The sequence below is a fragment of the Bubalus kerabau genome, chromosome 1, assembly GCF_029407905.1.
Source record: "Bubalus kerabau isolate K-KA32 ecotype Philippines breed swamp buffalo chromosome 1, PCC_UOA_SB_1v2, whole genome shotgun sequence".
NCBI classification, from domain to species: Eukaryota; Metazoa; Chordata; class Mammalia; order Artiodactyla; family Bovidae; genus Bubalus; species Bubalus kerabau.
In genome coordinates, this window is record NC_073624.1 from 221815387 (window position 1) to 221957763 (window position 142377).

General features: G+C 44.3%; 4 protein-coding genes and 1 long non-coding RNA gene across 10 annotated transcripts; 3 read left to right on the forward strand and 2 right to left on the reverse strand.

Moving 5' to 3' along the window:
• Positions 1-6699: 6699 nt before the first annotated feature.
• Positions 6700-22029, forward strand: DELE1 (DAP3 binding cell death enhancer 1). 3 transcript variants are annotated; one of them, XM_055556222.1, is made up of 13 exons: positions 6700-6852; positions 7535-7649; positions 7740-7863; positions 9349-9496; positions 11002-11163; positions 11414-11502; positions 11603-11699; positions 14717-14859; positions 16014-16172; positions 16267-16359; positions 18747-18906; positions 19855-20097; positions 20838-20975. In XM_055556222.1, the coding sequence occupies exons 1-12, from the start codon at positions 6822-6824 to the stop codon at positions 20094-20096; spliced, it is 1563 nt and encodes a 520-aa protein (XP_055412197.1). In that variant the 5' UTR covers positions 6700-6821; the 3' UTR covers position 20097; positions 20838-20975. The 3 variants fall into 3 exon arrangements, with proteins under 3 accessions (XP_055412197.1, XP_055412203.1, XP_055412192.1); XM_055556228.1 differs by having other exon boundaries at positions 20752-20889; XM_055556217.1 differs by lacking the exon at positions 19855-20097 and having other exon boundaries at positions 20838-22029.
• A 3931-nt stretch (positions 22030-25960) lies between these two features.
• PCDH12 (protocadherin 12) lies at positions 25961-39036 on the reverse strand. Its single transcript, XM_055556243.1, has 4 exons — positions 35852-39036; positions 32760-32857; positions 30512-30663; positions 25961-27132 (listed from the first exon to the last, which is right to left on the reverse strand). The coding sequence occupies exons 1-4, from the start codon at positions 38726-38728 to the stop codon at positions 26666-26668; spliced, it is 3594 nt and encodes a 1197-aa protein (XP_055412218.1). The 5' UTR covers positions 38729-39036; the 3' UTR covers positions 25961-26665.
• A 15763-nt stretch (positions 39037-54799) lies between these two features.
• Positions 54800-109994, forward strand: RNF14 (ring finger protein 14). 3 transcript variants are annotated; one of them, XR_008705482.1, is made up of 12 exons: positions 54800-55013; positions 57768-57943; positions 60222-60391; positions 61418-61569; positions 64253-64780; positions 66113-66341; positions 70138-70310; positions 71251-71381; positions 79621-81805; positions 86582-86683; positions 88945-89177; positions 109508-109994. XR_008705482.1 is itself a non-coding variant. In XM_055556267.1 (9 exons), the coding sequence occupies exons 3-9, from the start codon at positions 60238-60240 to the stop codon at positions 73085-73087; spliced, it is 1425 nt and encodes a 474-aa protein (XP_055412242.1). In that variant the 5' UTR covers positions 54814-55013; positions 57768-57943; positions 60222-60237; the 3' UTR covers positions 73088-74465. The 3 variants fall into 3 exon arrangements, 1 of the variants encoding a protein (XP_055412242.1); XR_008705483.1 differs by having other exon boundaries at positions 79621-79999; XM_055556267.1 differs by lacking the exons at positions 79621-81805; positions 86582-86683; positions 88945-89177; positions 109508-109994 and adding an exon at positions 73030-74465 and having other exon boundaries at positions 54814-55013.
• GNPDA1 (glucosamine-6-phosphate deaminase 1) lies at positions 86783-98794 on the reverse strand. 2 transcript variants are annotated; one of them, XM_055556281.1, is made up of 7 exons: positions 98657-98794; positions 97019-97148; positions 93587-93688; positions 91911-92093; positions 90745-90929; positions 88908-89082; positions 86783-88236 (listed from the first exon to the last, which is right to left on the reverse strand). In XM_055556281.1, exons 1-7 carry the CDS (start codon positions 98747-98749, stop codon positions 88136-88138), a joined length of 969 nt encoding a protein of 322 aa, XP_055412256.1. In that variant the 5' UTR covers positions 98750-98794; the 3' UTR covers positions 86783-88135. The 2 variants fall into 2 exon arrangements, with proteins under 2 accessions (XP_055412256.1, XP_055412263.1); XM_055556288.1 differs by lacking the exon at positions 98657-98794 and adding an exon at positions 98022-98171.
• Positions 109995-140337: 30343 nt separating the features above from the next.
• Positions 140338-141009, forward strand: LOC129642233 (uncharacterized). The gene is made up of 3 exons (XR_008709566.1): positions 140338-140436; positions 140670-140785; positions 140897-141009. It is a non-coding gene; the product is annotated as an uncharacterized LOC129642233 (long non-coding RNA).
• The last annotated feature ends 1368 nt before the right edge of the window (positions 141010-142377 follow it).

Here is a 142377-nt window from a genome sequence, read left to right on the forward strand (position 1 = left end):
TCATCACCCCCAGGGCTTTTTTTTTTAAAGGTTGGATTCACATCCTTCATTTGCTTTCTCAAAGGCAGCCCTGCCTGTTCTCCCAGATTCCAAGAATCAGCCAGCTTTTGGAGGGTTACAGGGGAACTGTTCTTCAGTCTTATCTGCTTGAGCCTGGTTGAGGCTAGGTCAGAATTCCTTCAAGGATCTGATGAGACCACTCCTCTTTTTCAGCTTGCCCCTCCTCCAGCTCTCAGAAAGCTGCATCTTTCAGCCAATGGCTCCTGCAAATTCTGACAGGAGGACCTGAGGTCACAGCAGGATATCCAATGGAAGAGACTAGCTGGTGATGTTGGGAAAGAGAACAAGGATAAGGCTGATAATAGCTGACATTTATCGATTCCTTTCTGTGTGCAGGGGTAAGCACTTCATGTGTGCTTGCCCAGTGAATCTTCACATCAGCGCTGTTAGGAAGGGACCCGTATTACCCCCATTTCACAGACAAGGAATTAAGGCTCAAAAATTCAAGTAACTTTGCCAAGTTCACTCAACTATAAAGTGGAGTTGGGGGTTACTTCCCTGGTGGTCCAGTGGTTAGGACTCTGTGCCCCCACTGCAGGAGGCATGGGTTCAATCCTTGGTCCAGGAACTAAGATCCCATATGCCTTGGGGCAACTAAGACCAGAAGCAGCCAAAAATAAATAAATAAAAACAAATAACAACAACACAGAAAGTGGTAGGGGATTCAAACCCAGGCCATTAGGACTCAGGAATTCACGCTCTTAACCACTCTACTCCTGTTTAGGAGTCAGCAGCCCAGAAGGATAGTCAAAGAAAGAGCAATGGACAGAGAACTGAAATGTGATCAATGCTGTTACTCAGTGTCAGGAGGAAGAAGCAATGGCAGAAACAGTAATCAGGAGGTAAACAAACACAGGAGATCCAGTACAAGGGAAGCTGGAGAGGAGACAGATTCAAGGACCTGACACAAAAGATGGCAATTTTTACAGGACTTGTGACTAGCTGGGTGTGGGTGTGTCTGACACTCTGGGGTGCAGATCATCCCAAAAGTCTCCTTCTGGAGATATCTAGAGAAAGAGAACTCAGTTCATTAACTCCAAGTCTTCAGTCCTGGGCTTTCCTGAGCTCCAGCTGCATCCTGTCTTTGGGGCTCCATTAAGCTGTCCCCCACTCCTCCATATTCTGATTAGACTTTTCTAAAAAGCTAGCTTCAACGAGTTTCTAATATTTGCAGTAAGACTCAAAAGTAATGTGGGGGTGGGCAGAGAAAGGAGCTGAATGAACCCTGAGTTCAAGGTTTATTCCTGAATGGTTAGGGGAAATGATACAGTTGACAGAAATAAGAAAGAGAGATGATGAAGCAGTTTGGTATGTGAGAGTTAAGGAGTGGATGGTCAACTGAGTCAAATGCTCTGGGTCAAGGAGGCTGACTGAGCAAGGGCCCACAGGTGGTTAATGAGGTGGTCTTTGATGACCCTGGTGACAGCTGTGTCAGAAGAACAGCGATGGAAGCTGGGGGGCAGCTGAAAAGTGAAGGAGTCAGGAAGGAATGGGAGGTGATGTGTGTGCTAATTAAGAAATCTGACAGTGGAGAGAATGAAATAGGAGCTGAAAAACACAGGAGGATCAAATAAAGGATGTTCTCCAAGATGGGAAAGGCCTGTGTATATTTCATAGAAAGAAAAAATAGATGAATGCTTGTCATGAGGGTCAGGATAATTATACAGACAAAGTTCTAGAAGAGATAGGAAGGGAATGGAACTAGGAACAAACACAGAGTTTAGCCTTAAGACAAAGAAAAGAGACAGACCTCTTCAAATGAGTCTGTATTCTTGTCATTTCCTTCGACTCACATTCATGCCTTACATTTATTTGGACAGTGTGAAGCTAAACATCCATATCTGTGCTCATAGCAGCTCTTCAAGTTAGAGCCTTCTTCATATCACCGTTTGTTGACCATGTGCCAGTCAATGATGTGTTACCTTGTGAGAAGGGTACAACTATCATTCCCATCTTACAGATGAGGAAACCAAGATAAAAGATTATAATTCACTTGACCAAGGTCACTTGGCTGGTAAGTAGGAGAGATGGATTGGAGGCCAGTCAGTCCCATTCCAGTGTTCTTCTGTGCTCTTCCTGAAATTTTAAGTTGAAAATGGTTGCCTCTAGGTAGTAGGGTGAGAGGGTAGAGAGCTGTGTGTGGCATGGGTCTGCAGGGTTTTGTTATAAGCTATATAAACACCGTTTTTTACTGGAGTAGGCTCTCCTTTAATAGACCATTTCTTAAGTGAGGGGTAGAATCCACTGAGCCTGGCACAGTCCCTGCTCTCAGCAGACGAACTCTTCCTTAACACAGTTCACACTTAGTTAGGTATGAACTGGTTGACGACCTGGCCAACCTCATGTCCAGATCCTACTGGGAATAGCAGGCTTTCTGTGACTTTTTGTTTGTTTTTCTAATACAAAATGAAAACAAAAAAACTTACACAAAGGAATGTCCCTTTAGTCCAATGGTTAAGACTCTGTGTTCCCAATGCCAGGGGCACAGGTTCGATCCCTGGTTGGGGAGCTAGGATCCCACATGCCACAAGGCATGGCCAAAAAAACCCCAACTTGCACAACACAAAGGAGTTTGCATTTTTTTAATAATACAAATTCCTACTAACAAAAAGCGAAAAGAACTGGTATTCGTGCTGAGGTGATGACTCAGCCTTCTCAGTGATGAGGGTGAGGTCATTGGCTAGAAGGGACAGGATGACGGTGAGGGCTTGACTTTCTTCAAACTGTCCCCCACACAGCAGCCAACAGCCTTTTAATATCCTATAAGCAGGCCTGATCATGCTTATCCTTCCTTCTTTGATGCTCTCCAGACAGAGTCGAGACATGGGGTAGGGGTGGGGACGATATAAAACTTTGTGATCTGATCTCACTTACCTCTCCAGAGTATAGGGCTATTGCTATCCCATACCACCCCTGCCCTAGCTATAGCCTATAGATCTTAAATTTTGCTCTCTTTGCCTCCCTGGGCCTTTACATCGGTTGTTTACCCTTCCTGACTTGTGTTTTCCCATCCCTTCTTCATCTGATTAGTTTCCATGCCTCATCATTCAGGTTCATCAGTTTAGAGGTCGGAGAAGGCAATGGCACCCCTCTCCAGTACTCTTGCCTGGAAAATCCCATGGACGGGGGAGCCTGGTAGGCTGCAGTCCGTGGGGTCTCGAACAGTCGGACACGACTGAGTGACTTCACTTTCACTGTTCACTTTCATGCATTGGAGAAGGAAATGGCAACCCACTCCAGTGTTCTTGCCTGGAGAATCCCAGGGACAGGGGAGCCTGGTGGGCTGCCATCTATGGGGTCACACAGAGTCAGACATGAGTGAAGTGACTTAGCAGCAGCAGTTTAGAGGTCACTGCCTCCAGGAAGTTTTCCTGACTTCCATACCTAGGTTATGAGCCTCCCCTGGGTGTTCCCATAGCACTCTGTACTTCCCCTACATTCCCTAATATCCATGCCCTTTTGTCTTCCCCTCAAACACTGATGCTCGGATGACCCTGTGAATTGTTTTAACCAACTGAGTGAAGAAGTGACCCTGGGCAGGTTCCAGGCCTAAGCCTGAAGAAGCCTGGCAGTTCCCACTTCTGTATATTTAGAAGCTCTGAGCCACTATTTATGAAGTTCAGCTACCCAGCTGGAGAGGCCCTGGGACTACATGAAGAAAGAGGCCTAGTTGAGTCTTCATATGACTCCAGTCCCAGCTGCCATCTGACTGCCACCTCACGACAGACCCCAAGTGAGACTAGCAAAATTGCCCAGCTGAGCCCAGTCAATTCACAGAACTGCAAGAGATGATAACATGATTGTTTTAAGCCACTAAATTTTGGAGAGTTTGCCGTGCTGCAATATATAACTAAAGGACAATTTGGGATTTTAATTGTCTATGAATTTGCTTACCCTGCCAGACTTCTGTCTCCATGAAGGCAGGGGTCACATCCAGTTTTTAAAAATTGTTATATACTCAGGACATTCCCCAACACAGAATAAGCTCTCATATACTTGATGAGTGCAAATTAAGAACGTCTGCAGAATGAAGGCAACAACAAATGTCTAGAACATTCACTGTGTTGACTATACAATGATATCAACAAAAGGTGATTAACTGGACATTTGGGCAGTAAGTTCCCAATGTAAGTGAGATAGCTTACCTTTGTAGAAGGATGTGCAGAGCTGCAAGGCAACACAGAGCAACCTTGGGAGCAGAAGAGAAAGGCTAATGGCTTGGGCCTGGAAGTTCAGGCCAAGGTAAAGGCAAGGGAACAAAAGTGTCATCCCCGATGGTACTCCCCTGGGCAGTGCTAAACAGGTGATCTGGCCTATCAGTGAGGACGACAGCTGCCCTCGCCAAGTACCCCTCACTCAAATGGTCTGTTAGTGTTCAAGGGCTTCTAGAGACAAGGGACACTGAAATACCATTCTACAAATAGGACTAGACATCATCTTCAAAATTTTTCAACTCACTTTAAACACGGAGGGCCTTCAGTGTATGTGGAATAAATACATTTCCACTCAAATCAATAAATCCCATGGCTGAGGTCTGGTGGTCTTATCTGAAGTAATCATCAGCACAAAGTGTCTAGTCAACTCAATGGGTATCTTTCGAACACCTTCTGTAGATTGACAGTTTGTGTCAAGCCTTATGTGGGACGCAAAATGGAAAAATGCCATCCCTGCCCTGAGGGAGAGAACAGGGGAGACTAGACTTACACAAATGAGATAATTAAATAACAGGACAACATATAATTATTGCTAAATTGTGTGGTAAGAAACTAAGTGCTACAGGAATTGGGAAAAGTGGAGAACAGCAAGGGCTCGAACAGTTGAGGAGTCGTCACTAAAGAACTAGAGGTGGCTGAGCCTTGAGGAATGAAACCAACTCCCCCTCCCCATCTCTCGCTGAAAGGAAGGAGGCAGAAGTTCTTAGGAGGAAGAAGAGACCCGAGCCAGCATGCTTGTTATTTTACTTTGATGCAGCAACACAAGGAATGTGAAAGGTGGCTGCCCCAAATTCCAAAGCACGTGTATTTCTGAAGTTTCCCAATATTAACACTTCTAGGCCTTCATCAGTTTCTTGTGCTTGCAATCCTTTGTCCCTTCTCCCTTCACCTGGTGAATTCTTACTCGTATTTAAAGGTCCAGCTCAAATGCACTACTTTTCTGAATTCTCCCATGGTATCCAATAATCCAGTGCTCATGCTTCTATTGGAACATATCTATGCCTTTGGCCTATTCACTTCCTCTACTGCTGCACTAATGCCAACTTTACACTTACTAGGCTTTTACTATCTGTTGGGAACTAAACATTTAAAATGTGTTATTTAAGCCTCACAACTGCATGAGGTATTATTTTTCCTATTTTATAGATCAAGAACCCGAGGCTTAAAGTGGTTAAGTAAACCACCCAAGAATACGAAACAGGAAGTAAGAAGGCTGGGATTCGAACCATTTGTGGAACTCCAGAAAGTGAAAGTGAAGTTGGTGAGTCCTGTCCCACTCTTTGGGACCCCATGGACTGTAACCTTCCAGGCTCCTCAGTCCATGGAGTTTTCCAGGCAAGAGTACTGGAGTGGGCTGCCTCAGAGGCCACTCTTAAAATACTAGACCATGTCTTCCTGGAGGCTATAAATACCTTTTACTCATCAGTCTTCTCAGATTCTAGGATGGTGGCTGACACATGGCTCAAAATTTGCCAAACAAATCAATATATCTGTCATAACACATGCCTGGGTCTAAAGGTAGGTACTCCCCACCACCCGCCCCCAGGTACTCTTTTACGTCAGACAGAGACTTCCACCAACCCAGAAGTCACCTGCCAGGGAGAGAGAAGGAGGGAGAAAGTGTGAGCAAGTTACATTTGAATTTGAGATCCTTTATTTCATGGATTCAACTGTGGGGAAAGAGGATTGATTCTTTGCCCAACAAAAGAATACACAGATAACACTGGCTTAGACTGAAGATAAGAGCTCTGATTAACAGGCGGCCAGGAGGGGGCCAGTCTCCTCTTTGAAAGCAGCAATTCAAACCAGAAATTTGTTCCTGTCAAACCAGGAAGGACCAGGTGAGATCACTCCATCTGACCCTACCATGGGGCAGACTGAGGCACTGACAAAGGAAGGGCTCGGCCAGAGGGTATACAGTGAGACAAAGCCGAGCCATAGCCGAATCGGAACCCCACGTGCAGTTTTTCATCTCCTATCAAGTCGAGCCGGGTCTGCAACTCCAAGCTGATGGCCTTGGGCAGAAAGCTCGGACTACTGTTTTTCTCCGTCGCACCCTAAGGCTCCTCTCCTCCACCCACTGGGTCTGGTGTCTCCCATCTCTAGCCTCGGGGCCTGGGGAAGATTGTTCCCCCTTGAGCCTCCACGGGGTCTGCGAGGTCGTCCAGCACCACAGAGGCCGCTCTCGCCCCGCTTCTCAACGGTCCTGTTTCTGAGGCGGTTCAGCTTCGCCACCTGCCACCCCGTGTCTCTGTGCGATCCCCCCATTCTTGTGCAGCCAGCAAATGACACCTCTTCCACAGAATACTGGGGCAACATCCCCGTGCCCTTGTCGCAGTTCACCTCTCCGCTACCCCCAAATACGCCTACACTCCCACTTCCTTTCGCTGATTGCCGTGCTTCCGGCTGGGATCCCCTCTAATTGGCTGGCAGCGAGCTTCCTAGGGGACTTGGCCACTCGGAGGGCGCCACAGCGGCCACTCTAGCCGCTGTCCCGTGGTTTGGCCTCCCTCTTTCGGCCGCGAGCTCTATGGTGCTGGCGACGACATGTGGCGGCTGCCGGGACTCCTGGGCCGAGGTAAGGGACGTCGGAGCCCCGGATCTTAAACGGCACCTGAGACGAAACTGAGGAGGGTGCGGCCAGGAGGATCGAGCCTAAAGCAATAGTGGGCGGTGCTAGAGCGGAGGAGAGGTAGTGTCGTAAGGGGCGGGGCTACAATCTGTGTCGGGGGGGCGGGGGGGGGTCTTTGGAATTTGAGGTGTGGGAGTGGTTAGTGGGAAGAAGGTGGAGCGTAGAGCCTAGGAGTTGGTGGAGTTATTGGAAGGGGAGGAGTCAAGTAGCCGGAGTTAGTGCGCAGAGTACAGGAAAGATGAGCAGCAGAGTGGGCGGAGCCAATGGAAAGACGCGAGATTTATAGAGACCAAGCGCTCCAAACTGTGAGCGAGAGTTTGTGTTTGAATGAATGGTCTTTTTAGAACAGTGGTTATCAGAAGGGCACTAGAAATCACCCAGGGAGCTTTTTCAAAATAGCTCAACCCTGAATGATCCTGGTTTGTTTGGTTCTGGGGTGGCACGCTGGAATCTGTTGTAGGCAAAAATTCTTACGTGTATCCTTGTTAAAGAAGCTCTGCAGAAGCAAGTGCCAGTGTTTCCTGGGTTCCTGGGGTGGGGCTCTGTCAAGGGTCAGAGGGAAGACTGGTGGATACGTCCTTGCCTCAATCCCGTTCATGTCAAAGTGACTGATCCTTGCCCTGTACAGCTCTTCCTCGTCTGCTGGGACCTGGCCTTCGTGGGGTGACCCCCAAGTCCTCGAGCCCAGATGGGCCCCAGGCTACCTCTTCCAACCTGCTGGTTCCTGTGCCCAGTTTTGACAGGTGAGATACTGCCATTCTGTCACCCATGTGCTCCCTGGCCTCCCTCTACCCTCACTTAGGCCAGAACTTGATAGCCTCTGTTACATCTAGGTCCAGCCACCACTGCCCTGGCCCAGGCACAAGCAGGGGCCCAAAGTCCCATGGATGGAAGGATGCCTTCCAGTGGATATCTGCTCGTGGCTCCCGGAACACATTGTGGGATGCCATATCATGGGTAAGGCTTCCCCAGTCCTTTCCTTGACCTTCATCGTGGATGAGAATGATCCTGTATGGAAGTGTAGCCTAGAAACAAGAGCTAGGGCATCAATGTGCCCACACTCAAAATTTGAGTAACCCATGGTGTTGGAGCATATTTGGGGAGCTATTGCTGATCCTGTTCCCCCTGCTCCCCTTGTCTGTAATCCTCCATTTATTCAGTAAAGATTTATTGAACACCTTCATTGAGCCAGGCATTTTTTGCTATGCCTTAGGGACATATCAGAGAACAAGGTAGATATGATTCTTCCCTTCATGATGCTTACAACTAAATATTACTAAATAGCTAACTTTTTATTTATTAATAGATTCTCTGTATATTATTTAATCCTTACAAAGCTTTACAGAGGAAATATAATATTCATTTTATAGATGGGGAAACTCAGGCTCTTAAAGTTTAGGTAACACTCTTAAGAGCACACAGCTATTAAGTAGAAGAACCAGATTTTACTCTGGAGCTCATGCTGTTAGCTACTATGGTCTGTACCTTGGTTGCTGTGTCTAGTATAGCTTGTGAAAGCACTCAGTACACATCCTGGCCTGTAACAGTTACTTAGTAAATATTTGTTGACTCTGATCTATAAAGACAGAGGTTTAGTAACATGAGCTGACAGGAGGTCTATCAGGGCAGAATCTTTGCCTCTCAGGTTCTGTTTTTAAGATACTCTAAATGAAGTTGGCACTCACATCATTCTCATGTCCATCATTTCTCATCCCTCTCACTTTCATGCTGTGTACTTTGGGCAGGAGGTTTGACCTCTCTGAGCCTCAGGTTTCTAATCTTTAATTTGGTGTCATCAGCAGAGCTGAGCTTGGAATGTCTTCACACCAAGGGCACTTCTCGCTGGGGAGCTGTGGCCTAGGGGCATAACACATCCTGGAGAGGGGGTGTTTTCCCATTGTGTCAATGATATGAACCCTAGGGTGATCCTGTAGTGAGTCCTTCTATAAACTGGGTCTGGATCTCAGGGGTCCTGATGTCACCCCTGAGCTCTGTCACTACTGCCCATGTGAAAAAGCCTGACCTTGTTTATTCAGTCACTCACTCATGCATCTATTCAACATTTATTTATTAGTGCTGTATCTATTAGGTGCCTGTATCTACTAGATTATATAGATAGATAGATAGATAGATAAGTCTATATCTACTAGACTATATCTATGGTCTATTAGGAATACATAGGTGAGCAAAACAGACATGGTTCCTGCCCTTGTAGTGCTTAGAGATTAACAGGAGAAACAGACCTTGATTGATAATTGCAGAGATGACTGTTTAAGTACCAGTGTGATCTGGGCTCCACAGGGGAAGTTTGGGTGCTTGTGAGAGTGTGTAGTGGGCAAGCGGTCACAGCCAGAAATCAGGAAAGGCTTCTCAAGGGAGTAACATTGGACTGCAGGAGTTGATCGATGGAGAGCTGTGTCCATTATATGCTGTCTTCCCCAGGGCACTCTGGCCGTGTTGGCCCTGCAGCTGGCGAGGCAGATCCACTTCCAGACATCCCTGCCAGCAGGACCTTGGCGAGTGGAGCGCTGCTCTTGGTGCAGTCCGTTGGACCGCTTCCTCTCATCTCCCTTGAGGCACCCTTGTTCCTGTGAGTTCTTGGTCCCAGGGACAGAATGGCTGGGCTGGGAGTTTCTCTGGGCCAGGAAGCATCTCTGGACACACCTCAGGAAAAGAGCCATCAGAGGCTCCTTGCCTTTCCTATCTGCAGTCAGAGGAAGGGGAATGGGAGGAAGTTCTATCCACCCAGGGTGTGGGCCACACCTGTCTCCAGGGTCCTCCCATGTCCTCCCCTCACCTTCCATGGAGGCAGCCGTGCAGGGGTCCAGGAGATTTTAGATTCTAGGTGTGGCTCCCTGCCCAGTTCTCAGCCAGTTAGGTTATTCTCTGGTTAGTCATTCATTAAAAAGTGAATCTTTGTGGTGGTGGCTTAGTTGCTAAGTTGTTTCCAACTTTTGCGACCCCATGGACTATAGCCCGCCAGGCTTATCTGTCCATGGGATTTTCCAGGCAAGAATACTGGAATGGGTTGCCATTACCTTCTCTAGGGGATCTTCCTGACTCAGGGATCAAGCTCTGGTCTCCTGTATTGCAAGCAGTACCCACCAGCAGTTGCTGGTGGATTCTTTACCAACTGAGCCACCTTATTGAATGGCTATCATGCGCCATGGAACAGAGGCAGTGCAGTGTCATGGTTACAGGTCTAGAGTCGCGCTGTCAGGATTCCAGCCCAGAACTGCTGAAACTAGTTTTGTGTCCCTGAACAAATTACTTAAAAAACAAAATTACTTATTTCTGGCCGTGTTTGGTATTAGTTGCAGTACTCAGTGCCCTAGAGCACGTGGGTTCTTAGTTCCCAGACCAGGGATCAAACATGTGTTCCCTGCATTGGAAGGTGGATTCTTAATCACTGGACCACCAGGGCAATCCCTGGATGAGTCACTTAACTTCCTGTGCTTCCGTTTCTTCACCTGTAAAATGAGGAAATAATAAAACACACCCCATAGGTTTCTTGGAAGGACTAAATGAGTCAATACATGTGGAGGACTTAGAACAGTGCCTGGCATGTAGTAAGCACTCAGTAAGTATCCCTTTAAGTTCTTGCCTTTATTATTATGACTACAATCATTATCAATATTACCATCAAACCAAGTGCTAAGTGCCAGGCTAGAAGAGTGAATAAAGTAGATGCCTCCCTGCGGCTGAAAGAATTCAAGCCAAGGAGAGATTTATGCTTGAGGGATGTGGGTATCAGCAGAAATGTGGGCCTCTTTCCACCCCAGTGGAGGGAAGCCAGCCAAGGAAATGGAGGAGGAGGCATGTGATGGACATATCTCAGGAGTTTCCAGATTCTTCCTTTGGTCCCTAAAATCTCAGGGAGAGCTCAGTCAGCCCCAGTAGAGTGAACCAATCCCCTTCTTTTTTTTTTTTTTTTAATTTTATTTATTTGGCTGTATCACATGTGGGCTCTTAGTTCCCCAACCGGGCGAACCGATGCCCCCTGCATTGGAAACACAGAGTCTTAACCCCTGGATGGCCAGGGAAGCCCTGAACTGATCCCCTTCTGATGTGACTGTTCTCACTGGCTCTTTCTAGCACTGCGGAGGCACATTCTGCCCAGCCCTGATAGCCCAGCTCCCAGGCACACTGGTCTCGGGGAATGCAGGCTGGGCCAGGATGAACCCTCCACTCAGCCTAAAAGCGTCTCTTCACCCAGCTCCTTGAGAGCAGCCAGGCATCAGGATCCCTCTGAGGAAGGTATGGCCCCAGCTACTAAAAGCAGAAGATCTGTGGTGGGGTGGGGTGGGGGTGGGGAATTGGGCAGATGGACTTTTGTTGCTGCATATGCCAGCTAAGGGAATTGTCATTCTTGTGAGTCCTCATGCTTTCTGGGGCAATTTGGAATTATTTTGGTTCTTGGCAGTGGTGCTGGCTGGAAGGCTGGGGGCACTGGGAGAGTGGGAGAAAAAAGAAATAACACCTTCCTCCTTTGCCCTTTCCCTTGCAGATCCCAGTGACATCAGCTGCCTGCATGCCAGCAGTAGCTTCAAGTGCAAGGCAAAGCCGGCCCAACCTCAGCCCACTGACGAAAAGCAGGTATTGTCCAGATGTGGCCACCTGGATCCCCATAACATTTCCCTAGGCAGGCAGCACTCCCAGGGAACTGTCCCATGATGAGTCTATGTTTCTTCCCCAGGAACAAGAGAAATCAAAGAGTCTTTCCCTCGAGGAGGCCGTGACTTCCATTCAGCAGCTCTTCCAGCTCAGTGTTTCCATCGCTTTCAACTTCCTAGGTAACTGGGTGGACCCTGCTTCAAGGAAGGCAGATGGGAAAATGGGAAAGATATGGGGTAGGTCAAATAAGGTCAGGGCAGCAAATGGCCTAATAATAACATAAATAAACATGCTGCTAAGTCACTTCAGTCGTGTCCGACTCTGTGCGACCCCATAGACGGCAGCCCACCAGGCTCCCCCGTCCCTGGGATTCTCCAGGCAAGAACACTGGAGCAGGTTGCCATTTCCTTCTCCAATGCATGAAAGTGAAAGTGAAATCACTCAGTCGAGTCCGACTCTTAGCAACTCCATGGACTGCAGCCTACCAGGCTCCTCTGTCCATGGGATTTTTCAGGCAAGAGTACTGGAGTGGGGTGCCATTGCCTTCTCCGAAATAAACATGAGAGAGTTTATTTTCTCCAAGGTATGTTGACCAAAGCTGGCATAATGGCTCAGTGGTGTCAGGGACCTATTCTTAGTCCAATAGTTCTACCATTCTTAAAACAGGCTAAAGGTCCCATTTGCCACATATGCAAATACTATCCAGCTGGAAGGGGAAAGGTGAGAAAGCTGAAGAACCACTCCTTCCCAACCTAGAAGTTGCACAGATTATTGTCCAGAATGAAGACTTGAAGTTATATCTAGTCTCAGAGGAGCCTGGGAAATGTAGTCATTAGCTGAACGACCATGTGCTTACCTGGAAATTCTGTTACTGTGTAAGAAGGAGAAAAATCTTGGAATGATACCTTGAATTTTCTGCCACACTTAGGCAAAGACAGTCTCCTGAGGTTTGGTGCAGGCCCTCAAGTGCCCTTACTTACCCACATCTGGAGACCCAGATACCTCTCAACATTTGTCCTATTCACCACAGTGACCTGGCTTGTTTCAGGCCTTCTCATGTGGAGACCCAGACCCCCAGCAGCATCTCTTGGAGTCTAATGAGCCTGTGGGTAAAAGGCTGGGATTCATTCAGTACAGATGTATTAAACAGTCACCTTTGCTAAGCCCTGTTTTAGTTGTTGGAGACACGGTGATTCACAAGACAAAGTCCTTACTCTCATGGAGCTGCTGTGTGAGCTGAGGAAGAGAAAAACAAAAATTGACAAACAAAAAAGAGAATTTCAGTTGATGATAAATCTTATGGAGAAAATTACACAGGAGGATGCATTAGTGACTTGGGCAAGGAGCAGCTCCGATTTGGAAGGCCTTGATCTGACTGAATCACAGATGGAAAGATCCTTGACCTGGCTGACAAAAATAAGCCAGTCTTGTTTCTGTTTGGAGAAAGCTTTCAAGCTGTGGGAATAGCAAGTGCAAAGGTCCTGAGGCAGGATTGAGTTTTGTTTGTTTAAAGGGAAAAAAGGGTGAATGTGGCTGGAGCTCAGGGATCACCAGGAGAGTAGAAAGAGATGAAATTAGAGAAACAGGCAGGGGCCAGATCAGATCAGACCTCTGAGCCACAGTGGGTGAGACAGAAAGCCACTGGAGGGCTTTTGTACTGCAGCAGGAAGCGGGGGCAGTGATGTGATCTGATCTACTTTTTCAAAGATCTCTCTGCCTGTGGGACTTCCCTGGTGGTCTAGTGAGGTAAAGACTCTGCGCTCCCAATTCAGGGAGCCTTCTTTCGATCCCTGGTCAGGGAACTAGATCCTGCATGATGTAAGTACAGCCAAATTAAAAAAAAAAAAAAAAAGAAAAAATTTCTGCCTGCTGTGTAGACAGATGTGGATCATAGGAATGCCAGAAGGGAAACAGGAAACTAGCTTGGAGCCGATGGTTAAACAAAATGTGATAGTGACTTGGTCTAGGTTAGAGGCAGAGGAGCCAGTGTGGGGAATGGAGACAGGGTAGGATCCTTCGCCCTCTGGAGTCTCCTCAAGGACAGAGGGCTCTGTGAACCCTTGACAGTGAGTTTTCAGGCAGCCAGGAGGTGACTCATTCACTGCTAGCTGAATGGAACCCAGCTTCCACCTCATTAGCTTTTTGTGATTTTTGATGGGCAGACAGTCTTCTGAGAATTTTCTTGCCCATTCCTTCCTTCATATACATATTCATTTATTCAGCAAGTGCTCAGCACTGTGGCAGAGCACAAAGGGAGTGTAAGCCATAATCATATTTTGCATTTGTATGGAGCTTTCACCCTATGCAGAGTTATTTCTTCTACATTCTTTTTCTGCTTCTGCCTCCGGGATTTTACAGTCTAATTGAAGAGACAGGGCTTGTACTCTCAAAACAGTTTAGTTCCTAGAAAAAGGCTTATATATGAAGTAAGTGCCAGAAGAGTGTTTAAAGCTTGAGTGTGGTCTGAAGATTCTAGAGCAGAAGCAGGTTGGGATGGCCTGATGATGGAGGCAGAAAAAGGCATCCCAGGCAGGAAAAACAGGCTTAGAGTTGAGAGTAGGCCGTGCCCAGCCTCTTCCCTGTTTTCCTTTTTGTTCGGATGATAAAAAGAACATGGGCTTTGGAGCTGGGCTCTCTTATATTATCTCTCACAGTTTTCTCGTAAAGTAGGATTAACAGTATCAGCTCTATCAGTTACCTTACATTGGTGACAAGCAGCCTAAACCCACTTTGGCTAACCTAAGCACAAAAGGAATCTATTGGGATCTATAGCTTCCTGCCAAGGAATCAGAAAGGACAGGAATCAGAGAGGCTCCAGAAATCTAGAGGGCAGTAACTGAGCATCAATGTCTGCAGAGTGCTGCCATCAGAATAACCTGCAGGGGCTGTTCTCCTGTTGCAACAGGAGAGATCAGATTCAAGATTCAGATTCAGATTCCTTAGAGAGGGTCTCATTGGTTGGGAAGAGCAGATGCACTGATTGACAGCACTGCGGGGAGGGCTGTTCCCAAAGGGAAATTAGGATGCTGTTCCCAAGAGAAGGATGGAGTACAGGATGGAAATACTCAGAGGATGGAAATACATACATGCAAAGTGTCTAGCACAAAAAAGAAAGGAAGGAGCCTCTGGGTATCTGACTGAGGATGTGGGGAAGTTCACAGAGGAAGCTGTGTTTACACCCTGTGCTTTCTTACAGGGACAGAGAACATGAAGAATGGGGACTACATGGCAGCCTTTTCTTACTTCCAGAAAGCAGCAGACCGCGGCTACAGCAAAGCACAGTACAATGTGGGCTTGTGTCACGAGCATGGCAGGGGCACCCCCAGGGACCCCAGCAAGGTACCGCACCTCCTCCTGCCCCCAGGCCCATTGCTGTGCTGCATTGCCCATAGTGACCTGCAGAAATGAGCAGAGGGCAGGGCTTGGGAAAGTCCAGCTTCTCTCTCCAAGCCTGGAGGGAAAAATAAATAAGTCTCCAGCTTCTCAGAATTTAAACTCCAAACACAGGAAGGCCAGGGGCCTTGTCTTTCTCCTTTGCAGCTATATCCTCATGACCTAGAATGTTACCTTGATGAATGGATTAATTAATTCTAAAAAGTAGGGTAGGCAAAGATGTTGTACATAAGAATGTTATTTCTTAGAATTGTATATGATGGCCCCAAAAAAAGGAAGCAATTTGAAGTTCCTTCAATAGAGAATTGGTTAGTAACATCTATGTTGGCCTTAAAAATGATGTACTATATCTATATTTATAGGGGAAGGTATTCATGGTGTATTACTTTTTTTAAACTAGCAGCTTTTTAAACAGTTTTATTTATTTTATTTCTTTATTTTTGTCTGTGTTGGGTCTTCATTGTTGCATGGGCTTGCCTCTAGTTGCAGAGACCGGGGGCTGCTCTTTGTTGCAGTACAACAAAGCCATCGTGGTGGCTTCTCTTGTTGCAGAACATGGGCTCTAGGGTGCATGGGCTTCAGTAATTGCAGCTCCAGGACTCTATAGAGTGCAGGCTCAATAGTTGTGGCGCATAGGCTTGGTTGATCTGCTGCATGTAGGATCTTCTCCGACCAGGGATCGAACCTATATTTCTTGCATTGGCAGGTGGATTCTTTATCACTGAACCACCAGGGTGTAGTGTTAAGTGAAAAAAGAATAGGTTACAAAATAGTGTAGTTCTCTCTATCCCTACATACACACACACACACACACACACACTTAGATATGTGTGTGTGAATACATATATAATGTGTGTATATATGTTAATGTTATAGCATATGGGGGAAGGCTGTACACTAAAATATTAACTGAGAATAATCTTCAGAAGGTAGGATTTCTTGGAATTTTGTTTCTATTTTTGACTTATTTGTATTTTCTGACTAATCTATTGATACAATGATTATATACTATTTAATTAAAATAATTTTTTAAACTTCATTCCAAAAAAAGGCAGCCTACAGAGTTCTCAGTTGACTGGCTATTTTTCCCTTCACCCCAGGCAGCCTTTTATTACCAGTTGGCTGCCAGCCAGGGCCACAACCTGGCTCAGTACCGCTATGCAAGGTGCCTGCTACAAGACCCAGGCTCCTCGTGGGACCCTGAGCGGCAGAGGGCAGTGTCCATGCTGAAGCGGGCTGCAGACTCAGGCTTACGAGAGGTGAGTGCCATTGGTAGGGTCTTTCCTGGGTACTTGGGGGCATGTGGAACTAGGCAGTAACCAGGATACCTTTTTCCTTCCTCCTTGACCACAGGCCCAAGCTTTCCTCGGGGTGCTTTTCACCAAGGAGCCCTACGTGGACGAGCGGAGAGCTGTGAAATATCTTTGGCTTGCAGCCAACAATGGGGTATGAGGTCTCCATATCCAGGCATGATGGGGATCAAATCGGATAGAGGAAGGGATTTGGGAATGGGTACCATGCTTAGAAGAAGGTTGATAGGAGCATTGGGCCGGCTTCAAGCCTTAACTCTCGCTAACTTACTGTGTGCCCCTTGGGCAGTGGTGTGCTGATGTCAGCTCACACCAGCGTACAAGAATTGTCATTAGCTTGAAATCAGCTGTGGGAGGAGCATTAGCACCACAGAATTGCCAAATTCTACATAGCAGGGCTTTTCCCCTTAGAGAGCTAGTTGTTAGACATTTACTAGCATACTACTGAGCTGGTCACTTGTTTTCCTCATCTCTAAGATTGGAGTAATAATGCCTGCCTGACCTGCCTACTGCTTCACAGGGTTGTCGTGAGGATCAGAATCTAACTGAGATAATAAGTGTGAAAGCACTTTGTAGAGCGCACACATAAAAGGTGTACCATCACAAGGAACTTAGTCCAGGGAAGTCAGAAGACACGTGAGGTGAAGACATTGAGCAGTTTGGGGGGTAGAGGATGTCTGGTTGTCTATGAAGTAGGGATTGGCATCCAGGTAGCATGACCTAGAGTCTGTTCCAGAGAGCATTAGCGTAAATAATAAAAGGAAAAAATGTTCAGATAGGTTCAGGAAATATTGAGTTAAACAGATATTTTTAATGCAGGAAATTTCAGAGCTTTATGTCACTGTGAATCACTGAAAAGACATCTGTGGGTCTGCTGTATCCTCAAGTGTCTCTGACCAGTGTATATATTTTTTGAGTTGTATCTTGAAGGACCAGGAGCCCTGAACTGAAGCCAGCAGTGGCCATGTACTAGAATTTCCCTGCATAAGGGCTGCTGCTCTTCTTTGCTTTCTGGCCAACATGGTGATGGCTTCAGTGAACTCTTGGGCATCAGAATACTTCTCCTTTTTCACTCTGTTCACTCTGTGTTGTCCAAAGTATCTGCGGTGGTGGCATGCATGCTCAGTCATGTCTGACTCTTTGTGACCTCATGGACTTGCCTGCCAGGTTCCTCTGTCCATGAGATTTTCCAGGCAAGAATACTGGAGTGGGTTGCCATTTCCTACTCCAGGGGATCTTCCCAACACAGGGATTGAACTCACCTCTCCTGCATTGGTAGACGAATTCTTTACCACTGAGCTACATGGGAAGCCCAAAGTATTTGTAGTAGCCGTCAAAAGGGGACCAATGTCATCAAACAGTACTAGCCTCTGTGCCTGCCTTTCCATGAAATAGCTGCAGAGCCTTCCTAGAGCTGGCGGGCCTCGGGACTGTATGAGGGACAATCCTGGGGACGCCCTGGCCTGTGTTAGTCACCCAGCAGGCCAGGTGGAAAAGTACACAAAGGGATGTTGTATAACATGTACATGCATAACAGCATGGGTGTTTTGACCTGACTGTGTTCTAACCTGGCCTGTAGCCATGAGTCTACCATATTTATTACATAGACTCTGGTCTACATGTTACAGAAACTTTCCAGAAATTTGACTTTAGAAGGCAGAAGAGAAATGGAACCATGATTGGGAGGCTGAATATAATGAAAATATTTATTACAGAGAGGGAGAGATTAACGATGTGGGCAATGACAAGTGTGATAACAATAACACTAATCTAGACACTTTCCATGTAAAGACACATTTAATCTTAACCACAGGGTTAATAAGGTTGGTGCTGTTATTAGTCCCACTTTACAGATGAGGAGACAGGCACAGAGACATAGACTGTCATGTCTGAGGTTACACAGCTGGGAAGTGGTGAAGCCAAGACTGGAATTCAGACATCTGGCTGTACAGACTGGGTTCCTAATCCCTACCTGATACTGCTAGTTCTCAGCAAGAGAGAGAGAGGACCCAGAGCCAAAGGGAAAGGGATAAAAGCATTTTAATCTTTCAAAGGAGGAGGAACACGTTCTCAGTAACATAGGCTTTGTAACCATTTGGGCAGAGATCAGGAAGGCATATAGGGCTTGCAGAAGCCCAGCCTCTACCCTCTACCAGGAGAAACAGCTCCTGGCTCTTTCAGGCAAACCTAGGGGCCTGACTCCTTGTGCTCCCATAGCAGGACTGAGTGCCTCTCGCAGACTTCGCTTCTGGACACTCTCAGTACCATCCTCAGCAAGTTTCCACACTGCTCTGGCTGGAATCGCTCTGGATGGAGGGATCCCTGTTTCCTCTGTTCTGGGCCTCTGGCTCTTCAGAGTTGAGACCCCTTGGTCCAGTGAGGGAGTCGGGGCTGGGCCTGACCCTGCGGGGGTGAAGCGCCAGCCTGCTGACTGCTGTGCCTTCCTCCTGCATTCCTCCCAGCATTTCAGTTCTCAGTCCTTCGTGTGTGTGCATCTGTGTGTCTGTCCATTTCTTCCTTTAGGACTCACAGAGCAGATACCACTTGGGAATTTGCTATGAGAAGGGCCTTGGGGTACAGAAGAGTCTGGGAGAGGCCATGAGATGCTACCAGCAGTCAGCAGCTCTGGGGAACACGGCTGCCCAGGAGAGGCTGCGGGCCCTCTTCTCCATGGAGGCAGCAGGTACAGACGAGAATCACAGTCATCAGGTCCCTCCCTGAGCTCAGTACCCTGCAACAGAGGAGCAGGTGACGATGGCCTTCTGTCTCTCTTACTTCCTGCTCCCGTGGTGGGTATGAGCCCAGCCTTTTGAGTTTGACAGATCAAACCTGACTTTTAACTCCTGCTCTGTCCCTGAACTTGGACTGCATGTTCTTGCACCTCTGTTTCTTCACCTCTGAAAACTCATTAGGTTGTTTGTGCCCTTTAAGAGTGGAGTCTCTGTTTCCCTCAGTCCTGTCGAAGTCCTGTAATCAAATCCCGCCAGCCTTCAAAGTCAGATTTCCTGGGGATCCCCAGTCCCTTTGCCAGTTTGCTGGGCTGGGAAGCCTGATGTAGGGCTCAGAACCTTCACAACAGTGGGAGAACTTCTGTGATAAAGTTATTTTCCAGTTTGTAGGCCACCCACCTGGAGGGTACGGGATTTAATTTTATTGTGATTGTGTCCCCTTCTGCCATCTCATTGCGACTTCTCCTTTGTCTTTGGATGTGGGATATCTTTTCTTGGTGGGTTCCCGCATCCTCCTGTTGATGATTGTTCAACAGCTAGTTATTGGTACTCTCACAGGAGGAGATGAGGGCACCTTCTTCTACTCTGCCATCTTGGAATCAATCTCTGGAGAGTCATTGAGGATTAGATGAGATCACAGCCAAGGGCTTAGCATAGCCTGGCGCATAGTAGGTGTTGAATACGTGGTGGCCTCTCAGATGACTCGTCAGGAGGGACGCTATCCTGAGGCTGCCTCCAGGCCCCGACTTACGGTCTAGGGCTCTGGGAGCCCTGCTCACCCCTGACTCAATTTGGCTGACCTGGTGAACAATGCCAGGGGGGGCAAGTCCTTTAAGAAACCCTTGCTCCAAAGTAGAAATCCAAGAACACAGGGTAAGAGTTGCTCTCCCCTCTCCTCGCAGCCCCAGGGCCCAGCGACCTAGCAGTGAGAGGACTGAAGTCGTTTTCCAGCCCCTCTCTCTGCAGCCTGAACAGGAGCCTGCTGGCAGGAGCCTCTTGCCTGCCACATGCCTCAAGCACAGGGAACCTTGGCCTCCTCTGTAGAAGCGGGCATCTTCGAACCAGCCCTGGAGCCCCCAGCAGGGCCATCCCCCAACACCCCTACCCCTTGGAAAGGAGTCTCGTCAGACTGGGTTTTGGCTAAGGTGAGATAAGATACGGTCACCAGGACCTCTCACTGGTGCTGGAGGGAGGGGCGGGCAGGAAGGAGGTGAGATGGCAACAAAAATAGGGTGTCAGTATCCCTTTCTGGGGTAGAAATTCCATGGGAGCTTAGGTTTTTGAGCCATTTCAAGTACATGGCTAATAGATGACTCTGATCACTTCTCATAGGCCCACAAATGAGCTGTGGATGCATTCACAGTCATTTCATCTATGCATAAAAGATTCCTTCATTGACCTGGGGAAAACTTTATACTGAAGGGGCCAGAGACCCTGGTCCTTGCCTTGGCCTTTGTCTTTGAGAAATCACTTCCCTTCCCCCTTGCCTGGCCTCAGTTTCCTCAGGCTCAGACTACATAATTTTTTGCCAGCTTCTGATGTGTGTGCCTCTGGTGGTTCACAAGAGGATTTTAGGTAGCATTCAAGCTAATATTTTTTTTATTTTAGTATTTGTATTGTTTATATCATAAAATGTGATTAGCATATTATAGTTTCACAGATATTAAAAAATAGTGAATCAAGTTCGAGAAAAACCTTGTGACATTGCATAAAGGGAGCACAGATCCAAAGGGGTGGTTCCATGAACGCCTACAGCTCAGGAAACGCTGAATCATGTCGCTTTTGTTCATTTCCACTAGATCCATGATTGTCTCCATTTCACCTTTGATTTGGAAGGAAGGAGCTTAGTGTCCAAAGGCCTGATGCAACTGTTTGACTTTTTCAGGCCTTCACACTTCACTCAGCCCTAAAGATGGAGCCTTCGAGTTCTCAGAGAGATACCACAACTTGAATCCCAAAGAAGAGGCCAGTTATCCACCTGCCTCCCCAAAGAACCTTAAGTACCTGACCAGCACAGTCAAGAAGAGGGAAGTGTATAAAGACCCAGGTTCTGGCCACATCCCCTCGAAGCAGTGGCCTGACTCGCTGTGTTGTTTCCTCAACTGTAGACCAAGGGCAGCGGTGTCTGCCCTCCTACCCGCCAGGGCTGAGGTGGGACATTTCACTGCGAAAGGACCTTGGTGCGCACTCAGGCCCCAGGAGGCAGAGTGATGCCCTGTTTCCATGGGTTTGTGAGTCATTAGGCCAGGACTAGAATCCTGCCTCTTGACCCCTGGCCCAGGGCTCTTTTGCACAGTTCTCACTGCAGTTTTATGTGAAAGCCTTATTATTGTCCTGCCGACAGGAGGGAGATTGAGTCCCAGGAGTCTTGGTACCAGAGAGTGTAGATTTCGAGATCCTCGTTTGTGAAAGGTTTGTGCCAGAAATGGATGGGAGTTTAATAAAAGAGATACTGGAGATTATCTCATCACTCTTGCCCTTGAGTATGTTGGGGAAAGCCAGGGAGATGGACAGGGGAAGCTGAAAGCCGAGGCTCCATCCTCATATCTAAACTCTCCATTAACCAATTTAAAGGGTCTTAAAAGCTTCTCCAAGAGAGAGACATAGAAAAAAATGATTTCTGAGTCAACGCTAATGACTCCAATTACTGAATTTGTGCATAGCTGTTCCCCGGCTTCTGGATGTTAGCCCAAGTTCAATAGCAGAGATGTGGTTGAGGGTGCAGGGTGGGAAGGACTGAGGACCAAGCCCCTAGGAACTGTTCAAATGGGAAAGACCACCCAGCATGGCTAGCTCCAAGTGGGGAGGATCTGAGGAGGGGAGTTCTCCACATTTCTCTCTCTGCCTGCCGCACCCCCCCCACCTCTAGTGGTCTCGCCACTGGAGCCCTAAGCTTCCTCCAGCTCCCACACCTCCCCTGCCCTCTACTCCCTTTCCAGGGCTGCCCTGAATACGGGCCTCACCCCCCTGGTCCCCTCCTGTGGCTTCCTCCCACAGATAGCTCCTTGGAACCAGGGACTTTTTCTTTGGTTTCCAGTATCCTCAGCACTTAGCATGAGGCCCCGTTGTTCAGGTAAGGGCTCAAGACACACACTGGTTAAAGCTCAGGGTTTTAAGCTGTGCAGCGCACTCATCTCTGCCAAAAAAAAAAAAAAAGGTCTGTGGTCAGATAAGTTTGGGAAATGCTGCACTAGACATCCCCTTTTTATAGATTCACAATATACATCAGCATATTCAAGGTTCCAAGAAGTCCTGCAGTAAAGAACTTGGTTAACCGAGTGCTCCCCTCATAGAGCTGGGCACAGAGCCCAGCTCCCCTCAGATAGCTGGTAAACCTTCCTGGGGCACCCCCTGTGTAAAGTGTCACTTCCTGCCTTCCCGTGGAGCCACGCTCCCCAGCCTCTTCCCCTCCTTTTGTCACTGGGGGTTCTCTGATTATCAGCTTCTCTGGTCATGCCTGGGGCCAAGGGGCAGTTCAGACAGTCTGGGGACCTTGGGCCTCCTGTAGTGATGGCCAGGTAGGGCTCTCCCTCCCCCTCGGTTGTGACAAATTAAGTGCTAATCCAATCTGGCATGCCAGATACAGAGGGGGGATATTTTTAAGCTCCCGTTGTGGAGAAGGAAGGATGGAGAGTCGTGAGAGGAATGTTGTCAAGGGACCAAAAATCCTCAGCTGTTCAGTCCCCGCGGTCTCTGTACAGCCCCAGGGGATGGGCTTCCTCGCAGCCCCTGGAACTGCTGTGCTTTTGCCATTAAAATTCCGCTATTAATGACTCACTGTCAGTGCCCTGAAAGGAAATGTGAGGGGAGGCTAGGGAGGTGGCCCGGTTAGCAGGGCCAACCTGGGTCCAGATGACCCAGCGTTGGAGCCCTGGTGCCCTCAGCAGTGAGCCCTTTGCCAAGGCTCTGCTGCCTCGGTTTCCTTATCTGGAGATGCTGTTTTCAGAGGGCCCTGCCACTGTGGCTTCCCTGGTGGCTCAGTCAGTAAAGAATTCGCCCACAGGGCAGGAGACCAGGGTTCGATCTCTGGGTTGGGAAGATCCCCTGGATAAGGGAATGGCTACCCACTCCAGTACTCTTGCCTAGAGAATTCCATGGACAGAGGAGCCTGGTGGGCTATATAGTCACGGGGTCACAAAGAGTCAGACCCGACTAACACTTTAACTTTCCACTGACACTGCGGACGCTGTGTGGTTCATTATATTTTCAGTGCAGGGCGTTTAGCAAATGTTCAGTAAATTTCATTCAGTGAATGAGTGATTCTATGCATTATCTTCTCTCCACCTGACATCAGCCAGTGCCAAGACTACCCAACACACAGGAATTGCTTTAAAATATTTAAATGAGTCTGTGTACCCCTCCCCCACTGCCGTTCCTAGTGCTACTTCTGACCCTTAGTAATTACTCATAAATACAAAATGTTTGTTGAATGAATGTTTCTGATCATGCCGCCCACCCCTGACCCACTATATTGTACCCACTCACTCAGCAGGGACTGGAAGATACTGACCTATTTTCTGGGCGCACACTGTGTGCCAGGCTGAGCCTGTGCTGAAACTCTTCCTCTCCCCTTCCTGTCTTGCTGTGTTGGGGATTCGGTTCTCTCCAGAGTCCCAAGGGTGGTAGTTGCCATATCCCTCTCATTTCAGTCAGAGGAGAGGTAGGGTCAGTGAGCTGCCAAGCTGAAGTTGGGTGACAGACAGGGAGGCCGCCCGTCAATCTCGAAACTGCCCCCGGGCTCCAAGTGAGCACTGCGTTGTGGCGCTCCTAGTGCTGGAGAATGGCTGACTATTGATAAAAAAAAACGTCCCCCTGCGCTTTCCAAATTAAGACGACATTTAACAGTGCTCGCTGGCTCGCCTGCTCCTTCAGTCTCCCGGGGGACAGAGCCCATCTTGGTGGAAGATGTTTGAGCATGTCCAAAGCTTCAGCTCTGACATCTCAGCTGATGTCAAGAAGTTTCTGTAACCTTTCCGTTCAGCACACTCAGTTCTGTCAGCATACGCACTGTCTCACTCTCAACTGTTTCTTGGGGGAAAGGGCTGGCATCAGCCCTTGGAGGGGGTGCCAGGTTTGGGCAAGAGCACCAAGGCTCACCAATATACACCCCAGCCCTGATCAAAGGTCGGTTGCCTCAGAAACAGCTCTACCTACGAGTTCTCCAGATTCTGTGGGGAATCAAGGATCACAGTGGTCCTTAATCTTATTTAGGTCACAGACCCCTTTGAGAATCAGATGAAAGCACTGTCTCCTTCTCATGGAAAAGTACGCATCCTCCCAATTTTGCATGCTATTCAGCAGGTCCTTAGATCCCAAAGCTCGACCAGGAGCCCCAGGTTAAGGACCCTTGATATATCAGAAAGAACATCATCTGAATTTCAGATGTAGATGCTAGCTCTGCCACAAGCCTGCTGTGTGGCTCTGGGCCAGTCAGTCCTTCCTGTCTTGCCATTTTTTTGGCAATAAAGCGTTCAGACTCCTTGTGATTAAAACTGCCTGTCTGTGGAGGTTTAGTGACTTGAGCAGCGCTGCTTACCTTTTTTATAGGTCACATGTTCCTTTGAAAATCTGATAACTCTGTATCTTCTGCCTAGAAAAAAAGCCTGTATACAAAATATTGCCAAGTATGCAGGGGTTCCTAGAACTACAGATTTAGGTCTTTTGAACTAGAGGGAGGCAGTGATCCAATCGTGAGCGATGGTTCCAGTTTCCTTAGGTCATCTCCTCTTCTCTTCTCTCCATCGCCCAACATCAGCTCTGCACTGAAAATCCGCTAGTGATTGGGGGTCAGCACTGTCTACTCCAGTGCTATGGTTTTCAGTCTGTTTTCACGTAATGGAACCTTTTTTTTTCTCTTTTCTAATGAAGTCTTATACCTGGAGCTCCAGTATAGAGAAAAGGGAATCCTGTAGCATTTCTGTACCCACTTTCATTTTTTTCTTCCATTCAGCAAGTATTCATCAAGTGTTGCCTTGGGCCAGGTGCCTTGCTGGTCAGATTGGAGACCCTACCTGCTTGGTGTCCCCCAGCCTCTTTCATTGGCTCGGGGAACCAAACAACTTGCAAATCACAGATCTTGTAAAGACGTTATTCTGCCCTGGAGTGAGATATCAGAGACCAAGAGACCCTGCTCCCGGAGCTCCAGAAGCACTTTGGGGGCCCCATTTTGTTCACCTGTAAAATGGGATAATGGAATAATGATGCCTCACTACATTCACTATATCACTATAGTGAATTCGCTATATATAGTGATTCACTATATCACTACATAGTGAAACCATCACTATATGGATGGTTTTCATTATTCCTGGATGGGAGTATGATTGGCACCTTTCAGTGAACAGTGAACATGTGTTCTGAGCTCCGGAAAAGGATGAAAGGAGAGGCACAGAAATTTTTTCTTTAGTATCAGGGAGAGCCTCCACATTGTTGAGAAGCTGAATAGACTGCTTGGAAACTTCCAGGAAAATTATAAGGCTGAACCTTGGGAAAATATTTGCTGTTTTTTTTCCATCCCCTCCTCCCCTGGAAGGTTTGCTGCTGTCAGTGTCGATTTCATAGACCCAGTTCACACACTGTCCTCTAGGGCCTGAATTCACTGCTGTGACAGAGGAAGATTTACTCACGATCAGTGGGTCTGGAAAGATGACTTCTGCACCTGAAGGGCTGCTTGCTAGGGAAGGACAGGAGTCTGCAGAGGCCCAGCCTGCATCAGGTCCGTGACAGTCCCCCTCACTCTGCGCTCGGAAGAGCAGAGATGTGCAGCCTGAGAGGCTTTGGAAATATTCTTTTCAATATTTTTCCTGAGGGGATTTCAGGCAAGCCCACTTCTGGCAAAAGCCCACCTGTGGTAGCTCTTCCTTTCTTTTCCTTGGCTGGCAGTCTAGGGCCAAAGTCGAGAGCATGGGTATTGGTGTTAGACAAGCCTAGTTCTAATTTCTGGCTCTGCCTCCTTTCTCTGCTTGATCTTGGGCAAGACACTCAGCCTCTCCCAAGTCTCATGGCCTTGTATGTGAAATGGGGATAATAACACCTCCCTTCCTCGGGTTGTGAGGAAATGAAATTAAATCCTATTGTAAAGACCCCTGTTAATACTCTATAAATACTCTTGCTTTTCTTAGCTTTAATTTTCACCTGGGAAGCAGATTATTTGATACTGTAGCAATAGGGGAGCAAGGGTCTAGTGTACCTATGTCCATCACCACTGACCTAACACTGTGCACCCTCCCATCCAGGCCCACAATGACACTCCAGCCAGCGACTGGATGACAAAGAACCCTCACCCTACTCTTCCCTCCTCCCCGTCCCTCCTGACAGGTGCAAACAGGGTAACTACCCACTGCATTTCCTTTATTAGTAGGTCAGAGGGCTTTGCCTGGTGCCCCAGGATCCAGTCCCCAACCCTCCAGGGTGCAACCAGGCCCTCCTTCCTGCTTGGGATGCTCCTTGGCATCTCTTTTGCAAAGAGGATGAACCCTCTGTGCTCTTCTTCCATGTGTTTTGCCAGCAAACACTTAGCCACAAACTGCCTCCCTCCTCCAAAAACTCCACAGGTAGAGCCAGCACTTAACATGGGGTTGCTTTGGTCAGCCAGCTCTTTGTCCTGGGGCTCCTGCCTCCTCTGTGGGGCAGCATCCGTCACCCTAAAGTTCTCAGCCCATCTCTGGTCAGTGAGTTCAAAGATTAGAGACACCAGTTCCTGTCCAAGAATCCTCAGGGCCTGGGCTTCCTAACATCTCCCAGGGTCCCCGGTTCCTGGATCCACTGGCCCCTGCTGCTGCTGCTGCCGCTGCTGGTCCTGCTCTCGGCCCCCTTGTTTCCAGCTAGGCCCGTGAGGCCTTCGGAGCCCGCGGCCCCGCTGGTGGCCAGGTCTAAACTGAGGGTCCTCCCGCAGACAGAGAGCCGCCGCAGCACCTCGGAGGCGGCCTCCACCGGCACGGCGGGGCGCTGCTCCAGCAGCATCTCCAGCAGCGAGCTCATCTCCGACAAGAAGGTGCTGGCCAGCCGCGTGCCTGTCGGGCTCAGCTCGGGCGCCTTGCCGAACGTCTGGAAGGTCCTGGGCTCCTCCGAGGTCGCAGCGTCCGGGGAGAACACGTTGTCACGGTAGTTGGTGGAGAGGGGCAAAGAAAGTCTTGCCATCCAGGCCGGGTCGGGGACGCTCAGCCGATCCAGGGCCAGGCCTGCAGGGGGCGAAGGGGACGCGGTGAGGGCGGAGCCCCGGGCAGGCGGGCGGGGCGCCAGACAAAGGAGGGAAGGGAAATGGCGGGGCGGCGGGGGGGGGGAGGGGGACAGATGGGGCGGCCGGAGAGGGGCGGGAAGGAAGAGGCCCTGACGAGGAAGCGCGCCGGGCAGGAAGGCAGCGACTAAGGTTCGGTCGTGAGCTGGAGTGAGGACGCGGCCGCGGGAGGAGGAAGGCCTAGAATTAGAAATTGGTCTCTTTCTAAAGCATCTCCCAGTCTCCGGGGGTGTTTCGGGTTTAGGTGGCCTCCATCCATCCCTGTACAGCCAGGATTTTCACTCCCTCAGGACAGACACCACTAGTTGAGGATGGGGCCGCTGGAGGGATTCCCCTTTTTAGCCAATGCTGTAGTTCCTGGCTTGCTGCTGCCTTCCTTTCCTATTCATAATATTAATAATAGTGACCGCTTATTAAGTATTTCTGTGCCAAGCAATTTACATAATTATCTCATTTAACCTCCACACACACCTTTGAAGTCAAGAGTATTTTATGGATGAGGAAACGAGTTCCGGGAAGTTCCGACATTCATCTACTAGGCACCCAAGCCCAGATTTGACCCCCGGGTCTGATGTTTGGAAGCCCCCTGTGATTGTACCACTGAGACCCACTGTCTGGAGAACTTGCCCTTCCTCTCTCCCTGGATGCTAGGTGCTCACCTGTGCTTCTGGCTTCCCTGGCCTGCTAAGGTCTGTACTGTCACCTGCTCTCAGCACCTCACGCTCTCCACACCGCGACCTTCGCCTCTCAAGCTGCGGGAAACGCTGTGAAGGGGCTGGCTGCTTAAGAGCTGTCCCAGGAAAGGGCCGGGGCAGTGACAAAGAGTCCCCCTGACCCCGAATCCCACCATCACACTTCTCCTTTTGCCATCTCTTCAACAGAAAATCCTGTCTTAGGAAACCAGTCCCAGGCCCAGTGATAGAGGCCAGGGCAGAGGAGACAAAGCATAGGCCTTGTGGTTAAGAATCTGTATCTTTAAAGAAAAAAAAAAAGTACAACATCTACTTTAACATGTATTTAATACTTGCTTAAGGTGAGCCGGTTTAAAATCTGTGCATAGAGTGAAAGACTGGAAAGGGATAAGTCAAAGTGTTTGCTGAAATTGCCCCGGGCAGAAATGATTTATTCCCTTTTTGTTTATCTACATTTGTCTCTATTAACCAAATATTACTTTTGTGATTTTGAAAAGTTATTCCAAAATACAGCTAAATGCTGTTTCTATTGATAAAGGAGTCTTGGTCTTGCCTTGTCAGTGTGGGGCTATGCAGGCTGTGAGGCAGGGTCAGCCCCTTTCCGACTAGTCCAGGCCACGCCCAGGGCTCAGTGAACGTTTATTGAATGACTGAATGAACATAAATATTAACCCTGGACATTTGGGAAATGTAAACCTTAGTTCCCTGAGACTCTGGGGTAATAAGGTTGGAACTCTTGGTGTTACCGAATCAGGCTTTTCCTTGTACAAGGATCAGAGGGCTTCAGAAGGAATGAAGCTTGGAATGAGAAAATCAGTAGAGTGTAGGAGAATGGCTGAAACATGATGGTGAATTCACTCCGAGGCAGGTGGGCACTGGGCAGACTGGGGTTTGATTTCCTAGCTTTGCATCTTATGAGCAGTGTGAACTTGGAAAACTTGCTTAATCTCTCTGAGGCTCTTTTTTTCTCTTATAAAGTGGTGAGATAGTAGCACTTATCTTGTAGGTGGCTATGAGGATGCAATGAGCTCATGCAGCCAGTAAAATATGATCATCATCACATCCTCCGGTGGGGCTTTTACCTGATGCAACTGAGACCCCAGTGTCAGGCCCATTCACCAGTAGCCCCATCACGGTCCAGCCCTATGGGCAGCTCAGGTTCTGCTACCGTTGCTGTGCTATTCGTTCTCCAACTTGTTACCATCCTCCTGTGTTCCTTGCCCTCTGTGCTATGAGGAATCAGGACCACATGGGAACTAAGCCCACAGGTTCCAGCACAAAGCTGGAGCATAGAGATATAACACCAGCACTGAGGTCATCTGAAATTTTCTAATGGCCAGATTTAAAAAGTAAAAAGAAAAGGTGAGATTAATTTATGTAAGTTTTTTGTATTTAATATCATTTTATCATGTAATCAATATTTTTAAAATTATTAATATGTTTTACATTCTTTTTTCATACTAAGTCTTCAGACTCTGGAGTGTGTTTTATACTTCTATCACATCTCAGCTGGTCCAGCCATTTTCACACATGGCTATTGGTTATTGGAATGGACCTCATAGCTCTACATTCTAGACAATGCAGTCCTATAAAGTTCTCTGTATTTGTGCTGTCCAAAGCAATATTCATTAGCCACATGTAGCACTGGAAATATGGCTGGTATGACTGAGGAACTGAATTTTTCATTTTACTTAATTTTAATTAGATTTCATTTTACTTAATTTTAATTTAGAGCCACACTGCCTGGGTTAATAACCATAGGCTACACAACCTTGGGAAAATTATTAAAACTCTGGTCCCTCAGTTTTTTTTTTTTTTCCTTTATGAAATGGGGATAATGAATAGTCCCAATCTCAGAAGATTTTCTCATGAGGCACTTAGAAGAGGGACTAGCACACAGAAAGCACTCAATAAATGTTAGCTATATTTTTTTAACCAAGGAAAGGGAAATCCCTGCCATGCTTTCAGCACACAGAATATGACCAGATGAGAAATAGATTATTAACTATGCAACAGAAAACCACAGCATAGATCAGACTTAGTGTGTGTTACTTGAAGGAGGCTGACTGATGTGTGTTGGGGGGAGGTGGGGGGTGGCCAGCAGATTCTTGAGTTCTCCTGGTAAAGGGGTCTTCAAACACATTAAGAAATGCAGATGAGTGGTTTAGGAGGTAAAGAGAGGTCCCCTAATGGTAGGTGGGCCCAGGTTGACTTCCCTTCCATCACTGATGAGCTAGGTGATTCTGGGCAGGCTGTGCTACCTTTCTGAGCCTCAGTTTGCTGATTTCTAAGTTAGAACTCCTAATGTCTACCTCAGAAGACTGTGTGGAAGCTTAACTTGAGATAATGCCTTCCAAGATGCTTCCTTAGTACCTGGCACACACCAAGAGCTCAGTAATTGTTCACTATTCTTTGATGACTTTTTAAATACATAATCAAAGACGAATCTGGTCTTTAAACAAATGAAGACCTGAAGCTCCGGGGGAAGTAAAAAGTGTTGCTGATAGTCTTCTCCAGAAATAGACTAGCTGTGTTTCCCTGCAGTGGATTGGAGCAGCCCTCTGAAGCCTGGGCACAGGAAGGGACTGTAGGGGCAGAAGTGGGGTCAGGGTGACCCTGGAAAGTCCCTACCTGTGTGGGGGTCCAGGAGGTTTGACAGCTCTTCTTCTAGCAGCTGCTTCACAGAGAGGTCCTCTTCAGGGTCCAGGGGTCCTTCCTCCTGGTCTGGTTCTGCCTGGCCACCAGCCCTGGCTCCTGGGCCATCTGTGTCTGGGATTGTACTCCTGCAGAGGAAGCCAACCCATTCCACCAGTGAGGAAATTCACACACAGATTCATTCATTCCTGCTTATGAATATTCTGCTATTCATGCCAGCATTCATTCATCTGCAAAGTGAACTAGGTTCCCAGCCCAGGCTTCAGAGTCAGACCAACCTGGGTTTCTTGATCCCAGCCCCCTTGCCTACTCTGAGTCTGTTTCTTCATCTGTAAAATTAGAGCAATAAATAACAACCACTTCACAGGGCATTGTGGGGGTAAAATGAGGTGTCGCAGGTAAAGGCCTTAGCACAGTGTTCTAAGCACTCAGCAAACAAAAGTGAGTGCACAGATATTATTCACCATTGTCCCTCCATTCCTTCTTGTTACCTGGTACTGAGTAGGAGTTTAGTAAACCTTGGTTGATCCAGAGCAGTCACCCTTCCATCTCTCTATCCCTCTAGCCAAGTATGAGTTCCAGTGGTGGCAGGGGTTTTTTTCTTAGTATTTATTTTTATTTACTTATTTGGCTATTCCAGGTCTTAATTGCAGCATGTGGTATCTAGTTTCCTGACTAGGGATCTAACCTGAGACCCCTGCGTTGGAAATATGGAGTCTGAGCCACTGGACCATCAGGGAGGTCTCCAAGGGCAAGGATTTTTGTCTGTGTCATTCCCTGCTCTCTCACCAGTGCTCTGAACAGAGGTTGGCACATAGTAGGTGCTTAATAAATACCTGGTGGACTGAATGACTGAATGTTCCCTCCTCCTTGTTTGAGGCTAAATCCCAGACCAGAAGAGCAGGTCAATAGAGGATGCAGCTGAGGTAAGGCATCCCAAAACTACTAAGAGTCTACTATGGGGTCTCTTGCTGTCTCCCTGGCCTCTCCCTCCCATGGCCCCTCTCTATCACTGAGGAGGCCAGTTCCTGGGACTACCTCAGCACAGTGGGTAGGCCTGGCTTCTCATCCCAGCATCTGGGAAGGCTCCCCAACAGCCTTTAAGGCCTGGGGTCCTTGCTGCTTTTTCTCTATGGCCATTTCAGCAGGAAGGTGGCAAGTTTGCAAGTAATGACAACAACTAATGTTTATTGAGCAATTACTCTGAGTCAGACATATGCTTTGCAAGGTATATTCCCCTTCTCGTCAAACCTTTCACTTCTGTAAGGGCTTCTCTTGTTATCATCCTCATTTTACAAATGAGAGAACCAAGACTTGTAAAGATTATGCATCTTGCCCAAGGTTCCCACAGGTTAAATGATGAAGTCAGATTTCAAAGGTAGGCTGAGGTGACTTTGGAGTATATGTGCTCACCCCTACTCTACAGTGTTTCTAGCTATTTTCGCCAAAAACCAACCAAACAAAATGACTATAAGTTGTCATAGCAAGAGCACTGAACTGGAAGTCAGTGTCCTGAGAGCCAGTCCCAGCTTTGCCACTCACTGGTTATTTGACCTTGAGCAAAGTCACTTTAAGGGAAAGGACTTAGCATTGTCTGTATACCTTCTTTGTTCCAGGCACTGGGCCACAGGCTTAGAACACTTGTGGTCACTAAATTCTTACCCCATCACTACAAGGAAGTGGCGACCTCCATCTCACAGATGAGAAACTGCAGGCCTGAGGCTTGATCTGACTTACTCAAGTTTACGTAGCTGGGTAGGATCAAACTACTTAGAGCCTCAGTTTCTCCATCTGTAACAAGAGGGAGTTAAATTAGTTGTCCTCTTGAGGTCTCTTTAATTCTAGGACAGCCCAAAGAAACACACCCACATACCCATATCCTTAGCCAGGAACCTTCATATTATATTTAAGGGTCAAGAGCAAGAAGGCTGAACGTTACAGATTTAAAGTCCATAGTCTAGTCCCTCTGAAGTCAGAGGACAGATAGAGCCTCAGGGATGAAGTCATTTCCTTATTGACTCTGGGTCCTGTAAATACTATTAATACAGTAGCTCCAGGACCAAGCTGTCCGGGTGGGGGGATGGATGCTGTTCACTGCAGTCTCCCAGGGGAGCAGCATCTGGAATGTGCTCACCCTTCCTTGCAGCACAGAGGCTGCAAGGGTGAGGGCAGGCTGGTGGGGAGGGGGCTTGAGAAACCAGAGTTGGGGCTACGTGCTGCTTACCTGCTGCTGCCGGGCTTGGCCAAGTACTTATTTCCCCGGTGGTTTGGTTTGGGCTGGAATTGGCCCTGATGCAGCAGGGACAGCAGCTGGGAGATTTGCTACAAGACAGGAAAAATCTGTTGACTCCACACAATTCCGACCCAGCACACTTCCTTACCGGATGTTTCCCTCAATGCCGGCGCTTTCTTTTTATAGTCTTTCCTCCAGCTTCAGATGTTTGTGGATCAGATGGGGGATGGTGAAGATGGTGACGGAGGCAGGGACGTGTGCAGGCAGGTTCCCTGCTTGGCTTTGTGTCAACTACAGATTCCCGGGACCTGGGTGTCTGAGAGAAAGAATAAGGGCCCTCTGGGGGCCCCCATGAGACCTCCTCCCGGTGGACACTGTGAGATGAGGGTGGAAAAGGCATTTCCTGACTATAAATGTATTATTACTTCAATAAGGATCATCTTAAAGTGTTATATCCCCCTCTTCAGCAGTATTCAAACACTCAGCCAGTGTTGGTGGGTCAGATTTATAAGAAGACAGAGGGTGTTTTGAATCATTTATTCATCCTTTCATTCACTCGACAAGTATTTAATGAGGGCCTGCTTGTGCCAGGGCCTGTGCTTGCTATGGGAGTAAGAATGAGATCACGGCCCAGTCGCTGCCCTCAGGGAACTCTCAGTCTGCCTGGGAGGACAGTCAGGGGAGACAGGGCGTGTGGGCTACTATGGGGGGTTACATCAGAGTTGGGAAAGGATAGAGGTCAAGTAGAGCAGATGAAAGCCCCTCACCCAACTTAGAGCAAGGAAGGAGTTGTGTGTGTGTGGGGTGTGGCTACAGGGGGAAGTCATTCACTTATTTAAACAAATGTTTTCTGAGTTCATACTGCATCACAGGCCCCTCTACTGAGACCTGGAGTTTCCACAGAGGGTTAGCAAGTGGAGAGAGGGTGAGAGTCTGGGTGAGGGGTGAAAGGAGTTTCAGTCAGAAGGTACTCAAGCTGAAAGGCCAGAGGAGACAGTGGAGTTTCAGAAAGGCTGGTGAATGGGACAGGGGTGGGTGAGATGTTCAGGGCTAGGCCCCACAGGCTCTTATGAGGGAGGCAATAGGCCAAGGCAGAGTCATTTCTAGTTTGTTGTGTGATGACAGGCAGGTTCTTAGATGTACTCAGATCTCAGTTTCCTCATCTCTAAAGTGAATCTAAAAATACTACCCAGCCTTCTTCTCAGGCTTGTCAGGATTAATTAGGTGGTTTTAAAGTTTAAAATGCTCCGCAGAGTCGAGGGGTTTGGGCTGTTACTCCTAGAAATGCTGTGTCTGCCTCTGGGGCCCAGCTCACCTCCCCCCTGAGGAGATCCCTCTGCCCTTTGGGCAGCTGTGACAGAAAGGGCCGACCTCAGAGGAGGTCTGGAAGGGGAGGTGGCTGGGACTGGGGTTTCACTGTGACTTGGGAGTGTCAGGGCCCCACTGCCCGCCTTGGGGCCGTTCCCACCTCCTGGCCCAGGCCCAGAAGCCCTCCTAAGGCACCTGCCACCCTTTTCTTGAGTGACAACCGATACTTCAGGGACACTCCCTGAGTGCCAGCCCCTAGGTGATGTGCGGTCATTCAGGGTCATTTCACAGCTAGAGTCAGACTCGAGTCAGACTCAGGTTCAAATCCTAAATCTTCCCCTGCTCCATCTCCCATCTGTGTGACCTTAAGGAATCCTGAGGCTCAGTTTCCTCAGCAGTAAAACAGGGGATAATAACAAGACCCAGGTCATGTGTTGGTTGTGGATATGAGGATTAAATGAGTGAAAGTCTATAAATCACTTAGTAATAGATCTCAGGATAACCACTTACTAACTGTCCAGTGGTATCTAATCTCATGTCATTCTTCAGTAACCCAAGGAAAAGGATGCTATTATACCCATTTTTCAGATGTGGCACCTGATGCACACAGGGGCTACCTAGCAATTAGAGGCAGGGCCGGATGGAATTTGAACCCAGATCTGACTCCACAGCAGCTCTATGCTATTGGAAAGACACCAAGCATTAGGCAAGCTGCCTCTTACCTTTAAGTCAAACTCACCTGGGTGCCCTTCTCTCTTTCAATAGGGTCACCCGCAGGGCCTGCTCTCTGCTGTCTCTGGCAACCACCAGCACCATATTTGACACAAAGAGCTTATTCAATAAACATTTGATGAATGAATAGGTGAATGAATGAATGGCTCTGGACAACACTTCTGGGGCTGCACAGAGCCAGGGCAGGACTCCTGAAAGAGCAGCTGGGCCGCCTCCAGGTGGCTTCCTGGGGAAGAGGTGGGGGAAGGAAGCCGTGTCCTTGCTCTGCAGGAAACATGAGCTGATGGCCTGGCTCACGACAGAAGTGTGCCTTGGGCACAGGGAAATGATCTGGGGTTCAGAGGAGTCGATATGGATGTGAGATCAGGCCCCATCCCAGAAAAAGCTTTCCCATTTGTGTCCAGTAAACCCTAGGTCACTGGACACAGCCATTCATCATCCCATTTAATCTTCAACCCCCTGGGAGGTAGACACAGGTAAGTTTGGTATCACAACTCCCATCTTATAGATGAAGAAAATAAGATAATGTTGCCCAGCTCCTAAAGTGACTGTGCTAAAATTGGAACCTAGATCTGCCTAACTCCCAAGTCCCAAGATTGTTTCCACTGCCCTACCCAGCAGGCCTAGCCGGCAAGCTCTGGGGTCTCAGGCAGCCCCTGAGACCCGGGGGCAGTAATGCCCATGCCATCTTGCTTCACAGGGAAAATTGCCCAAATGAGATGAAGGCAGGTACTGTTGCTCACTGCCTTTGCTGTGTGTCTGCTTGTGTCAGGTGCTCTGAGTAAGTGCTCAATAGGAATTAAGTGACAATTCTGTGAGGCAGATGCTCTTACTGCCATCCCTGCTTTATAGATAAGGAAACTAAAGCTCAGAGACAGCAAGTCATTTGTCCAGGACCACACAGCTAAATTCTTCTGACTCCAGAGCTGAACCACTGCACCCAATGCATCCTAAGGTGCTTGGTGAGCCTAAGGAATGAATGTGAGGGTAATGGGGTCTGATGCTGTTCATGGTGGTCCAGGGGTGACCAGAGAGAGAGGTACCTGAACAGGAGGCGAATCCACGGTGAGCTCCTCTACAGGGTTCCGCTCCGCAAAGGCGGCCACAGACAGCCGGACCAGGCTCCGCAGGATCTGACGGGGGCCTGACTCTTTCTCAGGGGCTACTTTACCATTGAGATTCCGCTGCCGCCTCAGGGTTGCAGAGGAGGCTGGTGGGCTCTGCGGGGCCTCCTCGCTGCCCTGGTCTCCAGGCACTCTTCCTGTGGGGCTGCCCGCAGCCTTCAGGAGCCTTGAGCGGGGCTGGCCTACAGCAGGCTGGGGCTCGGCAAGGTGCAGGTTCTCTCGGGAGGCGTTCCTCTGCCTGGGATGGTTGAAAAGGAGGTTGACAGTGTCCTGAAGCACCTCTCGGCTCTCGGCCAGTGTTCCCTGGTTGCCTTGGTTACGCAGAGTCCTGTACAGAGTCGGTGTGAGATGAAAGGGGGCCTGCAGGCAGGAGTCCCAACCTGCTTCCATCATTGCTTCCTCGCCCACATGCTTGGGGGGCTGCCCGACTTCACCAGGCTCATCCACCTGGCCCCTGAGCACAGGCACAAGTTGGATGTCTGCCTTCTGAATCTGTTTCTGGGGCCTCTTGGGCTGGTGACGGTAGGTGGACTCAGCCTCCCTACAGTTGTAGGCCCTGTTGTCCTTTTTCTCCGTCCGGCAGATAGACGTGATCAGAGCCAAGATTGACCCAAAGACAGCAAGCAGTACAACCAGGCAAATCACCGTGAGTACCGATGTGCTCAGGGCCCCTGGCTCACGGGCTGAATCCCTCAAGTGGTCCACACTGGTGACAAACAAGATCTGCAGCAGGGCTCGGGTCTGCAAGGAGGGGCTGCCTCGGTCTTCCACCACAATCTCCAGCTCCCACTCACTCCCAGTGAGGCTGCTGGCATTGGTGACGTTGATGAACAGCTGCCCCAGGTTGGGGCTTAGGACGAAGACACCGGCTTCATTCCCGCTCCGAATGGTGTAGAGAAGCTCTCCATTTGCCCCTGAGTCTGCATCTCTTGCTATGATAGTCACCAAAAGGAATGGCCGAGAGCTGGAGGTGGCCTGTAGTGGTATGTCAGTGCCTGCTGGGCCCAGGCCATTGGGATTCTCAATGGGCACTAGCAAATGACCTGTGGAGGCATTTACAAGCACCGAGAGGCTGGCTCTCCCATTGCTCAGTATGGGGTGAATCACCTCTGGGGCATTATCATTGGCATCTAGGAGGCTGACCCAAACAGAGACACTGGATGAGAGCTGGGGCTGCCCGCTGTCCTCTGCAATCACCAGGAACTCAAAGCTGGCCATCTGTTCATAGTCCAGTGACCTTTGAGCAGTGACCTCACCTGTGTCTGAGTCAATAGCTACCAAGTGAGAAACCGGGGAGTCCTGGATGCGGTATGAGATTTTCCCATTAACACCCAGGTCTGCATCATGGGCCTTGATGGTGATGAGGTGAAGAGAGGGTAGGTTGTTTTCCCGAGTGGAGACCTGGTACCTGCTTTTCTCAAACACAGGTGCATTGTCATTGGCATCACTGATCTGAATGCTGAGCTGTTTCTTGTCTGATAAGGGCTGGGGTCCTTGGTCTTGGGCCAACAGAGTGACGGTATATTGGGGCCACTGCTCTCTGTCCAGTGTGGCATTGGTTAGCAGCATGTATGTGTTACCGTTGGTCCTTTTCAGCCTGAAGTGGCCCAGCTCTTGGCTCAGCCAACAGTGGACCAGACCATTGTTTCCTGAGTCCAGGTCATTGGCCATGATGAGCGCAATGAAACTGTCCTTGGGAAGAGCTTCGGACACCAGCAATGGTTGGGAGGCCCACGTGATGTGGATGCTTGGGGCGTTGTCATTGACATCCAGAACCTTGATGAGAATCTTGCAGTGGGCTGGGATGGGATTGGGACCCAGATCCCTTGCCTGGACATCCACTTCATAGGCCGGATTCTTCTCGTAGTCTAGGTGCTGGAGCAGAGTCACCTGGCCTGTCTTGGCATCAATACTGAAGGTGTTCAGCACCTCCAGAGGCACGTGCTTACTGAGAAAGTATTCCACCTCCCCATTGGGGCCTTGGTCAGGGTCTGTGGCGGTCAGGTTTATGAGGAGAGTACCAGGGGCAGCGTCTTCTTGGATTTCTAGGGCCAGTGAGCTCTCAGCAAACACAGGGCTATTGTCATTGGAGTCCAGGACGCTGACCTTGACCAAGCTGGTGCCTGACTTGGGGGGATTCCCACTGTCATAGGCAGTTAACACCAGATCAAAATATGAGTGGATTTCCCGGTCCAGCTCCTTCACCACCACCAGTTCTGCGTGTTTTGTCTGATCGGGCCCCACAATGACATCCAGGGCGAAGTGCTCGCTGGGAGACAGGGTGTAGGAGTGCAGGGTGTTGGGGCCAGTGTCTGGATCCAGAGCTCTGTCCAGGGGGATCCGGGTGTGCAGAGAGGCGCTCTCGGAGATTTCCAGCTCCTGCTCACCTTTGGGAAACTGCGGCTGGTGGTCATTGATGTCCAGCACCTGGATCTCCACATGAATGAGCGCCCGCTCCCCTGTGGCCAGCACATCAAAGGACACCAGGCAGGGATCCTGCTGCCGGCAAAGCTGCTCCCGGTCCAACCGCCTCCCTGTGCTGAGCACGCCGTCCTCAGAGTCCACCTGGATGGGGAGTCCCTGGGGCAGCTGTAGGACCTGGAAGGCAGCCCCCGCTTGGCCAGGCTCCTCCTCCCGGCCCCGTTCCTGAGGCAGCTTCCCTATCACGGTGCCAGACGGTACCTCCTCTGCCACCTGATATCTCACAGTGAGAGTGGCCACCTCCTGACAATCCCCTGATAGGAACAAGTAGCCACCTGGCCCCAAAAGTCCCAGAAGTGACAGAAGTTGCATCATGCTTACCGCCAGAGTGCGCTAGATCCAGAAACCGCTAGAGTTCTTCAGGGGCTGGGCGAGTCCTCCAGTGTTTCCTGAGGGACTTGATTAGCCCCGTTCTCCTGCCCCCAGACCTGTTGGCACAGCCTCGTCCCATCGTTAGATAATGGAACTAACAGAAAGAAAGGCCATTTTCATCAGAAGAGATTTGAGAGGTGCAAGGACCGATGAGGTAAAATTGCCAGGGGAGCCCTGGTACAGGGGCACTGTGGGTCCCCGTCAGCCAGTGATGGACAAAAGTCGGTCCAAGAGGAACTTGACCCAGTGAAGCAGGATGTGGGGATCTGACTTCCAAACAGTTGCTGGGCCAGGGAAACAGAGAAGCAGCTTTTTCCTATGGAAACCCCACCTACAGGAAAAGGGAGGGCTGTGAGTTTCTATGCCAGTTAGAGAAAGAGAGTTTCCGTGAAGCTGAGTGGACTGCCGCTGAGGAGGATGCGGCCGGGGACAGGCCGGATGGGAAGGTGCTGTCCATGTGGCAAGGCAGCCGCTGAGGGGAGGGGAGCCCCTGCTGTGGCCAAGTAAGCAGAGAGCCCGAGCCCCTCCTGGAAGAGTCACGCCTCGGCCTCTCTTCCTTCCTTGTCTCTCCTTGTTTTCTTCATCTCCCGTTATTCCTCTCCCATTCCTCTTTTCCCACCCTTGTCTACCTCTCAGTCTTGACTCTGCCCCCATCACCCATTTTTGTCTCAAGGGAAGCAGAGCTGATTAAGAGAGTGGCCATCAGAGCTGAACTGCCTGGGTTCAAATTCTGACCCTGCAGGCTCCCAGCTGGGTCATGTGGGACAAGTCACTCAACCTCTCTGGGCCTCATCTTGAGAGTGCAGATGGGAATAAGAACAGTAGACCTCTCAGGCGGAAATCTTAGAGATGAAATGGAATGTGCGTGGAAAGCCTGGCCCAGAGTCATGAGCAATGACATTGTTATTGGAGGTGGGGGTTGTGATCTGCATGGTTTGGCCTGCGTTGGGACTGCCTCTGGCTCCTGCACTGGCCGTGGTAGTCCCTTGCCCACACAGACCAGACCGTAAAGGTGCCCGTGGCCTTGGCTCCTGAAGCACAATGACCTCTCTGACCCAACGGTGCGGCCTCCCTCCCCCTTCCCTTCTGGCTCCCCAGCCTCCCGGCCCATTGTTCTCCACATCTGGTCCAGCTTGAGCTCCTATCCTGGGGAATCCCCCAGCCTCCCACTCCTTGGTCTTGGAGGTTTTTATACCTTTCCCTCTCCCACACATTCCTCTCCCTTTCCCTCCCTTTCTCCAATTCTTCACTCCCCACTGCAGTTCTTGTCCAAGAGTCCTGTCACAGAGATGAGACCCAGGAGGGGGCCAAGGGGGCAACTGGCTTGGGTGGCCTTGAGGGGGCGTGCTCCTTCACATTTCCTCCTGCCGCTGCTGCCCCACCATTGTCCAGTCTTGCTCTTTACCTTGAGGTTGAGTCCAGAGGTTTGTAAAGCATTTGATGTGATGGGAGTTAAGGGCCAACTTTGCCTAGGTAGGTCCTTAGGGCTGGAGGTGCCTGTTGGGACAAAAGTGACTCCAGTCGGGCCACTGGCCTGGAGGCTTGTGGCCATTTGGATGGTGTGATGAGGACCTCCTTGGCCTAAGCATCACCTGTGCTCCCCTCTGTACTTTCTTTTCCACACCCTACCCCCTCATATTCTACTCCCTGGAGATTCCCAACAGCACAGGGTCTGAATTCAATGGGGGTATTCCCTGGCTCTGGAGACAGACAGAGCACTCACTAGCTTTGAGACGGCACAAGTCACATAACCTCTTTGGGCCTCAGTTTCCTTCTCTAGTAAAGCATGGCTATCCTGCATCCCCTGAGTTTCTGGTAAGGATTCAATGAGATGATACAAGTGAAGGCTCAGTGCAGCGCCTGGTACAGAGAAAGCACTCATTGCATGGGTCTAGTTTACCTGGTATTATTTGCCAGGCTTTATACCCTGAGTGCAAATGGTAAAGATGGTCTTGCATTTGTCCCTTCACTTTTTTCTCTGTCTTCTCCGCCAGAAGTCTCACTTCCCAGGGTGTCCTCAGCTTGAGCGCAGGCCAGGGCTACCTGTCCTGCAAAGAGAACCAGTGTGGGCCCCAGGTCCTCTGGTGGTAGCCTGTACAGTGGCCCCACTGCCTGACCCTCACTCATCCTGCTGTGTGCAAGGCAGCGAGCAGGACAGAGTGACCCCTAAGGGACTTGTAGTTTCAGGTCAGGGTGGGGAAATGAAAGAAGTGGGTCCAGTGGAGTGGCTCTGGAATCAGGTCCTCCCGGAAGCCCCTTAGATGCACCCGGAAGGATGTGGAGGAGTGAGACAAAGGAGGTGGGTGGGCAGCGGGGAGGCAAGGCAGGGGGAGGGAGCAGGATGGAAGAAGCCTGAGGTTGGTGAGCTGGCTCCTTATGGTCCTACAGGAGGGTCTGTGGACAGAGGAAGAGGAAGTTGGGCTGAGGATATCAGCGGGGGGCCTCCGGATGGTGGCGGGCCTGGGGCCCTATGCTAAGGACTTGGACCTTGTCCTGTAGGCTCTAGAGAGCTTTGGAAGGGCTCTGAGCTGCATGATGAAAACAGGAGCTACCTGCCAAGCCTTGTGCTGAGTGCTTTACATACATCATCCCACGCCACCCTCATAACAGGCCATGGGTGAAGAAGCTAAGCATTGAGGTTGGGTAACTTGCCCAGGGAAATTTGTATGCAGGTCAGGAAGCAACAGTTAGAACTGGACATGGAACAACAGACTGGTTCCAAATAGGAAAAGGAGTTCGTCAAGGCTGTATATTGTCACCCTGATTATTTAACTTATATGCAGAGTACATCATGAGAAACACTGGACTGGAAGAAACACAAGCTGGAATCAAGATTGCCGGGAGAAATATCAATAACCTCAGATATGCAGATGACACCACCCTTATGGCAGAAAGTGAAGAGGAACTCAAAAGCCTCTTGATGAAAGTGAAAGTGGAGAGTGAAAAAGTTGGCTTAAAGCTCAACATTCAGAAAACGAAGATCATGGCATCCGGTCCCATCACTTCATGGGAAATAGATGGGGAAACAGTGGAAACAGTGTCAGACTTTATTTTTCTGGACTCCAAAATCACTGCAGATGGTGACTGCAGCCATGAAATTAAAAGACGCTTACTCCTTGGAAGGAAAGTTATGACCAACCTAGATAGCATATTGAAAAGCAGAGACACTACTTTGCCAACAAAGGTCCGTCTAGTCAAGGCTATGGTTTTTCCTGTGGTCATGTAGGGATGTGAGAGTCGGACTGTGAAGAAGGCTGAGCGCCGAAGAATTGATGCTTTTGAACTGTGTTGTTGGAGAAGACTCTTGAGAGTCCCTTGGACTGCAAGGAGATCCAACCAGTCCATTCTGAAGGAGATCAGCCCTGGGATTTCTTTGGAAGGAATGATGCTAAAAGCTGAAACTCCAGTACTTTGGCCACCTCATGTGAAGAGTTGACTCATTGGAAAAGACTCTGATGCTGGAAGGGATTGGGGGCAGGAGGAGAAGGGGACGACAGAGGATGAGATGGCTGGATGGCATCACTGACTCGATGGACATAAGTCTGGGTGAACTCTGGGAGTTGGTGATGAACAGGGAGGCCTGGTGTGCTGTGATTCATGGGGTCGCAAAGAGTCGGACACGACTGAGTGACTGATCTGATCTGATCTGAACTTGCCCAGAATCATGTACATTTGCCTTCCAGAAAGCCCCACAGGCTGCACTCTGGGAAATGGATCAAAGAACAGAGAAGAGGGAGGAAAGAGCTAGGAGTAATGCAGGGGAGCGTTGGTGCAGGAAGCTCTGGTGTGGAGAATGTTTCCAGAACGCCATCTGGTGGCCAAAGGCAGAGAGGCAGGGAGGTGGGTGGCTGGAGTTCACAAATGTCCACAGCTCCAGGGAGAAGGCAATGGCACCCCACTCCAGGACTCTTACCTGGAAAATCCCACGGATGCAGGAGCCTGGTAGGCTGCAGTCCATGGGGTCGCTAAGAGTTGGACACGACTGAGCGACTTCACTTTCACTTTTCACTTTCATGCATTGGAGAAGGAAATGGCAACCCACTCCAGTATTCCTCCCTGGAGAATCCCAGGGACAGAGGAGCCTGGTGGGTTGCTGTCTATGGGGTCGCACAGAGGCGGACATGACTGAAGCGACTTAGCAGCAGCAGCAGCAGCAGCACAGCTCCAGACCCCTGTTCCTGTGCTGTGTGCAGCACAGCGGAAGGACCTATACCCAGGTGATAATCATTTCTCCTAGTGGGAAGCCAACTGTGGCCGAACACCCACAGAGGGGGATGATAGAATTCAAGATTTTACCTGAGGTTTCTTTTGGTGGGGGAATGCTGCTTAGTTCCTCATCCAGGGAGCGAACCTGTGCCCTCTGCATTGAAAGTACAGAGTCTTAACCACTGAACCACCAGGGAAGTCCCTTATTTGAGTATTCTTCAAAGGGCATGTTTGTGTGTGTGTGTGGCCTTGACTGGGACCCATGGATGCAAAAAATGGACTCAGGTCATGAAAACCTTTGGATTTCATAGGTGGTTTATTATTGTTCTGTTTGTTTTACTCATGTTGGGGGCAGGAAGCTAAGACAACACTTTAAGAATCCAAAGGCAGCAAAGGAAGCACCAGACCTTTTAAAGGCTATTGTCTCTAGGAATGAGGTCCCCGTTTAGTAATATTTCCTCCTCTTTTTTGGCTGCAGGGTCAGTTGATCTTCAGCAGCCACATGTCAAGGGGTAAAACTGGAATTTGTTTGGAAAGCCTACATCATCCTTAGTCTTAAAAATAGATTCAAAGAAGCAGAAGTTGTTTCAAATAGTTGTTTCAAATCCCTAAGTCTGAAATATTTTTAAAAAGAGAGCAGGCTTGGGCTTGGTGCTTGGAGGCCTTGTTCACCACCACCCTTTGGGTTGCTCACACTTGGGTCCATCGCTATAGGGAGAGGTTGGAGACTGAAGTGGGAAGGGTCAGGGATCAGAGGATCTCTTTAAATACCTGATGTCCTGAAGAATCTTGAGGGCTCAGACCAGCAGGGTGAGACTCTGACACTTAAGGGACTTGCAGACCAGTTGGATGAAGGCTAAGATCATTTCCCCACATTAGGAATGTCCTGCTGGGCTGGCTGCCCACCCCCAGGGCTCCCTGTGGATCTGCCTAGCCGCTGCTGTAACCACCACCAAATCAATGCACCACCAAAGCAGCATTGATGAAGCTGGGAGGCTTCATTCTCAAGACCTTTCTGGTTGGGGAGGTGACTGGACCACCTAAGAGTTGCCTCTTTTTTTTTTTTTTTTTTTCCAGCAAAATCTTATTGAAGTTGGAGGCATTCTAGCCTGGGCCATTGACTGGGAGACTCAAGGACTTGTTCTGGCTCACCTGTTCCTGCCCCACAGTTTGTGGTCTCTGTTGGGGGCAGATCACAGATGTCCAATCCCACCCATCTGGGTGGATTTCTGGGCCCACTGTAGAGAGAAGAATACTTGGCAGGGAGAAATTTGCTAAGAGAGGACTTTTCAGGAAGTGGAAAGGTTTTGTGTCTTGATCAAGAGTGGTATCTCTGAAAAGGGTCCACGTATCATAGTCACTTGAAAAGCTTTTCAAAATACCAGGAACAGGGCAACTCATACTTTCCTTTTTTCCGGACTGCCAAAGAGAATTTTATAATTGCCAGCTCTATTTCTCTCTCTTTGAAAATGCTTCATCTTTCAGATCATTTGGGACCAAGTTGGGGAAGTCGATTAGACCTTTTTGCTGGGAAGAGAGGCCTAATTGATCTGTGTAATAAAAGGGAAAATAGATGAGGGGGAGGGAAATTGGTGAAGGTTGAGGATATTGTGGAGGGGGTACTTTAGAGAACAGCCGAGGCTGTGAAGGAAGTAGGTTGATGATAAAGACTTTCTGATGGATAGTTGTAAACTGTGACTCTCCTTCATGGTTTTCAAGAAAAGTGCAAGAAAGGATTTATAATTTATTTTGTGCTTTAGTTACCACAACACAGCCCCCAAAACTAGACCACATAAATTCTGAGTTAATAAGGGTTACACTTATGTCTCTCTCCCTAATCTTCAGAGAAGAAGAGGGCTACCTCTAGCATGTAGGCTTCAATTCTGATATACTATAGGTCATCCTGGAATGTGAAGTCAAGTGGGCCTTAGAAAGCATCACTACGAACAAAGTTAGTGGAAGTGATGGAATTCCAGTTGAGCTCTTTCAAATCCTGAAAGATGATGCTGTGAAAGTGCTGCACTCAATATGCCAGCAAATTTGGAAAACTCAGCAGTGGCCACAGGACTGGAAAAGGTCAGTTTTCATTCCAATCCCAAAGAAAGGCAATGTCAAAGAATGCTCAAACTACCGCACAATTGCACTCACCTCACATGCTAGTAAAGTAATGCTCAAAATTCTCCAAGCCAGGCTTCAGCAATACGTGAACCATGAACTTCCAGATGTTCAAGCTGGTTTTAGAAAAGGCAGAGGAACCAGAGATCAAATTGCCAACATCCACTGGATCATGGAAAAAGCAAGAGAGTTCCAGAAAAACATCTATTTCTGCTTTATTGACTATACCAAAGCCTTTGACTGTGTGGATCACAATAAACTGTGGAAAATTCTGAAAGAGATGGGAATACCAGACCACCTGACCTGCCTCTTGAGAAATCTGTATGCAGGTCAGGAAGCAACAGTTAGAACTGGACATGGAACAACAAGACTGGTTCCAAATAGGAAAAGGAGTTCGTCAAGGCTGTATATTGTCACCCTGATTATTTAACTTATATGCAGAGTACATCATGAGAAACACTGGACTGGAAGAAACACAAGCTGGAATCAAGATTGCCGGGAGAAATATCAATAACCTCAGATATGCAGATGACACCACCCTTACGGCAGAAAGTGAAGAGGAACTCAAAAGCCTCTTGATGAAAGTGAAAGTGGAGAGTGAAAAAGTTGGCTTAAAGCTCAACGTTCAGAAAACGAAGATCATGGCATCCGGTCCCATCACTTCATGGGAAATAGATGGGGAAACAGTGTCAGACTTTATTTTTCTGGGCTCCAGAATCACTGCAGATGGTGACTGCAGCCATGAAATTAAAAGACGCTTACTCCTTGGAAGGAAAGTTATGACCAACCTAGATACAAAAGCAGAGACATTACTTTGCCAACAAAGGTCTGTCTAGTTCAAGGCTATGGTTTTTCCTGTGGTCATGTCTGGATGTGAGAGTTGGACTGTGAAGAAGGGTGAGTGCCAAAGAATTGATGCTTTTGACCTGTGGTGTTGGAGAAGACTCTTGAGAGTCCCTTGGACTGCAAGGAGATCCAACCAGTCCATTCTGAAGGAGATCAGCCCTGGGATTTCTTTGGAGGGAATGATGCTGAAGCTGCAACTCCAGTACTTTGGCCACCTCATATGAAGAGTTGACTCATTGGAAAAGACTCTGATGCTGGAAGGGATTGGGGCAGGAGGAGAAGGGGACGACAGAGGATGAGATGGCTGGATGGCATCACTGACTCGATGGATGTGAGTCTGAGTGAACTCTGGGAGTTGGTGATGGACAGGGAAGCCTGGCGTGCTGCAATTCATGGGGTCGGAAAGAGTCGGACACGACTGAGTGACTGAACTGAACTGATAGGTCATTCTACCACACACCCCTTCTCCACCCCAACCTCATTGAGAACCACTGACATAGAGCTTCTTAAACTTGTTATTTATTTTTTTAAATTTTTGGCTGTGTTGGGTCTCTGTTGCCGTGTGCAGGCTACTCATTATGGTGGCTTCTGTTGCTGCAGAGCACAGGCTCTAGGATGTGCAACTACAACTTCAGTAGTTGTAGCTCACGGGCTCACAGAGGTTCTTAGAAGCACTAACAGCCTGGTAAGGGCGAACTCTATAGCCATCAGGCCTTTCTCACCAAGCGTTCTCCTGGTCCCCACCTCTCTCCTATGTCTGTATCAGTGCTCAGCAGAAGCTCTGTGCACACTGGTTCTTCCATATTTCTGCAGGCTCTTCTGCCTGCTTCTTGGATTCTCCCTTTGGTTTGCCTTCCTTCTGACTCCCAGGTGTGGGCATGTCCACCAAATATTCTCTTCAGCCCTCTCTTCTAATTAGGGTTCTTAGCCCAGAAGTAGGTTGCCAGGTTTAACAAATAAAAGTATAGGGTGGGGGCGTCCCTGGGGGCTCAGTGGTAAAGAATCTGCCTGCCAATGCAGGAGACATGGGTTCGATCCCTGATCTGAGAAGATTCCACATGTGGTGGAGCAACTAAGTCCCTGTGCCACAACTACTGAGCCTGTGCTTTAGAGCCTGGGAGCCACAGCTACTGAAGCCCGAGCACCCTAGAGGCTGTGCTCAGCAACAACGTGGCCACCGCAATGAGAATCCCAAGCATCACAACGAGAGAGTAGCCCCCACTTGACGCAACTGGAGAAAAGCCCGTGCAGCAACGTGCACCCAGAACAACCAATAAATAAATTTAAAAAAGATATAGAGTGACTGTTAAATTTGAATTTCAGATAGTGAAAAAACTTAGTGTATTTTTATCTGGCAATCCTATCCAGACGTTAAGTATGACCTCACCACAAGTTCTTCTCTGTTTTCCTTTTTCCTCTTCTTTTTATTTTTAGAATTTTGGTTTACACAGTGAATTTGAAAATCTATCAGTAAACACAAAAATCAAACATATTGACTGGGAGCATCATCTGTGCATGAATATTCAGTGGCTGACTCTGTTGATTGGCCTTGTTATGTATTCAGCATTTCTGGGTGATTGTAGGATGTAACTGTTCTCACACTAAAAGAACCACCCCTGAGGAGGCCTGGATCACATTCATTAATTTATTTGGTCATCTGGTCATTCATTTATTGGGTGGAATTCAGCATGTTCTTCTCCATTTACAAGGTCAGGCTTTTTTGGCAAGGGAAGTAGCTAAATAGCTAAAGTTGACCCATATTTTCCTTTCCTCTAAACCACTGGTTTGGTTTTCTTTCTTCACATAGAATCCAATCAGCTTAATTCTCACCTTGCTTCAGAAAGATTCTTGCAGGAAGGAAAAGGAGTCTTCCCATCGTTACATAAATTCTCATGGGGCTCCCCTTTATAAGTTTGTGACAGCCAAGAGTTGAGCCCGGAGCTCCGAGAGAAACAGCCATACGCTGATTTATGATGGCAGCTGGTGCTAAATCTCACGCCTCTTTCCTTCTTACAGTGCCATGTGACCTTGGGGTTACAAAACTCTTTTCACTGTTATTCAGGGGAATAATAATAAAGTGCCAGGTTGCAAGTATAAACATGATCATTCTGTGCCTATTATTGTAAATCAAATTTTGCCTTGGATCAGAAGCACAGAAAACATTTTTATACTGTCAGCCACTGCAAGCCTTTTTAGGAGTCTGTTTTTATATAACCCTGGGATGACCTGAGGTATTGTTTGAGCTGTACTGACCAGGGAAGCTGGCCACATTGGTTAGTCTGGCTATTTTTCCTTACAGACCTGAGCACTTTCCTTGGGCAAAGTGTTAACCTGATTTAAGCATAGCATTAGGGTTAATAACATGGCTCAGGACTCCAATTGCCTGGGTTCAAAGCCTGGCTTTGTAATTTCCTATCTGTGTGACCATGGCAAACCACTTAACTTGTCTGTGATCAGTCTCCCTGGCTTTAAAATAGGGATGATGATGGTAATATGTTGCAGGGTTACTGTCACGTTTAGCTTACTCCATGCAGAACATTTAGAGTAGCGCATGGGACATGAATAGCACTCTACTTGTTAATTATTCATAATTATGCTTTTAGCTCTCAATTTTTATTTTTGAGTACAAAGCCCCTGTTTTAAAGAAACACCAATTTTTCAGATTTCCAGGTGATAGTAGTACATTTTTTGAGATCCACAGAGTGAGGAAGTATTTAACGACAGGAGATCAGCTGTGAAACTTCTGTACTGGGATGAGGCCTGCCACTATCCAGTCCTGTCCCAGAGTTGGGGCAAGACTTCCCTTCCACACTGCTGCCCTTCTATATGTCAAGGCTTGTTTCAGGAATGCTTGAGAGGGATGGCCATTGAAAAGGAGTCTGGCTCCCCCAGGCAGGTGGGGTGAGCTCAGCAAAGGCTCTGGACACCATTGGATGCCAGTGATGGATGAACCAGTGCAGGTCCTGATGGAAGGCCTGCTGGTCCCTGCAAGACCAGACATATTTTGTGACTCACTTTTGCTTCTCTACCCAATGGCAGGTTGTTGATCTCTGGTCTAGGTCACACAACCCATTCTCTTCTAGCCCTGGACTCCATCATCATCTAGTGTTCATGAGGACAGGGTATGGAGTTAGATCTCTTTCTCTCTCTCTGTGTTTTCATTCTACCTATCATGACATCATAAACTGTAATCCTGACTTCCCTGGGGCCTTCTCTTTTAATTCCTAAAGCCAGAATGGCTTTATTCTGTCTGTATTTCTGTTTCAACAAACCCTAATTCTTTTACAAGCTATATGAGAGGGTCAGACTGATGAGGAATTGGTCCTAATACTATAGGTCACCACTGAATAACACTGGTAAAATCATTTCACCCCTTAGCACCTTAATTTCCTCATTTGTAAAATGGGGAGATACAATTACTTTGGTCATGGGGTCCTGGGTGTTAAAATGAAACAATGCATGTAAAATGCTTAGCACAGCAGAGGATTAGGGATGTAGGGAAAGCTCAATTTAAACTAAATGATGCAAAACCAGGCACATTAAAACCAAAGCTACAAAAATCTTAGAGTCTAAAAAGAAAATTAAGTAAAAAACTCTCTTTATCCAAACCTGACCTCCAAAGTGGACTCTGCTTAGTCCACTTTAAACTTTCATCCAAACTTTTAACGCTGCTTTGAAATTCTTCTATTCCCTCTGTCCTGTGACCTCTGACATGAAGCCATGACATGATGTCACAATCACCTTTTACTTTGACTTTGTGAGAATTTCCTGACCTGGTTCTTTGTCTCCCTCGCTTTTAGCAGCTGGGAGATCTCTGGCTGCATTCATGGTCTCATCTCTGAGCACTCTACAGTAGGGTTTCACTCTTGGTTTTATTTCCTTTGGCTGAATATGAACAATATTAGTGGATGACTTCAAAGATTCTTCTTCCTTCCTTTGTCTTTTTAAGGAGTACATTTCTGGTTTTGATGTCCATTACAGAGATAGTTAGGTTTGTGCTCTGTAACAGTCAAGATTTATAGTGCAGAGGATTAAGACTGATTATTTGCATTTCAAAAATTTCCCTTCTGTGGCAGTCAGGAAGCCCCTCCAGTACCCAATTTTTTCCCACTTGACTTTTCCTTTCTCCTGCATGCAGGACCAGCAATGTAATTTGTGAAGCTCAGTGCAAAATGAAAATGCAGACCTCTTTTTTTCCAGAGTGGCTACTCCATTTTACATCCTCAGAATCAACTCCATTTTACATCCTCAGAATCAATATATGAGGATTCCAATTTCTTTGCCACTTCACCAACACTTGTTATAATCTGTCTTCTTTTTAAAAATTCTTTATTGAGATGTAATTGGCATACAACATTATATTAGTTTCAGGTGTATAACATAATGATCCAATATATGTATGTATTGAGAAATGATTTCTACAGTGAGTGTAGTTAATATCCAACACCATACATACAGATTTTTTTCTTGTAATGAAAACATTTAAGATTTATTCTCAGCAACTTTCATATATAGAGTATTATGTACTATATTCACCATGGTTTCCATAACATCCCAATGACCTATTTATTTTATAATTAGAAGTTTGTGTCTTCACCCACTTGCCACCTCTTGCCTCTGACAACCATCAAACAGTTCTCTGTATCATGAGATTAAAAAAAATTTTTTTTTCTTTTTATTACAGTGGTTCTAGTGAGTGTGACGTCTATAGGGTCGCACAGAGTCGGACACGACTGAAGTGACTTAGCAGCAGCAGCAGTGAGTGTGAAGTGGCTTCTAATTGTGGTTTTGATTTGTATTTCCCTGATGACTAGGCAATGCCAAAAAATGCTCAAACTACCACACAATTGCACTCATCTCACATGCTAGTAAAGTAATGTTCAAAATTCTCCAAGCCAGGCTTCAGCAATACGTGAACCATGAACTTCCTGATGTTCAAGCTGGTTTTAGAAAAGGCAGAGGAACCAGAGATCAAATTGCCAACATCCACTGGATCATGGAAAAAGCAAGAGAGTTCCAGAAAAGCATCTATTTCTGCTTTATTGACTAGGCCAAAGCCTTTGACTGTGTGGATCACAATAAACTGTGGAAAATTCTGAAAGAGATGGGAATACCAGACCACCTGACCTGCCTCTTGAGAAATCTGTATGCAGGTCAGGAAGCAACAGTTAGAACTGGACATGGAACAACAGACTGGTTCCAAATAGGAAAAGGAGTACGTCAAGGCTGTATATTGTCACCCTGTTTATTTAACTTATATGCAGAGTACATCATGAGAAACGCTGGACTGGAAGAAACACAAGCTGGAATCAAGATTGCCAGGAGAAATATCAATAACCTCAGATATGCAGATGACACCACCCTTATGGCAGAAAGTGAAGAGTAACTCAAAAGCCTCTTGATGAAAGTGAAAGTGGAGAGTGAAAAAGTTGGCTTAAAGCTCAATATTCAGAAAACGAAGATCATGGCATCTGGTCCCATCACTTCATGGGAAATAGATGGGGAAACATTGGAAACTGCCGAGGTCCAGCCCCGGCTGATCCAGGGAGTTTGAAGGGGAGATGGCGTTGGCAAATACACTGGCTTTAATTAGATATTAATTAGAGATATAAAGAGTAATAGAATGAGGATAGCTCAGCAGGAAAATTCAGTGGAGAAAAGAGGCTGACTAGCTTGGTTTACGCGGGAAACCAATAAAACTTCAAGACAAGAAGCTTGCACCACTTACGTAGGCCGCAGGCGTCCTTCCGTTCTCCCGAAGGAAAGGAGACACTGAGGCCTCCCCGGTCGGATCTTAGAAGCCCAGGCATAATTAGTAAGCATGGCGGGCTCCGCGCTCCAGATGGAAACTCAGCCAGAGTTTGAGAGAGAGAACGACATGAGGAGACCAGTATTTCGAGGAACTGATCCCACTTCTTTATTTTCCAGAGTCTGTTTTTATACACTGAGATGTTATACAAAAGTCACGCGGGGTCAGCAGTCCTGACTTTTATTAAAGTCAGGTGCTTCATACAAATGTATACAGAGGTCGTAGGGGTGTTACATCATCTTCTGGCCAGGGAGGCCTGCTGACAATTTATGACCCTCTCCTTGTGACAGCGGTCAGTCAACACTTATTTCTCCAGGGGTGATTATTCTTAAAATAGACACCACCCAAATAAAGTTACATTCCTATAGGGTGAGGGTGTAGTGGGTTTTAGTTAAGGAAAGAATTTACTTAGCCTAAGGTCTAACGTGATTTATAGCAAAGGTTAATACTTATTTATTCTATATATTCATTAATGTGTATAAGGGCAGGGGATGTGGAGACTTAGCAGTAAGCATTGGCTCAACAAATGAAAAGCCCTTCACCAATACAACTTCTAATCAGCCCACTATACTTATACTAATAGTTTTCTAACTTCTCTAAAGAACCTGTTTTTAGAAGGTTTAAAGCATCTCGTGCCTCTCACGGTTGGGAGGCTGTGAACAATCACATGTGGCCGGACAAGCCTGTCAGGCAGGCTAGAGAAGCTTCAGAGGAGTTTGTAAGTTTGGAACACTCCTGTCACGCCCAGGAATTATTATTAACTGGAGCTCTAACTTAACTCCTCCGAAAGAGGTGGTGGGGGACAGCCCCCCGTAAAGTCAGAGGTGTAGGTGAGAGCACAAAGTAGTAAAGTAGGCAGGCTCTGGTTATGGGGGTAGATGCTCGAGGATTTCCAGGCAGACTCCTGAGGCTCGATCCCACCTTTGCGTATGTCGAGCCTCCTTCCTCATTACCTTTGCCATGGGCGGAGTGCCTCACTCTGGCCCCCAACAGGAAACAGTGTCAGACTTTATTTTTCTGGGCTCCAAAATCACTGCAGATGGTGACTGCAGCCATGAAATTAAAAGACGCTTACTCCTTGGAAGGAAAGTTATGACCAACCTAGATAGCATAATTCAAAAGCAGAGACATTACTTTGCCAACAAAGGTTTGTCTAGTCAAGGCTATGGTTTTTCCTGTGGTCATGTATGGATGTGAGAGTTGGACTGTGAAGAAGGGTGAGCGCCAAAGAATTGATGCTTTTGACCTGTGGTGTTGGAGAAGACTCTTGAGAGTCCCTTGGACTGCAAGGAGATCCAACCAGTCCATTCTGAAGGAGATCAGCCCTGGGATTTCTTTGGAAGGAATGATGCTAAAGCTGACACTCCAGTACTTTGGCCACCTCATGTGAAGAGTTGACTCATTGGAAAAGACTCTGATGCTGGGAGGGATTGGGGGCAAGAGGAGAAGGGGACGACAGAGGATGAGATGGCTGGATGGCATCACTGACTCGATGGATGTGAGTCTGAGTGAACTCCGGGAGTTGGTGATGGACAGGGAGGCCTGGCGTGCTGCAATTCATGGGGTCGCAGAGTCGGACATGACTGAGCGACTGACCTGATCTGATCTGATCTGATCTGATGACTAATTCTAGTCAAGGCTATGGTTTTTCCTGTGGTCATGTATGGATGTGAGAGTTGGACTGTGAAGAAGGCTGAGTGCTGAAGAATTGATGCTTTTGAGCTGTGGTGTTGGAGAAGACTCTTGAGAGTCCCTTGGACTGCAAGGAGATCCAACCAGTCCATTCTGAAGGAGATCAGCCCTGGGATTTCTTTGGAAGGAATGATGCTAAAGCTGACACTCCAGTACTTTGGTCACCTCATGTGAAGAGTTGACTCATTGGAAAAGACTCTGATGCTGGGAGGGATTGGGGGCCAGAGGAGAAGGGGACGACAGAGGATGAGATGGCTGGATGGCATCACTGACTCGATGGATGTGAGTCTGAGTGAACTCCGGGAGTTGGTGATGGACAGGGAGGCCTGGCGTGCTGCCATTCATGGGGCTGCAAAAAGTCGGACACAACTGAGGGACTGAATTGAATTGATGACTAATTTAGACGAGTCTTTTTTCACATGCTTACTAAACATTTGTATATCCTCTTTGGAGAAATGTCTATTCACATCCTTTGCCCATTTTTAAATTGAGTTATTGGTCTTTCTGTTGTTGCGTTGTAGGAGTTCTTTATATATTCTGGCTTTTAAACCTTTGTCAGACATATGATTTTCAAATTTGTTCCCCTATTCTGTGGGTTGTCTTTTCTTGATAATGTCCTTTGAAACACAGAAGTTTTTAATTTTGATGAATCTATTTTTCTTTTATTTCTTGTGCTTTTGTTCCTAAGAACCTATTGCATAATCCAAGTTCATGATTTACTCCAACATTTTCTTCTAAGAGATTTTTTAGTTTTATTGCTTATATTTAGGTCTTTGATACATTTTGAGTTAATTTTTGCATATGGCACGAGGTAGGGGACATGTAATTTTAATTCCCACTCAGCTTATATGCTTTGGTAAATTCTTGAACCTTTCTCAATTTCCTCACTTTTAAAGCAGGAATAACAAATAGTATCTAAATTTTAAGGTTATAATGAAGTGAAAATTTACATAAAACCATGAGTACAGGACTTGAAGCATCCCTATGCTTAATAAACACTTAATAATCAGTAGTTATTACTGTTACAATATGACCAATGAGCGAATGCCTTCATAGTGGAGGTGCCAGAAAGATAGGTAGCATTTCTGAGACCGGAGTCCCGGGAGGAAGAAGAGGCTTGCCTTCTCTACTTGGGGGAGCAGGTCTATCCCAGGTAGTTTTCTGCCTCGTGATTTACCTCTAGTGATTGGTAAAAATTCTAATTCCGAGGCACATTCCCAGCAGGGGCCCCAGAATCTGCATTTGTGTCAACGTCTCCACAGGCATACTTAAGTGTGGTGGGCAGCGGTACGGTGACGGTGGTCGCGGCTGCAGCGCCTGTTTGACCTGCGGGGGGCGGCCGAGAGGCCGCGGCGGTCACGGCGTCTGCGCAGAACCCTTCTCTCGCCGAGGCCTCCCAGCCAGATCCGCCCGGCTCAGCTGACAGCTCCGAAGACGGAAGAGGCGGTCCGCCGGTTGAGCCGGGCGTCTCCAGGCGGGGCCAGCGAGTGGAGGTGAGGGGACCCGGAGCTAGGTTGGAGGACGGAACTTTCGAGCCCGGCGCGGTGAGGCAGCCGGAAGGTACGGTGGGAACTGCGCTTCAGGCGCGCGAGGCAGAGAAGGGCGGCCGGGCCGGGACTGCTTGCTTAGCGGGCTTTAACTCCCCGGACCGGGGACCCGGCCCGGTAAGGTCCCCGGGGTGCCCAGAGGAGAAAGGCCCTGCCCTTTCGGGACCCCTGGGCGGGCTCACACGCGCGCAGCGTCCTCCGTTTCCAAGCGCTGGGGCAGGTAGCAGGGCTCGGGGCAGGTAGCAGGGCTCGGGCCTGCCACCCAGCTGTAGGTGAGTCGCACAAACGACGACTCCATACGCCCCGCAGTGAGCCGTGGAGACACGGCAGCGGCGTGCTGACGCCCTCGCCTCCCGGCCATGGGTGAAACCTTCATGGTGTGGCCTGGGAGAATGAGTAGGATTTTCCCAGGCCCGAGGGAAACCCGGCGGAGGAGGGGCTTCCCTCACTTTTGTAGCGGTTTCCGGTTTGCCTAAAAGTCGTATTAAACTTGAATTCTCTCGTCTCCTGACACCGGGGTTTATTCTTGTTCCTGTGTTAACAGCTGAAGAAACAAGGTGATCTGAACCCCGTTTTATTTTTATATTAGCTCTGTGACCTTGAGCCCGCGTGGACTTAAAATGTCATTTTTCTGTGTATAGTGGAAATAGGAGTAGGACTTTCTTCATGGGGTTGTGGGAATCGAACGGGTTAGTGCATTTAAAGGGCTTACCACAATGCCTGACACATGGTAAGAGTTCACTCTTTTTGCTGTTATTGTGACGACCAACCCAACGTGCTCCTGGTGGGATGTGGCAGTGCAGTCCCTGAACCTTGATTTCTAGTCCCCCACTGCAGCAACCACATCTCACCCAAGTTCAGTTCTCACTTTTTCCAGTGTCTCACCTAAAGCACTGCTAGATTCTGAGAGCAATATACAGAGAGGCAAGACACTTGATCGTCGCCCTTAAGGAACTAATTTAGTCTTGTAGGAGAAGAAGCGCAAGTTCAGGGGAAAAACTGTAATGCAAGGTGGGGTGTGACAATGTCATAGGAAAGTTACAATAAAAAAATGGTTTTCTGAATTTTTAAAGAAAGACATGCTAATTGGAAGTTTTACATGGAATAGGGGTTTTGGAGGTGGGTCTTAAAGACTGAATGAATAGAAAAATTCATATCAGCAATTTTAATTAAGGGACTGGGACCTATAGCAGCTTCAGAAGCTGGGGTCTGGTGAGTTGGGTCATGAGGAGCTGCCAATGGGAAACAGCTTGGAGTCAAGTTTCTTAATCCTGGCTGCACATTAGAATAACATGGTGAACTTGGATGACCCATGTCTGAATTGCTCTGGGGTGCAGCCTGGGTATAAATTCTTTTCACCTCATTTATAATGTTTGAACAGGAAGAAACAAAAAGCTTAATTACATTATCACCATGTATTACAGCATTTACAGTTATGTAAGGTGATGTGAAAAGACTTAATATATAGTACATAATACATAGTAGTACTACTCGATAAATGTAAATTGATCCTAAATTTCATTGTTAGCTTATTTGGGAGTCACACATCTGAAAATATGGTGTTTTTTTTTTTTTTTTTTTAACAGTTTTAAGTAGTTCCTTTTATTTCATGGGGATATAGTCTACACCAATAAAGTTACAACTTCAGTTATTTCCAGCTATTATCACAAAGAAACGAATGAGGTAGGTTAAAATGTAGTTAATTTTCCTCATTTGAAGAGATTCTTAGAATTTTCTTAAATCTGCTCCAAGAAACAGTTTTAGAAAAAGAAAATCATCATTAATAAAGGTTTACTTGAATATTCATTCACCCAACTAGTATACAATGATCTAATTTCACATTAAACCAACAAGAACCTACTTACTTCTAAAAACTGCTGTTCATCTTCTAAAATTAATATAAAGTGTTAGCATAAGTTTGTATATATATTTAATTAAAATAGTAATATGCACTGTTACTCTAGAAGAAATAAACTTTATTTGGTGCAATTCATTGATTATTATATAGCCATGTCGCTCAGTCGTGTCGGACTTTTTGCGACCCCATGGACTGTTGCCTACCAGGCTTCTCTGTCCATGGGATTTTCCAGGCAATAGTACTGGAGTGGATTGCCATTTCCTTCTCCATGAAAATATGGTTTTAAAATTATTGTTTTATATTATATTTTTTGCATATTTTAAGGTATTCATAGCATTCTCCAGAACCCATCTATGGACCAATCTCCCTTTCTCCTTTATTCCCTGTTGAAGAAGCCTGGTAAAGCATTTAGAATAGGACTTAAATGTTTGTGTATGAGCACTTTTATTATTTTGTTTTTAAATACCCTGCTACCTTCCTTAAATTAACCTAACGTTGAGTGTCCCTGGCAGGATTAATTCGTTAGTGGGCAAAAGGACAAACTGGAGGGGTAGGAAATGAAGGAATAGAAGAAGTGGAAGAGGAAAAGAAAAACAAAAACAAGAAAACCCGCAGGAAGTGGTTTGTTATGGGGGCATGTTGTGCTGTCATCTCACATGACCTTGGTGTTCTCAGCTCCTCCCAGGGCTGAAGGCAGTCAGATAAGAAGGGCACTCTGATTATTGGGAACATGCAAATATCCTTTGAACCACATGGCTCAGTTAGGCTGACCTAGGTGATTAGTATGCAGCTGTAGATTAGAATTGACTGTGTGTTAGGATGTGCTTGATTTTAAGTGGTCGTTACGGAAATTCAGAATTTAAATTTGGAGAGGGTGCTAACACCATCTTTTGTATTTTTTTTCTGCAGATGGCAGGGTTTCTCTAGTATATCTAGTATGAGTTCTACATCTTGGCCTTTTATCCACCTTCAGCAGTCTCATCTCCATCATCTTAAGAATAAATGAGATTTGCATGAGTTCCAAACTTGGGGCTGAAATACAAACTCCAGTGCTGATATCCTTTTCTTCTAGTTGTTATTAACAGGTACTAACTGACCTTAAATAGAATATATCACTGTGTCTTAGGTAGGGACACAGCTTAAGCAGAACCATTATCATCTGCTAGAAAATGTACTTTTTGAAAATGGAATTATTTTAAATGAATTTGAGTTTTGCAGTGTCACTTTTTAATAACATGAAAAAGCATGTCCTAACTTTTCTTTGTGCATTCCAATTTAGAAAATATTTCAGCCAAGAGGGAGCATATTTGCACAGTTATAGTCTAGTATTTTAATCGATAGAATGGTAATTTTTGGTGGTTTTACTAATTTTCACAGATTCTCACTACATATTTTTTGCATGTTTGAATTATCTGACAGTGTGGTGTATCTTTCAGTTGCTGTAATTAAAAAGCATTTGTACAGTTTAATTATAGCATATTTTCACTGTTGGTGTTACCTAAAATAATGATAAATCTTAAAATTGATTTGGTATTATTTCAAAATTTTTATGTTATTTTGCTGCTTCCTCAGTTATCTGTCTTATATGTTATCATCCTTGTAACAGTCTCTAGAGTGGGGTGTCCTCAAGTAGGAGCAATTTTCTTCCCCCTCCCCAGTGGCAGGGGTGGTGGTGGATATTTGGTTATGTCTGGAGATGTTTGTGATTGTCACAACTCGTAAGGAAAAGGGATGCTGCTGGCATCTAGTAAGTTGAAGCCAGACATGCAGATTCATGTCCTCTAATGCACAGGACAGCCTCCCACGACAGTTGTCTGTTCCAAAATGTCAGTAGCACTGAGGCTGAGAAAACCTGCCATAGAGATTCCTGTGGATTTAAAAAATTCATTTATTTTTAAGAAGTATATCAAATATACTTTGACTGCTTTTGTGAGCAAGGCACTTTTCTAAGTTTAGAGAGCAAGTCAAAGTAGTTTGTGAATTGTCCTTGAAAAAATTTTTTATTGTGCTTTCTTTTCTCAGTTCAGTTCAGTTCAGTCGCTCAGTTGTGTCCGACTCTTTGTGACCCCATGAATCGCAGCACACCAGGCCTCCCTGTCCATCACCAACTCCCGGAGTTCACTCAAACTCATGTCCATCGAGTCGGTGATGCCATCCAGCCATCTCATCCTCTGTCGTTCCCTTCTCCTTCTGCCCCCAATCCCTCAACCCCAACCCCAACCCCAAAGCATGAGGGTCTTTTCCAATGAGTCAACTCTTTGCATGAGGTGGCCAAAGTATTGGAGTTTCAGCTTTAGCAGCAGTCCTTCCAATGAACACCCAGGACTAATCTCCTTTAGAATGGACTGGTTGGATCTCCTCGCAGTCCAAGGGACTCTCAAGAGTCTTCTCCAGCACCACAGTTCAAAAGCATCAATTCTTCAGCGCTCAGCTTTCTTCACAGTCCAACTCTCACATCCATACATGACCACTGGAAAAACCATAGCCTTGACTAGACGGACCTTTGTTGGCAAAGTCTCTGCTTTTTAATATGCTGTCTAGGTTGGTCATAACTTTCCTTCCAAGATGTAAGTGTCTTAATTTCATGGCTGCAGTCACCATCTGCAGTGATTTTGGAGCCCAAAAAATAAAGTCTGACACTGTTTCCACTGTTTCCCCATCTATTTCCCATGAAGTGATGGGACCGGATGCCATGATCTTCGTTTTCTGAATGTTGAGCTTTAAGCCAACTTTTTCACTCTCCTCTTTAACTTTCATCAAGAGGCCTTTTAGTTCATCTTTACTTTCTGCCATAAGGGTGGTGTCATCTGCATATCTGAGGTTATTGATATTTCTCCTGGCAATCTTGATTCCAGCTTGTGCTTCTTCCAGCCCAGCGTTTCTCATGATGTACTCTGCATATAAGTTAAATAATCAGGGTGACAATATACAGCCTTGACAATATACAGCCTTTTCCTATTTGGAACCAGTCTGTTGTTCCATGTCCAGTTCTAACTGTTGCTTCCTGACCTGCATATAGGTTTCTCAAGAGGCAGGTCAGGTGATCTGGTATTCCCATCTCTTTCAGAATTTTCCACAGTTTATTGTGATCCACACATATCATACCTAACTGAAAAAGTCAGCAATTATAAGAACCACAGCTGTCCTTTTTGAAAAAGGCTGTTACTGTGCTGTTCTACTGGAATATTAGACATGCCTGTCACTTTTAGTTAGATAGAAAAGTGAGAATATTGATTAATTCTTTGCAGTTGTTTTTGAGGAAATTTCTTTTGGGGGGAATGGGGTTGTTGCGGGGAGGGCTATTAGACTTTTCAAGACTCTGTGCCTTTTCTGTTCTTAACTGACTTGAATGATTATCTTCAGCTCCTCAGAAAATTAAATGTCGTCAGAAGACCGAGAAGCTCAGGAGGATGAATTGCTGGCCCTGGCAAGTATTTATGATGGAGATGAATTTAGAAAAGCAGAGTCTGTCCAAGGTGGAGAAACCAGGATCCATTTGGACTTACCACAAAATTTCAAGATATTTGTGAGCGGTTAGTTAATATTCTCTTAAACAGATTTTTTCTAGATAAAGGTTATTCTCAATTTCTTTGTGTACCCTAAGTTATTTATCATCTTGTGTTTATAGGCATTAGTGATAGATGGTAGTATTACAGATTTAATGCCTGTTTCTGTTTTAATTGAAAATAAAGGGTGAACAATTTTCAATTTAATTCTGCCTTTTTGATCACAAATATTATCCTGCATATTTCATGCTTCCTAATCATCTAACTAGCAGTTCATCAGCCATGAGTCATTGGCTGTTAAATAGAGGTAATAAAATAGAAAATGAAATAATATATGTGAAAACACTTAGAAAGGTTTGGTTGTTGTTAATACTATTTGATTTCTAGAATCTTTTCAACCACCATAAACACATGACACTACTACTCTGTGATCTTTTGCTTCAGAAAAAACTTAAAAACTAGTACTTTTGATACTGTATTCACAGAAGACATTATGAATACTTTCTCAATATGTTTCTAGTGTAACAGCTTTAAGTAAAGAAAGTAAGTGTGATAACTGAAAATGAAACTTTGATTGTGAGGGTGTTATGTGTTGTAGCTTGCCCTCAGCCTGAGATCATTGCATTGGCATAAATTCTCCCAACTCTGATTCATTGGAGTTGGCACATGCTTATCTAAGTAGGTCATGGCTTTTTGATAGAAATAATGTCTTTTTCTCTAGATTGTGTCTTTAATTATCTACTGTAAAAAACAACAAAAGAAAACATTGTGTATTACTTGCTCACTAGTGTTAGGAATTATACTCAGAAGTGTAGCAAGAATAAGTTGTGTATCTTCATTTTAAATTTCATGATGCTTAGTAGGTTTTTTTAAGGGCTTATAAGATTTTTTTAAGGTGGTGGCTCCAAAGTAAAATTAAGAACAGAAACTGCTTTGGGGGAGGATTTTTATCCCCTCAACCAAAGCATTACGTTTTTCTTGAGCACTGCTCAGCAGTAATGGACACTCAAGTGTTGACCAGCTGATCCTTTCTAATCTTTGTTTTTGGTTCAGGCAATTCAAATGAGTGTCTCCAGAATAGTGGCTTTGAATACACCATTTGCTTTCTGCCTCCACTTGTGCTGAACTTTGAACTGCCACCAGATTATCCATCCTCCTCCCCACCTTCATTCACACTTAGTGGCAAATGGCTGTCACCAACTCAGGTTAGACCCGAAACTTAATTTCTATCCATTTTTAGAAACTTAAAAAATCATCTTTAATTGAAGACTACCTTGATGATCTTGAATTCAGTGCATGAAGAACAAATGGGTTTGATGTTGTAATTTTTTCCCCTTCATGAATTGTAATGCTAATAAGTTGAAAATGTTTGGTGTTTTAGAAAGGAATGGCAATAATTAGAATGATTAATCATTTTGAATTGCAGTAGGAGTAATTTTTAATCAAGTATATTGTTTCTCTCCTTTTCTTGCTATTTTCCCATTTAATCTGTATTATGATGGAGACTATAGGTCCTCCTCATTTTCCTCAGATGTTGGTATTGCTTTTTATTGTTTTTATACATTCCTTAAATGAAAGATTTAATTGTAATTAGGACTAAAATTGAGCTAATGTAGTTATAATAAACATTCCTTAAGAACACATAAGAGCGCCTTTGTAAAAGTCTGTGTATTAGCAACAGTTGTTGACTGAGCTCACATAATGTGAATGCACACAAATAGAAATGCATATGATTCCTGTAGATATCTCATTAAGGCTTGAGATCTTATATTACGAGCTTTCATTTCCTCTGGGTCGTATATCCTTTTCTAGTAACAATGTCAGCTCTTGATTGAGACATAAATATGGCTTGAAGCTAAGATAATGTATTCTGGAATAGATAATGGATCAATAGCAGTTACTTTTCTAGAAGTCATGATGAAGATTGATAAGCTGATGTATTAAGACAAAAGCTGTCAGAGTTACTTGACCTCAAGGAACAGCTTGTCAGTTTTTCTTTTTTGGCTATGTAATTCTCATTCCCACCACTGTTCATTCATCACCAGGCTGATCCTTAGATGAGAGTGCATTTGTAAAATTGAACTTAGAGTTTAAAGACAAAGTTAAAATTTTTAAAAAAGAATAATACATGTAGAATAAAAAGGAGTTTCACCTTGCATTTAATATTTTTGTCAGAGGTAACACATGCAAGACAGTGGATTATTTACATTTAGATCACTGAGAGTTGATTAAATTATCTAGACATTTATAGTCCATTTCTCCAGAGAACTCTTGATACTTTATGTTGATGCATGTGTACACATGTACAGTTGCAGATTCCAACCAAATAGCATCTACTTAATGCTGGCTTTTAGGGTATAGAGAGAAGAGAGTTGCTCATTATTTTATGTTACATAGCTAAAATTACAGTAGGACTCTCTGTCAAATAAATTTTTGTCCATATAATTGGCATTTTAATCTATCTCTTAGGCTCCTTCTTCCTTCAATTCTTGTTTGTTACTGGGCCCTGATTCCTTGGCTTTATGAATTGCTCCTGTTGACAATGAAGTTGACTCATGGACCTGTTGCTCACTGAATTTGATTGATAGATAGAAGTGGGTTTAGTTTTCTAGTATTTTCCCTATTTCTCTTCCAATATATACAGACACACAGTGTCTTTCATGCTCTTCTCTTTCTGCTTCCCTCGTTCCTCACATGTATGTACATCTCAGATACCTCTTTAGAGAAGGGACTATAGAAGAAAAGAGGATGGAGGAGGATGACTTCTTCCTTGGATTTGGTGACTCAAACATTCAGAGCTTCCCTTTTAGTATTTATTACATTTTAAAGATTTCATCCAGTTTCTTACTGATCATGAAAGCACATGTATGCAAATGTGTAAAAGCATTTGTTGTCCAGTCTTGAACAGTCAGTGTTTAATTTTGTGCCCATATAGAGTTTAGTGAATAGCACTACGCAGTGTAAGGAGGAGAATGTGGTTCTTTTTTACTTCAAATGTCAAATTTACAAAATTTATTTGCATCTGGAAGGCTTATTCTTTGATGTTTACCTAAAAAGAAAAGCTGCTTATGAACCTGAGCTCTACTTAAAAATCTTCTTATATTTGCCTTTCAAATTGAACAGACCAGTTTTAAGGAGGAAAAGTCAAAATAGTTTAAATTTTGGTTGCTTAACTTAGGAAATGTGAGCTTTGCCTATGGCAGTCAAATCATGTTAAGGGCTTGTAATCATGTCCAGGTTCAGTATCAGTCTGCTTTCCTCTATTAACCAGGATCTGGTGTAAGCTCAGATTGCTTAGTTAAAATCAGCTTATAAATTGGAATAACAAGGACTCTGAGATTAGATTCTGTTAGTGATTTTTTGCACATAAGTTGGCTTCTTGATACAGTTGAAAGAATTAATTTTAAAGCTTGGATGGTATTTTTAAATTGTTTTTTGCTAATCTTTATTGTAGGGTACCAACAGGGCTAGTACTCCAAAGAAATAGAAATAGTTCTTTTTAAAACTAGATCTCTTCTCCTACGCGAGATAGATAGCAATACTAAAGTAAAGAAAAATAAAGAACAGAAAAGGTCCTCCATTTCAGTAGCCCATATGTAAACCTTGTTCTCTATCTGGTAGACTCTTAACTGTTTCTCTTGTTTTATGGGACTTCTTTTAGCTTCTGACCTTGTGTCTGTGGCTCATGTTGCTGAATAGTTTAAGAAGTACTTAGATAAGAACGCTGATGCTATTGTGCAGCACAGTTTATCACAGAAGTGAAAAGAATACTTTCTACTTCCTAACAGGAAATATAAAGGTCTAAATTAAAAAGATTTCAAGGGAAATTAGGAGTTGACAGCATCATCTTCCCAAACTCACCAGCATCCTCATGTGTTTTTCCCCTAGCTATCTGCTCTCTGCAAGCACTTAGACAACCTGTGGGAAGAACACCGTGGCAGCGTGGTCCTCTTTGCCTGGATGCAGTTTCTTAAGGAAGAGACCTTAGCGTACCTGAATATTGTCTCTCCTTTTGAACTCACGATGGGTTCTCAGAAAAAGGTTCAGAGAAGGATGGCTCAAGCTTCTTCCAACACAGAGCTAGATTTTGGAGGAGCCACTGGATCTGACATAGACCAAGAGGAAGTTGTGGACGAGAGAGCCGTGCAGGATGTGGAATCATTGTCGAGTCTGATCCAGGAAATCTTGGACTTTGATCAAGCTCAGCAGATAAAATGCTTTAATAGTAAATTGTTCCTGTGCAATATCTGTTTCTGTGAGAAACTGGGTAGTGAGTGCATGTACTTCTTGGAGTGCAGGCATGTGTACTGCAAAGCCTGTCTCAAGGACTACTTTGAAATCCAGATCAGAGATGGCCAAGTTCAATGCCTCAACTGCCCAGAACCCAAGTGTCCTTCAGTGGCCACTCCTGGTCAGGTAACTCTTCACTCCGCCGACAGCTGCTCCCTGATTCTCTCACAACTCTCCAAAGGGAGGCATTCTCTCAGGAACTTCTTGATAGGGCTCATCAGGACAGTCTGAGACTTTGGAACCAGCCCACCAGTTTTATTGTGTCCATGATCTTTATTTAAACAAATGTAAATGCTCCCTTTGCTGGCTTTGGAATGGGTGGTCCTTGGCAAGGATGAGCATTAAAAAAATAATTCTGGTGATTTACTCTGTATTATCTGCTAGGAGGGGGAACTACTACCCAGTCTGTGTGAGGTTGGGATCTGGAGGGCTTATCCCTTGGGATGATTAACCAAATGTTTACAGACTTTAAAGATAGCCTGCTTGGTTGTTTCTTCTTCTTCTTCTTTTTTTTTTTTTAAATCAGTTCCTTTGAGGAATACATGTACTCATTTAAAGTGTACATTTTGCTTAGTTTTGACAAATGGGTAGACCCAGGTAACCATCCTCTCAGTCAAGATACAGACTTCCCATACTAGCTTAGTTGGTAAAGAATCTGCCTGCAAAGCAGGAGACCCTGGTTTGATTCCTGGGTCATGAAGATCTTCTGGAAAAGGGATAGGCTACCCACTCCAGTATTCTTGGGCTTCCCTTGTGGCTCAGCTGGTAAAGAATTCACCTGCAGTGCGAGAGACCTGGGTTTGATCCCTGGGTTGGGAAGATCCCCTGGAGAAGGGAAAGGCTGCCCACTCCAGTGTTCTGGCCTGGAGAATTCCATGGATTGTACAGTCCATGGGGTCGCAAAGAGTCAGACACGACTGAGCCACTTTCACTCACTCACTCACTCATGCTTGGTTTGATTTTGAAGTGAGATAGAGGGTTTTATTTTGTGTGGTTTTTTTTTTTTTATATATAACTTTATTTATTTTAATTGGAGGCTAGTTACTTTACAATATTGTATTGGTTGTGCCATACATGACATGAATCCACCACGGGTGTACATGTGTTCCCTATCCTGAACCCCCCACCCACTTCCCTCCCCATCCCATCACTCTGGGTCATCCCAGTGCACCAGCCTGAGCACTCTGTATCATGCGTTGAACCTGGACTGGCTATTTGTTTCACATATGATAATATACATGTTTCAGTGCCATTCTCCCAAATCATCCCACCCTCATCCTCTTCCACAGAGTCCAAAAGACTGTTCTATACATCTGTGTCTCTTTTGCTGTCTCGCATACAGGGTTATCATTATTTTCTATTCATCTGGTTTTTATGCTTGCTTCCTAAAGATCTCCTTTAGGATCAGAACTGGTTGGGAAATCATCAAACTTAATGATGTTTTATATTTCCCTCCAGGTCAAAGAGCTAGTGGAAGCAGAGTTGTTTGCCCGTTATGACCGCCTTCTCCTCCAGTCCACCTTGGACCTGATGGCCGATGTGGTGTACTGCCCCCGCCCATCCTGCCAGCTGCCTGTAATGCAGGAGCCTGGCTGTACCATGGGCATCTGCTCCAGCTGCAATTTTGCCTTCTGTACCCTGTGCAGACTGACCTACCACGGGGTCTCTCCATGTAAGGTGACAGCAGGTAGGTTGTAACCGTGTGAACTCAGTCTCCCAGCCCTCCCCCACCGCCTAGAAAAGAGACTTATCACTTCAATTCTTAATTTGGAAGAATTGTATTCTTCTTTGTTGGTTCAACAGATATTTTTATGTCAGTTACTGCCTACATTCTGGGAATATAGCAGTGACCTAATGCCCTCATGGAACTTACATTCTAATGGGGGAGATAGGCAAACCAAATAAATAAGAATATTAGATAGTGGTAAATGCTGAAGAGGGAAAAAAAAAAAAAAAAAGTAAAGCAGAGACAAGCTATGAAGTGTTCTAAAGGGGAAGACGTTTGGGACTTTATTTAGAAAAACCCAGTGGAGGCAAAGTGGTTTGAGTAGACTTGAAGGAAGTAAGGAAACAAACCATGTAGATACCGAGGGGGAGCATTCCATGGAAGGAATGACAGAGTAATTTCTATCTATGAATATGGAATAATGTAGATCCTGGCAAATGCAGAGCATCTGAGCTATCACTGTTGTTTCCATGGTGCACACGTTTGATCAAGTGCTTTCTCAGTGAGCCCAGGAGGTCTCAGAATCTTCCTCAACACAGTACTTTAGAAAGCCACCCTCTATTGAGGTAGGCTCAGGAAGTGAAACCTGTTAGCCATTTCTGATTTAGATAAGGATTGAGAAATCAGGCTCTTGACATCAATTTTACTAGACTTTGGTGACTTAGTGTTTCTCAAATTAACAGGGCTGATGATAATAGCTACCTCATAAGGTTATCTTAAGTTTGAAATGACCTATTGTAGTGCTGCTCAGAGTTGTTATCGTTGTTATACTGGTCAGTGACAGGGTAAATACAGAAATTGAGAGTCAGGGTTTAAAACTTTTATAGCAATTTCATTATTGCTGGCCACTGACTAAATTTTATGTCAGTCAAATACAATAAAAATTTAGGCTTATTTTTTTGTCTTTGTATGCATTTTTATAATAATTAATTTGATTATATTTTGCAAAAGTATTGGTCCTTGACAGAGTGGGAGGAAAAAACTGGTTCTCCACTGAAGTTTGAGAATGGGCATTTTGCATGTGAAATGCAAAATGGTAACTTTTTAAAAAATTTGTATATTATTTATTATTAAAGTATAATTGATGTATAATTTGTGCTAATTTTTTCTGTACAGCAGTGTGATTCAGTTATACATATATGTACATTCTTTTTTATATTTATATTTTTTTCCATTATGATTTATCACAGGATGTTGAACATAGTTCCCTGTGCTATACAGTAGGACCTTGTTTATCCATTCATATATAACAGTTTGTGTAACCCCAGCCTCCCCAATCCATTCCACTCCTGGTTTTCTTGGCAACTACCAGTCTGTTCTCTATGTCTTCAAGTCTGTTCTTATTTTGTAGATAGGTTCCTTTGTGTCATATTTTGGATTCCACATATAAGTGGTATCATACGGTATTTGTCGTCTTCTTTATGACTTTACTAGTAGGATAATCTCTGGCTGCATCGATGTTACTGCAGATGGCTTTATTGCACTATTTGTTACGGCTGTGTAGTAGTCCTTTGTATATATGTACCACATCTTCCTTACTCATTCATCTGTTGATGGACATTTAGGTAGTTTCCATGTCTTGGGTATTATGAATAGTGCTGCTGTGAATATAGGAGTGCAGGTATGTTTTTGAATTATAGTTTTATATGTATATATACCCAGGAGTAGGATTGCTGGATCATTTGGTAATTCTATTTTTTTGTTTTCTAAGGAACATCCAAAGTGACTTCCATAGTGGCTGCACCTTTTACAGTCCCATCAACAGTGTAGGAGGATTCCCTTTTTTCCACACCCTCTCCAGCATTTGTTATTTGTAGATTTTTTAATGATGGCCGTTTTCACCAATGTGAGGTGGAACCTCATTGTACTTTTGATTTGTAGTTCTCTAATAATTAGTGGTATTGAACATTTTTTCTGTACCTGTTGGGCCATCTGTTTGTCTTCTTTGAAGAAAGTCTATTTATTAATAGTTATTTTGCCCATTTTTCCATTGAGTTGTTTGTTTTTGTTGTTGAACTGTTTTGTTGTATGAACTGTTGATATATTTTGGAAATTAAGCCCATGTCAGTTACATCATTTGCAAATACTTTCTCCCAAACCATCTCTTTTTAGTGGTGGTTTCCTCTGCTGAACAAAAGCTTATAAGTTTGATTAGGTCCCATTTATTTATTTTTGCTTTTATTTCTATTACCTTGGTCAGAAAATGTTTTGCCTCTGTTCTCTTCTGAAAGTTTTATGGTGTTATGCGTTAGATTTAAGTCTTCAAACCACAAAATGTTAACTATTAATGCCAGTATTGCTATAGTTACTGATTGTTAGCAGAGTGTCATCTCCAAGAAAGGACCCTGACAGGAGAATGAGTAAATGGAGTATTTCCAGTCACCTATTGCAGAGTCTTGTAGAGGTTATGGGCAGATGTGATGGAGAACTCACCAGAGTATAATATAAGCCTTTACTTGAGGCTTTGGTATCCTTATCATTGAGAGGCTGAAATACCTTCCACGTGTTTCACAATGTTTGGGGAATAAATCAAAGACAGACTTGGGGATTTCAGCAAAATTGGGAATCTCTTTCTTAGTCTCTATATGTTAGATACTACCATACAAAATATATGATACACTAATAATTTTATTATTTTGAGAACATTAGAGCAGGAACCTCTGTCCTTAAGATGTCTCGGAATATAAAAACACTTTAAACTAGTAGAGGAAATTCAAATGACAGGATTTAAAAAGACATGTCTGCTGCATCTCAGTAGAAGTGTTAAAGTCATGGGAATGAACAACACAGAGAAAGAATTCATAGGTGAAGGAAAAGTCCAGTTATAATTCTGCTCCAGAAGTTGTCTACTTCTAAATAATATGAGGAAGGTAAAATAATAAAAGAGCCAGAACATTGTTGAGAGAGGTCTTTAATTAATTGTGTTGAAAAGTTAAGGTAATAGAATTGTGAGCAAAAGCCTTTGTTGACAAATAAAGCCTTTGGAAATAGCTGCGCATTCCATTTGAGTTAAGTGATAAAGCAGTAGAAACCAGATTGATGAGTATTAAGCAGAGAAGTTGGTAGAAAGGACTTTTCCTTTATCTGTTGGTGGTAAATTTTATTCACTGGCTTTTTTCTTATATATGCAGAATTGAACCATTGGTCTTTGCCCTTAAATCAAAGGTGCTTTTGTTTAGTTTGGCAGGTCTTGTTATTAAATGGTGAATGATGCTGACTTTGTAGAAAATCAGCATCTGTTTCAACCTTTGCGTCATTTGATAAGTCAGCCTTTAAACTGTACTACTAGTTGTACTAGTTGCACAAAAATATCAACATTAATAAGTTAAAATCAAAGGAAAAAGGTAAGCTATTATTCTGTCACATTTAAGAAGTCCAGCTTTTCTACTTGGAGAATTCCTGTCTGTTCTTTGTCTTTCATGCATGTGTAATTTTTACCTAGTTACAGCCTAAATACATTTCTTGCTGGCTTCTGTAATGAGTATTTTAATTGAGTTGTAGCCATCCTAATTATAAGTTTTAATAACTAAATATTACATCATTAAGTGGTTCCACACATAATTATTCCCTTGGACATTTAATTTGTTTGCCATTGTTATATGCATCTCTTTGCGTATAATTTTACTTTGGATTAATTCCTTATGATAAAATCCCAGGAATAACATTATTGAATGGTCAAAGGTTATGATCATTTTTAATGGTTTTTTAATGAGCTTAACAAGTTGTATAAAAGTTAATTTTTCATTTCACCTTCTAGAGAAATTAATGGACTTACGAAATGAGTACCTGCAAGCAGATGAGGCCAATAAAAGATTTTTGGAACAGAGGTATGGTAAGAGGGTGATTCAGAAGGCACTGGAAGAGATGGAAAGTAAGGAGTGGCTAGAAAAGAACTCAAAGAGCTGCCCATGTTGTGGAACTCCCATTGAGGTAAAAGTTTGGGGACAAACTTGGAGGCCTCCCTACTTGCAAGCATGTTATGATTTCCTCAAGAAGCCTTTTAATTTTGAACTAATTAAGAAAACATATTTTGGTATTTATTAAACCTTCTTGGAAGATTCAAATTTACTACTAATTATTGTTATTGGTATTAAATATATGTAGACTTCCCTTTTCATACAGTGCTTCCATACAGTGATGGTTTTTCTCAGCTTGTATCTACCTCAAAATTGAATGAGTTATGAGGAGGCCATGTTAGAACTACAGTCAACTCAACTCATCTATATTATTTTTTTTTTTAAAAAGGCTGACCTCTCAAAACTATTTATCCTGGAATTTAACACATCTTTTTAACAAGTTCCTGCTTATGAAATACAGATATAAGTCAAAATAGATAAATCTATTGCTTCTTGACAAAACCTCAATATGTTTTGAAATCAAAATACATGTCTTTGCATTTGATTCTGTTGTTCCAATCCATTATATCTGAGCTAACCTGGATGATGATGCCCCAATTACTCCATTAAGGAAACTGGCCTTCTATTTAACCACTTTGACATGCCTCAGCTCTGATAGAATGGGAGACTTGGGTACCAAATGTTTACTAAGATTTATGTAAAAAGTTTAAATCCCACATATTAAAGCCAAACATCTTCATAATCAATCTAACTACATAATTCACATATACATGTTTGGTTTGTATTTACTGTTTATCAGAAGAGATTTTGCTTAGTATCTAAGTATTTCCTGTATTTCACTTGTAATGCCGAAGAGTTTAGGCATTAATATTTATCAGTGTGTGTTAACCTGTGTTTCTCAACCCTGCATTAGAAAAGGGAGACGATAAGGAGAGTGTTGCACCAAATCATTTTGTCAAGTGCATTTCTCTTTTGCTTTTACAGCCTTGATATTTTTCTCTCTTTCCCACCAGAAATTAGATGGATGTAACAAGATGACATGTACTGGCTGTATGCAATATTTCTGCTGGATTTGCATGGGTTCTCTTTCCAGAGCAAACCCTTATAAACATTTCACTGATCCTGCTTCCCCATGTTTTAACCGGTACGTATACACAGAACTCCTACTCTCAGCAGTTTTTTGGTACTTGATTTGCAGACCACAAGCCCAGTAAATTTTAGCTCTGTTTATTTAGAAAATTTTCTTATATTTTTTATATTTTCTTTCATATATTTTTCATATTTTTCTTTCATATATTTTTTCATATATGTTCCTCATATATGCATTTTCTTAAAAATGAGTTTTATGATGAAAATATACTATCTGAAGATTTTTCTTTAATTTATTATCATCCTCAACTTTTTTAGTGAAAAATTTCAAACATACAGAAGAGTTGAAAGGATAGGACTATGATATCTTTCACCAAAATGAACAATTGATAATATTTACCATATTTGTTTTCTAAATTTATTGCTTAACTACTTGACCATAAGTTGGAGATACGATGAGTCATCTCTATATACTTCCACACATCTTTCCTAAGATAAGAAAAGTTTTCTACATAACAGTAATACCTCAAAAAATTTAACAGTGGCATACTGTCATCTAATAAAATATTTAAGACTTATCGACTATTCCCCAAAATATCTTTTAAAGCTGTTTTATTATACCAGGATCTAATCAAGTTTAATTATTTTATTTGATTCTGTTTCATAATAGAGCAAAGTATTACCCACTTTTTGTTTGTCTGTATTGAGCGGAATGTCGACCTTCTGAAGAGTCCAGGCTGTTGTTTTATGTAACCTTACCTCCTGGAGTTTTGTTTCTCCATGGTGCCTTTTAGTTTGTTTCTCTTTGCTCTCTATTTTCTGTAAAGTGGAAGTTAGCTGTAGAATGGAGTTTGGCTAGATTTAGAGTAACATTTTTGACAGGAATACTTAACAAGAGGTGGTGTACTTCATGTTGTATCACGTCAGATCCATAACGTCAGGCTCTCTCACTATTAGCATGATCAGTTCTATCATTTGTTCCATTGTAAAGGTAAGGTTTTTATTTTGTTGTTAGTGAGTGATCTGTGGGATGATTCCTTGGCACAGTGTGAATATCCTATTCTCCACCAGCTTCAGTTTCAACATCAGTTGATAATCCTTGTTAATAGACATCTGTGGGGTACCTACAATCAGTTCTTGACGTTATGAAACTATGAGTTGAAGAAACCAGCTGTGCCTATGAACCACTGGAAATAAAAGTGTTGAAAATACAGATTTTAAGTAACATAAGAAGAGGAAAAGAAATTGGCAACTGTAAAACATTGTACTAGAGAGTAGAATTCTGGAGAGTATTCTGCTGGAGAGTACAAGCACGGTGAAGATGGAAAGGATGGGGTGATTAGTATGGAGTAAAGTTACAGTGTTTTGAAGGAGTGCAGCTTCTTGACTGTATGAATTTTTCAGTCTTGACTTATTCCCAATATTATATACACATTGAGTGTCAGTTTTTGTGATACCTGTCTCCCACTCTTGTTTCTCCTTGGCCCTTGAGAGTTGTCTGGATCCTTAAGAAAGGGTTGTTCCTATAAACTTTAAGGCAGCTTGTTTAGAGGGATTCACATTTCAGCCCTTCCCAGTAGAATAATTAAAGGAAAGGAAAAGATATTATCAGAATAGTGCAGAAAATATATTTGAAAAAAGGAAAGAAATTATATTCAGTTTCTATCAGGTATATTAAAATGTACTTTGTTTTATGCGTCCAGGTTGTTCCATGCTGTGGATGTTAATGGAGATATTTGGGAAGATGAGATTGAAGACTAGTTAACTTCTACTGCTCAAGATATGGAAGTGGAATGGTTTGCCCTAATCTTTTGTCAAGTATACAGAATAACTTTGCAGGATATTTAGGGTGCCGTTGATTCAGTCTTCCTATGTAGAAGATATGGAAGAACAAGGTTTTATTTTCACATGTTACTACTGATTAAGGCACATGTATACATTTTTTCATTGCAGCATAATTGAGGAAGTATTAAGCCAAAGGTTCAGAAAATGAAAACTAGAAAATATTAAATATTACAGTGTGCCCGAAGCTTTGAATAGTTAAAAGTTAAATATTTATTTTCTTCTCCAAGCTTTAGGGAAAGAGAGAGGGGTCAAGAGTTAAAGACCTTTTTATCTCTGAGAAGCATCCCTCTAAGACATTCTGTGGGAGCTCTGTCAGTAGTACTCCTAAAACCTGGGGTGGGTAGAAGCCTTACTAAAATTGTGCCGAGAGCCTGATCTTAGTTACTCCATATTACATTCTTTCCGACCTGAATTTCTGCTAATTTTGTTTGGAGGAAGCCCCTTACTCTCTAACCAATTGGATGGCCCAGTGTCATTTTGATCTGCTGCTTTTCAGAATAGAAATTTACAGATAATTTAAAAAATATTTTTTAGTATGTAAACACTGTAGGTCACCTGATATATTTATCAGTGGTCTATAGTCCACTGGTTTTGAGCCAGGTCTAGAATTTATTGATAGTGGCTTAGAAGAATTTCAGACCTTTTAAACTTCCCTGTTTCTTCTAGGCAGTAGAGCCTAGATTCAGAACGACTTGTCTTTGCTACCTTTTGTTCTACATTCTCTCCGGTTGACCCTTGCCCTACCTTTCATTGGTAAGGACAATTTTAATTTTAGCTCCAACAGCTCATATTTTTATTTCCCCTGCTGGGATAGGAGAAAACCTAATATATTCCCAAGCTGAACTTTTAATTATCTGCGTTTTGAGCACTGCACCACCATAGTTCCAGTGCTAAGTTTCTGAATTCTTTTTAAAAGGGCTTCTCTAATGCACTATGGAAATTTGTTTTCCTATCCTCTCTCTCTTTTTTTTTTTAGCATCAGCACTGTTTCAGGGGATGATTTTGGCTTGATACCTAGATCCCTGTTCTTGGGTTTGGTTGGCTTTTTGAAAAATTGCCTTCCTTTATGGTTTGGTGAGTGGGTTGGTAGCAAAATAAGATTTTGGGTAAAAAGGACAGAAGAATTCAGCTATAGCTGTGAACATGTTCTTTTTTCTACCTTGTCATTGAAAACTGGGGAATCACTTTTAACCATTTTATGTGTGTGTATCCAAAGAGCACGGACTGTTTCTGGATTGTCAATGAGGATGCTAAATCTTAAAAAAATAAAAATTATTTAAAAATTGTCTTATAATTAGAGCAGAGTTGCTGTCACCAAGGCAATTATCACATTTAAAAATGATATGGCATATAACACATATTCTTAAAGTGAGCAGAAGAAAGTCATGGAAAAGCGTCTCCTCTTTTACCTAAGCTTGTGACTGAACTTAGATTTTGGGGCCCATATTTTGTTTAATCTACATGGACTTCAGTTCAGCACATTTTATATAAGAACAAAAGTTAACTTAAAAAATAAGTTGAGGATAAGAAATGGAAATTAAAACAACTAATTATATATAGTACATACTTGAGAATAGTGGCTCTTCTCAATGACTGGGTAGGAGTTCATTTCATACCTTTCACTGGTAGCCTCTCAGAAGCTCTTAGGTTCATGGGCTAATTGATGTTGCTAGGGGTTATTTGGGGCTGTTGTACATTATGTTAATGATGTATTGAAAGTAGGAAAGACGTCTTAGTTTCGTGAAAGAAATGACAGGATTTTTCTCTATGATTTAAAAAAAAACACAACAGGTCCTTAGCCTCAAAGACTTGTTTGTTCAACTGAGTGTTTTTTCTTTAGGTACAAGATCTTCACCCTTTTATTTTCACAAAGACAGTAGGACTTATAAAGTCTTATTTTTATTTATTTATTTAATTTACTTATAATTTGCCAATCTGATAGGGCAAAATGGCACACAATTAAAAATTTTTTGCATACACATTGATAACTAATGAATATAATTTTTGGAAATTTTCATTCTATGAGTTGTTGTTAAGTTCCTTTGAATTTTTAAAAAATTTTTATTGGAATATAGTTGATTTACAATGTTGTATTAGTTTCAGGATGAAGGCCTTTTTTACAGTTGGGCTGAGATTTGCCATAAATTGACATGGACCTTATGAGTCCTTTTGATGGGAATGAGAGAGCAGAGGAGGATCCCTTTGAAGATTGCTAAAGCAAGTTTGAAGAGGGTGCATCCTTTGATTTTGTAGAAAAGGTTTGGATCTAGAACTGGTAAAACAACCTGCTAAATAACTTTTTAAGTCAATATAAAGCTTTTGTGACTTTTAAAGTTTGGGATTGAATCACCTTAAGAGCCTGCTTTTGTCACTTAAGGTAAATCTTTTCTTATTCATTTTTTCTAAAGTAAACGTTTTGTTTTACAATAGTTTTAGATTTCCACAAAAATTGCAAAGGTAGTACAGAGTTCCCGTCTACTCTACACCCATTTCCCTACTCTTTTTTTTTTTTTTTTTTAATGTGGACCATTTTTAAAGTCTTTATTGAATTTGTTACAATATTCCTTCTGTTTTATGTTTTGGTTTTTTGGCCTCAGGGCATGTGGAATTTTAGCTTCCCAACCAGGGGTTGAGCTTGTAAACCCAGCACTGGAAGGTGAGACATTTCCTTATTCTTAACATCTTATATCACTATGATACATTTGTCACAGTTAATGAACAGTGTTAGTAACTAGTCTCTCTACTTCTAATTTCCTTCGTTGTTTTTTTTTTTCCTAGAGACTTTTCTCTGTTCCAGGATCCCATTCAGGATACCACATATTACTTTTAGTCATCATGTCTCCTTAGACTCCTCTTGGCTATCACATTTTTATTAGTAATATTACATAAACATTGTATCTTGATGCACCTGTATTGGTCAGAAGCCAAAAATTTTTTCCCGAAGGCTAATTACCTGTTCCAGGTAGGCTCAGAAAATCAGTAAAATTCTTTTTTGATTGAGGTCTTTTTCTATTTTTTCTGAGGACACTGGCCATCTCTGGAGTTTTACTCTGTGTGCCTGTTATGGTCATTTTTCTGCTCAGCTTCATGAGGAAATCATTAAACATTGGACAAGTTGATCAGACATATGGGTCATCTGGACTCACAGAGGCTCTGCACTAGTGTGAGAAGATGAGCCCTGCCACCTCAGCTAAATACTGGATTCAATGAGTGAGCATCTAGTGGCTGCCCCCCTTCCTGTTGAGGAGATGGGTGAGAGAGAAAACAGTTGGCAGCCATATTCCCAGACCTATAGTATTGTCAGCAAGGTCATTTTTTAGTAGAAGAGGGTTCTCATTTTTTTTAAATTTTTATCTTTTATTTCTTTTTGGTTCTCATTTACATTAGATATTCATTAATATACCTACTTTTTATTTTTAAGAGAAAATTAATCAAATCTGATAATCATAAAGTCCTTCATGTGGTTGCCTGATTTAGAAGGGAATTTCAAAATTTGGACTGGAATTTTGGACAGCCTACCACATATTAATTTCTAAAGTAAGTCATAAGCATCACCAGCAGGTGGCAATAGTTCCCATGGTATAAATGCAATAACTGGTTATGACAGGGGTAGTATTTTGTTGTAGAAGCAGATGTATTTCTGGGATTTTAATTTTTCTCATTGTGTTTCATTACAGTTTGTTATACACCTTGTTAGGTAGATAACATCTGATGATACCAGCAAGGCAGGAACAGCAGTATTACCAAAGACTATAAGGCCATTTAAAACTGTACTTGAACCATAGTTGACCTCCAATTGTGATGTGACCTTACAGTGTCACCCCTGATAGTAGTGCTTGCCTGAAACCACTGAAGTGAAGAAATTAAATTATATATGAGTAAGTAAGACCAAGGAATTTTAAACTGTGGTGCCATCTCATATGGTGAGAGTAGCTAAGTAGTGTGTTCCCTGAACTTTGGCTCATTAAAAGTAAACATTGGCCTGCAGGCCAGGTTGAGAGGTTGTGGTCAGAAAGCTGTTTATAATATCAACTTTGAGCACCTATAGTCGAGTGTCTGCAAAATTACTCAACTAGCCTGAAGATTTACCACTCCAAATAGTACTGTATTTCTCTGAGCCAGAGGATGCTTTGAAGAGTATCATGTGCATTGAAAACTTAGTGAGATTCTGATGCCAAAGTTAAGTACAAAGCCAGCATAGTTATTTCTTTTCCTTGACTCTTTTTTATTTTCTTCATTGAATCAACAAACTAAACTAATATTAATATAACCTGCTGCTGCTGCTGCTGCTGCTAAGTCATTTCAGTCGTGTCCAACTCTTGTGCGGCCCCATAGATGGCATCCCACCAGGCTCCCCCGTCCCTGGGATACTCCAGGCAAGAACACTGGAGTGGGTTGCCATTTCCTTCTCCAGTGCATGAAAGTGAAAAGTGAAAGTGAAGTCGCTCAGTCATGTCCGACTCTTAGCGACCCTATGGACTACAGCCCACCAGGCTCCTCCATCCATGGGATTTTCCAGGCAAGAGTACTGGAGTGGGGTGCCATTGCCTTCTCCGTAATATAACCTAAATGCATATAAATTTAAGAGATGATTGTGTGTCTTAATGTCAATCCCATTCCAATACAAACTTGTTGTGTTTCCTAGTATTTGTTCACTCATTTAACGAATATATTAACACCTCAAAATTTTTTCTAGGGGCTGAGAATGTAGCTGTGATTAAAGCAGATATAAATCTCCCTGCCCTTGTAAAACTTAAATTCTGGTGGAAGGAAACAGACACTAAGCAAATTACATGATTTATCAGAAGATAGGCACCATGGAGAAAAGTTGGAAGAAGGAATAGGGGAGGCTATTAGGGGAGGCTGAGTGATGTTGGAATTTTAAAGAGTAGAGAGGAGTTCATCAGCATAGCCCTTGAACAAAGCCTTGGCAGTATGGAAGTGAACCTTGTGGACAATGTGAGAAGAGAGTCCAGGCAAAGAGAACAGCAGAAGCAAAGGCCCATGGGATAAGAGCATGTTAGAGGACTCCGAGAATGGCATGGTAGCCAACAAGGACTTAGGCAGACTGAGAAAGGGAGAGTATTAAGAGGTGGGATGGGACTAGGTGATGCTGCAGACTGCTTGGACCTCGGGTAAACTTTGGCTTCTACTCTGAGATGGAAGCCCTTGGAGGATTTTGAAGTGTGATAGTGTCTGGTATTGAGGGAACAGGGTGAGCAAGGGCAGAAACAGATTAATTAGGAAACGACTGCAGTAACTCAGGTGAGAAGTGCAGGTGCCTTGGACCAGTGTACCAGCACTTGGAATCTTGACAGATGTTCAGATTCTGTACTTCCTTGAAGGTAAAACTAACAGGATTTGCTGATAGATTGGACATAGAATGTGAGAAGATGAGACAACAGAGTCAATTTCTAGGTCTTTGTAAATAGGTGATATGGAGAAACCTATAGGTAGCTGAGGTTTGCCAGAGGACTAGGGCTGTGGGCAGATAAATTTGCTATGTCTGATGGTTATCTCAGTGGAGATGTTAGGTGGGCAGTTGGATATTCTGCTGTTCAAGAGAGAGATATAAATATGGGAGGCTGGAGATGTAAATATGGGAGTCAATGTATAGATGGTATTTAAAGCCGTAAGATTGGATGAAATTACCAAGAGAGTGAGTTTTAAGAGAGAAGAGGTCCAAAGACTGCATCTTATGACACTCGAAATGGTAAGAATTCAGGGTGATAAGGAGGAACCAGCAAAGGAGCCTGAGAGTGACCAGTGAAGTAAGAAAATCAGTAGAGTGTGATGTCCTGGAAGCCACGTCAGATGTGAAGGACAGAGTGGTCAGCTGTGTCAGATACTGCAAATAAATCAAGTAATATGAGCTCTGAGAATTGACTTGGAAATCCATTTAGAGGTCCATTGGTGACCTTGGCAAGTGCTGTTTTAATGGAGGGGATGAAAATCTGCAATGTGTTTGAGAAAGAATGGAATATCTTCACAGTAATAAAGAAAATGAACAGACTGAAAATCAACTTTTCTTAGCTCCACCAGAGAATTGAGGTCACAGGGTAAACTTCCACAAAAACTAGAAAGACAGGAAAATGCGGAAAATACAGGTCTGCTTCCCAAAGTAGAAGTTGCCGGAGGCAATAATTAGGCTTTAAATGAATTGCTAGGGGGCTGAGTGTGGATTAGTGAGAGTTTAAAACTATGGGGAGCAATTTGTAACACATACCATATAAATTATTGCAACTTAAAAAAAGAAACCTCCTGGGAGCTCACTTGAAGGGGACCCACCCATATGTGGGTTTTACCGCCAGGAGCTCAATCCTCTTGTCACTCTGAGGACTGGCAGAAGAATCTGCTTCTGTCAGGTGTTGGCTGGTGGGGGGCTGGGGGTGGGGGGTGGGCTGCAGGGAGTAGTAACTTTTGAAATAACCCCAGAGCTTTGTTTCCAGGACAGAAGACTGCCCTCAAGGAAAATTGCTGGTGTCCGAAGAGATGAAGCAAGCACCAGAACCAAACTCAGATGTGGCAGAAATTTTAGAATTATCAGAATGGGAATTTAAAACAACTAAGATTAATATGCTAAAGTCTCTGATAGAAAAAGTGGACAACGTGCAGGAACAGATGAAGAATATAAGCAAAAAATGGAAAACTCCAAAAAAGAATGGAAAAGAAATGCTAGATATAAAAACTATCAGAAATGAATGCTTTTGATGGGTTCATGGGTAGACTTAACACTGCTGAAAAAGGAACCTTGCACTTGAAGATATGTCAATAGAAAAACTGAAATTTAAAGAGGAAAAGGAATGAAAGACAAAAGATACAGAAAAGGTACAGAGTATCTAAGAACTGTGCTGTTGCTGCTGCTGAGTCACTTCAGTTGTATCCGACTCTGCGACCCCATAGACGGCAGCCCACCAGGCTCCCCCGTCCCTGGGATTCTCCAGGCAAGAACACTGGAGTGGGTTGCCATTTCCTTCTCCAATGCATGAAAGTGAAAAGTGAAAGTGAAGTCGCTCAGTCAGGTCCGACACTTAGCTGTGAGGCAGTTGCAAAAGGTGTGTAATGTGCATAATGGGAATATGAGAATAAAGAAAGAATTGGAGAGAGATTGAAGCCAGAGTATAGATAATTCCAGGAAGTTTCTTATTGCAAAGGGAATCACAATGAAGCTATTATAGGAGGGGACAAACAGGGTAAAGAGTTTTGTTTTTAAAGCTTGTTTTGTATTCTTGTAGGGGTGATTCAGGGGGAAAAAAAAGGACAGTTTGATGCTGTCGGTGTGAAAGGAGAGTCTTGCAGGAGCAATGCCCTCAAGGAGGCAAGAAAAGGGATCTAGTGTACAAATAGAGGGATTGGACAAGGGACAAACCACAGGAAGAGGGCAAACTGAGGGCAAGGCTAGCAGGTGGGTGTATGTGGTGGTGGGAACCTGTGGAAGTTCTTTACCACTTGCTTCTATTTTCAAGGTCAGAGAAAAGCTGGAGGAAGAGGGATTAGAGGCCTGAGACATTATGAATTAGGTCTCTTTAAGGAAACCGAAAGGACTAGGGGAAAATAGTTGTTAAGGGCACTCTTGAGGTCCAAATTACTGAGTTGTTTTATTTTTCCATTATTTCATAATCGAAGATTCTATCACAGTCCATTTATTGGAAACTTCTGCACCTTTCACTAGCATCTCATCACAGTAAGGATGTTAGTTCCCAGGAAAGAGGCATCAGAAAATATCCCAGAGAGGCATAGGGAATCAGGATTGCTACTTTACACTGGAGGGTCAGGGAAGATATCTCTGATAAATGACATTTGAGCAAAAGGCCTGAAGAAGTAAGGGAGTAAGCCATGGATATATCGACCAGGGTTGGGTGTAGATAGTGGGCTAGTCTCTTGTATCCATCTGCAGTTTCTAAACATGTATTTAATAGGAGGCATGACACCCATTTGTTGGCATGCTGCTGCTTTTTACTAAATGAAATTTTAAGCACATTCCATCCAACCCCTGAAATACAAATTATATATATACTATCTTTTCCTTTTTGTGTATCACACTAAGGGTTTTACAGATTGACCTTTTTCTACTTAGCTGTATTATTTATTTTTTAAAAAATTTTATTGGAGTACAGTTTACTTACAATGTTATGCTAGTTTCAGATGTGCAGCAAAGTAATTCAGTTGTACATGTATTCATTCTTTTTCAGATTCTTTTCCCATATAAGTTATTACAGAATGGTCAGTAGATTTCCCTGTGCTATATGTATGTCCTTGTTGGTTATCTATGTTATATATAGTAGTGTGTGTATATTAATTCAAGGCTCCTAATTTATCCCCTGACCCTTTTCATTGTGTTCATGGGGTTCTTGAGGCAAGAATACTGAAGCGGTTTGCTGTTTCATTGTCCAGTAGACCACATTTTGTCAGAACTCCCTACCATGACTTTGATGCTGGGAAAGATTGAGGGCAAGAGGAGAAGGGGGTGACAGAAGATGAGATGGTTGGATGGCATCACTGACTCATTGGACGTGAGTGAGCAAACTGGGAAATAGCGAAGGACAGGGAAGCCTGGCATACTGCAGTTCATGGTGTTGCAAAGAGTTGGACACAACTTAGTAACTGAACAAGAACCCCAACATTTCCCTTTGGGTAAATATAAGTTTGTTTTTGAAATCTCTGAGACTGTTTCTGTTTTATAAATAAGTTATTTGTCATTTAAAAAAATTAGATTCCACATATAAGTGATATCATGATATTTGTCTTTCTCTTTTACTTCCTTCACTAGTATGAAAATCTCTAGGCCCATCCATGTTGCTGCAAATGGCATTATTTTGTTCTTTTTATGGCTGAGTAATATTCCATTATATATATGTACCACACCTTCTTTATCCATTCCTCTGTCAATGGACATTTAGGTTGCTCCCATGTCTTGACTGTTGTTAAATAGTGCTGCAGTGAACATTGGGTTGCATGTATCTTTTTGAATTATGGTTTTCTCTGGATATATGCCCTGGAGTGGGATTGCTGGAATTTATGGTAATTCTGTTTTAATTTTTTAAGGAAGTTCCACACTGTTCTCCATAATGGTACCAATTGACATTCCCACCAACAATGCAGGAGGGTTCCCTTTTCTCCATAACCTCTCCAGCATTTATTGTTTGTAGACTTTTTGGTGATGGCCATTCTTAAAGCATCCTTGTTTTCTGGCAACAAAATATTCCAGGCCTACTGTGATCGCTGCCCAGAACATACATTAATGATTTCTTCTCTCCAAGAAGTCCTGAGTAGCATCAGAGGCCCAATCTGGCCCAGGAATATACATCCCACCTGATCTGCACGAGAGCTGGTTCAAGCATGATGGCACTGCTGCTGGGAAACACAGGCCTTGGAAAGACAGATTTTTTAAAAAAAATTTATTCTTACTATTTTTTAAATTTTTACTGGTGTTTATAGTTGATTTATAATGTGCTGTACAGCTGTATAATATCTGCTGTACAGCAAGTGAATCAGCTTTATATATATATATTTGTTGTTGTTCATTCATTAAGTCATGACTTTCTGTGACCTCATGGACTGTAGCACACCAGGCTCCTCTGTTTTCTGCTGTTTCTCAGAGTTTGCTCAAATTCATGTCCACTGAGTCAGTGATTTTATCTAATCATCTCATCCTTTGCTGCTCCTTCTTTTGTCTTGATTCTTTCTCAGCATCAGGGTCTATTCCAGTGAGTCAGCTCTTCGCATCAGGTGGCCAAAGCATTGGAGCTTCAGCTTCAGCAGCAGACGTTCCATTGAATAGTCAGGGTTGATTTCCTTTAGGATTGATTGGTTTGATGTCCTTGCAGTCCAGGGGACTCAAGAATCTTTTCCAGCACCACAGTTCCAAAGCATCGATTCTTTGGCACTCAGCCTTCTTTGTGGTCCAGCTCTCACATCCATACATGACTACTGGAAAAACCATAGCTTTGACTATATGGACCTTTGTCAGCAAAGTAATGTTTTTGCTTTTTAATATGCTGTCTAGGTTTGTCATAACTTTCCTTCCAAGGAGCAAGCATCTTTTAATTTCATGGCTGCAGTCATTGTCCACAGTGATTTTGAAGCCCAAGAAAATAGAATCCGTCATTGCTTCCAATTTTCCCCCTTCTATTTGCCATGAAGTGATGGGATCAAGATGCCATGACCTTAGTTTTTTTAATTTTGAGTTTCAAGCCAACTTTGTCAATCTTCTCTTTGACCTTCATCAAGAGGCTCTTTAATTCCTCTTCACTTTCTGTCAGTAGAGTAGTATCATCTGCATATTTGAGGTTGTTGATATTTCTGCCAGCAGTCTTGATTCCAGTTTGTGATTCATAAGTTAAATAAGCAGGGTGAGACTATACAGTCTTGATGTACTCCTTCTTCAATTTTGAACCAGTTTCATGTCTGCTTCTAACTGTTGCTTCTTGACCTGTGTATAGGTTTCTCAGGAGACAGATCAGGTGGTCTGGTATTCCCATCTTTTTAAGAGATTCCCACAGTTTGTTCTGATCCACACAGTCAAAAGCTTTAGTGTAATGAAGCAGAAGTAGGTATTTTTCTGGAATTCCCTTGCTTTCTCCATGAGCCAACAAACATTGGCAATTTGACCTCTGGTTCCACTGCCTCTTCAAAACCCAGCTTGTACAGCTGGAAGTTCTGTTATACTGTTGAAGCCTAGCTTGAAGGATTTGGAGCATAGTGCTGGCATGTCAAATGATTGCAACTGTATGGTAGTTTGAACATTCTTTGGCATTGTCCTTTGGGATTGGAATGAAAACTGACCTTTACCAGTCTTGTGGCCAATGCTGAGCTTTCCAAATTTGCAGAACCTTAACAGCATCATCTTTTAGGATTTTAAATAGCTCAGATGGAATTCCATCACATCCACTAGCTTTGTTCACAGTAATGGTTCCTAAGGCCCACCAGACTTCACACTCCAGGATGTCCAGCTCTGGATTAGTGACCACATCATCATGGTAATTTGGGTCATTAAGACCTTTCTTGTACAGTTTTTCTGTGTATTCTTGTCACCTCTTGTTAATCTCTTCTGCTTCTGTTAGGTCCTTCTGTTTATGTCCTTTATCGTGCCCATCCTTGATGAAATGTTCCCTTGGTATCTCCAAATTTTCTTACAGAGATCTTCAGTCCTTCCCATTCTGATATTTTCCTTTTTTTTTTTGCATTGCTCATTTAAAAAGACCTTCTTATCTCTTCTTGCTGTTCCCTGGAACTCTGCATTCAGTTGGGTATATCTTTCCCTTTCTCCCTTGCCTTTCGCTTTTCTTTCCTCAGCTATTTGTAAGGCCTCTTTAATCAGCCACTTTGCCTTCTTGTATTTCTTTTTCTTTGGGGTGGTTTTGGTCCTGCCTCCTGTACAATGTTATGAACCTCCATCCATAGTTCTTTGCACTCTACCAGATCTAACCCCTTGAATCTATTCATCACCTCCACTGTATAATCATAAGGGATTTTATTTAGGTCATACATGAATGCCCTAGTGGTTTTCCATACTCTTCAGTTTAAGCTTGCATTTTGCAATAAAGTCTCATGATCTGAGCAAGTCAGCTCCAGGTTTTGTTTTTGCTGACTGTATAGAACTTCTCCATCTTTGGCTGCAAAGAACATAATCAATTGGATTTCAGTATTGACCATCTGGTGATGTCCATGTGTAGAGTTGTCTCTTGGGTTCTTGGAAAAGGGTGTTTGCTATGACCATCGGGTTCTCTTGACAAAACTCTGTTAGCTTTTGCCCTGGTTCATTTGTACTCTAAGGCTAAACTTGATCGTTATTCCAGGTATCTCTTGACTTCCTACTTTTACATCCCAATCCCATGATGAAAAGAATATCTTTTTTGGTGTTAGTTCTAGAAAGTGTTGTAGGTCTTCAGAGAACCAGTCAGCTTCAACTTCTGCATCAGTGGTTGGGGCATAGACTTAGATTACTAGGATTTTGAATGGTTTGCCTTGGAAACTAACTGGTATCGTTTTGTCATTTTGGAGATTGCACCCAAATACTGCATTTTGGATTCTTTTGTTGACTATGAGGGCTATTCCATTTCTTCTAAGGGATTCTTGCCCACAGTAGTAGATATAATGGTCATCTGAATTAAATTCACCCATTCCCATCCATTTTAGTTCACTGATTCCTAAGATGTCAGTATTCAATATTGCCATCTCCTGCTTTATCACATGCAATTTACCTTGATTCATGGACTTAACATTCCAGGTTCCTGTGCAATATTGTTCTTTACAGCATAAGACTTGACTTTCACCACCAGACACATCCACAACATAGTGTCATTTCTCCTTTGGCCCAGCCATTTCATTCTTTTTGGTGCTATTCATAATTGCTCTTTGCTCTTCCTTAGTAGCATATTGGACACCTCCTGATCTGGGGTGGGAGGGTCATCTTCTGGTGTCATATCTTCTTGCCTTTTCATACTGTCCATGGGTTTCTCCATGGCGTGGGTTGCCGTTCCCTACTCCACTGGACCATGTTTTGTCTGAGCTGTTCACTATGATGCATCTGTCTTGAGTGGCCCCTGCACAGCATGGCTCATAGCTTCATTGAATTATGCAAGTCCCTTCACCACGACAAGGCTGTGATCCATGAAGGGGACATATACATCTACCCACTCTTTTAGACTTTTTTCCCATGACAGATTTTTTTAAGATCCTGAGTTCATACAGACATCTCCGTTTAGCATTCATCACTAAATCCTTTCTCATTTCATTCAGATTTTTTTCCTATTAACATGCCTACTTATAATGTAATCCCTTCTTTATGAAATAAACAAAATGTGGTATATCCATACAATGAGATACTCTTCAGCAATAAAAAGGAATGGACAGTTTGCTACATGTTATATGGATAAACATCAAAATACTATGCTTAGTGAAATAAGCCAGACCCAAAAGATGTCATGCTGTATGATTCTATTTATATACGAAATGTCCAACAAAGGTAAATCTATAGAGACAAAGCAGATGAGTGGTCACCTGGGCTGGGGTAGGATTAGGGAGCTGTGGGGGGTGATGGAAGGGGCCGTGGTGAGGAATTGTACAACTCCACAGACCTAATAAAAATCATTGAGTTTATATTTAAAACAAGTGACTTATATGGGCACATATATTAATAACAGTTGTTAAAAAAGTAAACCCTTCTTTCAACTGCTACCCATACCTCAGTTGGTTATGTTGACCCAAGATGTTCCATTGTATTGACTTTTAACTAAAAAAACCTTAAAACCTGTTTTCTGTACCTTGCAGTTGATACATCCCTCCTGGTCACAAGTTTGCCTTATTCTATTTAACAGCCATATATTCATTTTGATGTCAAGCAGAGCCAGAAGCTGACCATTTATTGCTCATCGCTCATCTGTTCATTCCTACCATTTTTTCACACAGGCACTTCATTTTTGTGAAATATTTTGGTTATTTTCCTCTCTGGTGTTCGAAGAAGAGATCAACAGTTGCTGTGACTGACTTCCTGCTGAGCTGCTATGAGGAGTGAGTGTGGTGCTTTACTCACTAGCTGTTCTCAAAACATAGAAATATCAACCCAGGCCAGCTTCTGACCTCTGGGGGAGGAAATCCACAAATGACACATTTTACTTGAAAATACTGGATTTAATAGAAAATATCACATTGTAAACAAGTTCATTGATCCATTAGCTTAAAACAGAATGGCAGTACAATCACGTATAAAAGCTAAAGGTAAAACACTGGTACCAAACACAGTGCTTAAAGAGAGGCCTGAGCCAGACTCTGAAAGATGTTTCCCAGAAAAGAGGTGGCAGCAGCTTTCAGCTGGCACAAAAACAGGGAGGAGGAGGCAGCATCAAAACCGTCAAGGCATAGAAGTTAGAGGAAAGCAGAGCAGTAGACTCATTTTGTGAACAAGGAACGAAGGAGAAAGGGGCAAAAGCAGTGTGTTTCCTGATGTTCTGGGAACATGAGGCCATGCCACAGGAGCCCAGGAGGGTTAGAAGGATAGGGTATTTTATGTGGGGAAAGGATATTAGGCGACTTCCAAAGTTGGTATATTTTTGGTGCTCAGCTCTTAGTGTAGAACATGTCACTTGTGTGTTTCTAAACTGAGCTGCTTGCCCTGGCCCCACAACCTTGGCTGAATACAGCTTTGAACTTGACAGTGTCTGTTGCCCCTGTGGACCTCCTTCATGTGTATGAGAGGTTCCACAGTGAGACTTTGGAACAAAACACAGGACTCCCGTGGGAAAAATGTTTCCGCCTTCCAGTGCTGGAAGGTCCCTGTGGGAGGGGAGTTTGACGTGGCTAGGTCCCTTGAAGCTCTGAGTTTATAGAAAGCCTTCTCTCTAGCCCCACCCACCCAAATCCTCTCTCAGAGTCCTCTGAGTTCAAGGAAGGGCCAACTGAAAGAGCAGGAAAAAAAAAATGGGGAAAGAAAGTAAGGGATAGTTTCCTTCCCATGGCCTCTGTTATTGACCAAAAGGACTGCTTCCTCATATTGATTTTAGACACAGAGTGTTTATTCCTTAATCTAAAACAGTGATTCTCAAATAAGGGGCAGCTCTCTTCAAGAGGGACTTTCAAGACTCTCCAGAGAGGTTCTATCCAATATATATAAGCCCTTAACTTCCTCCCCAGTTGAGAATCAGTGCACATGGTAGAACTTACTGATAGGAATGTAGTATACATATGAACAGTGTCAGACAGAACAAAAAGCTAAAAACCCCTAGTCAGTGGGGCAGACATCAGAATTATGGAGTGATTCCTTTTTTTTTTTCTGATTAAGAGTAAGTTACAAACAAGTAGCTAAACTCTATGACCAAACTCCATGCTGCATAGTCAAGAACAGTTTGTCCACTTATCTGGAGTAACCATACTAGATTAAAGAAATACAATTCTGTCATCCTAAAGACAATTTCCAGAAAGATCGGCCTGTCCCAATGAGGTACTTGATACCAGGATTAGCACAGGCTAATCACTGTATGGTTTCTTAGAAGACTGGCTTTTCTCTATTTCTTTCTCTTTGATACTGTACAAGGGGTCCACCAATTTGTTATGGACAAGCATTAAACCTACAAAAAATGAAAAACAAAAGTTGTTAATGCAGGTAGAGGCAGAGTTCCATTATCAACAGTAACGTCCAGGAGCTCTCAAATTTTGTCCTAGAACTGGTACTCATCATCATTTTTCTGTGGGCCCAAATGATAAACATCTTAAGAATAGGAAAAGAATTTGTTATTCCTATTGAATGCTAGAATCCATGGGACTTTTATAAATTCAGTCTCTAGGACAGTTGGCCATTTGTTCACCAAAGAACAAATTCTATTCGCCTGCTCAGTAAATGAGGATTTTCATGTTTGAAGCAGTGAGTGTCCTCTTTAAGTAGAAGAAAAAAGATCTTCATGACAGTTCAGTGCCTTGACTAGAAGGAAAAGGCCTGTATGAGATCTGAAAAGAGAAAAAATCTGAGGCTCAGTATCACTGCAAGGAGTTCACCAAATTGCCCTAGAACTCCAACTTTGATTTCATTCTTTTCTCCTCCTCAGAGCAAGCAGGTCTCCAAAAATGGACCCTTACAGTCATGGATGGAAAGAAAAAACTGTATTCTGAGAGGAGGGTTTGATTTTTTTTTTTTAAATCACAGTTGTGAATTACAGTGGTCAGAGCATGCAAGCTAGATCCACTCTTCACTCCTGGCACGTCTGAAGTTGGCTACCTACTCTCTGACCCACCTCACCCTCACCTTTGAAATACTTGACAGTCTTCACTTTCAACTCCAGGGTAGCGTCCTCGTCGCACACAAACACTGTGCGGGGATGCTGCTGGAAGGCAGACACGGTCCACATGTGGTTCACTCCCTCCTCGATGGCCTTGTACAGAGCAAACGCCTTGTGAGCACCTGTGATGAGGATCATCACCTGGGGATCAGAAGACAAGCCTGTGATGGAGGATAAGAAGCAGCAAAACTGGAAGTCCAGACACCTGAATTCTAGTCTGGCTGCCCAAAGTGATCGTAAGGACTACTGTTTTTATATGTCATTCTAAGTCGTTAGCATGGGGCACACTATGCTCCATGCTCTATGTGCTTTATCACACAAGTAGCCCGAAGTGGGGAGCATCATTATCCCTACACTCTAGGATAAGGAAGTAGGTTCTGTGATGGGGGTTTAAGTAGCCTGCCCCAGGTTGTTTCTAACCTAGAGTCCGTGCTCTTGACCACCACGTAATTGTGCCTTCTGGCACCTCTGATGATGTCTGTGAAAGTGCCCTGTGAACACATGTGCCGTGCACACCGAGGCCCACACCTTATCCCAACTGTTCTGACACTAGGTCCCAGGGCTTCTAGGGTGGGTGAGTTTTCAGTGACAAACTGAAAAAGAGGGGTCACAATCGGCACTGTCTACAAGGAGGCCTTGGAAGCAATGGTGAGAGTTATCTGTGTGGCTGCTAAGGTTGAATCCAAATAAGGCTGCCCCTTAATCTGGTCACTTTTCAGTTCAGAGTATTAGACCTGCTCATGTGACTTGGAGTCATGCTTTTTGTCTAAGTAAAACAGGCACAGACTCCCCTCAACGCTTAAAATATCAAGATGTCAAGTGTTGGAAAGTGATTATAAATAGCTCTCCATATACCCTTTCATTGTAATTCACTTGTATCATGGAGTTGTGAGCAGGATCTACTGTTCCTTGCTTGAAAGATGAAAAAACAGAGGCACAAAGAGAAATGTGACTTGGATGCCAGAATTCATTTTCAAAAAGAGAATTTCCAGATTTCCAGCCCCAGGTCCTTTCTGCATACTGCAGGAAGAGCCCTCAAACCACAGTATTTACCAAAACCAGCAAAATGATCTCCCTAGGTACTGATTCAAGGTTACCCAACAGAAATCTGCTGCCATTTCACAAAAGTTCATTTTAGACAGGGAATCTTTTTCACTGATTTACATGTTTGTTTACAGACTTGGGCAAGGAAAAGTTGAAGCTAAAATTTCTGTAGCTGCTTCTCACTGAATATATCAGAAATGAAGAGAAAAAGCTTCTAATGAAAGTAAGGAAACTGGAGCCACCAAAAAATTCTAATGATACCCAGATTTCTATGGAAAGACTTAACTAAATTCAGGTCAAGATACTATTTCTATCACACTTCACATTTATGAATCTCTACACACAGGGCTATAAGCACAAGCATCTTGTAGTTGCAGGGGGAGCTCCCTTCAAGCAGTGACTGACCACCACCAACTGCAGGGAACCAGAGGGTCCCCTCAGTACCTGGGCAGGTACAAATTCATATTCTGACATTAGTGATGCTGGGTAAGCAGAGACTAGGAGCCTGCAGCTTCCTGGGCAGTCACTGTCGAAAGGTTTCACCTCACACTGGGAAGAATGGTTACTTCCAGAGAAGGAGAACAGTGAAGGGTCTCAGTTGGGACTTTAGCCTTATTTATAATGTCTTCATTTTTAATAAAAGTGAATTCAGGTGGTACTTGTATAGTTAAAATTAGCAGCAAAAAGACAAGTCTAGCTCCGCCCCCACCCCCTCACCCCCTGGCCAATGAAAGGCCTGTGGATGCCTTGCACCCTTACCTCTCTAGCATCCATGACAGTGCCCACGCCCACCGTCAGGGCCATAGTGGGCACCTTGGCAAGATCTCCATCGAAGAACCTAGCATTGGCCAGGATGGTGTCCATGGCCAGCGTCTTCACACGGGTCCTAGATACCAGACTGGAGCCCGGCTCGTTGAAGGCAATGTGTCCGTCAGGGCCGATGCCTGCCCAAGAGAGATGGGGCAGCCCTGTCAATACCAGGGATCCAAGACTTCAAGAATGGACAATTCCTCCTTCCCCACTTAGGGTCTGAAAAAAATCCTTGAAGACCGTGTCTCTTACCTCATTCAATTAAGATACACTTTAAGCATCTGATCTTCCCCCCTTGTTTCTAGCTGAGGCATACACACACATTGTTAAATTGCTAACCCCCTCAGAAAGCTAAGGAGAGAGCAATTCAAAAAGCTTCTGCCCCCCAGATCATCCAAGTGTAACTTTTCTCTTGTCTGCCACTAGTCATGGGTCCCGCTGCTTGGACAGTCACACTGAATAAAACATACACAAGGCCTGGAAAGGGGCTGCCATGTTTATAATATCTCAAAACATGAGCATTCCTAGCCTCTTCCTCCCCACTTGGAAGTAAAGAAGGGTTAAATCTGGAGCAGTAAAAAACTTCAACTTCAGCCTCCCACCTCCGCCAGCTGTGGGTGACTCCAGAGGCCATGACAGACAGAAGTGTAAGAGGGCAACTCAGGGTAGGGAGACCCTAGGGCCCCACCCTCTCTCTGCTGCTCTGGCTGGCTGACCCAGGGCAAGTCACAAAACTTCTCTGGGGTTCAATCGCTATTTATAGTGTGCAGGGGTTGATGGTAGAATCTTTTAGAACTACATGAGTCTGATTTTTAATGTTTAACTGATCAGCCAGTTCCCGTGACTGATCCATAAAACTCCATCTAGGAAACAGAGGGAATCGGAGTCCAAATCCAAATACCTCACTTTAGATAAGACACTGAAGAAGAGGAGATGCCCCAGATCAGTTTCTGAGCAGCAGGGGCTCCCGCTCTGTGCCTTCCCTGCCACCTCAGGCGAACAAATGATCCCTGCCACTGGCACAGACAGGAAGCTGTTTGGGAGACAAGCATGGGTCTTGTCCTCTTCTCATGTGTTCCAGCCACCCTGGACACCTCCTGCAGTGTCGAGCTCACCTCCAACAAACAGCTCAATCCCGCCCGCAGCCTTGATCTTCTCTTCAAAGGCATCACACTCAGCCTGCAGGTCAGCTGCATTCCCATCCAGGATGTGAGTGTTTTCTGGGTGGATGTCAATGTGCTTGAAGAAGTTGTTCCACATGAAGGAGTGGTAGCTCTCTGGGTGGTCTCGAGGAAGGCCTATGGGGCCATGGCTGCACTCAGTCATGCCGGGCTGAGCCAGAGTCCGCCTCCCAAAGATGCCAGGATACCTCCTGACCCCCAGAGACACTTTCAGGGAAGAGCCTATCAGGGAGGCTGGGGCCCCAGCCCTCCCACCCCCAGCCACTCAGGATAGGCTGAGCTGGTATCCTTGTCTGCTCATGACCATGGGACTAGGCCCTCATTCTGATCTCCTTTCACAGGGAAATGGCCAGAGGCTGCAGGCTAGGGTCATTCTGGGCCTCTAGAGGTAGGCTAGCCTCCTGGGGGGTAACGACTGGGTCCATCTAGGGAAGGAAGCAAGCATACCCCTTACCCTATGCCTCCTACCCCACCATTCATTCCCAGTTACACCCTGCTCAGCCTGAACCCCAACCTGAACACCAGGGGGCTGGCGAGAATTAATTTCAGGGCTTCCCAAAAAGCATGTTTTTCAGTCAAGAAGAATGTTTAAAATGCATGTTTCAGGGGCTGGGTATGGAGAAGGAAATGGCAATCCACTCCAGTATTCTTGCCTGGAGAATCCCATGGACGGAGGAGCCTGGTAGGCTGCAGTCCATGGGGTTGCTAAGAGTCGGACACGACTGAGCGACTTCACTTTCACCTTTCACTTTCATGCATTGGAGAAGGAGATGGCAACCCACTCCAGTGTTCTTGCCTGGAGACTCCCAGGGATGGGGGAGCCTGGTGGGCTGCCATCTATGGGGTCACACAGAGTCGGACACGACTGAAGCAACTTAGCAGCAGCAGCAGGGATTAGGGGAGTGGGGAAATGGGTAGTTGATGTTTAATAGCTAGAGTTTTAGTTTTGCAAGATAAAGAGAGTTCTGGAAATTGGTTGCACAACAGTGTGAAAGTACTTAATGCCAAACTGTACACAGAAAGACAGTTAAGATGGTAAGTTTTATGTTATGTGTAGTTTACCACAATTAAAAAAAAAGAACCTTTCAAGTGAAACCATTACAAGATGATGGTAGGCAGTACAGAGGGTGACAGGAGTCCAAGGTGCCACTTTTAAGGACACCAGTCTCAGCTCCCCTCCCAGTATACTTGGCAGGAAGGGGACTAGAAGATGAACAGAAGAAAGTCCAAACACAGACAGTGGGGGGACATGCCCCAGCCATGGGACCCCAGATCCCATTTGCAGTCATTTTTTCCAGAAAGAAATTGCATGGAGCTAGGGAGGAGACAGAGGGGGCAATATGCTAAAGTTTATCAAGTGTCTGCTTCTGTAGAACAGAAGCTTCCACATCTGTTATATCACTTAATGCTTACAGCCCAAAAAGTCAGCTTCATTAGCTTCATGTCATAGCTGAAGAAACCAAGGCCTGGAGGATGTGGTATCACCAATTGAGCCTACCACCAAATGTCACTGGTTCCGAGATGTCCCCAATCCTCTCCTGGCTGATACTGTGAGGCGAGGAGTATGACTTTTCTGGAATCAGGTAAGACCGTGAAAGACAAAGACTCACCCACATATTCATCCATGTTGAAAGTCTTCACATATTTGAAGGACAGGTCTCCATTCTTATAGTATTCAATCAGTTTCTTGTAGCAGCCAAGTGGGGTACTCCCTGCAAGAGAGGCCACAGCAATGAACCCCCTTCATTGCCCCAGAGGGCAACCAGGAATGAATCAGGGATGCTTCACTAGGAATACCTGTCAGATCTGAAGTCCTACCCAATGCTCAATCCCAACTGCCATCCATTGAGTTGCTGGTTTAATAACCTATTTTCCCCCTAGACTGCAAGCTCCAGGAAGGCAGGGCTATGTTTGTCTTGTTCACTGCTGAATCCCTAGCACTTAAAGCACTGACGATTGAAATGACTGTGATTAGCACCTGAGTGAATGTCAGACTTAATTGCCAACACGATATTCCCTGAGCAACCAGTATGTGAGAGGTACATTATGGGCATGCGGAGAAGTGACAGACTCAGCAGCCACCCTGGAGGAGCTCACTGTCTAGGAGAGGGGACACATTACACCACATAATGTCAGCTGTGGTACAGGCTAGCCTGTGGGTTCGGGGAGACCTGCCCTTGGAGCAGCAAACTCGAGTGCAGTTTCATTAAAACGTCAGTCATAAACCCATAAAGAGGCAAGAGGACTACTGTAGATTAAGAAACTAGATATGCATGAAGCCTGACTGGACATTGGATTAATTTTTTAAAAACTACAAATAATAAATGGACAATTAGAGGGAAAATTAATATAGTTTGTATTAGATATTGTGAAATGATTTTTAATTCCCCTAGGTATGATAGTAGTATTGTGGTTATATAAGAGAATGTCTTTATTCTGAGGAGTTATGTGCTAAAAGACTTAGAGGTAAAAGACTTAGAGGATCTCTGGACCTTTCAAGTGGCTTATAAGGAGTGTGTATGTATGTATAGGCAGAACATGAGCCACAGGATATGAAAGTAAATATGCAAAATGTTAACAACTGGTGAATCCAGATAAACAGTACCTATTCTTTCAGCTTTTTTGAATATGTGAAACTGCTAAAAATAAAAAGATGGAAAGAAAAAAGCCCCACCCAAACCAAGTCATTCTTTTCAGAACCCACTAATGGCTTCTGAATAATACCCAGTCCTAACAAAGGCTCTGTATAACTTGGCCCCTGGCTGCCTCCCACCCACCTCAGGAATCCTGCTTCAAGCAGTTTCACCTCAGGGCCTTTGCACATGGGGTTTGTTCCCTTTGCCAACATTGCTACCCTACCAGTATCTGCACAGCCAACTCACCTCTTTAGGGCCTTTACTCAGAGACTTTCCCTGTCCCCATATCCAACACTAACTCCCACCCCTTCCTGAACATTCCCTATCACTTTCCCTGCTTCATTTTCTCCTTCCCTCTTATCACCATCCAGTCTACTCTGTATTTTGCTAATTCACTTGTTTATGATGTTTCTCCCACTATAAGCTTTAGGAAGGCAGGAATTTGTGTTCTTTTTATTCATTGCTGTATCTCTGGCATTGAAAACAGTTTGGCATATAGCAGGTATTCGAAAAATATCTGAATGAATGGCAGCAGCCCCATTCACACAAAATAACCAGCTTGTCTCTGTGACATGGTCTTAGCTATGCCTGAGCTACACAGCTTCCCTGTCCTCCCCCTGAACTTTGTCATGTCCATTTTCCAAACTTCTAGCCTTCCCATCAATCCTGTGTGTTGTTGTTGATCAGGCACTAAGTTGTGTCTGACTCTTCTCGACCCCATGGACTGTAGCACACCAGCCTCCTCTGTCCTCCACTATCTATTGGAGTTTGCTCAAATTCATGTCCATCGAGTCAGTGATGCTATCTAACCATCTCATCCTCTGACACCCTCTTCTCCTTTTGCCTTCAATCTTTCCCAGCATCAGGGTCTTTTCCAGTGAGTCAGCTCTTTGAATCAGATGGCCAAAGTACTGGAGCTTCAGCTTCAGCATCAGTCCTTTCAGTGACTATTCAGTGTTGATTTCCTTTAGGATTGACTGGTTTGATCCCGTGAGCTCCCCAATATCTAGCCAATAAATTCCTTTTCTTCTTAAATTAGCCAGAGTAGGTTTTGGTAGCTTCCACCCAAAACCCTGACTGGTGCTTCATCTAACAGGAGTATTCCAAGGAACCCACATGGAAATGCTGTGCTGGTTCAAGTGTGATAGTAAGAAAGGGGCCAGGTCTTCGACAGGCCTAATACCACTCTGAGGGGGCTGGATTTATTTTGCAAATGATGCGGCAATGGGGAGGGGTTTCAGCAGAAGCCCAGACTCCAGCCTAGCCTGACTGTACAGTTAGAAAACAGGATGTTAGTGCAGCCCTGTCCTAGTCTGAGATGTTAGTGGTTTCACAGGCACCTGCATATACTCTTCCCACAAACCTCTTGAGCAGAGATGGGGAAACTTCAGCCCACAGGCCAGATCTAGCGTACTACCTGTTTTTGTAGCATTCATAAATTAAAGAACAGTTTAAAAAACAAAAGAATATTATGATATATGAAAATTATATAAGCTCAAACTTCAGTGTTGGTAAAGTTTCACTGGCAGACAGCCATGCTCATTTATGTATTGTCTAGGACTGTTTTTGAGCTACAAGGACAGAGTTAAGTGATTGCAATCACTGGTTATATGGCCAGTGAAGTGTAAAATATTTATTATTTGGCTGTATATAGAAAAAGCTTGAAGACTCACCCAATAGTATATGGGCCACTGAGGCAAATCCACCCCATCTCTGAAATAATCAGAACATTTGCCTTGACGAGCTAGAATCAAAATATCCTCCGATAAAGGCAGCATTCTGATTTTTTCCCCAAAGAAATTGGAACTGTTTTTCACTTAGGTTCTATGTTTAATTAAGTCTTACAGAAATTGCTTTGAGTGATTCAATTCTCCCAAAGACGGTGCTTAGTTATTAGCACTATAGGTGCAGAGAAGAGAAATTACTTCATTACATAAAATGTATGTCTTAAGGTATTTGGACTTAATTCTGTTAAGGACACTTGGCTCCCAGGGCTGACTTAGAATATAGCCTAAAAATCAAAGTTTTTCGTGCCTAACCAAGATCCCTTCTACTCCAGGATTCTTCAGGAGCAGGCAGCAACAAAACAAACCCCAGAGGGAGCTTAGCTGCTGCTAAGTCGCTTCAGTTGTGTCCGACTCTGTGCGACCCCATAGACGACAGCCCACCAGGCTCCTCCATCCATGGGATTTTCCAGGCAAGAGTACTGGAGTGGGGTGCCATTGCCTTCTCCACCAGAGGAAGCTAGGTCCTCTGTTTTGTATGCCCAGCGCGCAGGGGTGTTGTTCATTCATAGGGGCAGTACCTCAGAGCCCTCCTTGCAGTTCCTTGTCTGAATGAGCCTACCTACCTGGACCCTTGAGAGCCCCTAATGCCTTTGCCCACTCTCCCCATCCCACAACGCACCAGTAGGGAGCCCCAGGGTGAAGTACTTGTCTGGCCCTGGGTTAAACTGGATGATGCGGTTCCTGATGTATTTGGCCGCCCACTCACTGGCCTGAGAATAGTGGTCCAGGATGATGAGCTTCATCGTGTCCTGCAGAAGCAGGCGACAGAAACAATTATTGGTAAGACATAAGGAGAAAGGGGTGGAGGTGGTTGTGATGGAGGGGTAAGCCCCTTTCTCTAGGCTGAGCCAGAAAGAGGAAGGCTCTTTCAGTTCACAGGAATATCAAAAAGCTGGGCCAAGTGCCTCCACCACCCAGCAGGAGGCGCTGCTGCGGGACAGACCTGGGGTCCAATCTCGGTTCCTCCATTTATCACTGCAGGACCTTGGTTAAGGACCCAAGTTCTTTGAGCCTGTTTTCTCTTAACTTGAAAATGGGGACAACAGCACCTACCTGAGAGATTTCATGATGGTGAATATTAAATGAGAAAATGCCTGTAAAGCACATAGTATTCAACATAATATGTTGGCTAGTATCTTGTAGCTCGACCCAGGCCCCCGTTCCCCTTCTTGACGACCCTCACCTGGCTAGATGCTATGCTCTACCCTTGAACAACTCCTCACTAAACAGGTCATGGGATCATCTTGGATCACTAGAGTAGGTGGCGGACTCGAGAGGTGTGTTCTCTTTCAGTACCAGAGAGGGGTGCTCCTACGGGCCGGCCTTGCTTTGTGAATCCTGTTTCCACCACAGAACGCCGGGTAAAGGCAATCGCTCAGGAATTAGGGCGTCTACTCCTCCCCCAGCACTGCGGTCAAATCAGAGTGGAAAGGCCCGAGACTGAGGTGGCTGGGTCTGCGATTCATGGGGTTTTCCCCCCACCCCAATGGCAATCCCATCGCCCTCCCAGGAAGGAGGTCCAGGCAGATTGCTGGGAATCCCGGCCCCGGGGTGCCGGAGGCTGGGCAGCACCCCGACCTCGCCCGCGAAGAGGGTCCCTGCGGACCCCGCTCCCCACTTACGCAGATGCCTCCCGCGGCGGCTGCAGCGACTGCACCGGCAGCCCCGCCCCGCGCGGGTCATGTGGCTGCAGGTCACGCGGTGGCGCGCTCGGTCGCCGGGGCTGATTCTTAGGGGCCGCGGCTCCGCGGAAGCGTCTGCCCCGCGGGCCAGGGGCCGCCCACTGTGCTTTGAGTTCCGGGGCTGAGTAGGCCGGGGTGGCGGCGGAGAGAGTGGGTGGGAAACGGGACCCGGAGACTGGTTTGGTGGAAGAGAGAGACGGGAGGGGGTCCCAGGTTGCTCCTAGGGATGCAGTCCCCCGGGCGGGGGTTCTGGGACCAGGTTTTCAGTTTTGGGGGTGAGGCCGGGGAGGAAGAGCAGAATCTCTTCCTCTAGGGCTGAGCTTGTCTCTGACCTTTATTTTTTTAGGTGTCATTTCTTTACCTAGATAGTACTGCTTTTTTTGTTTTCAATATAATTGGATTTTTTTCTACCTCTAGGGGGAAAAAAATCAATCTTTGCAGCAGTATAAACTAGAGAAAAACGTAAACTCTTGGTCTCCTCTATTCCTCCACCCTGAGATCATGTTAACAGTTTAGACTACATCCTCAGTGAATTTTCGTTAAGATCCTTATATTTTACAGAAATGAGAACATACCAAACGGGCCATCCCAAGGCAGCTGGGCGCCCATGTCTTGCAGTTCCCCTGACTCGGCTCGCCCTTTCCTTTTGGGCCCAGCTGCGGCTCCATCTTCTGGTGAGACCCTGATGAGCTGGGACTGTGCAGCGAACACAAGTTCTGGGTACTTGTTATTTGGCTTCACTGTTGGTGTAGGGTTTTTTGTTTGTTTGTTTTGCTTTATTTATTTATTTATTTTTAATTTAGTTAGAAATCTCATCTCAGACTGAGGATTGCAGATGTTTCTCAGTGAGGTTCCCACCCTATTCCAAATACTTCAGATAATAGGCTGCTGGTCAGTTGCCTTCAGAAAGGTCTAGGAAGTGACCTTAATTGGGCCTTAATCAGTCCTTAAAGAATCTGCCTGCAATGCAGAAGACCCAGGTTCAATCCCTGGATCAGGAAGATCCCCTGGAGAAGGAAATGGCAACCCACTCTAGTATTCTTGCCTGGAGAATCCCGTGAATAGAGGAGCCTGGCGGGCTATAGCCCATGGGATCGCAAGAGTCAGACACAGCTTACTGACTAAGCCACCACCACCACTCCAGAGTTACCCTTTCTGTAGGGAACCGGTGCGGGTGTCTGTTAACTCTGGAGACTCTGGAGTCCGCATGGGAACTAATCAAAAACGCCTGGGTTTGAATTCTGTTCTTGCCAATATCCACTTCTTGAGTGAGTGACTCAAGCCAATGACTCCCCTTCCCCAATTCTTAATTTTCTTCTCTGGAATTTGGGGATTGAGTGGAAATTTAGTAATACTGACCTCATGTGGCTATTGTGAGCATTAAATGAAATACAGTGAGCCCTCCATGTCCATTGTTCCACATGCACAAATTCAACCAAACTTGGATAGAAAATATTCGAAAAATAATTTCTAAAAGTTCCTAAAAAAGCAAAACTTGTTTTGCTGTGTGCCCGGCAACTGTTTACATAATATTTAGGTTGTCTTAGGGATTATAAATAATCTAGAGGTGATTAAAATATACAGGAGGTTGTATATAGGTTATATGCAAATACTGTGTCATTTTATGTAAAAGACTTGAGCTGGTGTGGATTTTGGTATTTGTGGGGGTCCTTGAAGCAATCCCCTGGGAAACCGATGGCTGACTATATTATCATAGATCCATGATACCCTTTATTTCCTCCTCCCCTCCTTCAGTTCAGTTCAGTTCAGTTCAGTCGCTCAGTTGTGTCCGACTCTTTGCTGCTGCTGCTAAGTCATGTCAGTCGTGTCCGACTCTGTGCAACCCCATGAATCGCAGCATGCCAGGCCTCCCTGTCCATCACCAACTCCCGGAGTCTACCCAAACCCATGTCCATCGAGTTGGTGATGCCATCCAGCCATCTCATCCTCTGTCATCCCCTTCTCCTCCTGCCCCAATCTTTCCCAGCATTAGGGTCTTTTCCAGTGAGTCAACTCTTCTCATGAGGTGGCCAAAGTATTGGAGTTTCAGCTTCAACATCAGTCCTTCCAATAAACACCCAGGTCTGATCTCCTTTAGGATGGACTGGTTGGATCTCCTTGCAGTCCAAGGGACTCTCAAGAGTCTTCTCCAACAACACAGTTCAAAAGCATCAATTCTTCAGCGCTCAGCTTTCATCACCATCCAATTCTGACATCCATACATGACTACTGGAAAAACCACAGCCTTGACTAGACGGACCTTTGTTGGCAAAGTAATGTCTCTGCTTTTAAATATGCCATCTAGGTTGGTCATAACTTTCCTTTGAAGGAGTAAGCGTCTTTTAATTTCATGGCTACAATCACCATATGCAGTGATTTCAGAGCCCCAAAAAATAAAGTCAGCCACTGTTTCCACTGTTTCCCTATCTATTTCCCATGAAGTGATGGGACCGGATGCCATGATCTTCATTTTCTGAACGTTGAGTTCTAAACCAACTTTTTCAATCTCCTCCTTCACTTTCATCAAGAGACTTTTTAGTTCCTCTTCACTTTCTGCCATAAGGGAGATGTCATTTGCATATCTGAGGTTACTGATATTTCTCCTGGCAATCTTGATTCCAGCTTGTGCTTCTTCCAGCCCAGCATTTCTCATGATGTACTCTGCATATAAGTTAAATAAGCAGGGTGATAATATATAGCCTTGACGTACTCCTTTTCCTATTTGGAACCAGTCTGTTGTTCCATGTCCAGTTCTAACTGTTGCTTCCTGACCTGCATACAGGTTTCTAAAGAGACAGGTCAGATGGTCTGGTATTCCCATCTCTTTCAGAATATTCCACAGTTTATTGTGATCCACACAGTCAAAGGCTTTGGTATAGTCAATAAAGCAGAAATAGATGTTTTTCTGGAACTCTCTTCCTTTTTCTATGATCCAGTGGATGTTGGCAATTTGATCTCTAGTTCCTCTGCCTTTTCTAAAACCAGCTTGAACATTTGAAAGTTCACGGTTCACATATTGCTGAAGCCTGGCTTGGAGAATTTTGAGCATTACTTTACTAGCGTGTGAGATGAGTGCAATTAAATACTCTCTAATCTAATCTTCTGCCCTCCTCGGACTCCTCCCACTCCATGCCTGGGTTTAAACTGTTACCCATACTCATCCTCCCATCCTCTTGTTTTAGAACTAAAGTTGTCTAATTAAAAGAATTGTGAGTACACCCCTTACCCCAATTTTTTTGTTTGTGAGTTCATCTATATAATCTTTGTTCCTTGTCATTCCTTCCTGTCATGAAGATAGTTGTGATGCCTGGAGCAGGGGAAGCTATATTATAACTGTGAGGCAACAAGCATGAAGCTAGACTGGAGGATAGAAAGAACTTAAGTCTTTGATATTTGACAAGTGCTAGGAGAAGGCAATGGCACCCCACTCCAGTACTCTTGCCTGCAAAATCCCATGGATGGAGGAGCCTGGTGGGCTGCAGTCCACGGGGTCGCTAAGAGTTGGACACGACTGAGCGACTTCACTTTCACTTTTCACTTTCATGCATTGGATAAGGAAATGACAACCCACTCCAGTATCTTGCCTGGAGAATCCCAGGGATGGGGGAGCCTGGTAGGCTGCCATCTGTGGGGTCACACAGAGTTGGACACGACTGAAGTAACTTAGCAGCAGCAGCAGACCTCCTACCGGAGAAGGCAATGGCACCCCACTCCAGTGCTCTTGACTGGAAACTCCCATGGACGGAGGAGCCTGGTAGGCTGCAATCCATGGGGTCCCTAAGCGTCAGATATGACTGAGGACTTCACTTTCACTTTCACTTTCATGCATTGGAGAAGGAAATGGTAACCTACTCCAGTGTTCTTGCCTGGAGAATCCCAGGGACGGAGGAGCCTGGTGAGCTGCCGTTTGTGGGGTTGCACAGAGTCAGACACGACTGAAGCGACTTAGCAGCAGCAGCAGCAGACCTCCTACTCCTGACTTCCTCTAAGGAAATAATAAATATCTCTGTGGGATATTTATTTAAGCCACTGCTGGTAGAGTTTTCTGTGACTTAAGATCAAAAACATGACCCACTGTTATAGCAGATGACTCAGGTCAGAAGAAAGAAGATACCTTTCTTGTGTATGAATCTTTCTTCTAATAAAATCCAGGAAAGTTTAGAGCTGTCAGTGAGGCATGTGGAACCAATAGAAAACAGACACAAAGCCCTGCTGACATCAGTTGAGCTGTCTAGATCTAACCATATCCGAAGCCAAATATACTCTGTTGGGTTTAAGTTGGGTGAATAACTGAATACAAAAATAAATATCTTTTTTCCCCTGAGATTAGTTATGGGATACTCTGGAAGAATATTGAGGTATCTATTGCTGCATAACAGATTATCCCAAAACTTAGTGGCTGAAAACAATAATTACAATAAGGGCTAAAAAGAAATGTGCTATCAAGTCATGAGACCTGGAGGAAACTTAAAATGTGTGTTATTGAAAAGACTATGTATTATAATATTCCTTTTATTTCTTTTTCTTTTCTGATTGCTGTGGCTAAAACTTCCAAAACTATGTTGAATCGTAGTGGTGAGAGTGGGCACCCTTGTCTTGTTCCTGACTTTAGGGGAAATGCTTTCAGTTTTTCACCATTAAGGATAATGTTTGCTGTGGGTTTATCATATATGGCTTTTATTATGTTGAGGTATGTTCCTTCTGTACCAGCTTTCTGGAAAGCTTTTATCATAAATGGGTGTTGAATTTTGTCAAAGGCTTTCTCAGCATCTATTGAGATAATCATATGGTTTTTATCTTTCAGTTTGTTAATGTGGTGTATCACATTGATTGATTTGCAAATACTGAAGAATCCTTGCATGCATCCCTGGGATAAAGCCCATTTGGTCATGATGTATGATCTTTTTAATATGCTGTTGGATTCTGTTTGCTAAAATTTTGTTGAGGATTTTTGCATATTTTAATATTCCAACCATATGACTTTCTGGAAAAGGCAGAAGTACGGAGACAATAAAAAAGATGTTTTCCAGGAATTAACAGGAAACAATGGAAACAACAGGGAGGCTGGGATGAATGGGTGGAGTACAGAGATTATAGGGTAGTGAAACTATTCTATATGACACTGTAGTGATGGATAGATGTCCTTCATTGTATTTTTGTCTAAACCCATGTAATGTACAAGAGTGAACTCTGATGTAAACTGGACTTTGGGTGATTATAATGTGTAGGTTCATCACTTGTAACAAGTGCACCACTTTGATCAGTAGTATATTGAATGAAGTCTCATGAGAGATCCTGAACCAGAATCACTCAGCTAAGTAAATCCTGAATTCCTGACCCAAGCTGCAAGGAAATAAACATTTGTTGTTTAAAACTGCTGCATTATAAAGTAATTTGTTATGCGGCAGTAGATATCTAACACACTCGGGAAAATTCCATAGGTGGGACAGATGTTGAGCAAGAGATCAACCAACCCCTGTTTTCTCTCCCCTGTGCCTGGAGGTGCATCGACCGACCCACCGATGACTCTCCATTCCTCAGGCCACACCTTCCCACATTGTGCTGCCTTCTGCTGTGTTTGTGAATCCCCTGCCAAGGCTTCTGCTGTTACTTGCTGTCTTCTCATTATCTGAGGCCATGTCTTAATCTCCATTTCCTATAGCTCTTTCTCACTTTCTTTCTGATCTCACTACTTTCTCACTGATCTTTGCATTTCCCATACCACCTAGCTCAGTACCTGGCATATAAAAGTCAAAGCCCCACATGTTTCAGAGCATTGGCTGTGGAGCCCAGTGGGTTCAGATACTAGATCAACCACTTATTAGCTGGGACGTTTTCTTAATCTCTGTGCCTCAGTTTCCTCAACTGTGAAGTAGGGAAACTTCTTCATAGGGTTGTCATGAGGTTTAAAATAGATTGTCACATGTAAAGCATTTGGAACTATGCCTGAACATGGCAGCTGCTCCATAAATATCACTTATTAGGTTGAATCATACAAAAATTGTCATTTATATGGATTAGAAACCAAATACTGTCCATTTTACATGGTTTAATCCCATATTATTATTGTTGTTGTTGTTCTTGCACCAGAGTTATATACAGAGAAACAGTCTGGTGACCAAAAGCAATTAGAATTGTTATTAAGGTCTCTAGAGGAATATCAAAGACAATCCAAATCAGAACTCAGAGCACCTTTTAAAATTCTCCTTGCCTCATTCCTTTTACTGCTAACCAGAAAACCTTTTTCCACTGCTCGTTCTAAATTCTTAACTAAAAAAATCTGCCCCAACACCCCATCACACATAACCAGCCAAAGCAGGTGACTGCCTCACCCTTCCTTCAACTTAACGTCCATTCTCCTTTTCCTTACAGTAAATTTCTCTGTCTTTTTTGATGCAGATACCAGAGTTTGGCTTCCCAGTTGTTCTCTTTTCCTCTCTCTCTCATTCCAAAAACCCACATATGATACTGCCAAAAACTGGCTTTCTAGAGAGCAGGTGAGAAGGGAGCGACTAAGAAGGCAAATGCAAAATTCTTTTTTCTCTGTTTTTAAAAAAATTATTTATGGTAAAAGCAGCATAACGTTTACCATCTTAATCATTTTTAAGTGTTCAGCTCGGTATGGTTAGTACACTCATGTTTTACAACTCGTCTCTACAGCTCTTTCATCTTGCAAAACTGAAACTGCATACCCATTAGACAACAGCTCCCCATTTCCTCCTGCCCTGAGCCCATGCAGCCACTACTTCTGTCTCTACCAATTCGTTTACTCTTGTTCCCTCATATACAAAGAATTATATGGCATTTGACTTTTTGCAACTGACTTATTTCACTTAGCATATGTTCTCAAGTTCCATCCACATTGTAGCATGTGTCAGAATGTCCTTCTGTTTAAAGGCTGAAAATTATTCCATTGTGTGTGTGTGTTGTGTATATACACATATATACATACATATCTTTTAATCTCTCCAGGTACACTAGGTTGCTCCTACCTCTTGGCTATTGTAGAATTCCTTTTAAGTGGAGAAATGTGGACAAGTTTAGTAATTTCAGGCTCCTTCACAAGGGGATGACAGTATAATAAGCTGCATGATCATGTGGTTCAGATATTAGATGAGAAAGCAGCTCAGAGTCCCAAGAGAGCCACATAGATCAAAGCTGCAGAGACCTGGGGCATATCCAGGAATGCAGGCCAGAGCCACTGTTTGACTTTGATTCCCAGCTCTACCACTTACTGATTGTAACTTCTGGGAAGTCACTTAATTTCTTTCTGCTTAATTGCTTCATCCATAAAATAGGAAAATAACACCTACCTTATGGTATGTACTATGAATGCCAAGAGTAGTTACCTCAGGGAGGAATAAATAATTTAATACATGTAAAGCACTTAGAACAGTGCCTGGCACTAATTAGCTGTGACTAAGGGATCGTTGTTATTATTACTAGAGTTTTGAGATGGGCATTGAAAAACAGTTAGGATTTGGTCACTGAAGAGGAGGAGGGTGGCATTATGGACAGAGATGATCAGAAATAGGAAGCCACAGAGGCTGAAGGAATAGTGTTTCCAGATTTAAGAAAAATAAACAGGATACCCAGTTAAATTTGAATCATTTCTACTTTCTTATGCATATATATTTTGAGATAAAAGAAAATCCTCCATGAGATATACTTATTCTAAAAGCTTTTTTTTGTTTTGGCTGCGCCATCTTTGTTGCTGTGTGGGGCTTTCTGCAGGAGCAGGGAGTGGGGGCTGCTTTCTAGCTGTGATGCACGGGCTTCTCGTCGTAGTGGGTTCTCTTATTGCAGAGCACAGACTTTAACTGCATGGGCTTGAGCAGGTGCAGCATGTGAGCTCTGTAGTTGTGGCTTTAGTGTTTTCTTGGTATGTGGAATCCTGGACCAGAGATCGAACCCATGTCCCCTGCATTTGTAGGCGGATTCTTACCTCCTGTACCACCAGATAAGTGTCTCTAAAAGCATATTTTTGTTTATCTGAAATAAATTGCATCTAAATTAGAGTCCTCTTTCTTTCTTTATATTTCCCCGGTGATTTGGATCTTAATAGCTCGTTGTTTTGCAGGATTTTCTTATAAAATTCCCAAAAGTGACAGTCTATGTATGTTTCATTTACATTTATAAAATTTTACATATTATTTTTGGCTGTCCTGGGTCTTCATTGCTGTGCTCTGGCTTTCTCTAGTTGCAGCAACCAGGGGCTACTCTTTCATTATGGTGCATCAGCTTCTCTTGTGGAGCATGGGCTCTAGGTGGTCTTGCTTCAGTTGTTGCAGAAAGCAGGCTTGGTTGCCCTGCAGCATGTGGGATTGACAGGCGGATTCTTAACCACTGGACCACCAGGGAAGTCCTATTTACATTTTAACGTGATTTCTGTAGTGGTCACAACCAAGTTAACTTGTCCTTGGCCATTGAACTTTTGCTAAGGAGAAATCATGCTCAGTGTAATGTAAACACAATTATAAATTTAGTTAAAATATCCAGCATTGAAGATAAAATTGTTGTTGTGTCAATAGAAATATGTATTTGGGTGAATCACAGCTTCATGATAAAAATGATGTGTTTACTAAATTAGCAATGATCTTGGAATTGCTTGTCACTCACATGTAATTTATTTGTTTTAAGAGGGAAGATAGTTTGAATTTTTTAAAGTTTTTAAAATTAAATTAATTCATGTTTTGGCTGTGCAGCTTATGGGTATCTTAGTTCCCTGACCTGCGATAGGACTCATGCCCCCTGCAGTAGAAGCATGGGGTCTTAACAACTGGACCACCAGAGAAGTCCTTCCCTTTATTTTATACTGGAGTATAGTTGATTTACAATGCTGTTAGTTTCAGGTGTATGATTTACAATGTTGTGTTAGTTTCAGTTGTAGAGAATAGTGGTTGAGTTATACATATACATATATTCATTCTTTTTCAGATTATTTTCCCATATAGGTAATTATAGAGTATTGAGTAGAGTTCCATGTGCTATACAATAGGTCCCTGTTGATTATGTTTTATATATAGTAGTGTGCACATGTTTGTTTGGTTTTGAAGTACAATTGATCTACAACACTGTGTTAGCTCCTGGTACACAACAATGTGATTTGATATTTCTGTATGTTACAAAATGATCACCACAATAACTCTAGTTACCATCTGTCACCATATAAAGATATTACATTATTATTGATTATATTTCCCACACTGTACATTTCATATCCATGATTATTATTTTGTAACTGGAAGTTTATACCTCTTAATCTTCCTCACCTGTATCTCTCATTCTCTCACCTCTCTCCCCTCTGGCAACTACCTTTTGTTCTTTGTGTCTATGACTCTGTTTGTTAAGTGTGTTCATTTCTTTTGATTTTAGATTCCAATTCTACATATAATTGAAATCATATAGTATTTGTTTTTCTCCATCTGAAGTAGCATAATGCCCTCCAAGTCCATCCATATGGTCACCAATGGCAAGATTTCATTCTTTTCTTATGCTTGAATAATATCCATTATATATACATATATACCACTTCTTCTTTATCCATTCATCTATCAGTAGGCACTTAGATTACTTATAGATCATTGTGGTTTTGGCTTGTATTATTAACTTTTTAATATATATGCAAAAACTACATATTTAATGTATATATTTGATGAATATGTATGGGCATATGTATTCCCTGGGGAACAGTCATCACAATTAATAGATGTATCCATCACCTCCAGAAATTTCCTGTGTCCCTTTGGTTTTAGTGTGTGTGTGTGTGTGTCTGTGTGTGTGACTAACTCAACTCAGTAAGACTGTCTGCAAAAAATTGCTACTGTTTTTGAAGTCCCATCTGGAAGGCAATTCTACTTGCAATTGCCTTATATACAAGCTTTTCTCATGAGAAAAATATTGCACAAAACAAAAATAATTTCTGCACTGTGATTCTTTGCATTTGGCTCTGCCATAAAAGAGGGCTTCCCGGGTGGTGCTAGTGGTAAAGAACCTTCCTACCAATGCAGGAGATATAGAGATGCCAGTTTGATCCCCGGCTGGGAAGGCCCCCTGGAGAAGGAAACTGGCAACTACTCCAGTATTCTTTCCTGGGAAATCCCATGGACAGAGGAGCTTGGTAGGTTACAGTCCAAGGGGTTGCAAATGGTCAGACGTGACTTAGGAACTAAACCATCACCACCACCACCATATACACAAAAATAGATATCTGACGATGTGTTAATATTCAAAATATATAAGGAACTCATATAACTTAATAGCAAAAAAGCCTGAAACAATCCCATTTTAAAAATGGGTAGAGGATCTGAATAGATTTTTTATAAATAAGATATACAGATCACCAACAGGTACATGAAAAGATACTCAATACCACTAAATCATCAGGAAATGCAAATCAAAACCACAATGAGGTATCATCTCACACCTGTCAGAATGACTATTATTGTAGGAAACAACAAATGTTACCGAGAATGTGGAGAAAAGGGAATCCTCATGCACTGTTTGTGGTAATGTAAATTGGTGCAACGATTATGGAAATCAGTATGGAAGTTCCTCAAAAAATAAAAAACAGAACTGCCATATGATCCCACAATTCCACTCCAAGGTATTTATTTGAAGAAAATGAAAACACTAATTTGAACACATGTATGCAACCCTGTGTTCACTGCAGCATTACTTAAAATAGGCAAGATATAGAAACAACCTGTGTGTCCATCAATGGATGAATAAAGATGATGCAGCATAGATTACACAATGGAACACTATTCAGTCATAAAAAGAATGAAATCTTGCCATTGGCAACAAAATGGATGGGCCTTGAGGGCATTATGCTAACTGAGATAAAACAAAGATAAAATAGCCCATGACACATACTTAAAACAACAAAAAACCAGGCTCACAGACAGAGCACAGATTGGTGGTTGCCACAGGTGAAGGAGTAAGGATTAAGAGAAATGGGTGAAAAGGGCCCAAAAGTACAAGTTTCTAGCAATAAAGTAAATAAGTCATGGAGATGTAATGTAAAGCCTGATGACTTTAAACTTTATCGCATATTTGAAAGTTGCTAAGAGTAAATCTGAAAAGCCCTCATCACAAAGAAAATTTTCTAACTGTATGGCGACACTTGCTGACTAGACTTGTGATCACTCTGCAATATTTATAAATAGCAAATATTATGTTGTTCACCTGAAACTAATGTTACATGTCTCTTACACCTCAAGAAAAAAATATTTCTGGAAGGTTGAAAAAATAAAAACCACTACAAGAATCAGAGATTGATAATCTCACAGCTGTGAGAGAGTACATCCGTCATTCACAGGTTCAAACTCTCACTATAAACAGCTGGATCCAACCCTTAAAAGGGCTGCAAAACTGCAAACTAACATACATTGAATTTAACGTCTGATGATTTTTTTTTTTTTAAGGTGAACTTCCTGTTTGCCTAAAAGTGGGAACTGCACTTTTAAGGCAAAGTCCCTCAGCAAAGCCGGAGCTGATTTTATGAAAGCGTCTGGGAAGCCCGGGAGCGGGGTCTGGTGGATTTTCAGAAGAGAAAGGATTTCAGGATGTAAGGACTTTGCAGCTGTGTTAATGTATCCGTGGAGCAAGGCTGCCTTTGGCCGGCTGACTTTCCAGAAAGGTCCTGGGAGTGAGACGCTTGCTGATTGGCTGTCGTCTAGGAGCATGGACACTGTCACTGATTGGCTGGCTTTTAGAGGCTTGGGTCGGCCTGGATTTGCTCACATAAAGAAGCATAGTTACTGAAGTGAGGGTGTCGCTGATTGGCTGGTTTTCAGGGGGAAAAAATCAGTTCTTTCTTACTCACGGTGGTTACTGTTCACGGCGTGGGACTATGGCCAAAGAACAGTGTTTTCCTTTCCTGAATGTGCAAATAAATACATTTAATTCTGAGTGACCCGTTTTATTTCCTTCCGCTAAACCTGCAGGAGATCATAAGAGGTTGCCTGAATCTTTATTTGTGGAGGTACGTTTTTCAGCTGGTGTTGCCATTTAAGTGATTCAAGCACCAATTACTGTGGAGGAAAAATAGCTCTGACGTATTTTGGTAATTTATTGAAAAAAGCTGAATACAAGACATTCAGGGTGTCCTAACAGTCAGTACAGGACACAGGACAAAGTAATGAACGTGTCCTGTCTGTATGCTGCTGCTGCTAAGTCGCTTCAGTCGTGTCCGACTCTGTGTGACCCCACAGACGGCAGCCCACCAGGCTCCCCCGCCCCTGGGATTCTCCAGGCAAGAACACTGGAGTGGGTTGCCATATCCTTCTCCAATGCATGAAAGTGAAAAGTGAAAGGGAAGTCGCTCAGTCGTGTCTGACTCTTAGCGACCCCATGGACTGCAGCCTACCAGGCTTCTCCATCCATGGGATTTTCCAGGCAAGAGTACTGGAGTGGGTTGCCATTGCCTTCTCCATAGGCAACTGTATAAGCAAAGTGCTAAGGGAAGAGGAGGAAGGCACACCTCAACAGAAGGAAGTTGAGTTCTCATTTCCTTCTAGGAAGGCATTCATTGTAGCCTGCTTGTTAAAGGAAAATACTGGAAACAGCCTAAATGTCAATCAGTCGTGAACTGGCTGGATAAATCTTTGGATACCTGTTAGATGGAATACATTGCAGCCATTAAAAAGAGATGGAGTTCCATGAACTAATATGAATACTATCATGATAGCTAATTTTTAAAAAGAAACCAAGATGTGATGATTAGTGTATCACTTTCTTAAATATTTGCAAGGATTCCTCAGAGAAGCCATTCAGACCTGTAGTTGTATTTCTGGGAAGATTTTTTTTTGTCTTTTGGAAAAATAATTTAATTTCCTTAATAAATGTTATGGTATTCAAAAAAGAAAACAAGATGGCAACTCCTTGTATGGTATCATTTGTGCTAGAGTATGCGTGGGCGTCATAGAAGGAGGAATAAATATATGTTCCTGTATGAGCAACCTATCTCTGGAAGGGTGTACAGGAAACAGTCATGATGATCTTGGAGGAGAAAAACTGAAAGGCTGAGAGGCTGAAGGGCAGGGAGCAGAAGAGGCTTCCTTTTCATGGCATATTCTTTTATATATTGCTGCTGCTCCTGCTAAGTCACTTCATTTTTCAAATGATTATTTTTAAAAAATCAAATGTATGCCCTAAGGCATGGATGAGAGGCACGGGTTTGATATGCTTAGGGTGTGGACAGGATGTTTTTTGAGCCTAATGACCCATCTGGACCAGGATGGATATCTGAAGTTGGCCAACCAGCTATGTGGGATGTCTCCCACAGCTCCAAATCGCCACATCACAGAGCACAGGAAATAGCCTGGTGCTGGGAGGGGAGCATTGTCATCCCATGTAGCAAATGACCAAGAAACAGAGCTAACAATAAAAGCACTAAATTACCCAGGCAGCCAAAGGGCACAGGGACCGCTCTAATGATTCTGTGTCGGGCTCACTTCCAGGAGGGAAGGGTCCTCCAGAACATATTTGGAATTTCATTGCTGGAGATCTCTTCGCTGGGAGTCAGTCTGTTCTGAGGAGAATAGTTCCTTTCCTGGCAGAAACATCTCTGTAGCATAAAATGTATTAGAGAGCAAGTATGATGAAAACTTTTGAAAATGGAGGGGTTGGAAGCAGTGAACTCACTTTAGCAGACCATCATCATCATTATAGCAGCTGATATTTACTGGGCATTTATCGTGTCCTAGGAATTGTTCAAGTGCTTTGCATGCATTATTATCTCACTTAGTCCTTAAAACAACCCAGCGAGGTAGATACCCTTATTCCAGTTTTACTGATGAGAAAACCAGCATCCAGAGGTTTAGAAATTCACCCAAGTTCATGACATAAGTAGTTGATCTGGGGTTTGAATTGAGGCTGTCTGTACTCCAGCTGTTTGACCAAACTTCCTCCAAAAGAGGACTTCTCCAACACATGAACAGCAGCAAGCATAAGTGCCATGGGAAACATTTGGTGTTCCTGAGTGCCCTCAGAGCTCCTGGAATATGATTTTTTTTTTAATTGAGGTAAAATTCACATAACAAAATTAACCGTGTTAAAGTGAACAATTCACTGGCATTCAGAACACTCATCTTGTTATGTAATCATCACCTCTATTTAGTTCCAAAACATTTTCATCCCCTCAAAAGGAAACTCCCTACCCATGAAGCAGTTTTTCTCCATTTCCTCCTCCCCTCAACGCTGAAAAGCCCCAACTCTTGTGTTCTATCTCTGTGAATTTATGTACTCTGGCTATTTCATATAAATCAAATCATACAGTATGTGACCTTTGGTGTGTGGTGTCTTTCCTGTACCTATATGTTCAAGCTTTATTCACGTTGAAACATGTCAGCGCTTCATTTCTCTTTATGGCTGAATAACAGATTCCATTGTATGCATCTGCCAGTTTGTTTACCATCCATCCATTGGTGGATATTTGGGCTGTTTCCTTCTTGTGGCTATAGTGCAGCTGTGAACGTGTGTGTGCATGTGCTCATTTGGGTAGGTGTTGTCAGGTCTTTGGGTATATACCTAGGAGTGGATTGCTGGGTCATATGGTAATCCTGCTTAGCTCTTAGAGGACCTGCCAAGTCATGGCGTGATGTTTTGAAATTAGAATATTTCCTTGGTATCTTGGAATTTCTCCTATCTAAGAAGAGGAGAGCTCCATTTTTGGGTGGATAAGGGAAACATAGTGTGGTGTAGTGGAGGGAAAACACAAGCCGATCTGGTTTTGAATCTCTGCTCTACCACTTATTGATAGTATCTACTTCCCTCATAGCTCAGTTGGTAAAGGATCTGCCCGCAATGCAGGAGACCCAGGTTCGATTCCTGGATCGGGAAGATGCCCTGGAGAAGGAAATGGCAATCCACTCCAATATTCTTGCCTGGAAAATCCCATGGACAGAGGAGCCTGGCGGGTTACAGTCAATGGGGTCCCAAGAGTAGGACACGACTTAGTGACTAAACCACCACCAAATGAGCTATAAGATTCTTTTTCCTTATCTTTAGAAATGGAGATGATCACATCATCCATCATTCATTCAGTGAATCCACTGAGGGCTTCTTGTGGGCCAGGCACTGGGGATAGAGTAAGCCATCATGAAGTTTACAAAATAAGGGATGGGAGTACCCAGAAGTGAATTATTTTGCAAAGGGAAGAATCTTTTTTTGTCATGAAAATAATCACTCCCTTTAGTCACAAGAAGTCAGTGAGCACATCCAGGTAGGCCTGCATCTTATTCCTCTCTATCCCCAGCAGCCAACACAGGGCTTACAGAGATAGGCCACTTAGGGTTCTAGGGTGGCAAGAAACAGTAACTCAGTGGCTTGGTATAATAAAGATTACTGGAAAAAGACTGGGATAGTTCCTGGAATGGAAATAATAGCTTAAACAGTCAGTCCTCTGGGAGGCTGGGAGAGGCCAGGCAGTGATGGGCAGCTCGGCACCAGCAGCTTGTAGCGGGGCCTCCCCTGAGGCTCTGCCTTGGACGATCCAGCTGCAACCCTTGTTGGTGTGGCAGAGTTCTACCTTACCACAGCAGCTTGAGCTTTGCAACCAGGGGTTTCCTTCACATCATAGTCATCAGAGGATTGAATTCTCATTAGGGCAATTTTCTAGCAAATGACAGTCAAATGTTTTGAGGATGGGTGTCTTTGTACAAAGTCACAGTTGGGGCTGACGGTGAAGATCAGCTTGGACTGCAAAGTAAAAAGGTTGGCTGGGAGGACAGGGAAGATAAAGTCAGCTGCAAAGCCACAGCTTTTTGTTTCTCCCACAGTCGGGCAGCAGCTGTGACATGCCGCAAGGACCTCTCTTGGGATGACTGCTGCTTTCTGACTTCTGACAAAAGGCAAAAGCAAAGGCCTGCTTTGTTATTCTCATCTCTTACTGAGAATAACTAACTGCTCTGAGCCCTCACCTCATGACAGCACTCCATCCCTAGTTAACCTCTGCTTTTCTTAATCCTGAGACCAAAACAGCAACCAGTCCAGAACTGATTCTCGCTTCTCCTCGACTCTCCTTGGAATCCTTGAGCTGGAACCCAAAACTCACACAGAAGAGCTGCAGTCCTTCCTGAGGTCCTCTGGATGCCCCACCTTGCTGCTTGGTGACCTCTGGCTGGTTAGCCAGGAACTATTATGTTTTGATTTTTTTTTTTAATTTTTTTAAATGATTTTATTTGTTTACTTTTGGCTGTGCTGGATCTTCATTGCTGCGTGGACTTTACTTGGAGCTAGCAGGGGCTGCTCTCTAGTTGTACACGGGCTTCTCATTGTGGTGGGTTCTCATGTTGGGGAGCACAGGCTCTAGGTGCACAGGCTTCGGCAGTTGCAGCACATGGGCACAGTAGTTGTGGCTCCCAGGCTCTAGAGCACCCGCTCGGTAATTGTGGTACACAGGCTTAGTTGCTCCTTGGCATGTGGGATCTTCCTGGATCAGCGATTGAACCTGTGTCTCCTGCATTGAAAGACGGATTCTTTACCACAGAGCCACCAGGGAAGCCCTGGAGTGATTTAGTAATGACTGTCAGAAGCTGGAATAGAGCACTGTGATGGGCAGCCCTACTAGAGCCACAGGATGGTCTACCTACTAGGATGGAGGGAGGAAGCTCCCCAGAGAAAAGACACTCTCATCAGGAAAAGGGGAAGGTATTTGGCATGCAGACCCAAGAGATGGCTCTTGGGGTAGGTGCTCAATGCAAATTACTATTAATAAGTTCATGTTTTTAGAGACACCATAGCAGATATCTTATAAATTAAGCATACTTGCTCTTCTGATAGTAACCCCAGCCCTGCCCAGGTTAATAACAATGTTATTAGAGATATAACAATGTCTAATAATGGTTGAATATTTGCTCAGTACTGGGCTCTCTTCTACTTCCTTTCATTCTTAAAGTGACCTCACGTCTACCTTATGGATCTCTGCAGTTTCTAGGATGCACTCTCTGTGCAGGGGGAGTTATCTGGCATGAATAACTGGTGCTAGGTTGTTTCCAGCTCTGAGTACACCTTGGTGACAACACTGGCCTGGCAGCGTCCCCTGTATTCCTTTGCATCTTGGTGGGAATGTGTGAAGTCAGAACTGGCTATAGACTCAACTCTTGCCCTCATTTAGTATAGGGGACTCAAACTCTACTCAGGCAGCAACAATGATAATAGCAACCATTAAAAATACTCATAAGCTGGTTTTACCACATACTGAGGACTATGCTAAGAGGTCTGCACATATCATTTTCTTTAATTGGATGAACAGTCCTGTGATGTACATGCTGCCTTATTTCTCAGATGTACCCACTCAGACCTGGAGACCTTCCTTGCTAAGATCATACAGTTAATGAATGACAGAGCCAGGACTTGAACCTGAGGCTGTCTAGAACTCGTGCTAAAACACAAGGCTACGTTGCTTGACTGACTTGTACTCATCTGTAAATACAGCCTCAGTTTTTCTTTTGTTCATGTTTACTTATATAAATATATGTTTAAATCAAGTAAAATACTTAGCATATGGCCTGGCTCAAGAGTCATTATTATTACAAACGGATGTGTTCTTGACAAGCATGCAAACAAAATCCTATTCTCTCTCTCTGTACCTTTGGCTTGTGATTCTCCTATTATCTTCATTATTCATTGAGGTTCAGTTTGCCATGGATCTTAAATGCTCTCCATCTCTCCCCTGAATGCCATCTGCCAAAGTTCTTACACTCTTAATCTGGCAAACAAACACTTACAAGTACCTGAAAAGTGAAAACATGTCTTAGAAAATTCTTTTGTGGAAGGAAGAATCCTGGGTCATGGGATAATAAGTCATTGTCCCCTAATTTTTCTGTTCATCATCTCAGGAATCATTCCCAGTATTTGGGGAGGAAAAGGGGAATAGAGACTATGATGGCTGTCCCACAGACTGGGTATAGCCCAGGGGAATCTCTGCCACTGAGAGTATCCAGAAGGGTTCAAGATATGGTCTCTAGCCATCGACACAGCTTTCATCGTGGACAGCGGAGCTAAAATACAGATCCCCAGGCCCCACTTGGACCCACAAAGGATGCATCTCTGAATACGGTGCCTGGGAGCCTGCATTTAGTGTGATTCTTAATGTAGAGTTATAGTCTTATTCAAATTCTAGAGGAAGGAACCTGGGCAGGGCTGGGGTTACTATGAGAAGAGCAAGTATGCTTAAAAAGTGTCTCGTGGATGGCTGTCATTTTAGGGGATCTCCTGATTTTATTCTCACTTGTCTTCCCTATACAACTTTTCATCATGGCTTCACTTGCCTTATTAACATTACCTTTCTACGCTGTGTTCTAAGATTCTGTCTCTGGAGAACATGATGGGGGAGCAATCACTCTTTCTGTTTCTTCCCCCAGATGTGTTTCTGCACCCTGAAAGCTGCTTTATAGGACCTAACATCTTTCCAGGCCCCTCACTCTTTTTCTCGTGTTTTCTGGTGCTTGCTGCTGCTGTTCCATTGTGGGGAGAGCAGGGAGGGTGCTCCTAATGTACAAAGACTCATTCCTCTTGTCAAGTTCAAAGGTGACATTTATATAAATCACTTCACATTTGAATCTGAGGTGCTGACATTTTGTGGCTAATTTAGTAAGGACTGGCTGGAGAGAATTAGAGCTGGTTTGTTTATCTTCTTAGCTGGCCTTCCCTTCCCTCCTTTCTGCATTTGTTTATTTCATGTTTCTAGCTGCTGTTGCAGATTTCATTTATCAGTCTGAGGTGACTTGGGGCATTAAGAGGAGGCTCTGGCAGCATTTTGGAAAGAAAGGAATAAACTCATGTAAGACACCTTGCTATACTCAACATCAATACAAACAGCTCAAATTAAAAAGTGAGCAAAGGACTTAGATGCACATTTCTCCAAGGAAGATATACAAATAGCCAATAAGCACATGAAAGATGATCAACATCACTAACCAGTAGGGAAATGCAAATCAAACTCACAGTGAAATACCAGCTCACACCCGTTAGGATGGTTACTTTAACAAAAAAACAGTGGTAAGTTTCAGTGAGAACGGGAAGAAATTAGAACTCTTGTGGTGGGAATGTAAAATGGTGCATTGCTATGGGAATACAGTATGGCAGTTCCTCAGAAAAATTAAAAATAGTATCACTGTATGAACTAGCAATTCCACCCTTTGGTGTATATCCCAAAGAGTTAAATGCAAAGATTTGAAATGATGGTTGGACACCCATGTTTGCAGCAGCATTATTCACCATGGTCAAAAGGTAGAAACTACTCAAGTGCCCATGGACAAACAAAATGTGGTATATACATATAATGGAATATTATTCAGTCTTGAAAAGGAAGGAAATTCTGACACATGCTATAACATGGATGAACCTTGAAGATATTATGCTAAGTGAAATAAGCCAGTCACAAAAAGATAAATATGTAATTCCATTTCTATTAGGTACTTAGACTTGTAAATCCATAGATAGAAAGTAGTATGGTGGTTGCCAGGGACCAGAGGAAGGGAGAAACAGAAAGTTATTTTTAGTGGGTATGAAATTTCAGTTTGGAAAGGTGGAAAAAGTTCTGGATAAGGATTCTGGTGATACTTGCCCACCAGTGTGACTGTACTTAATGCCACTGAACTAATTACTCTAAAATGATTAAAATGATAGAGTTTATGTATATTTTACCACCACAGCAAAGAAAGAAAAGAACAGGGACAATAAGTAAGGATACCTACGTAAAGCATAATAAATAACAGCCAGTATTTATTGAGCCTTTACTGGGTCCTGTGCACTAAGAACTTTACACATTTTGTTTCATTTAATCCTCACACAAACCTTTAAGGTAAATTCTTTGTAAATTTCTTAGCTGGAGAGACTAAGGCCCACAGGAACTACTGGTCGGTCATCTAATGAAAAGTAGGTTTAAAACCCAAATCTGGCCCAAGGGAAGCCTCTGGCATAAGTAACTTCTTAGAGTAGGGTTGTGGACATGGCACTGCTGTTTCTCCAGTGACGGTGCAAGGTGGTATGGCACCCCACTCCAGTACTCTTGCCTGGAGAATCCCATGGACAGAGGAGCCTGGTAGGCTGCAGTCCATGGGGTCACTAAGAGTCGGACAAGACTGAGCAACATCACTTTCACTTTTCACTTTCATGCATCGGAGAAGGAAGTGGCAACCCACTCCAGTGTTCTTTGCCTGGAGAATCCCGGGGATGGCGGAGCCTGGTGGGTTGCCGTCTATGGGGTCGCACAGAGTCGGACACAACTGAAGCGACTTAGCAGTAGCAGCAATAATAAGCCATGATGAGCATCTGCTCATATATCTATTGGCCATCAGTATGTCTTCTTTGAAGAAAGGTCTGTTTAGGTCTTTTGCTCATTTTGTTGTTTGGGTTGTTTGTTTTTTTGATATTTGGTGTGAACTGTTCTTATATTTTGGAAGTGAAGCCCCTTGTCAGTCCCATCATTTGCAAATATTTTCCTCTGTTCTGTGGGTTGTCTTTTCATTTCATTTATGGTTTCCTTTGCTGTGCAAAAGTTTCGAAGTTTGATTAGGTCCCACATTATTTTTGCTTTTATTTCTATTGCCTTGGGAGACTGACCTAAGAAAACATTGGTACGATTTACCTCAGAGAATGTTTTGCTTATGTTCTTTTCTAGAAGTTTTATGATGTTGTGTCTCTTATTTAAGTCCTTAAGCCATTTTGAGTTTATTTTTGTGTATGGTGTAAGAGTATGTTCTCAGTTCACTTGCATGCGGCCGCCCAGCTTTCCTAACACTACTTGCTGAAGAGACTATCTTTTCCCCATTGTATATTCTTGCCTCCTTGGTTTAAAATAAATTGACCATAGGTGTGGAAATCCCCTTACTTTTGAGCATTTAAGCTCTTGGCAATTTTTCACTGTTGTAAACTATGTTATAAAGGGCATCTTCGACCTAGAGAATACTTGCTTGGTGAAATAAGTCAGACAAAGACAAATACTATATGATATCACCTATATGTGGAACCTAAAAAAACAATACAGATGAGTCTATATACAAAGCAGAAACAGACTCACAGACATGGAAAGCAAACTTATGGTCACCAAAGGGGAAATGCAGGTGGGGAAGGGACAGATTAGGAGTATGGGATTCAGTTCAGTCCAGTTCAGTCGTTCATTCGTGTCCGACCCTTTGCGACCCTGTGAATCGCAGCATGCCAGGCCTCCCTGTCCATCACCAACTCCCGGAGTTCACCCAGACTCACATCCATCGAGTCAGTGATGCCATCCAGCCATCTCATCCTCTGTCGTCCCCTCTCTTCCCGCCCCCAATCCCTCCCAGCATCAGAGTCTTTTCCAATGAGTCAACTCTTCACATGAGGTGGCCAAAGTACTGGAGTTTCAGCTTTAGCATCATTCCCTCCAAAGAAATCCCAGGGCTGATCTCCTTCAGAATGGACTGGTTGGATCTCCTTGCAGTCCAAGGGACTCTCAAGAGTCTTCTCCAACACTACAGTTCAAAAGCATCAATTCCTCGGCGCTCACCCTTCTTCACAGTCCAACTCTCACATCCATACATGACCACTGGAAAAACCATAGCCTTGACTAGACGGACCTTTGTTGGCAAAGTAATGTCTCTGCTTTTGAATATGCTATCTAGGTTGGTCATAACTTTCCTTCCAAGGAGTAAGCGTCTTTTAATTTCATAGATGCAGTCACCATCTGCAGTGATTTTGGAGCCCCCAAAAATGAAGTCTGACACTGTTTCCACTGTTTCCCCATCTATTTCCCATGAAGTGATGGGACCGGATGCCATGATCTTCGTTTTCTGAATGTTGAGCTTTAAGTCAACTTTTTCACTCTCCACTTTCACTTTCATCAAGAGGCTTTTGAGTTCCTCTTCACTTTCTGCCATAAGGGTGGTGTCATCTGCATATCTGAGGTTATTGATATTTCTCCCGGCAATCTTGATTCCAGCTTGTGTTTCTTCCAGTCCAGCGTTTCTCATGATGTACTCTGCATGTAAGTTAAATAATCAGGGTGACAATATACAGCCTTGACATACTCCTTTTCCTATTTGGAACCAGTCTGTTGTTCCATGTCCAGTTCTAACTGTTGCTTCCTGACCTGCATACAGATTTCTCAAGAGGCAGGTCAGGTGGTCTGGTATTCCCATCTCTTTCAGAATTTTCCACAGTTTATTGTGATCCACACAGTCAAAGGCTTTGGCATAGTCAATAAAGCAGCAATAGATGTTTTTCTGGAACTCTCTTGCTTTTTCCATGATCCAGCGGATGTTGACAATTTGATCTCTGGTTCCTCTGCTTTTCTAAAACCAGCTTGAACATCAGGAAGTTCACGGTTCATGTATTGCTGAAGCCTGGCTTGGAGAATTTTGAGCATTACTTTACTAGCATGTGAGATGAGTGCAATTGTGCGGTAGTTTGAACATTCTTTGGCATTGCCTTTTTTTGGGATTGGAATGAAAACTGACCATTTCCAGTCTTGTGGCCACTGCTGAGTTTTCCAAATGTGCTGGCATATTGAGTGCAGCACTTTCACAGCATCACCTTTCAAGATTTGAAATAGCTCAACTGGAATTCCATCACCTCCACTAGCTTTGTTCATAGTGATGCTTTCTAAGGCCCACTTGACTTCACATTCCAGGATGTCTGGCTCTTAACAGATGCAAAGTACTGTACCTAAAATAGATAAGCAATAAGGATTTACTGTAAAGCACAGGGCTTTTCATTTTGGTTTGCTTTAGTTGCCAAATCATGTCTGACGCTTTTGTGATCCCATGAACTATAGCCTGCCAGGTTCCTCTGTCCATGGGATTTCCCAGGCAAGAATGCTCGAGTGGATTGCCATTTCCTTCACCAGGGTATCTTCCTGACCCAGGAATCAAACCTCCGTCTCCTGCTCAGGCACATTCTTTACCACTAAGCCACAAGAGAAGCCCCATAGCACAGTGAATTACACCCAGTATCTTCTAATAACCTATCAGTTCAGTTCAGTTCAGTCACTCAATCATGTCCGACTCTTTGTGACGCAATGGACTGCAGCACACCAGGCTTCCCTGTCCATCACCAACTTCCAGAGCTTTCTCAAACTCATGTCCATCAAGTCAGTGATGCCGTCCAACCATCTCATCCTCTGTCGTCCCCTTCTTCTCCTGCCTTCAGTCTTACCCAGCATCAGGGTCTTTTCTGATGAGTCAGTTCTTCGCATCAGGTGGCCAAAGTATTCTTCAGCATCAGTCTTTCCAGTGAATATTCAGGACTGATTTCTTTTAGGATGGACTGGTTGGACCTCCTAAGGGAGGACCTCTCTCCTCCCTTGAGAGTTCAAGGGACTCTCAAGAGTCTTCTCCAACACCACAATTCGAAATCATCAATTCTTTGGCACCCAGCTTTCTTTATGGTCCAACTTTCACATCTATATATGACTACTGGAAAAACCATAGCTTTGACTAGACGGACCTTTGTCAGCAAAGTACTGTCTCTACTTTTTTAATACACTGTCTAGGTTGGAGAAGGCAATGGCACCCCACTCCAGTACTCTTGCCTGGAAAATCCCATGGACAGAGGAGCCTGGTGGGCTGTAGTCCGTGGGGTCACTAAGAGTCGGACACAACTGAGTGACTTCACTTTTACTTTTCACTTTCATGCATTGGAGAAGGAAATGGCAACCTGCTCCAGTGTTCTTGCCTGGAGAATCCCAGGGTCCGGGGGAGCCTGGTGGGCTGCCATTTATGGGGTCTCACAGTCGGACACGACTGAAGCGACTTAGCAGCAGCAGCAGCAGCAGCTAGGTTGGTGATAGCTTTTCTTCCAAGGAGCAAGCATCTTTTAATTTCATGGCTGTGGTCACAATCTGCAGTGATTTTGGAGCCCCCCAAAATAAATTCTCTCATTGTTTCCATTGTTTCACCATCTATTTGTCATGAAGTGATGGGACTGGATGCCATGATCTTTGTTTTTGAATGTTGAGTTTTAAGACAACTTTTTTACTCTCCTCTTTCACTTTCATCAAGAGGCTGTTTAGTTTTTCTTCGCTTTCTACCATAAGGGTGGTTGTCATCCATGTATCTGAGGTTATTGATATTTCTCCTGGAAATCTTGATTCCAGCTAGTGCTTTATCCAGCCCAGCATTTCTCATGATGTACTCTGCATATAAGTTAAATAATCAGGGTGACAATATACAGCCTTGACATACTTCTTTCCCAATTTGGAACCAGTCTGTTGTTCCATGTCTGGTTCTAATTGTTGCTTCTTGATGTGCATACAGATTTCTCAGGAGGCTAGTCATGTGGTCTGGTATTCCCATCTCTTCAAGAATTTTCCACAGTTTGTTGTGATCCACACAGTCAAAGAGAAATCTGTACGCAGGTTGAGAGAAATCTGTTGCCAGGAGAAATATCAATAACCTCAGATATGCAGATGACACCACCCTTATGGCAGAAAGTGAAGAAGAACTGAAGAGCCTCTTGATGAAAGTAAAAGAGGAGAGTGAAAAAGTTGGCTTAAAGCTCAACATTCAGAAAACGAAGATCATGGCATCCGGTCCCATCACTTCATGGCAAATAGATGGGGAAACAGTGGCTGACTTTATTTTTCTGGGCTCCAAAATCACTGCAGATGGTGACTGCAGCCATGAAATTAAAAGACGCTTACTCCTTGGAAGGAAAGTTATGACCAACCTAGATAGCATATTCAAAAGCAGAGACATTACTTTGCCAACAAAGGTCCGTCTAGTCAAGGCTATGGTTTTTCCAGTAGTCATGTATGGATGTGAGAGTTGGACTATAAAAAAAGCTGAGCGCTGAAGAATTGATGCTTTTGAACTGTAGTGTTGGAGAAGACTCTTGAGAGTCCCCTGGACTGCAAGGAGATCCAACCAGTCCATCCTAAAGGAGATTAGTCCTGGGTGTTCCTTGGAGGGACTGATGTTGAAGCTGAAACTCCAATACTTTGGCCACCTGACGCGAAGAGCTGACTCATTGGAAAAGACTCTGATGCTGGGAAAGATTGAGGGCAGGAGGAGAAGGGGACGACAGAGGATGAGATGGTTGGATGGCATCACCAACTCAATGGACATGGGTTTGGGTGGACTCCGGGAGTTGGTGATGGACAGGGAGGCCTGGCGTGCTGTGATTCATGGGGTCACAAAGAGTCAGACACGACTGAGTGACTGAACTGAATTGAACACAGTCAAAGGCTTTGGCATAGTCAATAAAGCAGAAGTAGATTTTTTTTCTGGAACTCTCTTGCTTTTTCTATGATCCAGTGGATGTTGGCAGTTTGATCTCTGGTTCCTCTGCATTTTCTAAATCCAGCTTGAACATCTGGAAGTTCACGGTTCACGTACTGTTGTAGACTGGCTTGGAGAATTTTGAGCATTACTTAGCTAGTGTGTGAGATGAGTGCAATTGTACGGTAGTTTGAACATTCTTTGTTCAATTCAGGAAACACTGCCCTGGGGCTGAGAGGAATTCTTGGCCTCCAGTGATGGTTTACAGAGAGATGATGCTTCTCCAAGGGCTTTGGGGGTCAGAGTCTTAAATAAGTGGGACTGAAAACGTAAATTCTTTTGTCGCTTTGGCTTCGTCTCTTTAACCATGGAGTTGCTTGTTAAAAGACTGATATGCATGATTTTAAGGCTGTCAGCTTGTCACTCTAAGCAGCTCCCTCTCCACCCTTGACAACAAAAACTTGCTATCAATGAATGCCAGGTTGAAGGTTAGAGGAAAGAGAATCCTCTCTACAACTTACTCCTTCCTAGATCTAAAGTGCAGAAGGCACTGCTTCCCTAAGAATGCTGGATCATCTATAATGCAAAAGCACAGCCAGCTCACGTTCCTTTGGGGCGGAGAGAGAGAGCTGTTGGGTTCCCAAGGACTCTTGGGATACTTGGATACTCCAAGGATACTTGGAACAAGGACAAGACCAATGCTAACTCAAAGAGTCAGAGAGACCAGAGGGCTCTCAGGTTAGGTTAGGAATGGGGCTGGCAGAGCACTGTGCTTAGCTGCTCTTCATGCTGATAATCCACACCCGCAGTAGTCCCTATAGGTCTCCATCCATTTATGAGGGACATTTGCTCTGTGAAGGGAGAATAAGTGTCTGTAAGTAAATAGAAGGGCTTGTGCCTCCTGTCCACTCCTTTGGCCTGGACCTGAACACCCTAAGAGAGGGGGCTTATAGCAAGACACCGATGAAACAATCCAAGAGGCACTTTGCAAGATTCAGGGAAAAGCAGATCTATATGAAGATCCAGTAGTAGTCAGGGGCAGCCAATTCTACCCCCAAACCCTGGGAAGCACTCTACTCTGGGGCTGAGAAGAACTCTTGGCCTCCTGTGATAGTTTGCATAGAGACAATGCTTCTCCAAGGGCTTCAGGGGTCAGAGTCTTAAATAAGTGGGACTGAAAATTTTAAAAACACTTTATTCAATTAAAGGTTAACAAATGCAGTTGACACTCAAGAGGAGGAGAATTAAATTCTATCTTTTGAAGGGAAGAGGGTCATAAATTTGCGCATGTATTTTTCAATAGCAACAGCAAGGAAGTATATATCCTCCCAGCCTGTAACTCTCTAAAACATTACTGGGTATGAAGGGAATTAGTCAACAAGTGTTATTGTGATAACTGATTAATTATTTTGAGGGGGAAAAAACCCAGTAAAAGATTAGATCCCTACCTCACATTTTACACCCAAAGAAATTCCACATAGTTTAAATATTTAACTGTACAAAAGTATTAGGAAAAAATTCTGATGAAAACTGAAGTACAGAAAGATATTGAGTCATCACACAAAAACTTAGACCACACAAAAGAAATGATTGATGGATATGATCACATATGAAAATGAAATAGTTCAGAAGAGAAAAACAAATCAAAATACAAATGAAAGCAGGAAAGAAATATTTGCAACTTATGAGATAGACAGGAACTAAGAGCTCTTAGCATAAAGGGCTCTTACAAATTCACATGTGTGCCCACGTGTACACACACACACGCACACACACAGACTGCAAAACTGTCCCAGAAGCATGTCTCCTCTCCTGGGGGACTGGATTCTAAATGTGCAAGGAGACAATTGTGTCTGAAATGTCTCTGTTCTGCCCATAGGACATTACACGTGGTTAGTACTCAAGTGGATTCTGTTCATTTCAGCTGTTTATTGCAGTTTCAAAAATGTCTGCACCTCTTTCCTCTCCTCGCCCTTAAGAACACTCTTCTCACTCAGAAAAACCTCATTAAGATGCTTCCTGTGCTGTTTGTGACTCACAGCTGGAAAATGGCACCCGCAGTGCTTATTTCAGCAAGAAGCCTCCTCCAGGCATAGATTGGATTCCTGCAATGCCCAAAGAAAGAATTAAAACTGGAAATTCTTTGCAACCATTCAGCACCTCCTTCTTATGCGCTTACTATGTATCTGGAGCCATTTTTTTGGTGGTTGTGCTGGATCTTTCATTGCAACGAGGGCTTTCCTTAGATGTGGTGCATGGGCTTCTCCTTGCAGTGGCTTCTCTTGTTGGGGGGCACAGGCCCCAGCGTGCAGGGGCTCAGTAGTTGTGGCAGGGGCTTAGTTGCTCCAAGGCATGTTGAATCTTCCTGGACCGGCGATCAGACCCTTGTCCCCTGCATTGGCAGGCAGATTCTTATTCACGATGCCACTGGGGAAATGCTAATTTTTTTTTTTAAGTTTGTGCTCATAAGGGAGAGTTGCAGACAAGAGGAGGCCAGTCAAGAAGGGGCATGGGCGGGGGGAGAGCTGGTTTTAGTAGCTCTGCCGCTTCTTATCTGTATGACCAGACAGGCCTCTTATAAGCTCTGGGCCTCAGTTGCTCCCTGAGTAAAATGAGTAGGGGGACTAGGTGGTCCCCACAGGGTCTTCCAATTTTCACATCTAAGGATTCAGCTCATTTTCTCTTTTGAACGCGTAGGCCCTAATAGCCATTTAACTTTATTTGAGAGGTTTTGGAAGTCCCTTGAGAGTTTTTTTCAGATTTTGGAACCCACTGAGGGTAAAATAGAAAATGTTTTCAATTACTGAAGTTGTTCCTCCATTTTCTAAAAAAATATTCCGTTCCACTCATTTGGAAAAAGTAAAATTGCAACAGAAGGAAATAACCAAGGAGGCAGTAATCAGGTTAAGTGGTGGGTCTGCCCCAGTCTCCACGTGGGCTGCAGTGATATGTATTGCCCTGTAATTTGAAAAGTGCCTGTTGGCTTTCCAGGGAGGCAGTGTCCTCTGTTACCCCAGGAGACTGTCCAGACCAGGGCTGGCTCTTGACACAGAATCAGCTTTGGGGTTGTTGTCAGGTCCTTCCTCCCCGACGATGACCCATTTGCCTATGATCTTGGAATTTCCATGATGCCAGAAATGTCTAACACTAGCACCTCCCCTTTGAATGAAGGTCTTTGGCAGTGATTATTTTTGGTTGCCCAGCATGTCCCTCCCACCTCCTACCCTATTCATCTATTTCCCTATTCCCCTTCTGAACTGGCCACAGATGTAGGTGTGAAGCCAGTGTAGGCCAAATATTAGATTTCATTTTCCTGGACACATGATTGATCAGATGGAAATAATACACATGATGCTAGGAGAGAGTCCCTGTCTCTAGATCTAAACTGTCCCTGGGGCTGCTAAGCTGGGAGGATGGAAGTCTGAGTTGCTGGCAGCCATCATTCTTGCACACGGAAAGAACCTGGTGTGGAATGAGACCAGGCTGAGGCTGCAGAGTTGAGATATGGAGAGAGTATCATGGAAGGAGGGAACCAAAGAAGTAAGAGGGAGACTTAGAAAGCTGGGGTTGGGAATAACCTTTCTGTTAGGTTATTAGAGAGAGAGAGAGAGAGATTGACTGATTCACCTAGAAGCTGAGGCTTTGGTTCCTGTAACTCTCCCTTAGAGTCTGTAAGCTGCCTCACTATCTTCCCAGCTATACAAGTAAATAAATCATCTTTCTGCTTCAGATGTTTTGAATTTGGATGTGTCCTAAATAATGTATTATTGTATCACCGGGAAACTTTTCTTAAATTGTGAATATGTTATCCAGAGAGATGACACATTAAACCAGTAATGTAGGTTAGGTTTTTAGATGAGCTGTGACTAGTACTTGGAACAGATAACTTTTGACCAGAAAGATAAAGTAAGGGTATTGCTAGAGAAAGAAAGGTAGTGCTAGAAAAGGGCAGAATACTTGTACATTGCCGGGGGAGGAGGGGGGAGGAGGGGGAAGATAATGTGAAATGGTGCAGCCACAGTGGAAAAATTTGACACGTCCTCAAAAAATTGAACATATGTTACCTCATGAGCCAGCAGTTCTACTCCTATATATCTACTGAAGAGAAGTGAAAACGTAAGTCTTGCACAAAAACGCGTGCATGATTGTTCATAGTAGCATTATTCATAATAGCCAAAAAGGAGAAACAAACCAATTTCTATCAAGTGATGAATGGATAAAAAAAATATAGTATATCCATGCAATGAAATACTATTCAGCAATAAAAAGGAATGAAGTACTGATACATGCTACAACATGGATGGACTTTGAAAATATTATGCTAAGTTAAAGGAGCTTGTCACTAAAAGCCACATGTTACGTGATTCCATTTATATGAAATGTCTGAAATGGGCAAATCTATAGAGACAGAAAGTGGATTAATGGTTGCCAGAGGCCAGAGTACAATGTCTTGTATACTCTAAAAGGATGAATTACATCAATTAAAAAAAAAAGATTATTACCTCAGTTATTCTCATCCTTAAATCATACTATCCAGAGTTCATTTTGTGGTTTAGCTCTGATTCTCCCCAGACATCCCTCCTCCAGCTTCCCATCCCACCCTGAATCCTATGCAATATTTAGAACCCTTGGGACACTGCCTGATGTGAACAGGAGCTGGAGCTGACTCTCCTTTCAGGGAAGCTGGACTCTTTTCTCCTTGCTCAGTTATTTTGCAGGGGTACAAAACCAGTCTTATCAACTCAGAGGAGGTAGGCAGCAGTGGACTGAAACTAATTCACAATTTTGCTTAAATTTACTTGTCAAAGGAAGAAATATTCAATTTCATGCATACTCCCAATTCCCTTCACTGGGAGCAGATTTCCAGAAGGCAATTATGTAGAACAAAATGTAATGGGTAACAGGGGGTGCCTTGTGAATTATTCATAATCCGATAATGATTTTAACCCATTTTTAACGTGACTGGCGATTGGTGTTAGCTTCTGGAAAGTTCCCAAAGTAAGCAACAGAGGCTTCCTTTAGCTCCACTTATATAGCCATAAACCTACCTTTCCCCAAACCACCTAAATAATTAAAATGAAAAGAGGCCTGGGATCGCTTTTCCTCCTTAAGTCTTCAGAGCAAAGGGAAATGCTGCCTTACAGACTTCGTCTCACTCACCCGTCACTCCTTCTTAGAGACTTCTCAGGGAGGTTGGGTACCACATCATGCCTAGCAGATGGGCTGGCTCTGGGAAGGCACACCATACTAATTTGTTTTTGATTGTTTGAATGAATGAATGAATGGTGGAAAGAATGAGGTATTTGTAGTAAAGAAGTCTTGGGCTAAGTGGTTTTACTACTTATCAGCTGTATGATTTGAACAAGTTTCTTGCTCTCAGGGTTTTTTTTTAATCTGTAAAATGATGCCTGCTTTACTAGATTTTTGGAAGAATTTGAGAGCATAATATGTGCTCAATAAGCAATAGCTGTTACTATAGCTAGTCTTTATAGTAGCAGCAGTAGAACTTCCTTAAATCTGGTAAACAACGAGACAGTCAACCAAGTCCGGCTGTGTAGCAGAATCACCTAGGGATGTTTTTAAAAATATAAATTTCCAAATTCTACCTCTGGAGATTCTGATTCAGTGATAATGGGATGGGGTCGGGGGATATATTTTTTAGTCTTGTTTTGAAATTAAGCTAAAATTTATCTACAGTGAAATACAGATCTTCAGAGTATAATTGGATGGGTTTTGGCAAATGTGTAGATATAGAACATTTCCATGGTCCTGTGTGTGTGTTAGTCACTCAGTCGTGTCTGACTCTTTGAGACCCCATGAACTGTAGCCTGCCAGGCTTCTCTGTCCATGGAATTCTCCAGGCAAGAATACTGGAGTGAGTTGTCATTCCCTTTCCCAGAGGATCTTCCCAACCCAGGGATTGAACCCTGGTCTTCTGCATTGCAGGCAGATTCTTTTATCACTTGAGCTACAGGGAAGTCCTTCCATGGTCCTAGAAAGTTAAATCAATCCCCACCCTGCATAGATTCTGGTGTTCTGATTTCTATTACCAAGGGTGAGTTTTGCCTGTTCTTGAATATCAACAGAATCATACAGTATTCACTTTTTTGTATCCAGTTTCTTTTATTTTTCAGTGTTTTCCAGATCCATTCATGCTGTTGCATGGATCACATCAACAGTTCATTACTTTTTGTTGCTGAGTAGTATCTACCACGGAGAAGGTGATGGCACCCCACTCCAGTACTCTTGCCTGGAAAATCCCATGGACAGATGAGCCTGGTAGGCTGCAGTTCATGGGGTCGCGAAGAGTCGGACACGACTGAGCAACTTCACTTTCACTTTTCACTTCATGCATTGGAGAAGGAAATGGCAACCCACTCCAGTGTTCTTGCCTGGAGAATCCCAGGGACTGCGGAGCCTGGTGGGCTGCCGTCTCTGGGGTCACACAGAGTTGGACACGACTGAAGCGACTTAGCAGCAGCAGCAGCAGTATCTACCATGGGGCTTCCCCGATGGTTCAGCAGTACAGAATCCATCTCAATGCAGGAGACACAGGAGATGTTGGTTCGATCTCTGGGTCAGGAAGATCCCCTGGAGGAGGAAATGGCAACCCACTCTAGTATTCTTGCCTGGGAAATCCCATGGACAGGGGAGCCTGGCGGGCTACAGTTCACAGGGTAGCAAAGAGTTGGACACGACTGAGCAGGCGTGCATGCATGAGTATCCACCATATGGCAGTGTCTTGATTTGTTTCTCTCTTCACCTACTGAGGCGACTTTTAGGGTTGTTTTTGTCTATTATGTATAAAGCTGCTATAAATATGTTTTTGTCATGAGTAAACACCTAGGAGGATAATTGTTATGTAACAGCATTGAACTTCATTTTTACTTTATTTTTAAAAAATCCTTCAAGTGATTCTGATGATCAGCCACATTTGAGAACCCCTAAGGTGGCAAAGGCAATGGCACCCCACTCCAGTACTCTTGCCTGGCAAATCCCATGGACGGAGGAGCCTGATGGGCTGCAGTCTATGGGGTTGCACAGAGTTGGACACGACTGAAGCGACTTAGCAGAAGCAGCAGCAGCAAGATGGCAAAAAGATCAACCTGGGTGATTTGGCTGATGATCTGCTCAGCTTTTGTTTCTCTGTGCAGGTGTCAGAGACAACTTCTCTCACCAGGGAATCATCTTGTATTCCCCATCTTGGCTGCCTAGCTCTCCTCTCCCACACTTGCCAATTTCTTACCAGAGAAGAGAGTTCCCAGCCAAGGATCCCCTTGACTATGTCATCCAGTGTTCCAGGAAGCACTGAGGGTGTGAAGGAAGTCAGATGAGGGTGTGAAGGAAGTCAGATGAGGCTGCCAACCCACCAAAGACTTGCTCTAACCTTGGGATCGCTTGATCAGGATGAAAGGCCAACCCTTAAGCCCCTTGGGAGTGGGAGAGTTAGCCCCTTCCCTCTGGGCCACAGCAATCCCACCGCCTGACACAGGGGCAGGCGTGGGGCCGTTTGGCACTGAGGCCTTCAGTAAACCACATGGAACTCAAAGAGAAGTGCAGTGGCCAGGGCCCAGTATACTCTCAGACTCAGGAAGTTAGAGTTAAGAGTTGGGTGCTGTAAACCATGATAGGAGAAGAGAAGCTGTCAAAACAACAGCAATTTTGTTTCAAAGATCATGCTGACTGTTGGCTCAGGAATAATATATTTTCTCTTTCTGAAATTGCTTTTCCTTTGGGGGATTATTGGAATTTCACAATAGGGGTGAAGATATCAGGAACCAAAGTGATGCTCTAATCCAGTGTTTATGAAGGTGTTCCATGTGTTTGGAACTCAGGATGGTTTCAGGGATTTTACAGGTGAGTGTGATTAAAAATAAATATTTGTTTTAGCACATAGTCAAGAAAATAAAACTGGCACCATAAACATGTGGTTTCATGGATGTATTGCTTAGTGTGGAGCCAAGTTATTATTCAGAAATAAAGAGATTAAGTGTATAATAGGACGGGAGATACACAGGTGTGACAAAAAGTATGAAGGTGGAGATGAGTGTCTATGATTTAGAAAACGATCAAGCCATGCTTATGACAGATGAACAAAGCAAGATCCTGAGATGCCGATGACCTGCTCACCATCAGACTTCCTCAGAGCTAGGACAGATCACCCAAGTTGCCTGCTTTCTGCCCATTCCACTGACCTGCTCTTCTCTCTTGTAAGGAGGGAAAGTGATCTCAAGGCCATGTCTCTAGACCCTGGATTCAAAGTCAGATGCATTTCCAGAAACCTCCTTCAGTCTGCTCAGGCCACAAAGTCTGGAGGGGTCCATAATAAAACTAGGCTCTAGGAAACTGAGCTGATGAGAAGGAAGCAGCCTTCTACAGAATGAGCACCAGGATCTTGGTAACTCCTCATATGAACTCTCCAGGGGGGAGTACAGGAGAAAAGTGGCATGGGCAGCTGGTTTCCCCATCCCTGCCCCTCATCCTTCCAGAAGATTAAAAATAGCCTTTAAGTCAAGGCACTTGAGCACGAGGGCCCTTTGTGGGCAGTCTACCTCTGCACAGATTTTTTGAGGTCACAGGGAAGGCTCTGATTATTCATAGAAACAGCTTCAGGCAGCTGGAAACATGTAAGGCACATCTTCCCAGATGACTGTCATCTTTGAATCTTCACAAATCAAAAGAGAGCTGCAGAGGAGGCAAGTCGGCCAGCATTTACTGAGCCCCATGGCACTGAGGGTGAAAAGTGCAGGCCCTGGAAACTCAGGCATGGATTTGAACTTTTTCAGCTGGCAGTCTTACTGATAGTGGGAGAGAGGATCTGTTACTGCGTTGGTAGACTGGACTCGTGCTGGGGTCCTAGCCCAGACCAAGACCCTTTGTCCCATCCAGGAGGTTCTTTTTCTGATCAGATACGTGTAGCTGATAATGAAACTGATGCTGAGACTGGAGCAGCTCTAGCTTTATTCAGCAGCCAAAGAATGGAAAAGCAGAAACGTAGCTCACAAATCAACTTCTTACCCCATTTCTGGTGGAGCCACCAAATATGGGAGGGTCGAGGTAAAAGGGAGGGAATTGAAAAGAGTGGGGAATATTCATGAGTTATCTGAGAACAGGAGTGTGGTTTGGATCCAGAAGGCAGCTCTCCTTTTCAGCCCTCTACAGGCTTTTCAGTTGTTGTCATGGCAATTGTCGACTGTTGTGGCGCTGACAGATATGTCATTTAGCATGCTAATGTATTAAAATGAGAATATAGAGGCTCAAGGTCTACTGAAAGTCAAGTCTTCTGCCATCTTGGGCTTAGTTGGTTCTAACCAGTTGTTTTTTCCCTTTGTAGCTTCCTCCTGAACCTTAGATAAGAGGAAGGGGGAGTATGATTCTGGGGCAATAACCCTGGTAACAGAGCCATGTTACTGTTTCTCTTCCCTGAATGCGATCTTGTGTCCCTTGCTAAGGTGACCCCAACTTCTGCAGTCTGGGAGCCACTGGTCCTTCCTCTGTGTCCCCCTCTGGGTGTTGAGTAGTGTGTGACCTGCTAGCCCATCCCCGGAGGAAGTCTCAGGCATCCAAGCACATGACCCCATCTAACCTCTGTCACCTTAAAAAGATGCACACCATGAGAGTTGTGAGTTAAGTTTTATCTGGGACAAAATGAGGATTGCAGCCTGGGAGATGCACCTCAGATGGCTCTGAAAAACTGCTCCACAGCTGCAGTCCTCATTTTGCCCCCAAATAAAATTTAACTCATAACTCTCATGCTGTGCATCTTTTTTAAGATGTCACCTCAAACAAGGCCTAGTGGAATATACCGTATGTAAATTTTCCCAGTCAGCCTTACAAGAGCTCAGCACTGAGGAGGACAGGCCTTATCCTGGGGTCAAATCAGAGTCTGCAGGTGAACTCCTCTGCCCCCACCTCCAGTCCTTGCTCTGGTCCTTGGGGATGGGAGCCCTAAGCATTTGAGAGTGGATAAGTTAAACCAGTAACTGCAGTTCCAAAGCTTCTCCTGTCCTAGGTAGGCTCAGCATGGAGATTTTTTAGTTGAGCAAATTACCTTAGTGTGTTCTTAGGATATCCAGGGTTGGCTTGGGAACCTGATTTGAGTGGAAGCAGATAGCTGAACACCTCTGCAGTAGAAAGTAATAAGGAAATTGCAGGTGCCTGCTGTGAGCTCAGTGTGCGATGTGAGGTCAGGAGGGAGGGGAACCAGATAAGACCCTCAGACTGAGCTCTAAGGATAGAAGATGATGAGAATCGGACCACAGGTTGCTCTTATTCTGAGCAATGGGGTGTTAATCTCTGTTACCCTCTGACCTTCAGTAATACTTGCTGTCCCTGCCAGTGTTGATGGTGACTTACTCTCATGCATGAAGTGTGTGGGACTCCACATGAGGGCGACATGGGTGAGGCGGGCAGAGAAGCCCCCAGATCAGAGGGTTGCCTTAAGAGCTGTGACTGAACTGGGGCACAACCCACAAAGCTTCCTCTCTGAAATAGAGATGAGGCCATTAAAATATGAAATGGGGTGGGGTGAGGTGAGGGTGAGGGAGTGGAGCAGGGCACACACTGTGGTGGGTCTCACTTTGTAAGAGTGGTTTAGAAGACCCTGGGATGGTCTGCCTTCCCCCAACCACAGAGCACTAACCAGGAACTTAGGAGTCCCCTTGTCATACTCTGATCCCATCCTTGGCTTTCTCTGGTTAGACCAGGCCTGGGAACCTCTCACCTGGGGCAATGAGTCTCTGCTCTTGGTGTTTTGGTCTTGAAATGGAAGAGTGCTTGAGGTCAGGCTGTCTTCCATGACTGAGGCTGTGAAAAGTAAAACTCATAGGTATGTCAGCAGCCACACTTCCTGACTTGTGGGAAAAGCCACAGCAATGAGAAGGAAAGATGCTGATGTCCTGAAAGGACACAAAGTGAGAATGGAGTCCTGGTAACTGTTAGGCCTCAGATCTGCAGCTGTGTCACTACCTAAAGAACCCCTCTCCCTGAGGTTGGTCTTTGCCACTTCCATCCAGAAGTGCCCACTGGACACCAAATACCATCTGCCCACCCCCTCCTCTGGAGGGCCCCTCCCTCCACAAGTTGGGAGCTTAGATGAGGACAAAGGGAAACGTCCAGCCTAGGATTGGAGCCCCTCAGCTCCTGCATCACAGCTCCTGCTTCCACAAATTTTGTTTATTTGTTTACTTGTTTGCTTTATCATCCCTCTCCCCTGGGAAAAATCTAAAGTTCCATTTTGTCTTGTTTAACATGGTAACCCTATTGCTTAGAACGTAGTAGGTGCTCATGGCTCATTGAATGAATGAATGAAGAAATCAGACTTGAAGTCAAGCCACTGTAAACCCATACAAGATCACGATTGCAGCAGAAAGATCTTGGTGCCAGACAATTCAGTTGAAATTTGTGTCCAAGCTCTCTGAGCATCGACTGAGTGCATATGCTGGGGGCCAGGCTGGGTAATACAATCAGTGCTTCATAGACCACAGATAAAGAGCCAGAGGCCAAGTATGAAAAATGGGCTCTTGGGAGGAGGAGTCCTTTAATGCAGATTACAAAGGTTTCCAACAGGACTAGGGAACTGAAAGGCAGCTGTAATTAGAAAGCGTAGGCATTCAAAGCTGCCTGGAGGTCAGAGGGGCTGGGCTAGCAGGCTGGGGAGCTGGACAGGAAATGGACACGGAGGCACTGCAGTTCTGGGCTGACATAATTGGACAGAGATCAGCAGCCAGTTGCCATGGTAGCAGCCAATCTGAGGGGCTGCTTCTGTGGCTTGGAGTCAAGGTTTCTAAAGAAGGGGCTAAAAAAGCTGCCTTTGTTCCCACTCTGAGAGAGTTGCCGTCAAGATCCCTGTGGGCGTGATGTGACTTGGGGCCTGAGCCAACAAGTGCTGAGTGCTGGGGCCAGGATGGGGCCACGTGAGGACCCAAGGGGGTTGACTGGGGCCGGTGGAACTCACTGTGGTCATTTCCTGGAGCTGTTGGTACCTCCCAGTATAGAGTAGTAGCCACGACTTGGGTTTCAGCATCCGAGAGGGCAGTGGTCAGATGACGATTTGACCTTTTAGCAGCAGTGTGACTCCAGGAACAAGGGAGCCTCAGTTTCCTTACATGTAAAGAGAGACTATAGCACCTTTTTTCCAGGGCAGTTGTAAGGATTGAGAGAAGAGATGTATTCACACATTCAACGAGTGGCAGATACTATTATCATCCTTTTGACACATGACACAAACTGCTGCTCAGCAGCTTCTCCAAAGGCCATTTAGCTTCTGGGGAGTAAAAGCGAGGTTTTGCTTCTTTAGGGATACCAAAAAGGCAGCCAACAAAGCCTCAAAAACTCCAGGAGGTGACCAGTTAGACCAACAAAATGGTGTTTAAAAAGAAAACATTTTTAAAGCAGTCTTGAGAGCCGTGAGCCCTCACAGAGCCCTTGTCCTTTGTTCTTCTGGCCAATTTGTGGGCCTGGATGGGATACAAAGATGAGGCCATCCCTCCCTTCTCCTTCCCCTGCAGAAGAGAGAACACAGAGGAGGAGGCTCTGAGGGGAGGTGGGGGTAAGGGGCAGAGGAGGTGATTTGCTTAGAGACCAGGACAGACCAGAGGCAGACAGAACCAGGGCATGACTGTGGTCCAACCTCACCGCCACCCCCCTGGCCCCGCCTTCTCGCCCTCCTTAGAAGACATGCTGGGAGATGCAGACATCCCTGTTTGGACTCTGGCACAGTCCTCTGTTGCTATGGCAACTCAGTGGGCTCTCTGGTGGGTGGAGGAAGGCAGCCGCTGTGTGGTAATCAGCATTGGAGAAGGCAGCTCTGCCCTTTCCCTGAGGCAGTCGAGGCGTTTCTGAGTGATGGGGAGCCGTTCCCTCTGCCTTCTCCGGAAGCCGCCGGAGGCCCCCAAGACTTCAGGGCTGTCACTCCTGGCTCCCATCTACACCTGTCTCACAGGAAGGAACCAGGCTCCGGTGTGGAGAGAGAGCTCCCTGGGGACCCTACCCTTGGAGTGTGTCCATAGACCACACATTCTCCTGGAAATTTCCTCCTCATTTTCCTGGTTGATCTGTCCATCCATGTTTGTTCATTCATTCAATAAATATATATTTTGTGCCTACTGTGCCAGGGGAAGGGGGCAAAACAGTGAACAAGACATAGCACCTGCCCTCAGGAAGCTCACAGTTTTCTGGGGGGAAGACAGTAACAAATGAATACAGAGAGACTTGGAAGGTGGTAAACAGGGCAAGATGATACAGAGCAGTTGGAGGGGGTCAGCTGAGCTAGAGTGGGTGGTTAGGGAAGGTCTTTCTAAGCAGAAATTGTCAAGCTGAGAAAGATCCATGGAGTTGTCACAGGGTATGAGGAATGTTCCAGGGTTTTAGAGGAGGAGAAAGGAAGTGAATTGTGAGAGCAGCGGGGGATGGAGCTTGAGAGGCAGCTGCGGGATCACAGCCTTTCCCCAGAGCCTGGATTGTACTCTGAAGGCAACAGGAAGCTCTGATGGGTTTTAAGTAAGAGAGGGAAGTGATCTGACTTAGATTTTCAAATGGCTTTGCTAGCCTGCTACACAATGGAATGCAGGAAGGCAAGAGCAGAAGCCAGGGGTCCAGCAAGGATTGGCTGCAGTGGCCTCAGTGCATGGGGCTGGCCTTGGGGAGGGGTATGTATAGAGAAGCCCCAACAGGGCTTGCTGGGGGTTTGATGGGGGTGGGGAGAGGAGATAAGGGAAAGGTGAACTCACGGATGGACTCCCAGGTATCTGCCTTGAACTCCTGGCTGGGTGCAGGTGCCATCTGTGAAGAGGCATAGCAGAGGGCAAAGAGGGGGAAGGTTGTACTGAATCTCTGCCTTGTGGCCTGAAGGAAGAGCATTTAAGTTGCCCAAGTACCTCTTTTACCATTCTTCATGAAACCCCTGAGAACTAGTGCATTTCACGAGTAAGATCTTTAAGAAGTTAAACTGAAGGAAGCTTTTCTACAACTAATAGGAAAGAAAGTAATATTTAAAAAGCCAGCTGCTAGTTGATCCCTGGGTTGGGAAGTTCCCCTGGAGGAGGGCATGGCAACCCACTCCAGTATTCTTGCCTGGAGAGTCCCCATGGACAGAGGAGCTCGGCAGGTTACAGTCCATGGGGTCACAAAGAGTCTGACACAACTGAGTGACTAAGCACAGCACAGCACATGTCCCAGGGTGGTGGCAGAACTCAGGGCAGTAACAGCTCTTTTGAGCGGTAAAGGCCTCAATGCATCATTTCCCAGCATGAGAGATGGTGTCATGATGGATACCCAGATGCACATCCAGGGATTGTGCTAAGCGTTTCAAATACATTTTGGTGCAATCCCTGTCACATACTAAGAAACTGGAGCTGAGAGAGGCTGAGTACCGTGCCGAGGGCCAAATAGGCAGAGCCTGGATGTGAACAGATAGGGCCTGTCAACCACTCCACAAGACCAGGAGAGGTCAACTATGGGGCTGAATAAGAAAGCAGTAGGACTTGAGAAGCTGTTCTCAACAGCTGGATGGTGAAATTGAAAGAAATCTAGGGACATGGCAGAGGGCCTTTGGAGAGAGGAGGTGACTTGGCAAGTTGGCATGAGGCCAGGGCCTGAGAAGTTCAGTCAGCAGCTCCCCCAGGGAACAGTGGTCAAGGAGTTGTTCAGAAGAGTGGTGCCTGGTATTTGTTGTAATGTTTTCTGTTTGACATTGTCTTGTGACCCTTCTCCTTTACCCACAAACTGCAGAAGAACTTGGTATTTGGGAAACTAAAGAAGGAATAGCAGCAGTGATGAGCATGGAGAGAGGTATGAGAGCCGAGAGGCCAGGAGCAGATTCAGGAACAGGACAGGGACAGGAAGTAACCAGGGACACATAAGCAACCCTGGAACCCATAGAGATCCTGAGAAGGGAGGTGTCTTTGCCACAGGATGTGAAATGGGGAAAGCAGCCATTTTTATTTGTTATTGAAGGAAAAGATAATGTCTGAAGGCTAGAAGACTTGGGGAAATCAGGATGCTCATGATTTTATTACATCACAAGCTGAGGAGCAGAGCATCTCCAGAGAGATGCTCATGGCATGGAAACTTCCATCTGGGTCAGTACAATCAGCCACTGGCAGTTTGCTCACAGAGTCTGGTGATGGCAGCCTCTTGAAAGCAGTGTTAGTTGTATAGTTGTTCAGTCATGTCCAACTCTTGTGACGCTATGGACTGCAACATGCCAGGCTCCTCTGTCCATGGAACTCTCCAAGCAAGAATACAGGAGTAGATTGTCATTTCCTTCTCCAGGAAATTTTCCTGACCCAGGGGTCAAACCTGCTTCTCCTGCATTGGCAAGCAGAATCTTTACCACTGAGCCACCAGGGAAGCCCCAAAGTTAGTGTTAAAGCACATACCAATTTTTGCTCTCAATTGCCCTGTCTGAAGCCCCCCTCTCCCTCTCCCTTCATATTGGTTTATTCAACCAGATAATGGGAAGGAAGAGGAGCAGAGCCTGGTGGAGGAAAAGGTGAGGAAGGGGTTGTTCTTCTGACAAATCCTTTATGCTCCCCATTCTCTGCCCCTAATCCCTGATGACAGTGAAAATGGTGCTTTATTTTTTAGAGTTTGTATTAGTCTATGAATTTGCTTGCCTCTTTTTGCTTGTGAACATTGTATCAGTTTTAGGCCACACAATCTCCAAGAGTATGAACACAGCAGTCCTGTATAACCACGTCACTGCCTAGTGGAGATCGCTGAACTTTCTTTTTGGAGGGTAATTTGGGAGTATCTCTTAAAATTTTAAATGTGTATATATATGCTTTACCTAAAAAATTCCTCTTCTCTGTTTTAGAGAATTTGTCTTTACCTGTGCATAGTTTTCACATACAGCATTGGGTGTAATAACAAAAAATCAGAAACAGCCTAAATGTTTATTCAGAGAAAACCCATCCATAAAGTATGGTACACCCATTCAGTGGAATCAGAATGTGGTGATTACAGAGAACAATGTAGATCTGCATACCCGGAAAGGGAAATAGGCCAAAACAAAAATGTCAAATGAGAAAAGCAGGTTGTAGAGTACAGGATACATCCCCTGTAGGAAAACAGCAAAAACAACTTCCCCATAAAACAAAAGACACAAAATACCAAATTGGCTACAGTGGGTACTTCTGAGTAGAGAGTGGATATTGTTTAACATTTTTTCCTAGCAAAAAATATATTCATGTTGTTGCGATCCAGAGAAGGTCACCCCCAAATGTACCTCTATGGCATATTGATTCTTTTGAATTAAAATTACTTTAGAAACAGTCAGTGCAAGAGGGGCTTCCATGATAACTTAGTTGGTAAAGAATCCACCTGCAATGCATGAGACCCTGGTTCAATTCCTGGGTCAGGAAGATCTGCTAGAGAACGGATAGGCTACCCACTCTAGTATTCTTGGGCTTCCCTTGTGGCTCAGCTGGTAAAGAATTTGCCTGCAATGCAGGAGACCTGGGTTTGATCCCTGGGTTGGGAAGATCCCCTGGAGAAGGAAAAAGCTACCCACTCCAGTATTCTGGCCTGGAGAATTCCATAGACTATATAGTTCATGGGGTCGCCAAGAGTCAGACACAACTGAGCGACTTTCACTTTCAATGTAAGAGGGACACCCTAACTTTCCTGTTTTGTCTCCCTGGAAGCAGGAAATCCATCTCATGTGAAAGGTGCCCTCCCTGCATCTGGAGGTAGAAGGACGCCCTTATTACCAAAGATAGACGGTCAGGCTAAGAAGCCTGTATATACAAACCGTGTTACTCCTTTACTGCCCCAAGTCCAAACTGGCTCTTTAGATTCTTCACTAATTGATCACCCCAAACCTACTTTCTTTGTCCTGTCAGTTCCTTGCACATTATTGTTTGTCTAAAACCTATAAAAGCTGCCTGCTTTGGCCACTTCTCAGGTCCCATTTCTATGGGACCTCCATGTGCATGAATTGAAATTTGTTTCTTCTTCTCCCGTAATCTCTCTTGTGAATTTTATTTTTAGTCCAGCCACAAGAACTCAAGAGGGGTAGAAGGAGAAATTTCCCGCTCCCCAGTGGTATAGTTCCTGTGTAAATGAAAATGATGAAGATCTCTAAAAATAAACAAGTGTCCCTGAGTAAAGTGAAGAGGAGGGCTGGAGCAGTAACGTGACTGCTTTAGGTAATGACTCAATTTCTCCCAGTGCTTCTCAGAATACTCTTTCATTGATCCAGGAATCTTCTGGAGGTTGTGACAGAGCACCTCTTCAGGCAGGTCATTTCTTAGTTTCCTGTCCAAGTTTTTAGGATAATAAAATACTCATTTATTATTATTTTGCATTGTAGTTGATTTATATAACAGGATTGATGTTTTCAAAGCATAACTGAGAATGCTTCCCATTGTTGCCTGCCCAGGAAGCACACTGAATACCCAGCCATGCCAGTCCCTTGGTGGAGTGAGTCAGGACCTACATTAATATACATGAACAAGACGTATACCCTGCTGTGCATCAAATGGAGCCTATACTACTGTAATGTCCCAGTTTGAGTACCATAAACCATCTTACCTTGCAGGAGTGTGTGTGTATACACTCACACACACACTTCCACACACTCTCACAAGTAAGTACTCTTTCCATCAGGTACCAAGGACAACAGGAAGCTGTTAAAGGGTTTTGAGCAAAGGAGTGATCCAGTCAGACGTATGTTATTAAAAGATCTCAGCTTGCAGTGCAGAAAATGGAAGCGGTTACAGAGAGGCCAACGTGGGTGAGGGGAGAAAAGGTAGGAGGGGAGAAGAGGTGGGAGGGGAGATCCTTCTGCGGCCCAGGCTGGAAGTGTTGTGGGGATGATGCGTGAGCATGGTGAGATAACAAACGAGCTGTCATTTGTAAACGCCTTACACGGGGACTCACCTTGACCACCGTGTCAGCCCTCTGCAGCTCCACCCCACACTCTCCTCTGGGTAGAGATGACAGGTTCTCTTGAACAGCCAAGGAGAGGGGAAGAAGGTTGTGCGAGTTGCCTCAGCTCTTGCAGTGAGGAGAAAATGTGAGTCATGCTAGAGCCCGAGTGGCTCCGGATTGCAAACCTCTAATGTGTCACTGATGAAGGGGCTTGTGGAATTGATACACAGGTGAAGGTAGAGTGAGACAGAATTTGACACAGAGGGGCAGGATCATCCCCCCTTTTCCTTGCATTTATTTCGGTTCAACTCAGCTCTCTTCTTCAGAAGACAAGCTCTAATGGAGTCGCAGAGCGAGAGACATTTGAGACCCCAGCCTAAATAAGAGGGAGGATCCTGGGGCTTAGCCCTTCACCTCTTTGAATCTCAGCATCTATAAAATGGTGATGATCATCCCTCTTGTGGAATTTAATATGAACAAATTGCTAAATGCTCTCTGGTAACACAGAAAGCCACAGTCTCATAAAGTGGTGATGGTTCAGGCTGTGCTCCTAGTACCTCTCTGATGAGTGACCAGGAGGGCGAGTGGGTGGGGCTCTAGACTACTCCCTTCCCTGTTTCAGGGAGGGCAGCCCCACTCCAAAATATTGGAATGTCGAGACTTCGCTGGCTGGTGGTAGTTAAGGCTGGTTAAGTGGTTAAGACTTCTTGTTCTCAGGGGGCACAGGTTTGACCCCTGGGGGAACTAAGATCTCACATGCTGTGAGGTGCAGTCAAAAACAAACAAAAAAGATTAAAAAAATTGGAACATTGAATAAGATTTCATCTTCACAAAGAGTTCTGATGCTAAAACAGCTTCAAAACCTCTATTAAGAGCTTTCCTCACTGGGTAATTCAGGTGTGTGACCTGAACCCAGGGATGGCAAGCTAGTCAACAGCCATGTCTGAATCCTGTGCCTGAGGCAGACATCACTAATCAATCACAGGCCCTTTCCTGCTGAACCTTAATAAAGCCTCAGGACTATTTATAACATAACACTTCTAGCAGCCAGTTTCACAGTGGGCATATGAGACGAAATCAATTTTCCACTCTTTGACTTCATTGTAGGTAGACCTTGAGTGTTCAGTTGAATTGAGGGTACCAGATGCTCTAAAACTTCATTTGGATAAAGAAGTTTAAAACTTCTTTGAAATCTTTGGTTTTGTCTTAGTCAGTTT

Coding starts and splice junctions, on each gene's coding strand:
- DELE1 (XM_055556217.1), top strand. CDS start 6,822: ATGTGGCGGCTGCCGGGACTCCTGGGCCGAG. Junction 7,650..7,739: donor CCTGTGCCCAGTTTTGACAG/GTGAGATACTGC, acceptor TGTTACATCTAG/GTCCAGCCACCACTGCCCTG. Junction 14,860..16,013: donor CCCCCAGGGACCCCAGCAAG/GTACCGCACCTC, acceptor CCTTCACCCCAG/GCAGCCTTTTATTACCAGTT.
- PCDH12 (XM_055556243.1), bottom strand. CDS start 38,728: ATGATGCAACTTCTGTCACTTCTGGGACTTTTGGGGCCAGGTGGCTAC. Junction 32,858..35,851: donor TGGATTCGCCTCCTGTTCAG/GTACCTCTCTCT, acceptor CCTGTCTTGTAG/CAAATCTCCCAGCTGCTGTC. Junction 27,133..30,511: donor CCTCCTGGACCCCCACACAG/GTAGGGACTTTC, acceptor CGCCCCCTGCAG/GCCTGGCCCTGGATCGGCTG.
- RNF14 (XM_055556267.1), top strand. CDS start 60,238: ATGTCGTCAGAAGACCGAGAAGCTCAGGAGGATGAATTGCTGGCCCTG. Junction 60,392..61,417: donor TTTCAAGATATTTGTGAGCG/GTTAGTTAATAT, acceptor TTTTTGGTTCAG/GCAATTCAAATGAGTGTCTC. Junction 66,342..70,137: donor TCCATGTAAGGTGACAGCAG/GTAGGTTGTAAC, acceptor TTCACCTTCTAG/AGAAATTAATGGACTTACGA.
- GNPDA1 (XM_055556281.1), bottom strand. CDS start 98,749: ATGGAGCCGCAGCTGGGCCCAAAAGGAAAGGGCGAGCCGAGTCAGGGG. Junction 97,149..98,656: donor GCCTTGGGATGGCCCGTTTG/GTATGTTCTCAT, acceptor CTGCTTCTGCAG/GACACGATGAAGCTCATCAT. Junction 92,094..93,586: donor CAACATGGATGAATATGTGG/GTGAGTCTTTGT, acceptor ATGGCCCCATAG/GCCTTCCTCGAGACCACCCA.